The sequence below is a fragment of the Mytilus edulis genome, chromosome 7, assembly GCF_963676685.1.
Source record: "Mytilus edulis chromosome 7, xbMytEdul2.2, whole genome shotgun sequence".
NCBI lineage: Eukaryota > Metazoa > Mollusca > Bivalvia > Mytilida > Mytilidae > Mytilus > Mytilus edulis.
This window is the reverse complement of record NC_092350.1, coordinates 39,643,446-39,787,624: the sequence shown is the minus strand read 5'-3', so window position 1 is coordinate 39,787,624 and position 144,179 is coordinate 39,643,446. Positions and strand designations below refer to the sequence as shown.

The 144,179-nt window shown below is 31.4% G+C and overlaps 5 protein-coding genes and 1 long non-coding RNA gene across 8 annotated transcripts; 3 read left to right on the top strand and 3 right to left on the bottom strand.

Moving 5' to 3' along the window:
• The first annotated feature begins 2,248 nt into the window (after positions 1-2,248).
• On the top strand, positions 2,249-7,302 carry LOC139481435 (complement C1q-like protein 2). The gene is made up of 4 exons (XM_071264762.1): positions 2,249-2,484; positions 3,004-3,056; positions 3,587-3,670; positions 6,608-7,302. Exons 1-4 carry the CDS (start codon positions 2,255-2,257, stop codon positions 7,018-7,020), a joined length of 780 nt encoding a protein of 259 aa, XP_071120863.1. The 5' UTR covers positions 2,249-2,254; the 3' UTR covers positions 7,021-7,302.
• A 4,880-nt stretch (positions 7,303-12,182) lies between these two features.
• Positions 12,183-13,400, bottom strand: LOC139483118 (interferon-inducible GTPase 5-like). The gene has a single exon (XM_071267151.1). It carries the CDS (start codon positions 13,398-13,400, stop codon positions 12,183-12,185), a length of 1,218 nt encoding a protein of 405 aa, XP_071123252.1.
• A 6,237-nt stretch (positions 13,401-19,637) lies between these two features.
• LOC139481434 (uncharacterized) lies at positions 19,638-21,731 on the top strand. The gene is made up of 3 exons (XR_011654619.1): positions 19,638-19,873; positions 20,244-20,296; positions 21,647-21,731. It is a non-coding gene; the product is annotated as an uncharacterized lncRNA (long non-coding RNA).
• Positions 21,732-28,698: 6,967 nt separating this feature from the next.
• LOC139481433 (sigma intracellular receptor 2-like) lies at positions 28,699-34,168 on the bottom strand. Its single transcript, XM_071264761.1, has 3 exons — positions 33,999-34,168; positions 29,760-29,904; positions 28,699-29,093 (listed from the first exon to the last, which is right to left on the bottom strand). The coding sequence occupies exons 1-3, from the start codon at positions 34,113-34,115 to the stop codon at positions 28,843-28,845; spliced, it is 513 nt and encodes a 170-aa protein (XP_071120862.1). The 5' UTR covers positions 34,116-34,168; the 3' UTR covers positions 28,699-28,842.
• A 13,077-nt stretch (positions 34,169-47,245) lies between these two features.
• Positions 47,246-108,650, bottom strand: LOC139481431 (vesicular glutamate transporter 1-like). 3 transcript variants are annotated; one of them, XM_071264758.1, is made up of 12 exons: positions 108,045-108,650; positions 72,453-72,765; positions 71,799-71,920; positions 67,458-67,572; positions 64,501-64,588; positions 62,091-62,177; positions 61,203-61,339; positions 58,816-58,965; positions 56,832-56,961; positions 55,085-55,195; positions 53,518-53,645; positions 47,246-49,674 (listed from the first exon to the last, which is right to left on the bottom strand). In XM_071264758.1, the coding sequence occupies exons 1-12, from the start codon at positions 108,131-108,133 to the stop codon at positions 49,240-49,242; spliced, it is 1,905 nt and encodes a 634-aa protein (XP_071120859.1). In that variant the 5' UTR covers positions 108,134-108,650; the 3' UTR covers positions 47,246-49,239. The 3 variants fall into 3 exon arrangements, with proteins under 3 accessions (XP_071120859.1, XP_071120861.1, XP_071120860.1); XM_071264760.1 differs by lacking the exon at positions 108,045-108,650 and adding an exon at positions 85,029-85,046; XM_071264759.1 differs by lacking the exon at positions 108,045-108,650 and adding an exon at positions 79,483-80,304.
• Positions 108,651-137,894: 29,244 nt separating this feature from the next.
• LOC139482875 (snaclec bitiscetin subunit beta-like) lies at positions 137,895-143,549 on the top strand. Its single transcript, XM_071266907.1, has 5 exons — positions 137,895-138,167; positions 141,009-141,112; positions 142,579-142,660; positions 142,866-143,086; positions 143,451-143,549. Exons 1-4 carry the CDS (start codon positions 138,014-138,016, stop codon positions 143,075-143,077), a joined length of 552 nt encoding a protein of 183 aa, XP_071123008.1. The 5' UTR covers positions 137,895-138,013; the 3' UTR covers positions 143,078-143,086; positions 143,451-143,549.
• The last annotated feature ends 630 nt before the right edge of the window (positions 143,550-144,179 follow it).

The window sequence follows — 144,179 nt, the reverse complement described above, 5'->3', positions numbered from 1 at the left end:
CGAAAAATGGTTAAAAATTGACTATAAAGGGCAATAACTCCTAAACGGGTCAACTGACCATTTTGGTCATGTTGACTTATTTGTAGATCTTACTTTGCTGAACATTATTGCTGTTTACAGTTTATCTCTATCTATAATAATATTCAAGATAATAACCAAAAACAGCAAAATTTCCTCAAAATTACCAATTCAGGGGCAGCAACCCAACAACGGGTTGACTGATTCAACTGAAAATTTCAGGGCAGATAGATCTTGACCTGATAAACATTTTTACCCCCCATGTCATATTTCCTCAAAATGCTTTGGTTTTTGAGTTATAAGCCAAAAACTGCATTTTACCCCTATGTTCTATTTTTAGCCGTGGCGGCCATCTTAGTTGATTGACCAGGTCACGCCACACATTTTTTAAACTAGATACCCCAAAGATGATTGTGGCCAAGTTTGGATGAATTTGGCCCAGTAGTTTCAGAGGAGAAGATTTTTGTAAAAGATAACTTTAATTTGCAAAAAATGGTTAAAAATTGACTATAAAGGGCAATAACTCCTACACGGATCAACTGACCATTTTGGTCATGTTGCCTTATTTGTAGATCTTACTGTGCTGAACATTATTGCTGTTTACAGTTTATCTCTATCTATAATAATATTCAAGATAATAACCAAAAACAGCAAAATTTCCTCAAAATTACCAATTCAGGGGCAGCAACCCAACAACCGATTGACCGATTCATCTGAAAATCTCAGGGCAGATAGATCTTGACCTAATAAACATTTTTATCCCATGTCAGATTTCCTCAAAATGCTTTGGTTTTTGAGTTATAAGCCAAAAACTGCATTTTACCCCTATGTTCTATTTTTAGCCGTGGCGGCCATCTTGGTTGGTTGACCGGGTCACGCCACACATTTTTTAAACTAGATACCCCAAAGATGATTGTGGCCAAGTTTGGATTAATTTGGCCCAGTAGTTTCAGAGGAGAAGATTTTTGTAAAAGATTACTTTAATTTACGAAAAATGGTTAAAAATTGACTATAAAGGGCAATAACTCCTAAACGGGTCAAATGATCATTTTGGTCATGTTGACTTATTTGTAGATCTTACTTTGCTGAACATTATTGCTGTTTACAGTTTATCTCTATCTATAATAATATTCAAGATAATAACCAAAAACAGCAAAATTTCCTCAAAATTACCAATTCAGGGGCAGTAACCCAACAACCGATTGACTGATTCATCTGACAATTTCAGGGCAGATAGATCTTGACCTGATAAACATTTTTACCCCAGTCAGATTTGCTCTAAATGCTTTGGTTTTTGAGTTATAAGCCAAAAACTGCATTTTACCCCTATGTTCTATTTTCAGCCGTGGCGGCCATCTTGGTTGGTTGACCGGGTCACGCCACACATTTTTTAAACTAGATACCCCAATGATGATTGTGGCCAAGTTTGGTTTGATTTGGCCCAGTAGTTTCAGAGGAGAAGATTTTTGTAAAAGCTAACGCCGGACGACGACGGAGGACGGACGCCGGACGCAAAGTGATGAGAAAAGCTCACTTGGCCCTTTGGGCCAGGTGAGCTAAAAATGATACACTCTTTGTTGTTATATACACTTCTAAAAAATTGAAGTTTGTGTTACAAAACATAGATGAATGCACAAAGAAACGTACACAAAAATAACAACCCAAACAACTTAAAAGTGTCTTTCCTGGACACCAATACAAATGCCCTTTTAATGTCTAGCTCGATCACTGTTGCGTTATTTATAGATGAAACGAAAAACAATCACAATAAATAATGTATTGTAAATACGAAAAAGCTTTCTGAGTATGGAATATTCAAATATTGTGTTTCAATATATAGTTCCAGTTGGTAATCATCGACTGAGCTAAAATTATGTAGCTTAATTATACCGTTTTGTCAATATTTGTGTTTTTTCAACAATTACAATCTGACGTTTGATTCAAGTTGAATAAATAGATGGTATTAAAACTTTTTAGTTAATATCTACTATGTGTGCAGCAATTCACGAATTCTCATAATATTTTTCTTAAACATTTATAAATTAAGAAACCGTGGTTGATAGTAGATCTCCAGTCTTTAAAAATCAGATTAAAATTATCTGTTTATAACTACTTTTGTTTTATTGACACCGACACACAATATAGTCGTAACGTACTAGAAATCTTATCGGTATGCCATACAAAAGGTTATCTTAGTCGTATGACAGAACATCACTACCGGTTCCTAGGTTTTAAAATGTTGGAACACAAACATATTTTCCTTTTTCTGATACAACTTTTATATGTTTATGGTTTAAAGGAAACGTTTATCAATGAAGACATACTTCATAGAATTTCTCTTCTTGAAAACAAGGTAGCCGATTTAGAAAATGAGAACGCGCACCTTGCAGAAAGAATGACAATATGTGAAAATGAATGTGTAAAACCTAAGGCATTATTCAGCAATTCACAAACTACTGATAAAAGGTTAGTATGGTCATTTTTATAAATTTCCTGTTACAAAACTTTGAATTTTTCGAAAAACTAAGGATTTTCTTATCCCAGGAATAGATTACCTTAGCCGTATTTGGCACAACATTTTGGAATTTTGGATCCCCAATGCTCTTCAACTTTGTACTAGTTTGGCTTTATAACTATTTTGACATGAGCGCCACTGAGTGTTTTGTAGACGAAACGCGCGTCTGGCGTAATAAATTATAATCCTGGTACCTTTGATGACTATAAGTACACTTTTTATGCACCATTTATTATCGCTACCATAATCAATCTTGAAGAAAATATGGGTCTGAACTCTAAAGAATTATATATTTCGGCTGCGAATTTTCACCTAATATGCATTTGGTGATTATTAATCGTACTGTTTCACTTTCGTTTGCATTTTTATTATGTGCGTCGCTTATTTCTTATTTGATTGGTGCTTTCACTATGGCTCCTTTTACTTTAAGACAAACTGTTTAAAGCAAATTTTTTTTATACATTAAACAGCGATACAGACAAAATGAATCTGACTACAAAGGACACAACCCAGAATGCAAAAGGTAAAGTATTTGTTTATTAGTTCTATCCAACTTTCCTCTATCTATTTTTTTTTATAGCATCTGGTTACATATTGCGTCAGTCTTTATTTGTTCATCATAAGTTATTACTAGTTATGATTTAAAAAGATTTAAGATTGAATATTCGTTAGTAAATTGAAACTACCTTGTCTTCTATTTCCAGAGATAAAATGGTAGATGGTCGAAATTATCAATTATTAGACAGGGGAATATCTCTAGAACACCACATTGCTGTTTTGAATCCGTTCTTACAAGCAAATATATAAATTTGCATCTTTTTTTTTTTATAAAATTCATAAGTTTTGTTTATTCACTTCAAACTGAATTGTTTTGATAGGTTTAATTTGATTTTTTTTTTATTGTAGACGAAACGCGCTTCTGGCGTAAATAAAATATTTCAATCCTGGCATCTACGATGAGTTTATTTACAACCATTGATCTATATATATTTGCATAATAGTATGTTTTATATATTTGATTTGTATATATATGTTGTATATTTATTTTGCAAGATTTCAAACAAAGACCTAGTTACAGCGACAGAAATATCAGATTGGCGAAAAGAAGAGAAAACAGAATTGTTTCCAAAGCATTAGGTAAATTAAACATTAAGCATCTATTGTGTTTGTCTAAAATTAATGTAATTAAGTAAGCATTGAAATCTAACTAGTAAATAATCGCGTCATATTATGCAGACTGAGTGTTGAACTCAGCCAAAAAATAGATATCATTATGTCACAGTAAGAATCGAATGTTTGATGACGTTGTTTATGCCGATTGATTTTATTCATAAAAAAAACTCAAGATTGGTAATGAAATCATGCTTTCATACAAGACATGTTACTAAAAGAGAGAAGCTCCTAGCAGGAAAGACCCATCGGTCATCGGTGTCACTTTTTTCATATTTTCATTTTCTTATGAAACGGTTGGCGAATTTCCACAAATGTTTCAGGAATTTATGAAATACAAAATATCTGCATAAGATGGTTTTAAGATGTAAATGCAAACTAGACCCCGTTAGATGAAAATTTAGTTGGCAAACAACTGGATCAAAATACATACACTGTTTGTTTTTTTAAACTTTATAAAAATGATCGTTACATTTATATTCACGAGTAGGTATACAACAGATTAAAATACTTAAGATTATTTGCAAGATATATTAAGGTCTCGCCAAAGAATTCACACACGTATGTACCCCGTGTCTCCGTAGCCCCGCACATCTACTGCATTAACATGAACGTTCCCCCATTTTCTATAGTTTTATTATAGTTTCTTAAAAATATAATGGAAATTTTTAATATCTATTCTTATATTTCTTATCGTATGAATGTTATTGAATATTCGTTCCATACGGAATTGCCTGCGAAAGGATCAATGCAGTTTTTAAATAAAATCCAATGTATACACAGGTAATCTCTTTGGTGTTGTGACACAGTCCCTACATTTAAAGTGTAATTTGTCAACCTCAGCGTCGAGTATATACCTTTTCGTAACATGTCTACTAGCATGGGTTCACAATCAGGACATGGACGCTATTGTATGTTATTGGGTGAATGTGAAGACATTTATTTGCAGTCAACTTGGAACAGCTCTGTGTATTTGCAGTCTGAATTGTAGCTAACAGGTACAATTACAATGTTGTATTGTACGATAAACTACAAGGCAGGAAAGTGAACAAAAAAACAAGGTTTTAAGTGATCTGTTTTACATACTTTTGTGATTGCTAAATGGAAATTAAACAAAATATCCTTTTCTCTTTTAGACCCACTTAACATGCCTAATTTAAATTGCTCCAATCACAGCCAGTTTCAGTTTCTGAAAAATCCTTAGCAATTCGAGTTATAAATTTACGTTTGTAAAATCTAGCTAAAAAAACTTTATTCACGTATAAATCATATAGATAAAAAAGATATGCTCAGATGTATTTGTCAGAAGATATTGAACATAGCAAATTAAGATTGTTCGCAGATGTCCGCATTATTCATAGGGAAATTAAAAAATCAGATGAGACATATAAATCACAGGCTGACTTAGAAGCGGCCGGCAGATGGGAGCAGGACTGGCTCATGCATTTTCATCCTAATAAAATGCAACATTCTCAGTGTAACTTAAAAAAACCGCAGACCTTTATAATTCACTTATAAATTACGTAATCAATCTCTAGAAAAAGTTGACTCTACAAAATATGTAGCTCTAACTCTTCAATCAAATTAAAAATGGGACAAACATATCGATAACATGACAACAAAAGTAGATCAGTCTTGGATTTATTCGTAGAAATCTAATAAAAATTAGACAACGAAAGTTAAAGCTCATGCATTTAAAGCTCTTGTCTGACCAAAGTTAGAGGACTGCTCAACTATTTGGGATCCACATCAAAAACAGCAAATTTCACTAATTGAAAAAGTTTACAGAAGTGCAGACAGATTGTCATGCAACCGCTTCCATAACACCAACAAGTTACTGAAATGATGACAGACTTACAATGCAGACTTGTCTTCTTTTACAAAATTATACACGAAATTGTTGCAGTCCCTAACTATAATCTTTTGATCCCACTAAACAATAGAACCAGACATAGTAATCCACACTCATTAAGACAAATATAAACATAGAAAGACAGTTATAACTATTCATTTAATCACGGACAGTTATAAATTGGAATCATCTGCCACAACAAATAGTATCATGCAGTACCTTACAGGGATTCAAGACTATTATCTCAGAATCTGATCTCAATCCCATTTTCTATCCCGAACGATTTTTTTGTCAGATGTATGTAGTTTTATTTAAATATATTTTTTTCAAATGTACATACAATGTATATACATTATTTTTATTTATTTTTTTTTTTTTTTAATTTGTCTTGCTACAATGTAAAGTATAAAATTTTATAGTTGACGCACGTCAAAAATCTTCAATAAATGAAAGATCTATGGAATCTTAAAGAGGAGGAGATTTTTTTTTTTGTAAAACAGAATACTGCAAAAGCAATTGAAATAAGTGTTAAGATTCGTTCATTCTGATCAGAGGATGAAATAAGCTTAACAAACAAATTACCTCAAAAATGCAAAAACTAGAAAAATTGCTGATGTTATGATTAATTCAATGGTACTTTTTTTTTTATTCGAAATAAAAATTGTACATTTTTTCTTTTTTTCAACATTTTTGATTCATGTCTTAAAAAAATACACTCATGTGAGCCTTATTGTAAAATTTGTAATGAAATTAAGCTTTAGTGTATTCTTAATTTTTCGAGTGTATGCAAAAATAAGTGCATTTTCACTCAAGCACGAGCAATGATGTAAAGACTTAAAATAGAACGCACGATATATTTCTTTTTATATCTAAATTCCTACTTTAACTGATATTATAAGAGGTAATAAAAATTAGACGTTCCATACAAGTAAGATGGGTTTTTTTTTAACGATAAGTATTCAATACTAAGAAACTAATTACGTTTGTGTGTATTCGTAGAGTAAAGGAATGTAACTTCTCGATGTAGTATAACTTACTTTTTTGTTTTACAGAAGACGGAAAAATCGCATTTACAGCTACAAACAGTAATGACATTGGGCACTTAGGAAATCATCAAACTATTGTGTTTGATCATGTTGTGACAAACATGGGTAATCAATATAATTCACAAAGCGGAATTTTTACCACTTCGGTCTCTGGTTTTTATGTGTTTTTCGTTGAATTACGGGCGATGGACCATGCAACTTTGTACGCAGAAATTGTGAAAGACGGTTCAACACTTGTCGTGACGTTTGTTGCAGCACCAAATGTGAAATATCACCATCGTTCTGATAGTAATATGGCAGTGGTCCATCTTAATCAGGGTGAATCTGTTTGGGTAAAAACTGTAGAAGTTTATCAACAAACGGGTCTATTAGTGGATGACGGGTCTTCATTTTCTGGTTTCTTGCTTTATCGAGATTAATGTAATTATCAACAAGAGTATAAAATGTAGTTATTATAGAAATATCTTACAATAAAAAAAAACCATGTCAATATGAATATTTGGAATCTTTTGAAGCCTATTATACCCCCAAATATGAAAAAAATAGTTCATAATCTCTGTGCAATAGAAGGAAATATTATTGCATTTTTATCTCCGAATATTATTGCCGACTATACTAGAGAACATTATTTTTTAAATAGAGCAAGCATTGATATGTATCTTTGCTTTTATGAAATAAATGATTTTATATCTACGGAAAAATTGACTTGTGTCTAGTTATAGGTTTCAAGACTTAAAATAATGTTACCTATTTCTTACATGATATTTTAAAATGCTAAGTTTTGAGTTTCTATGCCTCAAAGGAGCATATTATTCTTCAAAAATAGCATAACAATCTCTGAACATTAGTCGAAATTATTGATATCTTAAAATTCTAAATCACATACTGAACCTAGATACTCATGACGGCGATGGATTCGAGGATTGCTATATCTCTTCCTGCGACGTCCAGTTAAATTCATGCAAATGAGATATAAAATATTCAGTATTAATATTGAACAAACACTGGGTGAAAGCTTCAGACAATAAGGCATCTGTATATTAAACATTGATAATCCAGCTGTTCTACTTTCGGAATCATAAGGGATATACACAAAGAAAAGAAAACAAGTCAGTTTATATTTGTTTATATTACTTATTTTATGAAAGTTTCTCATTGCGTTCAAAAGATTGAAAACCCATTTTAATCACTCTTGCAGTTATAGCATAGAGATACAAGACAATTATCAGAATATTGTATCTGATCATGTTCTGACTAGCATATACATGTACATGTATATACATGAAGGCAATCAGTACATTTCACATGGCGTTCTATTAAATACAACTTCTACCGAAGAAACTTAAAAATATACCTTATTATTATATATGCATCTAGTAAAAAAGTAATAACGACAATACCAAACTCTAAGGTATATTCATAAAGGAGGGAGTCTATGAAAGCCGATAAAATCACTTAACGAAATGAGTGGAAATCAACTGTCTTGACTTGGTACAGCCATTTTCTGAACACAAATAATAAAGGCTATAATAAAGAGGCATTTCATGCACCTGTCCTTATTCAAGAGTCTGTTTTTCAGGTGTTTTCGTTTGTTAGTGTGGTTCATAGGTGTTTCTCTGGGTTTTTTTATGGATAAGACCGGTGTTTTTTCTGTTAAAAGAATTGTTTTACACCTGTCATTTTTTGGGCACATTTTAGCTTGCTGTTCGGTGTGAACCAAGGCTCCGTGTTGAAGGCCGAACTTTGACATATAATTGTCTATTGTGACATGGATGCAGAGTTGTCTCATTGGCACTCATACCACATCTGCTTGCTTATATAGGTCTTTAAAAGTTTCTGTTAACTTCTTTTCTTAACCGGAAGCGATTTATAGCTTGACGAATTTTATATACACCTGTTATTATTTAAAAAACATTTTTTTATTTGTGATGAGGTGTTCATGTCACTTTGGCTCGTGTTTATCCAATCTGCCCACATACAAGAATGGAGGTACCACGAAGAACGTTTTAGTCAAGACGTAATCAATAATGGTTAAATGAATGGGAAAAATACCATGTTTGCATACTGGTTTTTTAAAAGTATGCACCACATTTTTGATGTTATTTCGAATAAACAGAAAAATATTGCAGTCATTCCTCATAATTAACTTCTAAATTTCATTTTAAGACGGAGTAAATCATGATGACGTCACGATCACAGGATAAAATAATGTCTATGGGCTGGTAAAAAACACTGTAAGCGAATCAGAAGATGCGTTACATCCAAAATTAAATTATTTATCATAAAATAACTGTTGCTAGAAGTGAATTATGCACATGGTCTGTGATAGTGATACTGTGTTGTCCCTTATTTGCCTTAAAAACTTCTCTAAAAATTCTGATTGTGTCAAATCACCTGATCTGTAGTTATCATTATGTGAATGCTGACACTGATATTCCTTAAAAAAACTGCTGTTAAACTTCTGATTGTGCCAAGTCACATGGTCTGTTTTTTTTAAACAAATATTTACCATTCCGTCGACACATCGGAGTCCAGAGCGTTGATACTATGAAACAAAGTGAATGAATTTTAAAAGGAAATTTAGATACAAGCGATGTTTGCTCTCCCTTTTTATTATTTGCTAAGAGAAAGAAATCAAAATAGCTAATTCTCTTTTAAATAGATATAAGAAGATGTGGTATGAGTGCCAATGAAACAACTACCAAGTCACAATTTGTAAAAGTACACCATTATAGGTCTAACCCTCTTTACATGTTATATTCAGATTGATCGATTTAATCAAGTGTAGTTCCACTTTCATTAACTGAGATCTTTACAAACATGAGTTCAAAAGCTAATTATTATACAAAAATCTTTGTAAAAATAGATACATATGTTTCATATTTCACTTTTTCTGAAAAGCTTATACATGCATAATTCATAAGTAAGATGAATCTGCTAGAATGAATTTTATTTGTAGGAAGTATACTACCAAAACAATCGAAAGCTATATAAAGTCTGATCGAAACATCGATTAAAAAACAAAAACTAAAACTAAAACGTTGATGTGAAAACTGTTATTAATTTATTCAATGTTTTTGTTTAACAGCAAATTTGATTGTATAAAAAGATTTTGATATACATGTATAGACACACACAAACTGTACAAAGCTTGTCAATAACTTTTATTTTTTTCTAGTTTCATTCTGCAAGATGATAAACACAGATTGGTTCTTTATTTTATAAGTAAGAAAGAGACTATGTCTGAATAATATCAATACACATTTAAGTTTTATTGACATTACATTGTATTTAACATTCATACATACAGTCACTTTCTACTTTCTACTTCATAGTTATCACGGTAATATTGTGACGTTGTTTATACCATCCCGAATTTCACTTTAGCACGATTTTCTCTATGTTTGTATCCTAATGGTGGTGATCTATGCACCGATGTTGATATCATAAAATTACTGCAGCAATTCACAAATTGTTATTGTTTCAACTCCTTTCACATTTTTTTATCGTAACAACTCTGCATACCGTAGATCGTATTGAAGATTTATCAGAAGTTGGTTCATTGTCGTTTGTAATGTGAATAATTGTTTTGAATCATATATAGTAGAACTGTTTAGACTTAAACATAAAAGTATAAAGTATAATTTAATGTACTAACTTTTTTTTGTTTTAAAATTCAAATTCAAATGATAAGCCATACTAGTATGCTGAATGCTAAACCTAGGCTTTATCTTCCTCCTGTAGCAGAAGCTTAGCTATTAGAGGGTAATCATGTGCATCATTAACCCTTATATACAGAGCACACTCAGCGAAAGTCGGTATAAAGTATATGTATAACACGTAAAATTTAAAACTCAGCACTCATGCAATAATTATTTACGTCGTGTTGAATATTCCATTCTATCTAATCTATGAATTAGATAGGATTACTCACGTAATTCGTTTAAACAAATTAAATAAAAATTGATCTTAAAACATTACAATTATTAAGCATGAATTCATGCTAGAACTCTTCAACACACCAACATATTCCCATATACTCTCATAATTTCCCAATTTAAAAAAAAAGTAATACTTGACTAAAACTCTTTAATGTACATGTACATTTACTTCCGACAAACAAATAACCTTTTCATTGCTTTCAATTTAAGATTTGAAAAAATTAAAGACGAGGGTGTCAATATGCCAATGGGGGAACACAGTCTGCATGAGTCAGTCTTTAAGAGTGTGTTTGACAAATAGAAGTGAAGCTAAATTTTTTTTTCACAAACAGAGTGAACTATTTATGATATATTTTAACTTTTTAAAAAGTGTTGCTATTCACTTCAAGTATACTACATACTTGTACAAAATACGAAATAAACTGTTAGAATAAATTGTGTTAACATCACCTAGCATATAACAAAATGGATTGAAAATGGTATGAAAAGTTCCGACACGTGATTCGTTTATTTGCACATAATAGCGTCATGTGACTATTCAATAACATCATATTCTACATAATTCTAGAACATCGGCCAACTTCTAAAGGTCCTTACATAATTTCTTATACATGGATCAGCAATTCATCTTCCATGTACTTAGACCAAAACCATGACGTGCAAAGAGTATGTTTACAGTTACATATTAAATGCAAAGATATTGCATATTTAATAAAACCAGAAACAATTGATCAGATAAATCATTATAAGAATGAAATGAAAATGTCATTGACCGGCTTGGTTCACGTTACTATAAAATGGGATAACAATTTACTGCCAAGAAGGTCGACGGAATTCAAATACAATAAAAATTTATTTCAGACAATGCTTTCCTTAATTACAAGGAAAAAACTTGATATTTTCAACAAAAGTCTAAGAAAATTATTAAAACTTTATTTCAGCGTAAATATATATAAACATGCATAAACATGTTTACGTTTTATGTTTATCACTGTAAAAAATACGATTTAATTAAACAATATACTAAAATAATCAAGGAATTTTTGAGCTGAGGAAATTTCTTTTGTGGGACATCTCAATCTTTCGGATCGTCATGTAGTGCAATGAATCAGCGGAATTTTAATCATATGGAGATTCGCTCCTACTTGAATTTATATTAACAGAGAAAATATTTTTTTTTATAGCAAAGGACAAAAAATAAATTGGATTGGGGATTCGTGTATTGAATATATATATAAATTTGTTTATTACAGTGTTACATATTGATTGCCATAAAACATATACAACAATTATAATATTTACATAGAATTAGTTGTATTACTGTCTTTACTCTTCAAAAATGAAAGTGTATTTTCAGACACAAATGGTTCACTACAATATATTTTCAATATATAGTTTAGTAAATATAGTATTTAAAAGCTAAAACATACAACTAGCTCCATTATTGATATGCTAAAATTTACATTCAAATGTATGTACGATTTATTTTAAATTGAACTTTGGTATTTTTTTGCATATGCATATGCAAATAAATACTCAACTTTTCTCTTTTTCTTTGAATATTCTTTCAGGTGAGGACCCAAAGGAGCGATATGATCAAGACCCAAAGGAGCAATATGATCAAGACAATATTGCTTAGTTTATTTGAGTCGAATAACCTGTGCGTCAGTATGAAGACTTTGCTGAGAATGCAACGCATTGTCGTATATAACAATAGCATCTTCTTTCAGTTGATCAAGATTTTTGCTCAGAAAATCATTCACTACTAAAAAGGTTGTTGGAGCAGATATTAACGATCCAATAATAGGAATAAAAAGATCTGCAACACTTTCAACAATGGCAACTGCAGCTGCTTTGCCGATCTGCTGTGTAATGAAGATTGCAAGAGCTTTACCTGATTTCGTTAGAATATTCCAAGCACTTAACCTTTCTTTGACATCAGTTGACAAGCTTTCAATTTTGTTCAAATCAATACCAAAAGTATCAAGGTAGTGATGTAGCTCGTTTATCATTAATTGTAAGTTTATTACAAGATCTATGAAAGGGATAGGTTCTGCTGATATTAGGGCTGCTCCGACTGAAACAACTTTTACTCTTGTCTTCAGTTTCTGGTATTTCCTTTCAATAACTTCCTTTGATATTGCAGATATTGAAAACAAGATTGAATCAAATTTCAACGATGGGAGATTTTGCTCCATATGATTCAGCAACTGCGAAAATTCGCCTTGATCTGTATATCGACCTGATATAAAGAAAATGTTTGTTCCGTTGGTGATATGATTCGCAGAGACAGATGTCTTAACTTTCTCTCTGACTTCTCCTAGTACAGTATCTGCATTCTTCCCATCAAATTTTGCATTTTGAATGTCTTGGTCGATCATAGATCGTACAAAGCAATAGGGTGTGTTGATATCTTTCAATCGTTTAGCCAGCCAAATATCATCATCGCTGATAACCGAATCGAAAAAAATGAAAAAATAATCACACTTTATAGCATTTACTTCTGTCATGTATTTTGTTTTAGGATGTGCATCAGTTCCAACACCAGGAAATTCGAACAAAACTATTTGTTCATTCCGCGGATGTTGGTATGGCGTAACGTGCTGCGTTGTATTCCCAGATCCTGATTTTGCAGCACCTGGTTGCTTAGGTTCCAAACCAAGTACAGCATTAATGAATGTCGATTTTCCTGTTTTAACTCGGCCAGAAATGCCTATTTTTAATTCCTCTTTCTTCCAGCTGTCGAGATTTTCTCTTACATGTTGTGCAATAGCCTCTGGTCCTTCATTTTCCACTCTGTGCATCAGTTGATCCTCTTGCGATAATTCATTTTCATTAATTGAATTGCTCTGTCCCATTGTATTTATTTCTGAACTTTACTAACTTTTAGTGTCTAATTCCTGAAAAAGAACTTGCATTAGTTCATATTCAATTCTTGTGATATTTTCAAAAAAAGGAAAATAAATATAAATTGTAATTCTAAAATGATGACGGCACCAGTTTAGATATTTCTGCACAGCAGTTTGTTCTTTTTGACAATCAAGTTTTCTCGATTCCAAACTTTTAGTAACAAAACACTATGAGAACGAAGTACATATTTTATCATTTTGCAATAAAATTTAGAGAAGATATAAAATATGAAGTAGCAAAACGAAAAGTCTTATTGATGAACATTTTGAACCATATCTGACTCTGTTCACCATATCGCATAGATATCATCTGCAGCGAGTTAAAGGGAAATTTAAAAGGACTCAAAGGGGATGTACTGCCGTAGCGACAGGAGTAGATAACATATTCCTGCTTGAAAATATGGGAAAAGTATCATCACTTGACGTCCGTCGTCGGTCGACGTTGTCCATTAACGTTTATAGTAATCTTCTCCTTTGAATCTACAGGACCAACATCATCATTGGGGTATATAGTTTTAAAAAATGTATTCAATGATCCCGCCTACAAAACAACATGGAAAGCCGCCAGAGATAAATAGTTATCAAAGTTACCAGGATTATAATTTAGTACGCCAGACGCGCGTCTCGTCTACATAAGACTCATCAGTGACGCTCATATCAAATTTTTTTATAAAGCCAAACAAGTAAAAAGTTGAAGAGCATTGAGGATCCAAAATTCCAATAAGTTGTGCCAAATACGGCTAAGGTAATCTATGCCTTGGAAAAATCCTTAGTTCTTCGAAAAATTCAAAGTTTTGTAAATAGGAAATTTATAAAAATGACCACATTATTGATATTCATGTCATTCACCGTAGTGTTCACTACTGGGCTGGTGATACCCTCGGGGACGAAACGTCCACCAGCAGTGGCATCGACCCAGTGGTGTAAACAGTTATCAAAGGTACCAGGATAAAAATAGAACATTGGGTAAAAATGATTTTTGATAATTGATTTATAGGTACAGAAAATCTGATTAGAGTAAAAACTTAGTAGAATATTGAGGTCTACCAATTGTCTACATACGTCAAAATTGTTAGAAGACTTTTTATATCAACCAATTGATACGATATTCCCAGGCTTTATTTTATATCATGATTTCCTTGCCAGAGGGTTGCTGCTCACAAAGAAGCTAATAAAACCTAGAGTTTCAAATGGTGAGGTTGAAATCATCCCTTCGTAAATTGTATGCACGCCATAACGAGTTGGCTGACCGTTATGCAATACCCGTTTCACAGATGATATCGGATTTGTTCCTTATGTCAACTATAACCCCGTTCCCTTTTACGAATGTGTCCTACCGAATAAGACTATTCACCGGGTTTGTAATAACATGAACAACACGACGAGTGCCACATGTGGAGTAAGATCTGCTTACCCTTTCAGAGCACCTGAGATCAACCCCCCCCCCCCCCGATTTTTGTGGGGTTCGTACTGCTTAGTCTTTAGTTTTCTATATTTTGTCGTGTGTACTTTTATTTGTCTGTTTATCTTTTTCTTTTTTAGCCATGGCGTTGTCTGTTTATTTTCGATCTATTAGTTTGACTATCCTTCTTGTATCTTTCGCCTTCTTTTATATGAGGTTTTGCCTTGAAATGACACCTACCCCCCTATTGTTTTCTCCATTTTTGCCCCATTTCTTGAAAAATCTAATAGAGAAACATTAAATTGCACAATTGGCCAGCAAGACAAGTTCGACGAATAAGTTCTCATTACAAAATCTCCATCCAACTCCTTATTAGAGTTATTGCTCTTTGAAGCTTATTTTGACCATTTTTTGCGGTTTTTCTTTAGCTCTTAAACGTTAAAATAGATAGATACAAACTTAAGAAAGCAAAATAATCAGCAAGACAATATCTTCAATTACTAGTAAGACAATATAGAGAAAATTGTCCGACGTTTCTTCGGAAATGTTGCCCTTGATTGAAGATTTTCATAACTTTTTTTTTTGCCTTGCATGATAAAATAATAATAGAGAAAAAAACACTTTAAATCACAAATATCATCACGATCAGCAAGGCGCGCAAGATCCACATACAAGTAACATTTCACTGATATATGTAGTAGCCTGTAACTCTCTCTAGGCTTAATTGCTCAGTCCCTTAGAAAAGGATTTAAGTACCCTCTTTTGTGTTTAGAGCAAAACACAAAGAAGAAAGAGAGAAACTGAGCAGACTAAATGATCAGCAATACAAGATCAACATAACAGAGATGTGTGTCATGAATTCTTTTCTCGTCGGAGATGAAAAGGCACATAGACCAAGACGAGCGAAACATGCTCTTTAGAGCATCTAGTTTCAACACGCTACATAAAACCCAAACAATTTTCAATAGTACTTTAACTTTTAAATTCAAACAGCACTGGTTAGTCATTTGTAATTGAAACGCACGTTTATAATTAGTCTACAGAATCATAAAACTTGTATCTTTATTGAGTTTTTTACTGTCGAGGAGATTTGGCTGGCACTGATTTCTTTTCCGAAAACAAAAGGCGGATTTTAAGTTTTTGTTTCGTAAGTACATCGACTCTACCTGTCTTGCGTGTGTAATTGAACAATGCTAATTTACTGTATGCATCTTTAAAGTTTTTGATAAAAATGTCGTTACTATACTGACTTAATGTTTGTCCCAAATTATTGTGTATATATGCAAGTCCTCGTGATTTTAAATTCAGAAATCTTTTTTCATTTATTTGCTTCGTTGTGTTATGAGCTTCCTAAACGAATTATATAACTTACAACAGTAAGATCTAACTACCCCTCTTCCCTTCTTATATGCAATATCAAACAAGTTGTAGAATAATCGTTATGTAATCATCAATGCGCAAAATATTTCTAGTTTGTAAAATATTTTTTTGCGTAACATTAGGATAGATAACATCACCTTTGACCTCCAAAGTCAAAAATGTATTTATGTATATCACCTCCAATACCATGACTATTATTGCAAGGCCTTTTTAATAATGATTTGACCAGACAAATAGTCTCGAGGACTGTGATATTTTACCGCTAGGTTAGAAGATCTTATTTTCTCGTGCCCTTTACTTCACTGTTTACCCTTGGATTCTACTGAGATACTGAAAGTATGCCCAATAACATATCTTTCATAGTTAAGTACACAAAAAACCATTAAAATTCCCAGTAGACAACTTTATTACATTCCTATTTCCTTTGCCATGACAAAAAGTATAATCACAAAAATACCGAACTCCAAAATTCAAAACGGAATGTCCCTTATTAAATGGCAAAATCAAAGCTCACATCAAACGAATGGATTACAATTGTCATATGCAATACTTCTGGTGACGATGCCTTTTCAGTAAAAGAAATTTGTAATGTTCAAACGTAAGAATATAATCTAACTAAGAATGCTCAGAAAAGTTCTTTCTTGAGAACACTGAAAGTGATGATTGACTTACAGTTCTTCAACAGACATTTAGCATCCATAATACATGTAGTATCTCGAATAAGGGTAGAGTAAATATCTCCCGAAATTTATTTCAGATCATTGCAATTACAAAATGAGTTTTCAATTTTTACATTGTTGCATCATAGTAAAATATATCCAGGTTTTTTAGTGTTGTTTTTATTCTAATTTATTTTGTTTTTGTTTTAGTTTAGATTTAAAATGTTGAACGATGTCAAGGATGAATTAAATAAATAAATAGAATCATTTTACGTCGCAAGATTAGTTTACCCGATCAAAGTCTAACCGATCAAAGTCTAACCGATAAAAGTGCTTAGATTATTCACAAACAATAACTACGACGTAAATAAATAAAAAAATAAATGTTATAACTTTTTTACCAGGATAACTATTTCATCAAACTGAATTAAGCTGATATAAGATCCAAAAGTACCTATTATTTCTTTCAGATACAGTAGTGATCAAAAGATGTCATGAACTCCAACCTACTACCCAAACTTCGTCGTGTTGCTAGTATTTTCAGCCTTAAAGAAGTCACTGAAATTGTTATTTATTTAATTATGCATAGTAAACATTATCCTAGTTCATTCAAGTTTTTAGACAAAAAATGTGAAAGAGAAAATAACTTCGCTTACACCATTTGTACACGAAGGACTAACCTGAATGCAATATATTCCTTCATTACTCATCAAAACATAACAACCGAATAACTTTCAACATGTTAAGTTATTGATATCAATTCTTATCTGATATTTTTATATCTAGCTTATCAACATGAAAAAATCAATGCATTTTGTTCAAGCATTCCGATTTTGATAACATGGGATCTTCCTTTTTAATTATTGTTTTAATTTGTTTGTTTACAATAGTGTTTTTTGCGGTTGATATAGTCGAGGGTTTTATTTTTTCATGTTTCATGTTCTTTTTGAATTTATCTAGGAGTTCGATTGTTGATACAATATTTTTTTTTTTATATTTTCTTTATTATTTTTATTATATAATATTCTTGTTAGTTTTGTTGCCAGACATCTTTTAACAAAAACCCAATAGAAGGGATATAATGTTAAGTTAGGGTAGGGTAGAAATTGTTTGATTTATAGATAGTAGATTCTTACAACCTGTATATATTTTTTTTTATCTTACCTCCAATAGATCTATATAGACATGATTGGTTAAGGAACTACACGTGGTGACTGTGTATATTTGATATAGGGTTCCTAAAAAATATAGGATTAGTTACCATATGGGGTTAGTGAGGAGTTACTTCCCTTTCAAAACAAAAAGAGATGCCACAACCCTTTATAAAACAACACGGTATTGAGGAAAAATCTGAAAGGATTCAACAAACGAAAAATATGATAATGAAAGGTTGAAATAAGTTCATCAAACATAAAGTTTTTATTGCTGGCATAACGGAGTTACTTCCCTATCAAAACAAAAAAGAAATCTAAAAAGAGTCAACAGACGAAAAAATTGATACATGAAATGAACAATTGAAATAAATTCATAAAATAAATTTCAAACTAAAAAGTTGTTATTGTTGGCATTTGTTTTAATATAGACAAATTGAAGTAGGATCTGAATACTAAGTATTGAATACTTGATCACTTTGATAGGCCGCTAGTCAAAATACCACATGAGAAGATGGTCGGTAACTTAAATTCGTTACACGGTGTGCTAGTGACCTAATACGATGAATATGGCTTCAGTAAATTCCATATGGGTATTCAAGCTTCGCTGTCACCCCATATATAAAATTACTGACCCCATATATATCGTATTAGGTCACTAACACATCATGTAACTAATATTATCTTACCTTCTATAGATTTACGGGGAAATGGTTAATGGACTACACGTAGTGACTATATATACTTGATATAGGGTGTTCTAAAAAAATATATAATTATGGTTAGTTACCATATAGGGTTAGCAACCGTATGAGGTTAGTAATGTGTTACTTCCCTTTCAGAACAAAATGAGATCTGAAAGGTTCTAACATACCAAAAACTGATAATAAACGATTGAAATACATTCATAAAACAAAGCTAACACGTTGATATTGTTGGCATTTGTTTTTTTTTATAGACAAATGGAAGAAGGTTCCTAAAAATGTTAAAACAATGTATTAAAGACTTAATCACTTTGATAGGCGACTAGTTTAAATTCCACATGTGAAGATAGTCGGTAAGATAAGTTCGTTACATGGTGTACTACTGACCTAATACGATATTTATGGGGCAATTAATTCCATATTGTAATTCGAGCTGCGTTCTCAACCCAAATGGAATTTACTTACCCCATATATATCGTGTTTGGCCACTAACATACCATGTAACTGATAGTATTACATATTACATGTATCAACTCATCTGTCTTTATATCTCAGCAGACCACAAAATACTGCATTGCTACATAACCTATTACATTAAAAAAAATATCTTCTACTTTTACTGAATTCATTGAACAAATTGACGAAATGTGAAACTTACCTTACTGTATAGACATTATCAATAAAAGCAAGAGCAAATCTTAAATATGTCACTGCTATATGATTGGCTGCTATATATTTTTTTCAGCTTTGCTTGCCTGATATCCAGTTTCTTCTGTGTTGTTGATGGTAGTTGACTGTTATGCACAGTGTACTGATACAGCCTACACGAAGGCTTATCTATATGGGTTACATAAGGTTATCTTGGTTGTATTACATCAGATAAAAACGATTTGGAAATGTTGGAAAACAAACATATATTTCTGTTTCTGATACATCTTTTATGTGTATATGGAAAAAGATAAATATATAACAATGGAGAAATGCTTTACCGACTTGCTCTTCTTGAACAGAAGGTAGCTGATTTAGTAGATGAGAACGGGCGCCTTGCAGAAAGAATGACGACATGTGAGAGTGAATATACAACGCTTAAGGAACTATTCAATTCTGTGCATAATACAGATCAAAGGTTGGTAAAATAAACTATGCTTTATTTAGTCATAGACTTTAAGAAGTTATACAGGTTTGAAGAGTGGAATATTTTGATGCTTCAAATTGTACACCTACAAGTATTTCCTTTTCAATATTTTGGAAAATTATGTTCTTTTGTAGTGTCGTTTTGGTAATTATTTGTTAAGCTTGGCACTCCGTCGCTTTTTATTGATAGAAACAATAGTTCCAGTAATACATTTAAGTCGTTCAAAAGATGGACGAAAGATACCAGAGGGACAGTTAAACGTACAAGGTATTTTACGAATCCCTCTTAAGACATTTATTCTGTATCCTATACTGTTCACATAATATCGAACTGATTTGTGTTGTCTTTTTACATGAAATAGCCAAACAGACAACCAGTTCATAACAACAAAAGACACGTATACCAAAGAAAAGGGTAAATATTAGCGTATAAAATGGTACAATTCTCCTGCTAGAGTTTGGTCAATGTGAAGATTGATGGATGACCATATGATTTTTTTTGGTGGCGAAAGGTATTTTGGAAATTAATATGCTTGCACGAAATGCATCAGTCTTTATAGCATCTGGAAAAAATTAATATTCTATCCGCAAAACAATTCTTCTGACCCCCTATTTCGTCTAAAGCTTTAATAAACTTGTATTCGGTGTACTAAAACTAAAACTAGAAACTCTTTGCTTTAATATTTGTCCTTTTATTTTGGATCAACTAAAACAAGCAATCAATAGAAAATCCGTTCCAACCCAAATCAACTGCTCGTAAGAAATATGGAATTGCGTTTTTCTTTACATGTCAACAGGTGTCTTTTTATCTTGCAATATATTTTTTTTACACTTTACACAAGTATTTCATTCCTAACTATAAGATACATTGGAAGAGTGGGTCCTGCTTTGTTTAAAAAAAATGATATTGGTAAATACTATTAGATGATGTTCTCTTACTAAATAATGAAAAGTTTGGTGACTGGATAAATCTGCCAATTGATACAAGTCGTTCAAGCTGGGGTCACAAATTCACGATTTTTACTGCCGTCCTTGACAGGACCATTCCCGATTAAAATTTATTAAAAGTCTGATCAAGATCCTATGAATCGTGGATGGAAATTCATACTTTAATTAAAATTTGTAAAAACAGTTTTTTTTAATCACGACAACAATTAGATGTTGTTCAGGAAGCGTTTCCAAGCGAATTTATCCCGATAAACCCGTTCTAAATCCGCTTCTAATCCGATTTGTATCTTTCGCCAGGTAAAATTCATTGTGTTTAAAAAAACGACAAACGAGAAACACTTATTAATCACAGCAACAAAAGACAACCACTGAACAACTAAGGACACGTGTATACAAATGCAGTGGGTTTAAAAGTTTTAACTGAGGCCATCCTTCACTCTAACCGAGACAGCAGTGTATCATTACAACATTAAAAGAACAACTATGACATAACGATTGGAATAGATTAACTCAATCGAAAATACATTTAAACAAAAACAAGTAAACATACAACGAAATCAATAGTTTGATCTTCGACAAAATATAAATAAAATGTTAAAACATAGACGTTACAGGTAGTAATAAAAATAAATAGGAACAGTTCCAAAAAGACTACTTTTAAACATGTTTGTGAGCGCTCAAACCTCTTTTGTGACACCAAAATATAAAAAAAAACTATAAAAATCAGTTGAAGAAAGCTTATGTATATCTGGTTCTATATTTAATTTCGTACCTTTGCAATGGTTTATTATTAACTCATGTATATTTAATATATTAGATATCCTAAGACCTAGGAACAGTCCACTGAATATAACATCTGCAAATAAACGGGGTAACATAATTGCTTCCAGAGGATTGGGTTTGTAATATTATCTATTTTTATTTTTAATAAATAGATAAGTATAACCTATAAGTCCACTCTTAAGAAAGCATCTCTTAATTTCTTTATTTTTATTAAATTTCGTCGTACACAAAAAAGCAAAATGGCAGTAGTAATGTTAATTATGCGAAATATTCAAACTCCATAAACTATAATTTAAAGTGCAGAGCCAAATATTATTCATGGAAATTAGACATGACAATGCAAATATAACTAACTACAAAATTACAATTTACTATCATAAGTTGTTTCCATAAACACGAACAATAACATATAAACTATACAAGTTTAAACGTCGATAAACAATGATTAAGTCAATAGGATCGAACAATGAGACCTACAAATGCCAGTACATCTACAAACCAAATATCATTGAAGTTAGTGGCTTAATCTTAAACTTTAACTTGCTTTAACATGTAAACTATTAAGCAATAGTTTCAAAATAAATAGATCCTGACTGATGGGCAAGGACTGAAAAGAATAATATACATTTGCACTTTTAAGCAAATACACATATACTGAGATGTCATTTGTAAGAAGTCTTTTTTTCGAACCGAAGAATGGCATCAGGCACTAAACACAATGAAGTTTGGGTGGACAATTCAATTAAGTATTTTTTTCACTTTTATTTCTCGTTTGTCATTTTCATAGTCGAAAATTAAAAAAAATTAAAAAGCCATGATAAATACAGTACGATTTATTTTACATTATTCTATACGTAAGTTGATGTTTACATTTTTATTTTTATCATATAGCAGAATCATCACAATTACAAAATCCAATTACAATGCCGGATAGTCTTGAAGTGTTCTTGATATATTATCAATAAATAATATAAACACCCCACCTAAATACTCTTTTATTCTCCCAGTTTCTATGAACTTCAACATTTTGAATTTTTGACCTTTGAGTGTAGTATTTTGGTTTACTTTTATTTAAGAGTTTGAATAAATCTTTGAAATAGACAATACAAGTAAGAGCGACAATAAAACAGTCTAAAACAATCATTGAAAAAACTACAGCCTGATAGATATGTTCATTTACCAAAGACAATGTTTTTACTTACATCTATAAAGAGTCAATCAACATCTTTCCAACGCAATATATGCAACGCAGAATTTAAAACTGCTATAGAACATCACATGATACCTTATACAACAACAAATTTTGTTTAATATCTAAAACCAGTAAATTTTCAACGACAGTCGCTTATTTAGTTGTGTTCTTCCAATCGTTTAGATACTGGTTACTTATATTACATCAAGAATCATTTTAAGAGGAAATCAACTAAATCTTATCAAAATTCAAAACTATATAAACTGATTTACTCCTAAGAGCATAGCAATAACAGAAATTTATGATTTAATCAGATAAGGTATCAAATATTGCTTGGGTGTTAAAAAGTCTTTGGGGCACGATTAAATGTTACAAAAACTTTGGACTATTTTTTTAATTCAGTAATGAAGATAGTTGATATACGTATTCAACATTTAAAAGAACATTTTACTATTAACAATAACCACAATAAACCTATTTCTCGTATCAAACATAAACTAAAAGAACTAGCCACGGAATTTGTTTTTGTCACGGCCGATAAAGCTGCTAATAATATTATTATTGTTTGACGTAAATTTTACATTGAGGTTCTGAAAAAGGAAATCACCAATTCACCAACATTCCAACTGACTCCATTTTCAGAAAACGAAATCTGTAACAAACATAAACTTTTAGCCACCGCTTTACAAGCAGAACCAAATACAATGAAAGTCCCAACTATGTATTGGCTTCCGAAGCTACACAAAACCCCTTACAAATATAGATTTATTTCGTCTTCAAGCCATTGTTCAACTACTAAATTGTCTATTCTTCTTACCAGCACACTTGGTACAATTAAAAACCTGATAATAAATTGTTCAAATAAGGCCTTCGAAAATAGTGGAATAAATTACTGTTGGAGTGTCAAGAACTCGTTGGAAGTACTTGATAAATTGCATGCTTATATTGGTGATTTTGAATCTGTTCAAAGTTTTGATTTTTCTACCCTGTATACCACATTGCCTCACATTCTCATTAAGAAAAAAATCACACACCTAATTAAATGGGCATTCAAAAAATCAGAATGTGAATATATATGTTCAAACTCTTTTAGGTCATTTTTTAGTAGCAATAAACAAAAAAACTATGTTAATTGGACATGCTTTGATACTATATATGCCCTTGAATTTTTACTAGATAACATTTTTGTTCGCTTTGGGGATTCCGTATATCGTCAGATTATCGGAATTTCAATGGGGACTAACTGTTCACCACTTATTGCGGACCTGTTTTTGTATTGTTATGAGTTACAATTTATGACAAAAATAAGCAAAGACCCATCGAAGCAACATCTGATAAACAAATTTAATAACACTTTTAGATATTTGGATGATATTTTTGCTCTCAATAATGACGACTTCAGTATGTATATTAATGAAATGTATCCTGTTGAACTTACTTTAAATAAAGCTAATACTAACAATGACCACTGCCCTTTTCTCGATCTTGATATCTATATCACTAATGGAAAGCTGAATACTAAAATTTATGATAAAAGGGATGATTTTTCATTTCCTATCGTTAATTATCCGTTTTTAGATGGTGACGTTCCCTTGTCGCCATCTTACGGTGTTTATATATCTCAACTTGTACGATTCGCTCGTGTATGTAACAATGTTTTAGATTTTAACGAGAGAAATTTATGTATAATTACTGAAAAATTATTACATCAGGGTTTTCGATATCACAAACTAGTCAAAACATTTACTAAATTTTATCATCGGTATAAAGACATCATTCGTAAATATAGCTCAACATGCAGACTTCTAATACGTTCAGGTATTTCACATCCAATTTTTTTTATGGAAATATTCTTTATAAAGCACAAAGGTGTCAGTATTCACCTCAGAAACTTACAAAACCTTTGAATAGACTTATTAAGAAGGGATATAATTACGATACTGTTGTCAAGTCATTAAAGATTGCATATTTTGGCGTTAATATTGAGTCACTGATAAGGTCTTTGCATCGGAACTAAACACATTTATTCTAAAAACAGTTGTTGGCATGACACGGGTTATGTTCTTCTCATATATGTTATGATGGTATGATACTAAACCCCTAACGGGAAGGATTGTGCCTGATGTTCATATGATGAAATCATAATCTTTCAGTCGGAGCTGGCATGTCAGTTAACTGCTAGTAGTCTGTTGTTATTTATGTATTATTGTCATTTTGTTTATTTTCTTTGGTTACATCTTCTGACATCAGACTCGGACTTCTCTTGAACTGAATTTTAATGTGTGTATTGTTATGCGTTTACTTTTCTACATTGGTTAGAGGTATAGGGGGAGGGTTGAGATCTCACAAACATGTTTAACCCCGCCGCATTTTTGCGCCTGTCCCAAGTCAGGAGCCTCTGGCCTTTGTTAGTCTTGTATTATTTTAATTTTAGTTTCTTGTGTACAATTTGGAAATTAGTATGGCGTTCATTATCACTGGACTAGTATATATTTGTTTAGGGGCTAGCTGAAGGACGCATCCGGGTGCGGGAATTTCTCGCTGCATTGAAGACTTGTTGGTGACCCTCTGCTGTTGTTTTTTATTTGGTCGGGTTGTTGTCTCTTTGACACATTCCCCATTTCCATTCTCAATTTTATGATAAATTTTGTATTATTTTCTTTCATTTTTGCTTATGTTTTTTGTCTATATGGCTTTTTGTGTTTCTTTGATCCATATGACGTGGCTCTGTACTTATACATCCCGCCATTGTGATATTATGCTATAGTACTGTTTTATATTTTTGTCTTTGAGTTTTTTCTTAATTTTGCTTTGTCTATAAGGCTTTTTGGTGCTTATATTGTTTGTTTTCATAGTGATTAAGATAACAATAGTTATCAAAGGTACCAGGATTATAATTTAGTACGCCAGACGCGCGTTTCGTCTACATCAGACTCATCAGTGACGCTCATATCAAAATATTTATAAAGCCAAACAAGAACAAAGTTGAATAGCATTGAGGATCCAAAATTCAAAAAAAAGTGGTGCCAAATACGGCTAAGGTAATCTATGCCTGGGATAAGAAAATCCTTAGTTTTTCCGTAAAATTCAAAGTTTTGTACACAGGAAATTTATAAAAATGACAACATTATTGATATTCATGTCAACACCGAAATGTTGACTACTGGGCTGGTGATACCCTCGGGGACGAAACGTCCACCAGCAGTGGCATCAACCCAGTGGTGTAAATAGTTATCAAAGGTACCAGGATTATAATTTAGTACGCCAGACGCGCGTTTCGTCTACATCAGACTCATCAGTGACGCTCATATCAAAATATTTATAAAGCCAAACAAGAACAAAATTGAAGAGCATTGAGGATTCAAAATTCCAAAAAGTGGTGCCAAATACGGCTAAGGTAAACTATGCCTGGGATAAGAAAATCCTCAGTTTTTCCGTAAAATTCAAAGTTTTGTAAACAGGAAATTTATAAAAATGACCACATTATTGATATTCATGTCAACACCGAAATGTTGACTACTGGGCTGGTGATACCCTCGGGGACGAAACGTCCACCAGCAGTGGCATCGACCCAGTGGTGTTATCAAAGGTACCAGGATTATAATTTAGTACGCCAGACGCGCGTTTCGTCTACATCAGACTCATCAGTGACGCTCATATCAAAATATTTATAAAGCCAAACAAGAACAAAATTGAAGAGCATTGAGGATTCAAAATTCCAAAAAGTGGTGCCAAATACGGCTAAGGTAAACTATGCCTGGGATAAGAAAATCCTCAGTTTTTCCGTAAAATTCAAAGTTTTGTAAACAGGAAATTTATAAAAATGACCACATTATTGATATTCATGTCAACACCGAAATGTTGACTACTGGGCTGGTGATACCCTCGGGGACGAAACGTCCACCAGCAGTGGCATCAACCCAGTGGTGTAAATAGTTATCAAAGGTACCAGGATTATAATTTAGTACGCCAGACGCGCGTTTCGTCTACATCAGACTCATCAGTGACGCTCATATCAAAATATTTATAAAGCCAAACAAGAACAAAATTGAAGAGCATTGAGGATTCAAAATTCCAAAAAGTGGTGCCAAATACGGCTAAGGTAAACTATGCCTGGGATAAGAAAATCCTCAGTTTTTCCGTAAAATTCAAAGTTTTGTAAACAGGAAATTTATAAAAATGACCACATTATTGATATTCATGTCAACACCGAAATGTTGACTACTGGGCTGGTGATACCCTCGGGGACGAAACGTCCACCAGCAGTGGCATCGACCCATTGGTGTTATCAAAGGTACCAGGATTATAATTTAGTACGCCAGACGCGCGTTTCGTCTACATCAGACTCATCAGTGACGCTCATATCAAAATATTTATAAATCCAAACAAGAACAAAGTTGAAGAGCATTGAGGATCCAAAATTTCAAAAATGGTGCCAAATACGGCTCAGGTAATCTATGCCTGGGATAAGAAAATCCTTAGTTTTTTCGTAAAATTCAAAGTTTTGTAAACAGGAAATTTATAAAAATGACCACATTATTGATATTCATGTCAACACCGAAATGTTGACTACTGGGCTGGTGATACCCTCGGGGACGAAACGTCCACCAGCAGTGGCATCGACCCAGTGGTGTAAATAGTTATCAAAGGTACCAGGATTATAATTTAGTACGTCAGACGCGCGTTTCGTCTACATCAGACTCATCAGTGACGCTCATATCAAAATATTTATAAATCCAAACAAGAACAAAGTTGAAGAGCATTGAGGATCCAAAATTCCAAAAATGGTGCCAAATACGGCTAAGGTAATCTATGCCTGTGATAAGAAAATCCTTATTTTTTTCGTAAAATTCAAAATTTTGTAAACAGGAAATTTATAAAAATGACCAAATTATTGATATTCATGTCAACACCGAAATGTTGACTACTGGGCTGGTGATACCCTCGGGGACGAAACGTCCACCAGCAGTGGCATCGACCCAGTGGTGTAAATAGTTATCAAAGGTACCAGGATTATAATTTAGTACGCCAGACGCGCGTTTCGTCTACATCAGACTCATCAGTGACGCTCATATCAAAATATTTATAAAGCCAAACAAGTACAAAGTTGAAGAGCATTGAGTATCAAAAATTCCAAAAATGGTGCCAAATACGGCTAAGGTAATCTATGCCTGTGATAAGAAAATCCTTAGTTTTTCCGCATTACTGAAAGACAGAGATCACAGTTGACTGCTTTATCCCTGTTTCTAATAAAAAAAAAAAACTTTTTACCTATTATGTCTGTTTGTATTGTTCACACATCGTTGTCAATATAATAGAATTTGATGCAACTGTCATACAATTGAGAGGTTTAGCTAGCTATAAAACCAAGTTTAATCCATCGTTTTCTACATAAGAAAATGCCTGTACCAAGTCAGGAAAATGATATTCATTTGACATTCATTTGATGTTTTTGAGCTTTTGATATTGCATTTCATTAGGGACTTTCCTTCCTGAATTCTCCTGGGAGTTCAGTATTTTTGTGGTTCTTCTATTTTTTTTCTGCATTTAAATTGTGTACAGGTCATAAATATCAGAATTGCGTGTTTCATTTTGCAATTACCTTAACAACAATTACACAGTATTAATTTAGTGTATCAGCTATCGTGTAAACCAAAGCAATTTTGTTTTAGAATGTAATTAAGAAAATGCATAAAAAAAAATAAAAATACGGTCACTTTGTGAAACCAAAAACATATTTCCCTAGTTATACAGAGTCCACAAAGTCGTAAACATGGTTTATAAACCATGCCAGAAATAGCGGAAAGTGGATAACATCAAAAAGGCAGTAGTTGAAATAAAGTAATACATGTGACCTCATTTTTCCTGGAAAAACAAACAAACAAACAAACAAACAAAAATGATCCATGCTTAGCTAGATTTTGGCCTTTTATTGAAAAGCATTCATTATGAACAATTATGATTACATGTTCACGTTTTGATAGAAACATAAAAATAAACATAATGAAGTGATACTATAAACTGTTTACAATAAGAAATCACATCTGCTTCATTTTTTCTTTTGGAAATTTTCGAAAGACAAAGTTTACAAGCAAAACCAAAGGAATCAATAAAAACGGACTGTATATAGCAAACAATTTAAGTCTATCGTTTCTTGACGTTGGTCCTGGGTATTTTGATGTGCTGAAGTCATGTAAAAATAAATGGAAAGAAATGCATATTGTCGTTGTCGCTGTGTGGGCGGCATAGATCAACATAGGTCTCTGTATCCAGGGACATCGGTGTATACCTAAAATGAAATTAAACCTATTCAACGAAGAATTTTGCAATTTCTAAATAGTTAATTACTCATTTATCCTTCAACCATTCGTTTGACATTTTTTTTAGAACAATTGCAAAAGTATATCATGTATATCATATAAAAGCTTACACAATGCTGTATTACAAATAAATTATTATTTACTCAGAGAAAATAGTTTGTAAATAAAGCGGATAAGTTGTACAGTGATCAGCGGGAAATAGTTGTTTACTGTACGGGGATTAGGATAGGTACTGTTTGTAATCATTGTACCTTTACTTTGGGGGGAACCTTTATCCGGTTGTGATGCGTCGTAGTGATTACAGGAAAACATATGATTTTTTACGTGTTTTGTACTTGTACAAATAAAGTCTCCTGTTGTCCCGCTTCTGTGTTGGGCAAGCAGGTAACGTAAATATTTCTTTTTAAGTATCAGTTCATTTTTATGGGTTCTCTTCGTATTCCGCGTTTAAACTATGGATATTTCTTTTAACACTAACTTTTTTAACCTATCTTAAAAATTTATTTTTTATAAATTAGACCATTTCCCCTGCATAAGAATTAAGAATAATAAATTATCAAATAAAGTTAAAACAGTTATGATCGCTAATTTGTCCATTTAAGATAAATTTAAAAAAATGGACATGGCAGAAATACCTTTTAAAAATGCATATACTGCCACAAAAAAGAACGGCAGTTGGAACAAAATTTCACAACATATAAAGGACTTGAACCAGGCTGGTGATTCTACCATCATCGGATCTTTAAACTCTCGACAATACCAATCCATTAGGTCTACAACCTACAATAAAAATACAATCTTTAAACTCTCGACAATACCAATCCATTAGGTCTACCACCTACAATAAATATACAATCTTTAAACTCTCGGCAATACCAATCCATTAGGTCTACCACCTACAATAAATATACAATCTTTAAACTCTCGACAATACCAATCCATTAGGTCTACCACCTACAATAAATATACAATCTTTAAACTCTCGACAATACCAATCCATTAGGTCTACCACCTACAATAAATATACAATCTTTAAACTCTCGGCAATACCAATCCATTAGGTCTACCACCTACAATAAATATACAATCTTTAAACTCTCGGCAATACAAATCCATAAGGTCACCTCCTCAAGCAGTTTAGACAACAAATATTAGTCACATGCACTATTTACTTAAAGGTGATAGGACGTGTCCCTTGAACAGGTCATTTTTTAAAGCTTGAAAATATGTGAATAGGTGGGAAATATATGATATAAAAGTCAATAAAGTTCAAATTACTTGTATATATGATACAGAGCTACCAGAGGTTCTAAGGAAAGGATGACATTAACAGATACACGACCGCTTCTAAATTAGGGAGCTACCATTTGATTTTAATGGGGGGGGCTAGGATGAAAAATTTTGTCCTGCATTTTTTTTTAGTTGTAATCTCTGTCCTGCCTTTTTATTTTTCACTCTATTTGGTCCTGCTTTTTTTTTTTAGTTGATCCTGACTTTTTTTACATAAATTGTCATCCTGACTTTTTTTTTTTTTGCAAGTGTCTCATCCTGCCTTTTTTTTTTACTCAAAACTCCTGTCCTGCCTATTTTTTTCAAATTTCATCCTAGCCCCCCCCCCTAAAAATCAAATGGTAGCTCCCTTACGTATAACAACGACCCACAAATACGGCATAACACAGGACCTTATACAATATAACATAGAAAATTAAAAGTCTATTTAAAACAGTATTATATATGTTAATGAATGATAAACAACTACGACACATGGCAAACCGTTGAACAATCACTGGACTACAGGATCCCTTCTTGTCTAATTGGGACAGGAACATACGTTATTCAACGCAGTTTTACACAGGTTTGGTAACGCTCAACTCTCGCCCTTACTATAATAATAATAATAATAATAATAATAAATTCTTTATTTAAAGAGGGTAACTCAATTAGAAAAATTCTAATTTTCATTGAGGCCCTCAAACAAAATACATGCATACAGTTAACATTGATACATTAAATTACAATATATATTACTAGTATATACAACAATTCAATCACTAAAATATACAAAGGGTAATAAATGACAATATTTGATATAGTTTTGTTAGAGAAAAACAAATTATTTGACTTGCATATAATTTTCAAGAAAATGATTATAACTATGTTTCTTGAATAATTCCACATTAGGACATTTTTTTATTTCGAGTGGTAAATTATTCCATACTTTGGTTGCAGAGTAACGAAAAGATTTTTTATAAAAATTTGTATTTGGCCTTGGAACAAAAAGATCATTATTAGAGACAGATCGTAGGTTGTGGCGTTGCACATCATCAATATTTAGAATTGCTAAGTAATCAGGTGTTAGCCCATTTACAATTTTATACATTAAAATTGATTGCTGGTATTTTATTCTTTTGGTAAAAGATAGCCATTTTAAAGAAAAAAACATGAAATTAGATGGAATAGAAATATCGCATTCCAGTATAATTCTTGCTACTCTTTTTTGAAGTTTTATGATTCTATCTGAATCTTTTTGTAATAAATTTCCCCAAACTGAACTACAATAGTCTATATATGGTAGAATATATGCATTATAAAATAGTTGCCTTGTGTGTATTGGCAAATATACTTTAATTTTATATAAAAGTGATACTTTAGAAGAGATTATTTTACATACACGATCAACATGATCTTCCCAGCTTAAATTTTCATCAATGTCAATTCCAAGTAATTTGAAAGAATGGACATTCTCAATACATGTTTCGTTGACGGTAATGCATAATTCTGATAGTTGTTTAAGTTTTGGTTTTGAACCCAATTTCATACACTTAGTTTTTTGTGCATTGATTTTCATACTGTTATTGTTACACCAAGATTGTATAGCATTTAAATCATTTTGCAATATGCTGTTTATTTTTTCAATGTTTTTATCATGAAAATGCAATGTTGAATCATCAGCATATAAATCCATATTGGATTGTTTAACATGAAGTGGTAAATCATTTATATATATTAAAAATAACAGCGGACCTAAAATAGAACCTTGAGGCACTCCATACTTTACAAACGATTTATCAGATTTAATGTTAGCGTATTGGACTTCTTGTTGTCTGTCAGACAAATATGATTTTATCCAATCTATTATATGTTTTCCGATATGATAAAATTTTAACTTTTCTAAAAGTATGGCATGGTTAATAAGGTCAAAAGCCTTACTGAAATCTAAAAACACTGTACCAACTATTTCTCCATTATCTAAATATTTTAACCATTCGTCAATTAGTTTAGTTAGCGCTGTTTGGCAGGAATGACCTTGTCTGAAACCTGACTGGGCGATATGTAACAATTTATTATTGTTTAGGAATTCATATAACTGTGTACATACATGTCTTTCGAAAATTTTAGATATGGTATTCAAAATAGAAATTGGACGATAGTTTGAGGGAATATCTCTTGGTCCTCCTTTATGTATAGCAGTTACTCTTGCAAGTTTTAATTTTTGCGGAAAACGATTTGAAGTTATACTTTTGTTTATTAAAAAAGTTAATGATGGGGATATTATTTCTGCACTTAGCTTTAAAAATTTGGGACCAATTCCATCTAAACCTGCGGATTTATTAATATTAAGATGTTTTAGTTGAGAACACACCTCTCCAACGGAAATGAGTTTTAAATGAAAATTTTCAGTTTTCTTTAATTTTTCACTAGTAAAATTTTGTAGCATAGAAAAATCCATATCTGAAGTATTATTTCCAATAAGTTTTTCAGCTACGGATGAAAAATGAACATTAAGAGTATTTACAATATCTTGGTTGTTATAAACCGTTTGATTTTCATACTGCATTTTAGGTGGGAAAATATTATCTTCTTTTGGATTTAACTCTTTAATATGATTCCAAAGTTCTTTACTATTTTTGGAACTAGTTATGGCGTTTTGGTAATATTCCTTTTTTGCATTAAATATTAACGACGTTGTTTTATTACGCCACTTTTTAAAGTTTACCCAATCTTTTTTTGAATGATACATATTCCTATATTGAATGGAATTTTTAATTTCTTCATTAAACCATTTGGCTTGTTTAAATGTTTTTACTCTTTTAGTTTTCATTGGTGCATGTTTGTTAATAACTTGATTAAAAAGTTCATACCATTTGTCGACAGCAATGTCAATATCATCTTCCATTTCAACAATATCAAAAGGGGTTTGATGTAAGTCTGTACAAAAGGCATCTTCATTAAATTTTTTGAAACACCTATACTTTATTTCGATATGACTTTCTTTTTTTATCTTTATATTGATTTTTCTATTTAAGCATACAGGATAGTGGTCACTTAAAGCATATGACGGAACATGACAATGGACAATATTTTCAGGATTAGTAGTGTAAATATGATCAATTAGAGTTTCAGATTTGTCACAAATACGTGTTGCAGTGCAAATTTGTTGTTGAAGATTAAAATTGTTTATGAAATTGATCCATTTTTTATTCTCAATTTTTATCAAGTCAATATTAAAGTCCCCCATTAAAATTATCTCTTTGTTTTCTGAAAGAGCTGCATTAAATTCTTCCTCAAAAAGATCTATCCAGGACTGAGGGGAATTTGGTGGTCTATAAATAGTACAAATAAAGAAAGGTTTAGATTTTGGAAATTCTACCTCTAACCATAAAGTTTCTAATGTATTAATTGATAAATCAGATCTATTTTTAACTGCAATAGAATCTTTGACGTAAACCAATAGGCCACCACCATCCTTACACTGGCGATCTTTTCTGAAAATTTTGTATACTATGAGAAAGATGTGTACCAACACAAAATTTAAAACAAATTACAAACTGTAAAAATCCGTCATGATGCGCTTTGTATAAAAATGTACTTACCACTCCAGGGTAAATCCATTTAGGGAAAATTGCTTGTGAATCGAAAAATATTGCTACTGGAATGTGTACAACAAAATATATCAGGAATATAAAGTCCAAGATAGATGTAAACTTCATAATTGTGTAACATATAAATGTACAAATAACACAAACAACAAAGTGAAAGTAAAGATAAATATTAAATCGTTGACGGTTTGTGTAAGTTAAAAAGATCCGGAAAATACAAATGGTACGATTTTTTTTCTAAAATTACGAATTTATTCTGTTTATTCATTGAGATGTATGTTTTGCTTTTGTATATTTTCGATACATGATTAATTTCGATTTATTATTGATAGATGAATTAATTTACGTGGTATATAATAGTAACGTATAAACGGATATACAGGTGTACAACTGAGTATGTTTAATATTATATACATATGTAGTTTCAAAATATATATGCTAGTAATCAATCGCCAAAAAAGATTTTATAATCATGATGATTACGTGCCTTCTGCAAAAAAAATATATTCCATACACAAATGGTGAACTGCTAAAGTTTAATAAATCTGCAACTTATTTATTTTTGAATTGTCTCTCTTCTTCAGCAACTTTTCTTTATTTGATTACATAGTAGTAGAAAATTATCAGTATCAACGATCTATCTCTTTCCCTAATAAAGGTTGTTACCAGACGACGTACCCTGGCAAGCACAGCAGGCATTTCAATTATTCCCAAATTATCATAATTCTTTCTTTTAGCTTTTCAATTGTATTGCCAATATTTTGTGCTTTAAAATTACTGATTCATCTGTTTATGTTTTACCCGAGTCATATGGTCTTATGTTTTTGTATGCAAACCTGATAATTAAATGATTTTTGATATAGTTCTAGCTAAACCATCAAGCGCTCTTGGAGATATCATTCTAGGATAAAGAAACAATATAGACAACTCCATAATGCTAACAAACAATCTGTGCATGCAGGCTGTAATGGTGTCTATTATTCGCATCCTTTATAAATAATATCAGTAGTCCATCCATTGCCCTAGTAATTGAATGAACGTCTGCTGCATTTCTATATATAATAAAAGTATTTTTGTTAATCTACATTTTTATGCATGGTTAAACGCTCTGTATGCATAAATAAAAATAAAACGTAACAATTTTCCTGTCTTCAATGATTTTTTTTTTAAGATTTACCAATAGCAGGAACTTTGAAAAGACAAATATCCTGTAAGCCGAGGATATAAAGAGCTATACAAATATAAAGGACTAAACTGAACAGCCAAAACGAGAAATAACTTAAGCTTTGCCATTGACACTGTGACTTGCGGAATTTACAAAACATACCATTTTAGAATTTATTCATACAACGGCAGTACCTATGGCATTTAATTAGCAGCATATAAAATTTATTAAAAACATATGCATGAAAGTATGATAAAAGACTATACTTTATTTAACTGACCATTTAGTTGTTGAAAGAACAAACACCGGGAAACATTCATTTTTTTTCACGTGGTATTTTGGTCCCTTTGCTAACATACGTCGTTGAACGATTGTAATGTAATGTGGCTAACAGAGTATAATAAATGGCAGACATGTACTAAGCAGAAGAAGGAACTGGATAGAATCATCAATTTTGTCATAGCAACAATAGGGTGTCAGTCCTCCTTTATATATAGATGATTCAATCAAACGTCAACTATTTCTTATATTCTTTGTAGGCTCATGCAAATTGCTGGGCTAAATTTTACCTTTGAAAGAAACTGCCTCACTTTAAGGATGTACTTAGGTGAAAAATAATAAATCAAGAATTTAAAATTGATACTATAAGCTGGAAGAGTAGTCTTTAAGGACATTTACCTTATATTTGCATTGGTATTATTTGGGTCTTCTAAACTTTTGGTAAATGACCTTTATGAGCTATTTAGTCTTATATGAAAAAATAAATGGGTGTTATGGGGGCAAAATATTTTACTTTGTATTGTATGGAAAAACACCAAGGACTCCGAACATTTGACATAAACTCCAAAACCTCACCTAAGTACATCCTTAAGTATTTATCCGAGATTTTAAAAATTTCATTTGTCAATTAGTAGCTGAAAATGTACATTCATTTACCATTTTCAATGAAATGTTGTCGTATCTTTTTGCACTATAAATTTAAATTCTAGGGCAACACCAGCAAAATAGCCAATACTTCGGTACAGGTATGAACATACTAATATGTTTTTATTCAAATTTGTTGTAGAGAACTTTGAAATATTTTTTAATCAAAGATTGTCTCTCTTAGGCATAGCTCTGATCCTCGGTCCGAATTTGGCTTTACTGTTGGTCCATTTGGTTTAAAAGCTCTTCAACGAATTTATATTAGGTTTTTGATTTTCAATTATGTTTTCCTCAGATACTACTGAAGAGATATTAATTGTCAAAATATGCATGTAGTGCTATTACGTAGTTCTGTTTATTTGATCGAACTCGATTTAACGAGGACTGATATGTATGGTGAAAATATATATAGATATATGTTATTACACAAGAAGCTGTAAATATGCTGTATAATGTATATGTTTAAGATAAAAATGAAAACATTGAGAGAGAAAACCAATAAGCAATGAATATCACAAGGACGACGCCTACTTTCGTGTTTTATAAGTCATAACTCCATTCAACAACACATTAATTGCCCTCTCAAGAACATACTGTGTTTAAAATAGCTCTGTTATATTCCATTTATTACAACTCACATGTTTATTAATTCAATAAAAGTAAGACTCCCAGAGAAAAGTAAAACTTTCAGAGAAGGATTGTCTATATTAATGTATTTTTCGTGATACCGGTATGTTAGTTATTAATTCCAATTTCATTACTTTGAAATCATCTCCAACGTAAAATGACATGCCTACTGAGGGAAAGACAATCACCGATAACATAAACGATTTGTGTTCCTTACCAGTACATCATTCTATATTCTATATTTTGGATATTTGCGTAGTTGGGTTACTGCCTCATTGGTTATAATCATACATCTACTTTTATCTACATTCATAAGGCGAGCATTGGTAATTGCCAAAGTTATAGAGTTTATAATGTGCCATATGGGCTTCTTATGGTGGTACCCAACACATTGACTTAAATTAAATCGACTCGTATAATTTCCATAAAATGTTGACAAAATATTTATTTTGACCCTTTGACAAAAATATCAAAATTTCAAAAAATTTGAACCAGACAAATTATCAGATAATTTCATAAAATTTGTTGGAAATATATAGCAGTTGTTCAACACTAATTTTGATCATTGAGAAGCTTCATATTTTCTTAACAGTATAACGTAATTAAAACGTTTAGCTGATTTTACATACATGTAGTTATCTCAAGTAGTGTTATGTACCACCTTGAGGGTTGAGATGACCGTCTTCGACTGTAAAGCTGCATCTGACCCACTAAACCAATCGGCAATCATCGGGAATCTGCCGAGTTGTGACGAATGCCGCTAAACAAGTCCTTGTGCAATGTTCTTTGCCAAAACCGTAAATATGAAAATAAGATGATATGACAACTACTTCCAATAGACCGAATGACATAGATATTAATAATTTTATCTCATGATTGGAAATATGTTGTATATTGTTTTAGATGTCATTACTAAAAAATGAGATAAAAATGTGGTTTTCTCTTTGGCTAACCAAGCACAAAAGACTGTGTGGCATCTAGTTTGTCCTTCTATTTGAAATAGTTTTGTTACTTGTTCATTGCAATACACCAAGTAAAGTGGATGAACATATTAAACATTCTCATTAGTTTTCTGAATGACTTCTATTCGTTTGTCATCTTGACCATACGGTTAGTTAATGTTTGAAATTGAAAGAGTTGCTAATTTACCATCTCCTTAAAGCAAATGATCTTAACTGATGTTGTTGAGCCAAAGACTTATGCAATGTATACATGTATGACGTTAAACCAACTCCCTCTGGTAAAGTAGCCCTATATATATAATATATATATATGGATGATATATGGATGAACCATATATATATACTGTGAATTCATTTATTTTCGTGGGTACAAATTTTCGTGAATTTGGAAAAACTAGTATATTCGTTGATACTGGACTTTGTGGTTTAACCAAACTCTGCATACAAAGCCTATTGAAAATTTGCAATTCGTCGATTTTAATTCGTGGTTCTCCTAGACCTCATGAATCCCTCGAAAATTGGTATCGAACTAATAAAAATGAATCCACAGTATGTCTATTTTGGTCTTATAGTCCCCTAATGCTTGTGGAGAAAAGCGCTTTGGATACACGAAATGTATGGCTCTTCAAACTTTGAAAAATCGCAGATTGTTAAATTTAATTCATTGATTTTTGCTTTATGTCTAGTGGCATGTATTTCAAGTTGATTAATGACCGGAGTATCTTACAAATAAGTGCAAAATATAGGATCTGCAGAGTATTTCAACTGTGATGAAGAGTTTGATTTTCTGTACAAGATAGGTATCGAATTTATTGACCGAAAATGTCTGTGTATTTATACATACAGCACAGCCAGACACCCACTCAAGCATGGATTTACTGCCTAACAGGATATGTCCCTTTAAGAGATCACCTATATTTCTAAACTGTAATCTACCCTTGGATCTCTCGAAATTTTGTTTACCCAACATTATGTTCAAAGATGCTTGCATAAGATATAAAAATGTCAATGCATGGTGGAATTAATATGCTTAATATCTATTATATATAAATCCAATTCCTTTAGCAAGCAACATATTATCCTATACCTGTCCAATTCATCTATTTTTTTTCGAATTATTCTAGCCTTGAAAGGTCTAACAACATCGCATGTCTAGATGAAACAGAAATACCGGCGATCGATAACTTCTTAAAGATATAGTATGAATAGAGCATAACATAACACCTTTAGATCACTAATAGCTATAATAGGAAGAAATTCATTAATAATGTACAGATACATTGTCTTCTTTCAGAAAAACTAATAAAAAACCGAATGACGTGTTAATCAGGCGTCTGTTTCTGCCAAGTACAAGTCCACTACGAGAAAATAAAAGGCTGTTGCATATAGATATAGGAAGATGTGGTATGGGTGTCAATGAGACAACTCTCCATCCAAGTCGCAATTTAAAAAAGTAAACCATTATAGGTCTAGGTACGGTCCTCAACACGGAGCATTAGCTCACACCGAACAGCAAGCTATAAAGGGCTCCAAAAAATTACGAGTGTAAAACCATTCAAACGTGAACACCAACGGTCATGTATTTGAAACACATTTCTTAAAACATGGTTGAGGGTAAACTGTCAACAAATTTGTTTGTATACTTCTTGTGCATATTAGGCTTTATGAACTTCAAAAGCGGATGTTGCATGACGTTCAAGTTGAAGGTATAATTTATATAGCAAATGGAAAATAATAAAAAGATAACAATGAACAACCTTAAGATAGAAAACCGAACACTGTCTATCTCTTAATTGAAATCAAAATAACAACTGAAAGTCTTTAAACAATTTAAAAAGTGATCTCCCACAGCAAATTCAAAATGACATCATCAAAAAAGAGCGTGTATAATTATACAATGATTTGTAATTTAGACTAAATGTGTGCGACAGTAACAATGGTGGTCATGTTTGATGCGGTCAGGGTCTTCAAATGGGAAAACTTTTATAACAGAATCTAAGTTTTGTAGCTTATTGTCCGTCTTACAATATTCAAATTCCTTCTGACTTTTGATGTTGTTTTTTTCTATTTTCTATCATGGAAATTACCGCCATGTTTTTTGTTGTTGCTGATATTAACTATATTCTATCTTGGTAATTTTCGCCAAGATGGTTGTTGTCGTTGGTTGTACCTATATTCTATCTTGGTAATTTCCGCCAAGTTGGTTGTTTTTGTTGATTTTACCTATATTCTATCTTGACAATTTCCGCCAAATTGTTTTTTTGTTGTTGATTTTACCTATATTCTACCTTGGTAATAACCACAAAGTTGGTTGTTGTCGTTGATTTTCCCTATATTCTACCTTGCTACATGATATAGTTAATATCAACAACAACAAAAAACATGGCGGTAATTTCCATGATAAAAAATAGAAAAAAAACAACATCAAAAGTCAGAAGGATTTAAATATTATGATTTTACCTATATTCTACCTTGGTAATAACCACCAAGTTGGTTGTTGTCGTTGATTTTACCTATAATCTATCTTGGTAATAACCACAAAGTTGGTTGTTGTCGTTGATTTTCCCTATATTCTACCTTGGTAATTACCACCAAGTTGGTTGTTGTCGTTGATTTTACCTATATTCTACCTTGGTAATAACCACAAAGTTGGTTGTTGTCGTTGATTTTACCTATATTCTACCTTGGTCATAACCACCAAGTTGGTTGTTGTCGTTGATTTTACCTATTATATTCTACCTTGGTAATAACCACAAAGTTGGTTGTTTTTGGTTGATTTTACCTATATTCTACCTTGGTAATAACCACCAAGTTGGTTGTTGTCGTTGATTTCCCCTATGTTGTCGTTGATTTTACCTATAATTCTACCTTGGTAATAACCACCAAGTTGGTTGTTGTCGTTGATTTTACCTATATTCTACCTTGGTAATAACCACAAAGTTGGTTGTTGTCATTGATTTTACCTATATTCTACCTTGGACATAACCACCAAGTTGGTTGTTGTCGTTTGATTTTCCCTGTATTCTACCTTGGTAATAACCACAGAGTTGGTTGTTGTCGTTGATTTTACCTATATTCTACCGTGGTCATAACCACCAAGTTGGTTGTTGTCGTTGATTTTACCTATATTCTACCTTGGTAATAACCACCAAGTTGGTTGTCGTCGTTGATTTTACCTATATTCTATCTTGATAATTAACACCAAGTTGGTTGTTGTCGTTGATTTTACCTATATTCTACCTTGGTAATAACCACCAAGTTGGTTGTTGTTGTTGATTTTACCTATATTCTATATTGATATTTACAACAAAGTTGGTTGTTATTGTTGATTCCTATACAACGGGGAAACAGTAAAAGTACAGAAACAATTCACAAAGGTCTGACAGTCGCCGGCTTTCAGAAAGTATATATCGGTTTAAAAGACGGATGGAACTCCACAAAATAAGAGAAGTCAAAGACAAACAGCCTGTTTTTATTTCGATAGACGGAATACAAACGATAAAAATCGTATCATTATTGTTTTGATATTTTGTTACTGACATAAAATACATTTATAAATTTAACGACATCATCTGAATTCAAAAGAACAATTAAGTGTAATGTTTACTATCATCAGTACAATTTTTCTTTTAAGGGAGGCTATTTATAACATTTTTATAATATCAAAGATAATTTTCATGTTTAAAAACAAAGTTCGTGCGAAAGTGTTATCAAACCGGAATGGTTTGATTATTCTGTTTCAGACAAAATCGGAAATTGAAAATGAATTAACGTATAACATTAAAGTAACACAGTACTTTTAATCCTTCTTTTTAAATTCAGGGCACGCAAAACAAAATTTAGATCACATATTTATGTTTAAATGCCACCGTTTAGATAATGGGTCAGACTAAGCTGTTTTTTTCTTTTGATTGCTTATATGCTAATCATAGAATATTTTGATGGCGTAAATTCACGCGATGTCTGGTGGTAGGACAGTTACTAGTAAATAGTTTTAAAATCAAAATCAGAGGAGAGGAATGAGAATATAACAATGAATGAAAAAAAAGAGTTATATTCCTTATTTTTATCCATCGCTGTAAACTCGTTGAGCAATTTTATATATCTCTTCAAGTCTCTATTTTCCTATCGTAGATTTGTTTTTGTTCTGATTTGTACTAGCAATTTACTTTAAAGGGCACGCCCTAGTTAATACCCCCGTCACACAAGGCCACGATCGCACTAGTCTCTCTCATCAATAACGTTCGGCAAACCACGGGTTATAGTACCACAAGCGACTCTTAAGTCATACTGCAAGGTTTAATACTTGTCACTAAAAGATAAATGTTTTAAAGTGATGGCAAGTTTAAGACAAGGTGAAAGGGCTCTTCTAAATAGAAAATCTGTCTTTTTGATTATTTGACCAACTCTGTTGAGAAGTTCATTGAAAATGTCTGATGGCATTCTAAAATAAATTAAAGAAGGAAAGTTCATCCTCGATTCGTAACTCGTTCATCAACTGATCATAATAACTAAACATGAGTCTCCTTTCGGTTGATAACCAAGGACGAACAAAACAAGACCTACGCCGTCTAAAATTTCATCTAATTCTTCTTTTTCGAACTCTCAATAACAATGTTAAGGCCCGGTCGTTAATATTTTGTATCTGTGTTAATGATTAAAGAAGCAGTCCTACATGTGCATAGATATAGAAAGATGTGGTATGAGTGCCAATGAGACAACTCTCCATCAAAGAAATTTATAAAAGTAAATCATTATAGGTCAAAGTTCGACCTTCAACATGCATGGTCTTGTGTTTCCATGGTAACGTTCAATTGCATAATATATTTTAAACTAATAATGGAGTGCTTTTAGACGTTACGCGCGATGTTCGTACATGTAAGCGTAACACAACGTCGCGATTTTAAGTTTTATTCTATCTGCTGCAGACATCTTTACTTCTGTAAATAAAAGTTTATAGGGTGTCGGTCAAAGTTACATGTATTAATACAATTATCAACTCAAAGTATTTAAATAGACTCTATGACAAATATTCATATTATATAACCCTTTTCATAATTTCTGGAATTATTAAAAAAATATTTCGTAACGTTCAAACCAAAACTTCGACTGAAACCTTGTTTTAAGCAAGTGCGACATTCTTGTAAGACTGCAAAATCGACGATGCTTTTTAACTACTTATTGGAAATTGATGTATTTTAGATTTCTGAAAAATTAAGAAAAATAACATGTTTTAAAAAATCATAAAATTCTACAATTATAAGAGCACTTTCAGCAAACAATTGACTTAAATTTGGAGTTGAGTTCGTTTTAACGTAAAAAATGGCGGTGCGACAATCTTGTGAGCCTTTGAAAAATCGCTCATAAATTACCATATATAATTTTTCCGGATATTAGTCTTTAAAATCATAAAAATAGGCAAATTCACATTGATGTAGTAAATACAAAAACTAACCTTTTTCCATGTAAGATAAATGTTTTTTGATTCTCAAATCTGTAATCCCAATTTTTTTCCCGTGGGACAGATTTGCCCTTGTAATATGGAACACTTTTTCTATGACGTCGTTATAACGTCATAAAAAAATGCATAAAAGACTGAAGGAATCTTTTTGTTAAATAATGGGAAAAAGCGTTTTTCAAAATATAAAATAGTTTAGACGAAAATCATAGTTTAGTTGTAACAATAAATGAAATATGTTACGCGGGACAGCCTAAACTTATTTTTTTTAAATGAAGCTTGTCGTATGCAGCATAAAACATATTTTCAACAATTATTTTTTTCGTTTTTATTTCAAAAACATTATTTTTTTTAAAATACGTACAATAGCAATGAATATGATATCACTATATATTTTGGACTTGCATCTTGCTAACAACACCGATGTTCCAATGAGGTACGAACATCGCCCGTAACGTCTATATATTTTATGTGACAATCACAATGAGCATAACTAGAACTCGAAATGGTCGTAGTATGAACGAAGTCAGGTCGTAAGAAGAGCGTGATAGTGACGGCAATATCGAACTATGGTCTTAAGGCATACGATACAGTTTGGATCCCGTATTTACATTATGATAAAAATTTCCACATAGACTATTTTTTACCTGATTGAATCAAATATGTAATAAAAAATATACCTTCATGTGCTACTTTTTGAGTAACTTTGAATGAGGTCAAAATTTTGTATATTTATTCAAAATTCAGATTTGTGGCCGTATTTTCCATTTCGAAAGAAAGACATAACTTATTTGTTTTAAAAGATAGACACAAATTGTTTTTTGTTAAACATTTGTAATTTATGTGTTTTATAAGTATCCTAAAAAGTTGTACATTTTTTATTCAGAAATAACTCATATTTATCAAACATGAATGAATGTAGAAAAAAGCATATTTGTTTGCTGTATATTTATCAAATTAAAAAAAAAATTCCACTATTTACGTTTTCATGAAAATTGGCACACATAATCTTCTCGAGTAATCAAACCAAATTGCATTTTAAAAAAAGAGGGGTCCATGAACTCGTTTTTAAGTTAAATACATTTGAATGATAAAAATCAGTCTTTTTTTTTTCTGTACAAACTTTTTTTTTCGCCTGCGGCGAAAAACAATCTATTTTTTTCACGACAAGTCGAAAACAAGTTTTTTCTTTCAATTTTAGCATTACATATAGTGGCAGCTGAGGGTGAAACAAACATTTTTTTTTCTCAGAATCAAAAACAAATTTTTTTTTTCTCCAAAAACTGGAAACAAACTTTTTTTCCAAAAAAAACCATAGCCCCCCCCCCCTCCGAAAATCAAATGGTTGCTGCCTTAATAGTCATAGTTTGATGTCGCGAAAATAACAATTTACGTTAGAAACGTCTTGACCTCCCCTGTAACTGTATCGTATGCCATAAACGTGGTATAGTCGAAGTAGAAGCGTATTTGGGTCGCGGTGGGGACGCGAAGGTCGAAGTCATGTCGTAGTAACGACGCTGTGAGATGGTAGCGCTGTCTCTCCGACTATAGAACGTGGTATTAATCTTAGCGAGATCGTTGAAAAAAAAGTAAAATCACAAAAATACTGAACTTAGAGGAAGATCAATTGGGAAAGTCCATAATCACATGGCAAAATCAAATAACAAAAAAAGCGTGTAAATTTACATTTTAGATGACGGCCGTGAGCGTTGTGCGGTCGTGGTCTAGTAGGACGGGGGCTTAACGCAATTAATAAGTCGACCCGTTGATTTTCTTTAGGAGACTTTTTGTATACTAAATAAATATACTGGACTGGTAACAACTGTAAACAAAAAATCCTGTCCAAGACATGATAGAAACTAATATGGTGACTCATAAAATGCAGGAAATAATTGTGTACAAAACTGAAACTTAATTTTCGCGTAACGCTAACCGAAAACATAAGCAAAATGTGAAAAAAATCTATTCTCGAAAACCGAAAGTTTAGTACCTTGCCATCACAGAAATTAGTTCAGCTGTATAGTTTTAGAAACATATACAGAGGTAATATGAGGCAGGCATTACCTGTAAATGGGGACGAAGTCTGTATGAATTATTTTTTTGTAACTTAAATATTTGTTTAAAAAAAAAGAAACGGAAATACCGTAACGTTTCCGATTTTGGTTCTGTTGTTAGGGATTTAGTTGTGACGTTATTTAAATTATGACGTCATATGCAATGTAAACAAAGAAACGCTATCATCAGGTAACGTTTTTTTCATATCAAGGAATTATTAAAAATGAAATTGGTATTGCGCGTTCCTTCCTATTTTATACTAGACTGATAAATATATATTTTACTCAAAGTTTCATACAAACGAGACCGGAAAAAGGAAGTACATTGTACATTTCTGCGCAGGTCCGGGATTTCAAAACACGACAAAAAAAATTTGAACGATTTTGAGTTCATTAGTACAATGAAAAATTCGGGAAATTTTCCCGTATTTTTTTTTATTGAATTTTCTACTGTTATTGGGGACTCCGTCCCCATAATAAGATGAAAATATACTACTATCTGTAATAAAATGTGGCAAACTATTCTCTTTTGTAATATTTTTATTTCTCTTTCAGTCTTTTGTTGTTTAATTCATTCTGATGTTTTAAGTGGTTGTCATGGTAATTATAAACAGAAGATGTGGTATGATCGCAAATGAGACAACTCTCCACAAGAGACCACAAGAGACCAAATGACACAGAAATAAAAATGTCTGTTTCATGTTTATTTACCAACCAAAAATCCATTTATTGAAGATCATTCTGTAAGTTTATTAAACAATTTTTTTATGAACTTGTTCCATTAGTTTAAACAATGTTGTCTCATACAACCTCCTTGGTGTAAACTTCTACATTATCAATACTCTTATAGAAAATAGGTTTCAGCTTGCATGCTAATTTCCCACTTTTTTTCAAAATAATACTCATATAATAAAATACAGATTACTTGTGAAAATTGACGCATAACACTACCTATAATTCCTTTTCGATATGACCGAACAATGATCTTTACAATGCTCTTGTGAATTCTATATATCACAGCTCACATTTTGATGTGAATTTAATGAGCTCCCAGCGGACCTTATTAGACGAATACTTACATGTCTTTTATCATATTTTGTATACAAGTAGTGTCATCTTGTCACTAGATTCCATGGTTGTTTCACTGGGAGTTTGCAATTAATTTCAAAACAGTAGTAATAAATATGTTTTTGTACTGAAAATAGGTTCAACTTTGTTCAGAAATATAGTTTAAACCATTTCTGAATTGGTTTTGGAAAAGCGCATAGTAAATCTCTCTCTCTCTCTCTCTCTCTCTCTCTCTCTCTCTCTCTCTCTCTCTCTCACTCACTCTCTCTCTCTCTCTCTCTCTCTCTCTCTCTCTCTCTCTCTCTCTCTCTCTCTCTCTCTCTCTCTCTCTCTCTCTCTCTCTCTCTCTCTCTCTCTCTCTCTCTCTCTCTCTGTGCATATGTTTGTAATTGGTATCCATGGCAACAAATCTGCATTCATCTGTTGTAATATATTGCAAAAAGGGGAGAAAAGATGTTACATATTTCCCATAATTTTTGCTAGAAGTAGAATTTCAATCGCTTGAAGCAATACATTTTCTGAAACTGTTTACATATATCTATCAAGAAATTCAAGAAAATTCATACGTCTTTCATCTCATTTGTAAACATGACATTAATTGCTGGACCTGGTCGGTCTAGCTATGAAAATACGGAGAGTCAAACAGAAAATAGGCCATAAAACATGTAAAAAATAATCTTGATTTTCTTATAATCCACCTTTGAAAGCCAAATTAGTACTCAGCTGTCTAAACATGAATTTGATTGCACAATAACTTTCATATTTAAAAAATCCACCGTGGCCAAAATGCAAAACTGTGTATTGCTACCTTGAGGAATAATAAAAACTATAAACTGAATATCACAGAACTTTGTTCTTTTGTATTTCATGTCTATGAAATACATATCAAATCTTTGTGATTTTACAAACGTATATTAAGAACTTTCTATTGTTGCACGAAAGACAAGAAATAATGATTACTTGTTAAAAAGTTTAAGACTTCAGATTTGTAAAAGATTTATTTGCATAATTCTACATTTCTCAATACGATACCGGTAAATATATTAAATACCTTTTAATTGGCGTATTATAAGTTATGCATGTATTGACGAAAAATTTCTAATATTTAGTTAGTATGTTCACATCGCAAAATTACCCAATATAAAAAATGCCAACTAACGAAATTTTTCAAGAATGTTTTCTTCTATGAAAAAAATTCCATATGTATTTTAGTATGAAAATTTGATGTACTCCAGTCCATTAAGACGTAAACCATACGACTTGTGAAGATAAACTGTATATGATATATTTCATTATGTATATTTATTTACATTTAACAAAACAGTAACAATGATAAAAATCTACAAAGTACCTAAAACAATAATAAATAAACATGACTAGAATATCATATCAAACGTCACCAAGAATAAGAAGAACATTACAGAAAAGCATTTCCAAGAATTAACAAAACTATAACAATTGTATAATTCGAGCATGACTATAGCAAGTTATTACATTTCGCGAAGAACAATACTTTATAATACTTAAACAATTGTAAACATAACAGTATACATTGTAAATAACTATCGAAGATACATTTCAAGAAAAATATCTTGTCTCCAAAAGAATTAAGTTAGACCACCTAAAGAGTTCTAGATTGGAACACCTAAATAGTTCTAGATTAGAACACCTAAATAGTTCTAGATGTGAACACTCGTTTCTGGCATAACCATTCTTAATCTCCACTTACTACTGTTAAAAAACAAACACCGGTCATATAATCTCGATCATGCAACCGTAGGTAAGCTCATCTTGGTCAATCTATAAAATGACATCGTTAAACAAACTACTAGGCCTACTTACATCTAGACCAACAAAATTAAGGAGATTTGATCCACATAAATGTCACCTAACTGTAAACCAACCTATGTTTGCGAGCGATTTACTTTCGTGACTTTCACGAGTAGAAAAATAACGCGAATATACATTGTTGCGAATACGTAAAACTTAGATCTTTCTTTATGTAACTACTTGAATTAAATTAGAAATTCACGAAATCTAATAGCCGCGAAGAGGATTAGAAAGGGTTAAACGCGAAAATAAGTTGGTTTACAGTAATTGTTTTGATGCTATTTTACCAAACAGTAAGCTATTACTAGAAGTGACAAAATGTAAGCAACGACCGGATTATTTTATGTCTGAAAAAGTTGTGTCTATGGTCCAGTTTCTCAGAAAGTGAAAAGTTTTTTTTTATCAAACCCAGGTGTGTAGGTTAAGTATGTTTTTTTTCCTCTTTTTGCAAAATTAAGATATGCACTTTAACTGACTTCAATTTTTTGGTGTTAATAGTATTTATGATTAATTTACATTTCTTTTCTTGATACTCATTATAACAAGAATATGTCCATAGTACACGGATGCCCCACTCGATCTATTATTTTCTATGTTCAGTGGAACGTGAAATTCAGGTCAAAACCCAAATGTTGCATTAACATTAGAAAGATCATATCATAAGTAAAATGAATACTAAGTTTCAAGTTGATTGAACTTCAACTTCATTAAAAACTACCTTGACCAAAAACTTTCACCTGAAGCGGGAGGGACAGACGGACGGACGGACGAACGAACGAATTAACGAACGAACGAACGAACGGACGCACAGATCATAAAACTCAATGCCCCTCTACTATCAAAAACAATGCAGCCTAAATCTATTTCCTATTATCTCTGATGGTCGTAACAAGTTCTATGAACTTTCCTCATATCTAACTACTGTGCGATCTTTACTGTATTCTAGAGTGTTATTGTTATATACTCGGAAACAATTATAACTAAGAGTGTTTTAAACTTTGAAACATTTAGATTGAACATAAACGTTACATTATGATAGCAAGCATCGTTGTTAATAATAATGATAATAATAATGAAATATTAGAGAAAACGTGAAATGTTTTGTTTTTAAATTCCGTACATGTAATATTCCTAAGAGAAGTTTTTTTCATAAATCACGATCCTCACTTAAATATCTGTCCCTAGATTGAACTTGTACTAATTCTTCTTTCGTTTCATACATTGGTCCATCGAATGAATATTGTCCAAACGAGGACTGTGATGTATCGTCATTTCGATCACGTGGTCCTTTTGAATAATTTGATGAATTGAAGCCTGTGTGCCCATTTCCGACATTTCCATTCATTGCTATAACTCCATTGTTTGGTCCTTTGTAATCAGATGTTTGTTCTTGGAACGCACCGTAAGACAAGAACTTTCCAGTTGTATCTGGTTTAAGTGTATCTTCCGGTCTCCATGTATCTTCTCCATGTGGTTCTGCCCAGTGTTGTTGTTCCCCGGATGCAAATATTCCATAGAATGTTATTCCAAGAAAATGAACCACGCTGGCTATAATGAAGACATTCTGCCACTCATCTGCAGTCTGAAATTACAATCATATCATTTTGTAAGATATTAGCTTGCTGATGGAACAAATATGTTAAACAATGTTTGAATATTTCATTCTTTGGAACTTACTCGAACGTCGTAACATCACTTATACTGCACTCGTTCTATTAGAGCAGTCAACATGCGTTGACTGTATATTTCTATGTCATATACAGTCACTGACCCGATATCACTTTTCCTCATGAATATTTAAATAGAAATTGCCGAATTAATATAGAATTATTCATACGACCTCTTCAACCTGTTCTTGTTTCAAATGCATACAACGATGCGTGGAACGACTCAACATTGTTTCTTTTGCAATTATTGGAAAAACATATTTAATTTGTTAATATTTTTTGTTTGCAACCTATAAATCATTATGTTTTATGCTTATGGTTGATATTTAAGTCCATACTCAAACGATTTCGTTCACCATCGAGTGTTGGTTTCAACAGGTAAATGTAAATTTCATTGTGTTGTATATTTCTCCCCGAGCATGATGTGAGGCCTTTTTAAAGGGTATTTCCCTAATATTTAAATCAAATAAATAACCTTAACGCATTAAACAACAATTGAAAATGTTTTTTTTAGATTGCAGTATAAAGACAATAATAGTGCATTGATGTGACATACCAACGATATAAGGATTCGGCCCGAAACGGGGAAACAGCCTCGCATTTCCCCGTTTCTAAGCCTCATCCTTATATCGTTGATATGTCAAGTCAATGCACTATAATGGTCTTTATACTGCACTCGTTCTATTTGAGCAGTCAAAATGCGTTGACCATATATTTCTATGTCATATACAGTCACTGACCTGATATCACTTTTCCTCATGAATATTTAAATAGAAATTGTCGAAATTATGTTTAATTATTCATACGACCTCTACAACCTGTTCTTGTTTTCAATGTAAACAACGATGCGTTTAACGACTCAAACTTGTTTCTTTTGCAATTTTCGGGAAAACATATTTCAATTTTTAATATTTATTTGTTTGCAACCTATAAATCATTATGTTTTATGTTTATTGTTGATATTTTAGTCTGCAACGAATTCGTTCACCATTGATTGCGGTAATGATGTACATTTCATCGTGTTTAATATTTCTCCGTCTGTGTGATATGAGGCCTTTTTAAAGGGGGATTTTTCCCAATATTTGAATAAAAAAAAATAACATTAACACAATAAACAACAATTGAAAATGTTTTTTTTTTAGATTGCAGTATAAAGACAATAATAGTGCATTGACTTGACATATCAACGATATAAGGATTCGGCCCGAAACGGGGAAAATGCTCGGCACAGCCTCGCATTTCCCCGTTTCTAAGCCTCATCCTTATATCGTTGATATGTCAAGTCAATGCACTATTATTGTCTATATTTACGACAAAAATCAACGAAAACATTTGATTCACTAGACTGATAATTGATTGATAGTGTTTTATTGCTCATTCAAAATCGACTACACGTGCTACTACACGTGTAGCAATAAACAGAACTGTTTATAAGAAATCTGTAGCATACAGTCGTTGATTGAATGATTTGATTTTAATTTATTTTAAGTTAAACCAAAGCATAAATCATAAAACAGTACAACCAAATTACACCCCCCCCCCAAAAAAAAAAAACAAACCCAAAAACCACACCAAAAACAAAACAAACAACAACAAAAAAAAAACCAAGTAAAATCACAAAAAATACTGAACTCCGAGGAAACCTCAAAACGGAAAGTCCCTTATGAAATGGCAAAATCAAAACCTCAAACACATCAAACGAATGGATAACAAATTTCATATTCCTGACTTGGTACAGACATTTTTTATGTATAAAATAGTGGATTGAACCTGATTTTATATCTAGCCAAACCTCTCACTTGTATGGCAGTTGCATCAAATTCCGTTTTATTGACAACGATGCGTGAACAAAACAAACAGACATAATAGACAAGTATATCAAATATACAGCAGTCAACATGGTCTTTTAATCTTTATCACTTTAAAAAAACAACATCTTTGAATCTATGAAAGAATGATATAAAGTTTATAAGTTATTTGTGGTAGCGAATGTCCTGACTTCATATTGACGTTGTCCAAAAAGAAGAGGAAAATTAACAACAGGGAACAAAATTTTCACCTTCGCTCGTTGTTTGTATAAGAGTTTTCCGCGTAAAACTAAAATGCCCAAATCTAGGTAAATGAATGTTAGTGCTGCTTTTAATAGATTTTCAAGTAAATATCCGCAGTATGCTTGAAGAACGCTTGATTATTTGAAGTCAAACATTTAATCAATGTTACGGTAAGTTTTATTGCTTATGTTATTTTGCATTTGTATTTTTAATATCTACGTTATTTGAAGTAAATGCCCGTACAGTAATTAACTTGAGAACAAAACTAATAAGAAGCTTTTGTTCAAGTTAGTCTGGATCACATTTCTTCATGTATTGAAATATGTGGACAGGAAAAAAACCATTTCAGTTTACTGAATAACATTTTAATAGAACATCATCAAAGAATCATTGAACTTTAGGCTAAATCTGACCAACAATTAATTAAATTATAGACAAGAAAGAGACGTGACACAACGCTTATTGACGCATTTTGACTTGTCCTCGAATCTCTGATGGGTTAATCAATGAATAATGAGTTCTTTATTATAAAATGATCAACATCAGTCTGGACTAATTGTTTTGATGAACTTACCTAATTGACTTCATCAAGGTCCATTTATATTCATAAAAATTTATAGATGCGGTCATTATATTTAATAATGTCCATTCAAAAGCATCCGTAGTTGTCATATGTAAATGTCCGGTTTTACAAAGAATTCCTGGACAAATGTGACGTATGGTTTAGCTAACATTTTTTGGGTTAAGAAAAAATTAACTTTGAGATTAAAGCAGTTATTTTGTTTGATTACATTGCATTTCATACATTAAAACATTTAGTCGTTTTTTCCCCTGACAGTTATACAGACACAAACACTACATTGTGCGATGATAGCGCACTTTAGAGCTTACTTCACCAGGAACAGTAATGTGAAAAATCTTTGTCATCCAAATAAATACAAATACTATAACATTGACCATATTCTTATTCCAAAGATTATCCAAATATGCATGGGTGTATTTGTAGAGTATGAACATATCAAAACATCATAACTTAAGGTCAACAGTGCCTTACGAATTTTTAACCTCTTTGAATTCATTTTAATTAGTTGAATAACAATTTTCGTGGGTTTCATAGGTACAGGTGAAATACGAATTCAAATGCTCAACCAATTGCAAATTGTCTAAAGGCTTTGCATGCAGAGATTGGTAAAACCACGAAATCATATATCAAAGAAAATGCAAGTTTCCAAATTCCACGAAAATTGGTACCCACGAAAAATAAATATATTCACAGCATAAACTTTTAGTAACTAACAGTCATCAAAGAATGTATGTATCCTTATATCATTTAAGTGCAAAAGTGATGATACATGACAAATGTAAGAACAGTTTGCTATAAAAGGTATAATCCTACCGACGCCAAACTAAAAATGGAACAGACCACTCCACTCTATGTACCTTCGAAAAGAATTTTGCACACACCTTCATGAACCGAAAATGTTGAACAAAACAAAAAACATCTTTTGACTACTATACCCTATTTTTGACATTTTGACATTTTTGATAATTAATTCCCCGCCACGTTGAGAATGTTCCAATAACAAGCCAGGAGTCTGTTTTTGAGTTGTAGTTGATGCTTGCTACCTGATATATTTGTTAATGTTTATTGTTTTGTAACAAATCGGACCGTTGTTTTTCTTGTGTGAATGGTTTAATAATTCTTACCCCTTTTTTAGTTAACAACTCGGTAACAACTGGACACATCATTCCTGCAAGTGTACCAATCCCATTTGATAGACCCATCAAAATGGAAGCATAACGTGGTGCTAAGTCAAGGTGGTTAACGTTGAAACCTGAAAAATACAGTACAAGTAAGGTGAGGATATTACATTTCATAGTGAAGTTGCATCATATTCGTTTTTTGCAGACGAAATATTCATTTTTCCCTGTTGCTTGGCCGCCATACTGATTTCGGTTTAGAACATAGTTGCTTCCTATATTTTGTGAGGTTAAACATTTATTTAAACCTATCTTATGCAATATTTTGTTTCCAGTTATTACCAGTCCAGGATATTCAGTATGCAAGATCTTTTTAGGGTTCATGTGATTCCCTGAGTTTGTGTTTGTTGTTTTGATCTGTCTCTTGCTATTCGATTTCGAGATTTGAAAATCGATTGACTAATGTTGCTCTAATTCATACAATGAATAAACAATTGTCGAAATTACAGAATTCCATCATTACCGAACTGAACAAATAAATAACAAGACCGGTGCCGTATCCTTGCAGGAAAAGCTTACCCTTCCGGAGCACCTGATTTCATTCCCTGTTTTTAGTGGAGTTCGTGTTGTTTCTTATTTATTAATTATAACTGTTGATGTAAATGGCCTTTAGTTTTTTGAGTCCTTGTTTACTCCTTGGTTTTGATTGTTATTGTCTTACCAGTAATTCAATTTATTCAATGATGTTTTTTCTAGTACGGTTATACATACTATAGAAATCGATATTGAGAGGTGATGCTTTTTCTTATTTCAGGTAGTAACGTAATTCTTCGTTATATTGCGACAAAAATAAACTCTGTTCGTGTTCTCGTTTCAATTGTTTACATTGTCATTTCAAGGCCTTTTATAGCAGACTATGCGGTATGGGCTTTGTTCCGTACGTGACCTATATGTTACATTTTGGTGTTATGTTTCTGTTGTGTCGTAGTTCTCTTATATTTGATACGTTTCCCTCAGTTTCAGCTTGTAACCAGGATTTGTTTTGTTCTCTATCGATTTATGAATTTCGAACAAAGGTTTACTACTGTTGCTTTTATCTAAAGTTTTAATTTCTATGTCATTTGGTCTCTTGAGGAGAGTTATCTCATTATCAATCATACCACATCTTTTTTCTATCTTTGTATAAAGCCTGTCGAACGTACAAAAAAGACATAACGATTACCATTATCTATTTTAATTATTAATGTTTTTTTTTTTTTTTTGGAAATAAAATGCAGTGTCATCATTATCATCTGATAAAAATCTCACGGAGCACACTCGGTTATTAAATCCAATACTGTTTTAAAACTTTATAATATACTTTTATAGCCATCATATTTCACAATGATATGAACTTTTATTGCTTTGTTTCCAATCAAAAAGACATTAAATACTCGATTCTGTGAAAATCAATTATACAATTCTATGAAGTCATTATTTGCTGGAATCATTACGTTTGTGGCAAATGCTTTTAAATAAGACTAAAGTCCGTTGCAAAAAATGATAAATCATTCTGACTATGTGACATGCATACCTGAAATGGCAAAACCACTTGATCCAACTGCTAATGTCAAACACACCATTGCTGCAGTTTTATCACGTGCAAAAGCAACACCCAATAGAAAACAAGCTTCTAGTCCAAAGCCTGAAAAGGTAAGTAATCTCCAACTTTATAGTAATGCTATAAAAAAAATACTTTGAAGTTTTTTTTTTACAAAATCTATCATAAAGGTTCTTACAGTTAGAGGAGAAAAGCAATTCAATTATTTGTCTGAGTCTCAGATACATTAATTTCTATCAAACATTTCACCTTTATATATAATTCTGCTCAAACGGAAACGATTTTTCCTTATTAGCCATAATCCTTAATATGCTATCAATTGGCATTATAATACATATTTCTTCTTCGAGGGAGGTCCTTTTCTGGTTTATAGATGCGCAATGAACGATGGAAATGTAAATTGTAAATATATACAGGAAGATGTGGTGTGAGTGCCAATGTGAAACAACTCTCCATCCAAATAACAATTTATAAAAGTAAACCATTGTAGGTCTATGTACGGCCTTCAACACGGAGCCTTGGCTTAAACAGAACAACAAGCTATAAAGGGCCCCAAAATTACTAGTGTCAAACCATTCAAACGGGAAAACCAAAGGGAATGTATATTGTAAATATATATAGGAAGATGTGGTGTGAGTGCCAATGAGACAACTCTCCATCCAAATAACAATTTATAAAAGTAAACCATTATAGGTCAATGTACGGCTTTCAATACGGAGCTTTGGCTAACACCGAACAACAAGCTATAAAGGGGCCCCAAATTACTAGTGTAAAACAATTCAAACGGGAAAACCAACGGTCTAATCTATATAAAAAAACGAGAAACGAGAAACACGTATAAATTACATAAACAACTGACAACTACTGTACATAAGCCCGTTGTCATGTATATGGAAAGGTAAATGCTGTGTACAAGAGTCATTACAACACATCCTTTTTCTGTGACCGTCCAAATATTTTGCCGAATATACAGGTCGCCTTTCATGAAGTATTGGACATACTATTCCATAACTGTGAACATTATCAAAACCATAATATATTTTTCTTCAAATAACTGGCCTACTTTCATATTCGCATTTACGTATTTAAAATGACTTCATCATCAAAAAGGGAAGAAGAGAAAATAACACACCAGTATGAACTGTATTCACGTCGAAAACCATTATATATACTCTTTTAGTTTCAACTTAATTTTAAATAATGAACTGGCAATATGCAGTTTTGGATGAAAGTTTTTATAATTCTCTATCTGAAAATGTTTCCATCAAATACAATGACTGAACAAATATGAAGCTTTCTATACATAGATAGCATATCATGTCTATCATTATATATAAATACAGATGCTACCACTGCATAGAGTGTGATACGATAATTATCCACTCGAAACAGTTATCTTTTCAAAATTAAAATTTAACTGTCGAGATTGTATTGCACGAGACGTGGTTGTGGAATCTGTTTTTTTCAAGATTGTATACGATATACAGACAATCTTAATCATTGTGTCGAACAAACTGTTCTTTCTACTTGGCGTCATCAGGCATGGTCGCCTTTGTGATGTCTTCACAATGGGAATTGAATATTTAACGTCATAATGAAATTTTGACCAATGAACAACTGAGTTCAAATGATTCACGCGTTGATTAAATCAAAATGAACAATAGGTCATGATAATCGGGTAAGAATTAGAGAAAATTTCTTTTCGATAAAATAGTCTTACCTCCACAATTGAATATTTTTCTAACAGTAGTAGTGGTAAGATGTCTTTGTCGTAGATTATCCGCTATTTGTCCACCAATAGGCACAATAATAGCCATAACTAGATGAGGTAGTGCCGACAGAATGCCACTCTAAAAGACGAGGAAAAAAATATATACAGGTGTATTGTTGAAGTTTTAGTTCGTACAATACTAAGTTATTATAGTTTAAGTTTGTCGAATCTAAAATGTGCTACAATACAAAACCTATGTTTTGTTTTTGTATTGGATCTTCCGTTAGTTATAGTATTTTTGTATTCTTTTTATTATTCAAATGATCATACTAAAATAAATTTGAAAGGCGAAAGATCATACATCATCTGAAAGTTTCTAAAGTTTCTTTTATCATAAATGAAAGAAAAAAAACAGTTGAGTTATGGTTTTGTAAAAATATCTGTGAATAAAATAAAAAAAAAAATTCGATGATTGGTAAAGAAGTAATATAAGGCAAAAAAGGATGAGATGTTTAATTGCATCAGAACAAAATAAAGACCTAAAAAAGAATCCCAAATAATTGTTGTTTTGAGAATTGAATTCTTTATTCAATGCAACAACAATATTACTTAAAATACTATAAAACTAGGTTAAATCTACCATTTTCCAAATGAAGAAATGCATGTACCTTTTCAGGAATGTGACAGTTGTTTTGCATTCGTTTGATATGGTTGAGTTTGTGATTTTGCCATTTTTTAAATGACTCTCCATATTAAATTTTCTTTGAAATCTGCTTTTTCGTTATTTTATCTTTTTCGTAAACTTCACGAACACATATTGAAATTTACCGATTACAGTACGATTTCATATTATAATGTTTGTTTTGTGCTATACATTATAGTTACTGTGGAATCATTTATATTCGTAGGATACCAATTTTCGTGGGTTTCGTGGGTACTGGTGAACCATGAAGTGATTGTCAAAACCACGAAATCAAATTTCCACGAATATGCAAGTTTTCAGCAATCCATGAAAATTGATATCCATGAAAATAAACGAATCCACATATTTCTAATCAGTTCTGCTTATTTTCTTTTGATTAGATATGTCGAAGCTACAATACACTTTTTCTTACAATAGATGAATCGGTTATGCATTGAGGCTAAGCTAAACTTAACGCACGAACAGAGTCAACAGGTACTTTCGGCTAATTACTTATTAATTAGTAAAAAGGATGTAGGATTTGAATTCATCTACTTTCATAAGTACAGTAGTGCGAGAAAGCTTAACAATAAGCTCTAGAATCGGATTAGGTGTAAAACAATAAGCTCCGGAATCGGATTAGGAGAAAAAATGTAATGATGGCATTAATTTTCGTTATGCTATTGCACGAATTACGTTCTTGATATAGTGATTAATAGGTGAGTTTAATTTCATATGACAAGCAAATGAAAACAGACAAGGTTATAAACTGATTAGGTGCTGGCGAAATGGAATTTTAATCAAATAAATGGTAGACTGATTAGGTTCCGGTAACTTTGCTCTAAAAACTGGTAACAAAAGTTGTAAAATATTAAGATTGATTTTAGAACAATACATAGCATGATAAATGAGGTGCCAATAAAGAAATTCTCATAATTGACATACTCATCCTTCAAATGAGCATGTGCAGGAGTAATTCAGTATTCAAAGTCTTTTAATATCACATGTGACATTTACAGAAAAGTAACCTATATAGTATTGCTGACATATAGTTTAATGACAATACAATCGATGTGCTTCGATGATGAAACAAGATGATAGATATTGACCAAATATAATGACTATAAGTGTATGTAAAGTATATACCGTTTAGACAATGTGCATGCGATCGGTATTCTTTTGTGTGTATAACATTCATCATCTTCAAAGCATAAAAATGTTGAAGTCATATCTATCGGATTGTGATCGGTTTTTTCTTTGTGAAGCGTTAACAATCTTATAGTGTTACCTGTGCAATTTTATTACATTTACCTTGGCAACATCGTCATGAAAAACTTCTTTGAAATACATAGGCTGACTAATAATAAGCAGATAAAATGTCCAGCTTCTACAGAAATTAGCTACGTTTATAGCATATACTGGCATGGATGTAAAAAAGCTTAACCATGGCGTTCTCATATTCTGTAAAAAAAAAATTACAATAAAACGTTTTGTACCACACACATTTGCTTTTTTTTTTTTTTTAACTTGTTTCACAGTAATTCTTACCTTCAAGTTAATAAAACTTAACGGTTAACTGTTTTCGAAAAGGAAAGGTTAATTTTTCACTGACTTTTGCCTGTCATTTCTTATATATAATTATATATATATCAGTTTACCTTACGTTTAAACAATATCATCTTCAAGAGAGGCGAAAGATATCAAATGGCCTTTTAAAACAACTAGCTAGAGTAAATTTTCGAAAAGTGTTCAGACGTTATTTTTTTCATGCATCTCATTGATGTCAACTTAATAAAAAAAGTGGTCCTTTTGCATATTTTTACACATGTGGAGCAGAATCTGCTAGCCCTTCCGGAGCACCTGAGATCACCCCCAGTTTTTGGTGGGGTTCGTGTTGCTCAGTCTTTAGTTTTTATGTTGTTTTATGTGTACTATTATTTGTCTGTTTGTCTTTTTCATTTTCAGTCATGGCGTTGTCAGTTTATTTGTTGATTTTGAGTTTGACTGGTCTGGTATCTTTCGCCGTTCTTTTAAAACTATGTTTCTTATAGATAATGTATTTACGATATTTCTTAAATCTCGAATATATCCCTCGTCATGCGTGGTATAATTTTCAAATTTAATTTTATTACGAATGAAACCTCTTGCTTTCATTTGAAATAATTGCTAAGCAGTAGTATAATTGCGAAATTCATTTATAATGTAATTGAATTTTGCACTTTTTAGACTTCAAATTTGTCAAAAGCAATTATCTGGTATAATGTCGTTAGAATTATTGTCATTTTAAAAACCTTAATACAAAACAAGCAAATTTGAAAAAAGCCATACTAATGTTTGCTAAAAAGCTTAGATTTTTAATAATGTCACACGAAGCTTCTTTATTGAGATCCAAATTATTTTTCTTAGAACCGAATCTAAAGACTATATAAGGTTACCAATGCCATTGTTAAAACCATTTTTGAAAATATGAATATACAAATTATTCTACTGACATCAAATCAATTCTAGCAAAAAATGGGGTTAATGCATTTGTTGTATTTGGCACAATTTTTATGAACTTTTTGTTTTAATGCTTTTCAACTTTTTCTTATTTACCTTAACCTTTTAATCTTTTAACTGTTTTTGACTATACTAAATTGCGTCACTGATAACTCTTATTCTTAATCAGGAATATGACAGTTGTATTCCAATCGTTTTATGTGTTCGAGCTTTTGAATTTGACATTTGCTTAGGGACTTTTCGTTTAGAATTTTCCTCGCCCTTTTACTTGTGTAAACGAAACGCGCGACTAGTAACCAAATCTTTAATCTGATATCTTTGTTAAGAAGAGATTTTATAGAATTGGATGTTGTTTGTACCTAGATATGTAGATATATCGTAGCAGTCTTTATAATATTAGGAAAATATTAAAAAAAAATATTATAGCATGCGCTTAATATATTTTTTGCATTCATTTGTGAAAACATGAAATTCAAAACGTCTTGTTTGTATTTGATATCAATAGCTTGTATCCTGTTTCATTTTTGTTTTATAGTAATCTAAAATTTTGTTCTAAATCATGCGGTTATAGATGGGAATTTCATGTCCAATATAACATGTATTGTAAACTCTTATCAAAAGAAAACAGACAATCCGAGTATGAAAAAAATCCCAAAAGTCTCCAATTGAATATTATTCATATACTTTACAGAAGATAAGACTTAATTAATTAAATCAACTTGACGAACAATTCCATATGTGTCCTTCTTTGTTGTGGAGTGTTCTCGATTGTGTTTAAAGCAAAATGTATTGGACGACTTTCCTAATGGTGGAACCTAATCAAATCAAAATACTATTGATGGCAACATAAAACTCTTTAATGTCATGAATAGACATTATACTAACTCATTGTATTCCTAGATATTTGCCAGACACCGAGTGATAAAATCGGAAAAGAACGGGATTATTTAATTATCAATCGATTCGAAAGATAGAAATTCTATAACAAAACATCTGAGAACTGGAATATGTAATGTTCAATTTTTACAGTAGGTTGTTGTCGTGTCAGCTTTGTTTTAAAGAACAGGAAAGATAAATGTCTTGTTATTCAGATTATATTAGAGTTCCCTAAAGATTAAACGATAGACAAATCTTGTCAAAGCTCGTAAAGTATAAAACAAAAGTAAGATGTGAGAATTGATCTAAGTTCTTAGACTTACTTTGTTTGTTAGTGATGTGTTTTCACCTATTGATGTTTCTATATAAATAAGTTCTTCTTGAGATATATAAGGATTGCACGCTGGTCTTTCAAAAGAAAAGAACCAAAAAATTATAGCCCATATGATACCCATAGCACCTGTAAAAGAAAGAAAGAAAAAAATCATACAATCCAATTTGATACCAATAACACATGTTAAAAAAGATCAAAATTAAAAGCCTTTATAAAATTCTTAGCAACTGTAAAATTACACCAAGCAACATTTCTAGTTTAAAGCTAATAATATCCAAGAGACACGATCGATAGTTTGCAATCTTAAAAATTTCAAGAAAATACTTACATACCAATACGATTAAAAATATAATTTTATTGGTCATTTACAAGAAATCAATGAACCGGTCATGAAAATATTATATGCAGTATTTCGCATTGAAGATACATGAAGCGTTTGGACATCTGCCTTGTGATTTAGTACCTTGCAGTTGGGTGCTTTAAATAGTGTATTTTGATTACAAATTTCATTTGCCTAAAAAAATATTTAATGATTTCGTAATCGGCAACTACCTCCTTATTGCTCTCCAAAAAGAAGGGTTTTATATGAATAGCAGTGTTTTAAGCTTATTTGGAATTTGATAAAACTTGTTATTCTCATAGAGTTTGACAGGTTTTTGATGCGCACTAAACATACAGTGTACTTTGGATATTGAACGTTCTTTTGATAATCATTGTCTCGACGTATTTCAGAAAGGAGATTAAAACTCAAACGTTTTATAAGATCAAACAAAAAAGTTATTTAAACAATGATAATAATTATTATTACAAGTGAGTATCATTATTATTAAAATAATTATAATAAAAATCAAACAATATTATCAAAACAAATAGTTACCAAAAACATAGAATCCAGACTGCCAACCAAAATTCTTTGTCAATATACCAGATAGGGGCATTCCCAAAACTGCACCAGCATATGAACCTGTAGATAAAAGTTTTGACATATTTTTTATTAAAAACATTTAGTAACAAGTTTATAGATTAACTAATTATAGTATCTTTGAATATCGATCACTTGTTGTTTAACTGCATAAAAATAGAAATAATCTTTTTGTTTAAACTTTTCTTTTGAGGCTAACATCCAAAACTTATTGCGCACTTTGTTCTACAAAAATAAAACAGATATAATGCAAAGAATAATATTTGTTAAATTGAATGTCATTTTTAGTTAGTATTTTAGTTATTTAAATTTAGTGGTAAATTTTGTGTACGAATCTTAAAATTAGAAATACAGAACTCGGCAACTACTTTTATTCCTGTACAAGACAATTTTTTAAAAGTTTGTCTCTATTGGATGGAAATGTAAGATATTAATTATATATGGTGTAGTAGTCTATAAACATGGTAAATTGTTATGTTGAGCAGTGGAGTATAATTGAGTCTTATACTCAAGCGAGTGTCTTTCTGCAAGAATTCCGTGTTATCGTTTCAATTTTAAGCGGGAACACGTCGCATCTCATACAGGCAAATGGTCGGTCTTAATTGTTGAGAAATGAACATTTAAAAAAAAAGATTGGACAGGGAAGGAGGTTCAAGCCTTTATAAAATTCCAAGTTTAGTCATATGCTCTAGAATTGTTTAAGCTCTATTCACCGACAGCATAATCGTTGGTTTGAGTTGATGTACATCATTATGACATATACACTACAGTTGAAGAGTTTAGTGTAGGTTTCATAATCCATAATATTCAGTTTGAAATTCTTTGGAACCAATAATACCTTCTGTGAATTGTTTGTTAACACTAACGGAATAATCAAATGTGTCTACTTGTGATAATCTCTGATATAGGTAGCATATAGCGTACCCTTTTAGCTTAAAACCAAAGTCACTACGCACTAGTGACGATTTTCTGACGTGAAAGAGCTTGGTCTTATCAATGATTACCTTAAAAGTCCAGTTCACTGACTGTTATCCGGTTGATAGAATCTGAGGTGATAGAATCTGAGGGAAAAGGTTCTTGATAAGTATATCAAACAATGTGGTCGCATGATTATCTGACCCCTTTGCAGATTGAAAACCAGTCTGTGAATTTTTCGTTGATTCGAATTCAACACTTTAATCCTGATTAAATACTTTGAATCACTTGAAGCATTCTTCTAATTCCAAGAGTTCTCAACTTATACCATACAACTGAATGATCCATAGAGTTGAAAGCCTTCGATAAATCTGCAACCTTCTGGAAATGTGTCAACTTGAAGCTTATTTTTAAGTTTCGTAGAATCGTATGCTATGAATTTTCAAAAACACCATTTTGATCCTTACAAGAATTCATTCTTTCTCGAAATCCTTCGCGAATCTCTTACTCATCCTCGAGTTGAATAATTTAGCTACAGAAGACTTGATGCTCCTACACCATACAGATCGCGGTAGTCAATTCAAATAGGTTGGTAAAATGACTAAATTCTGGTCTAGAAGAGTATCGTACGGAAAATAATCAACCACAACTGGTTTTCCTAAACTAGGGATGATCGTGGCAATTTTTGTCTACGCTTATCACCTCATTTAGTTAAATCCAGGTTCAGGAATTCTGTCTACATTTCGGCATTTAATTGTTCCAAATTTTCTAATAGATTTGCACTTAACTCCATCATATTTGATGATTAAAACTATGAATTTTTTTTCGTCATTGTTCTTATATGCCATGGTTATCAAAAGACACGTTCAAATTCTATATTTTAACACTATCAAATCTTTGTTTTCTATGGTAACGTATTTTTGTTTCTCAGTTCAGCGTTTACGAGGTCTTTTATAAAAGTTGCTCATATTCGACTGGAATATTCATCAAAGTCCAATACGTGTACTCTTGTACCCGAAGTATGATTTTCCCACTCAAATGTCTTTTTTTGCGATTCATTGTTCCAAGAAGACTGTCTAATCTGCTTTTTTATTTGAGTCTAGTTTAGCCTGTCTGTACTTATGAGGCAAATATTCTCTTCCATTTCCTCGTTCTAAATGTCTACGAATTGACGATATGAAACATCATTACGCAGAAGTTTTAAATGCACCACTAAATTCAGCAATGTGTGTTTGCAGCAATCGTTTATAAACATGTCATTTGGAATCAGGTTCGTGTTGTATTTTCGTCTATTTTCATTTGATGAGTCATATTTAAGACCCACTTCATCTTCTAGTGTTTGTTTCGCGTGTTCGATTATGTATGCATATCAATTATCCAAACAGACTCTAAGTTCATGCATATTTACTTACTTGTGATACATATAATATTATTATAATGATAAACTTACCACAGAATGATATGGTTGCTAGTTTAGAACGTTCAAGTGGAGGAGCCCAATGTCGCCAAATACCATGACATGCAGGATAAGTTACTCCCTATTAAAATACAATTATTCAAATGCAGAAATGAACAGATTGAGTTTTATAAAGAGTTTATTTATTGTGAATTTCAACTGGGAATGTAAATTCAATGAACAACAGTTCACTTCTATAGTTTACACAACACTTCTAAATTGTTGCAATGTTATTTGTGAATTAAAGCTGGCTGTGAGCAAATAAAATTTATTTTTCTGCATCGCATATGAAAATAAATGTTAATCGTAGAGTCAACCTTGTATAATAGAAATGAAATTTGCATCGTAATTAATGATATGTTGTTGCATTTCTATGAAACTTTTTAGAAAAAGCATGATGAAAAAGGATAATTTGTTTTCCAAATCACATGAATCCCTTTAGATTTCTTTCCTTTTAAACTTAAAATTCCAAGATTAATCTATTGTGCAACTCTATCTTTTTTGTTGAACGTGGTAACAAATAAATGAATTTGAGTTAAATTATAATGGGAAAATAGATTAAGATATTACATAATGAAAATTGAATTGTCTCTAATACGATTTGGCCCTTTTATAATTCAGGGCATGATATCCAATAGCGATAAAAGATGCATCATTTTATTCGCAGTGTTAATTTAACGCGTCGCTTTAATGAAGACTAAATTACAACTGACACGTCTGTAGTTAATTAAAATTGAATTAAAATGCAATCAAGCTGGAACACTGTTTTCAAATAATGTCAAACTGACACACAGTTAAATAATTTGAAACGATAAAAACAGTAGTAGCAACATTTTCAATAGAACTAAAGGAAATCACGTGACACAACAACAATAAATGTAGTATCCCGCTCGTTTTACATTGAAATTAATTTTACCAAACTGTTACAAAGCTGCTGACGGAAGAATCAAACTAATAATTGATTATAATAATGCTCGAATGTATATAGCATTCCTGGATTTTAATATAATCTTTGTAATCCTAATCCGAAATGAGTTGTCTCTCAAAGGTAAGATTGATGGCTGCAAATTAATCTTGCTCTTATTCATACAATAAACTGAACACACTTTTCTAATGGGAAAGCATCAAGCATTCAGATGGAATACATAACAGAAGTGAAAAATGTATTTTTAATATCCCTTTTAAGCCTTTATACTAGAATGAAAAACAATGTATCAGAAATGGAAAGAAACCGTCAGCATTTCTCCTTTTTACACGTTGTTGGTCTTTTAAATCATGGAATAACAAAGATATTAAAGCGCAGCACGAATGAGGTAAAGAGACAACCATATTTTATTGATTGAAATATATATAATAGATGAATTAGAGTAAACTGTATATAAATATTAAAAACCAGTCTCAAAACCATTTTTTAGGGTTAAGTGTTTTTTGCAACTTTCTTATGTGTACTTTTATGTATTTATATCATAGATTGTCTTAAGTTTTTCAGTTATTGAAGATCATGAGTTAAATTCTACATGTCTTTATTTTTAAATTTAATTGTAAGACAGTGCAGTGAAACTGAAGCGGAAATTCCCATCGAAATATTAAATTCATAAGTAGAATGGCAAAACTCAAAACTAGAAGAAAAGGTAAACAACTATTAAGAAACATAACATACTAGACAATTTAAGGCTTAGCAACACGAACCCAACAAAACCTTGGATGATCTTGTGTGACTTTTCAAATTATATCTCACATTATTTTCATATTTTCACATTTCATTAACACATGAATGGCATCAATCATTATTTGAATGGGATAAGAACGGGAAAGAAAAAATTAATGAAGATGTATATGAAGTGTGCGAGTATTTGTTCGTGTTACATACTGTCAATATACTAGTATGCCTGGTGTGATTTGGTTGTACATGTTCTTAGGCTACTGTTTCGTTAACACAAACCTTACATCTTTTTGTTCAGTTACGATTAAGCACGTCTGTTTTGTGTTAAATTCAAGATGTACCAATATTTGTTTAAAGTAGGAAATTAAATGAAGTGCTGAAATATAGCTACACTAGAATTATAACCATTCCAATCAAACATGTATTGTCTGTTCAACTAATATCCCGTGTATAAGCAAATCTTGTTCTTTGTTCACTGTAGATGTCCCACAAGAGTGCTATAAAGATGTAGAAAGATGTAGATACACATGTTATGCTAACACTATAAAGGATATTTAAGCACGAAATGTGTATCTTCATCTTTATAACACTTTTGTGATGCATATACAGTGAAACCTGGCTAAACCGAACCCTGAATAAACCGGAAACCTGTCTAATCCAAACTTGTTCTGAAGACCAATCATATCTCATTTTATGCATTGTGAACCTGATCAAACCGAATACCTGCCAAAACCGAACAAAACCTCAAGTCCCGAAAGGGTTCGGTTTAGTCAGGTTTCACTGTACTGTTAACAAGAACAAATAATTGATATATGCAAGTGGTTAGTGAGATAAGAGTATTTATCTTGCGTCTGACATGGCTACTAGTAATATTCTTCAATAATGTAAATATTGCGTTATTTTCATTTGGATAATACAAGATGTTAATAGAAATGAAAATATCACTTATGAATGTTATGCTTCCGCAGCGCTTTTTAGGTTTAACCTTCATCTGGAACGCTCAAAGACATTTGTGTAGAAATCGAACACGTGAAAAACTACAAGGATATCATGAGCAAATTGGATTTTGAAATAAAAGCTAAACTATTTCAACGTTGCTGGAGGAATTTCATAATAACTTCTATACATGGAGAACTTAAGAAAGGTATGTTACTGATAATGTCAGTTCCTAAATAAAACATAACCAGACTACAGTAACTTCTATGTCATTTGGTCTTTGGTGGAGGAGGGTTGTTCCATTGCTAATTATACGACATCTTTTAGTTTTTATATTAAATATCATACGTACCTCGACTATTCCTTGTAAAATTCTAACCGCCATTACAAGACCAAAATGCACCTGTGCAGCACCCGGTAATAGTAAATTTAAGAAAGCAGATGTTCCTATTGCAAGACCAAATATCCTGAAAGAAACGTCATCATTTAGAAATGTTCAGAACTTTGTTAATTCAATAAAAAGATGTAAACAATCTTGTTTGATTTAAACTAAAAACTTATAATAATTGTTTACTTAATAAAACTTACATGACATATGGCATATCTTGATAACTTTGTTTGTAAGTGATTGATAAATGTGAAAATTTAATTCAAGTTTAATATCGTCTATTCATCGTGAGCTAGAACCTAATTCGCTGTGTCAGAATCTAATGCATTCTGTGTAATATTTAAAAGTGTACACCAAAACGTTGCGATTGGTTTAAAACGTTCTAAGCAATGGAAATTCAACCAATGACGTGACGTTATTTCCATTTTGGTGTACGAACAATGAGATTACGCATACTTCTTTTGATTCCGAAACGACGAATTGTAACAAGTTTTTGTCGACCTGATGTTGTAACTATTGTGTACTACCTATTTTCAGAATTGAAAAGACACAAATGGTTTTTGTTTGTAAGTGATTGTCAGATTTACTTAGGGTTTCATAAAATGTTAGACTAACATGTCTAGCGGAGCCATCAATCTTTCGTGTGTTCATTGGGGTCCATTTGGGTTTTTTTTAAGGGGTCTAAAGAAGGAAGGGATTTACTGTAGAACCCAATGATGTTGTTTTTTTTTAATTTTCAAATGAGTATTATTTCAAAAACAGTAAGTGATAGACATATATGGTCTTCAGTAATGGGACAATATAACAAATCAAAGACAAATAGGTGGAGTCCCTGGAGTCAACCCACACCGACCTTCCAAATGTTAAAGAACTTTGAACAGTCGAGATCCCCACCCCTAAACCATATGCGTTCATGTATGGGACAATATAACTAATCAAATGAAATATAGGGGAATTCCTGAGGTCACCCACCACCTCCTGTTTAGGAACTTTGAAACGGTTGGGATTCCCATCCCTAAACCATATATATTTAAGTATGGGACAATGTAAGAAATCAAATGGAATATAGGGGAGTCCCTGTGGTCACTGTACACCCTACTGTTTGAGAACTTGGAAATGATCGAGGTCCCAACCCCTAAACAATATATACTCATTTATCTTACCTCCTATACATTTCTAGGAATATGATTGGTTAAAATTGTCCGCGTGGAGACCGTGTATATTCAATAATAGGTTAGTAGGGAGGCGGGGCTTAATTCAATACACGGTTAGTAGTGGATTTACGACTTTAGTACTGTTTGATTATTTAAAAGTATTGAAAGTTTGGTTTAATATTGTTATATCAAGGTTGTTGATAATAAATAGTTATTGTTTGTATTATTTTTTTTTACTGCAAACCAATTGAAGAAGGTTCTTAAAAGTGAACACTTGAACACTTTAATATAGAAATAAGAAGATATGTTATGATAGCAAATGAGACAACTCTAGTATAAACCAGAACACACCCGTGATATCGCGGGTCCGTGACTGAATTAAAGTATATACGTAAGCCTTATTTTAGTATTCGTATTGTCATCTGATTAAGTCATTAAAATGCACACTTTTCTCTGCTTTCAAAATCTTTCTGTTTGAACCTGCAACTTATCAATTATTGGTAATATTAACTATTTGGAAAACAAAAGGGCCTGGAATGAAGTATTTTTTAATCAACAGCATTGTCCTATATTAGTTTATAAATAAAGTTGAATCCTTTAATTCGCTTTTTTACGTCATGCCGGCTAACAAATTGAAAACTGTACCTATACGACTTATTTTAAGTCCACGTCTTTAGTATTCATATTGTCATAATGTCATAATGATTAAAATACTACAATAGGGAACAATGTGACAATGATTGAATTTAGTAGTGTCAACCCTATGATTATGACCCGTGTATAGCAAAATCCAAAATACACCGTTTAGTGGTGCGCCTGTCAGATGCGAAACGTACAGATAAGGAAATAGGTAACAGTTGAATATACTATTGGTATCGGATTCGACCCGGAACTTGTTAATTATTGGCAATATTTATTCTGTGGAAAACAAAAGGGTCTGGAGTGGTGTAAATTTTAATCAACAACATTGTCCTATATTAGCTATATATAAAGTTGAATTCTTTGATTTGTCGTTTTTACCCCATGACGGCTGACAAATTGGACCTCGTTATTTTAGTATTATAGATGGTTGATCGAAATCTTTCTCCTCAGTTTAAAAAAGCCTAAACATTTGCAAAACAAGATAAATTTAAATGTCGTTCATAAATAAAATGTCGTTTATTTTATGTTATTTTGTTTTCTGCTTAAAATAACCCATTTGCATGTACATCTTTCAGTCTGAAATCTAGCACTAAAATAACACAAATATGATAACCAATACATTTTTTTTCTACTTAAATATACAGGGAAGACTATGACATCGATTCCAGTTTATTCATATATCTGTTTGTAGTAATATGTGAATATATCTGACAATTGTCAATGTATGATGATAATAAGCATCCTTATCCTTTTATTTGTTTTTGTTCCCCTCTGAAATGCAAATTGAAAACATACTAGATGCATTTACATTTCATTTAAAGCTTACTTATATTCTATATAAGGAAATGCATAAAAAAATGAACATCTCTAATACTAAAATTACGAGGTCCAATTTGTCAGCCGTCATCACGTAAAAACGACGAATCACAGAATTCAACTTTATATATAACTAATATAGTACAAAGGTGTAGATTAAAAATTACACCACTCCAGGCCCTTTTGTTTTCCACGTAATTAATATTGCCAATAATAAAGAAGTTCCAGGTCGAGTCCGCTACCGATACCAATAGTATATTCACCTGTTACCTATTACCGTATCTGTACGTTCCGCATCTGACAGGCGCACCACCAAACGTTGTATTCAGGATTAATATGCTATATACACGGGTCATAACCACAGGGTTGACACTACTAAATTGTCAAATTGTTACCTATTGTAGTATTTTAATCAGTTAGACTTTCTAAGATAACAATACGAATACTAAAAATCTGGACTAAAAATAAGGCGTATAGGTACAGTTTTCAATTTGTTAGTGGGCATGACGTAAAACAGCGAGGCAAAAAATTCAACTTTACTTATAACTTATATAGGACAATGCTGTTGATTAAAAAAATACTCCATTCCAGGACCTTTTGTTTTCCAAATAATTTATATTACCAATAATTGATAAGTTCCAGTTCGACGGGTTCAAACAGAAAGACTTGAAAGCAGATAAAAACTGTGTATCTTATAATCGGCATGACTTTAACAGATGACAATACTAATACCTAAATAAGGCTTGCGCATAGTTATATACTTTAATTCAATCACGGACCCGTGATATCACGGGTGTGTTCTAGTAGTAAGAATAAATAGAATAAAACAGGATAAACACCATTGCCTCAAAAAACAAAAAGAAAAAAAACTTCTGTAATACATATTGTGGAACAGATTTTAATGCTAGTTTAAAGACCGGATCCTTCAGGAGGAAAAATGCATAAAACCTTTAGTCAAAAAGCTAAACAGAATTAACAAAAACTTCCATGACCATTTTTACCAGAGGGAATAACAAATTTGCAGAAGAGAAACGGTTTCTGAAAAGACTGGTTCTCCCCACACTATATAACATGAAAATTATATATAAGGGTAATAAATGGGAATAGCATAATTACCTGTTAACAGTCAGTCTGAATAGCAAATTTGGATTAAGTTTTCATTTCTAAGGTAACAATTCGGATTTTGAGTCCCACCAGTAATGAAGCCGATATTGATACAAGCTGTTATTTTTTTTTAACATTTTAATGAATTTTGTGAGCAGATGTAAATTAAATTGTTGTGGGCAGAAGTTTTTATGCCACATTAATATTTCATCAAGAAATAGATTTTAACTGAAATATATGTAATTTCTAAATGCCCTTTCTAATCTAAAAAAAAGAAAATATAATTATTAAACACAAATTGCTAGATCAAAGCTCCGCAACTTTTGATAAAAAAAATCTTAGAGTGCAGGAAGTACACAAGCTTCGCGGGTGAAAACAATTCAGGAAGGTGTGACGTTAAATTTAGATATTAATAAAGCAAGAAGAGATCACACAAATACAAACTATGTTATAAGTTTGTGAATTAACGCGATTTAAGAAAACTTTGCACTTTGCAGGAGAGGAACGGTTTTTGAAAAGACTGGTTCTCCACACATTATGTAACATTAAACTTATATATTAGGGTAATAAATGAGAATAGCATAATTACCTGTTAGCAGGCAGTCTGGATGCTAGATACCCTCCCGGTATCTGCGTTATAATATAACCCCAGAAGAAAGAGCTGTCCACTGCACCTATTGTTTCTGGTGTCCATGTAAATTCAGGTAAACGCTAAAATTAAAGCATAAATTTTCTGTTTTTGTTTTACTTTTAAGTATTTTTTGTTATATCAAGGTTTTTTTTTATAGAGAAAGCACTTTTTAACTTTTTAATTGAATACATATGGCGAATTAAAGCAGTTTGTTATATGTTTTTTGGGGTTTTTCGTTTTAACAAGAATAAGGAAATGTTACATGATAGACAATGACACTACTGTCCATAGACTTAGATACAAAAATTAGCACAAAAATAGTTGTTTCAATTCACCATTTTCTTTATACGAAAATGCATGTACCAAGTCAAGAATGGGACAGTTGTTATCCATTCGTTTGGTGTGTTTGAGCTTTTAATTTTGTCATTTGATTAGGGACGTTTCATTTTAAATTTTCCTCGGAGTCTAGCATTTTTGTGATTTTACTTTTTAGCAATATAAAATGCTTAGTATTGTAGTAAACCTACTGTACGAAATATGAATTATTCCTTTCAATTCATTTTAATTATATATATTGATACAAGTATAATAACTAATTATTTTGACACTTACTAAAAAAGGATGAGTTTTATTATGTTGAGAGCTGTTAGAAAATATAGATGAGTTACTATCACTTTCACTACTAGATTCCAACTCTTTAGTCATTGTAACAATAGCCACTCCCATATTACATCGTATTCCGAATGATATGATAAATCCTATACTGCTTAGACATGCGATAAGGTAGCGTTGGGAAACACAACGACAGCAGTCACATTTAAAATGGAATGGTTTTGACTTTGGGGCCTCCTCTTCATCCATATACGCTTCGTCAAGTTCATCATATTTAACAAAGGATTTTTCATCCGCATCCTTCCGCATAACCCTGCAAATAAAAATAAATATGCTGATAAATATTTTTGGATTTGTGAAAAATCATATTTTATTGAATCAGTAGGAAAATATATTTATTGATAACAAACATGCAATACAATTGATAATGGAAATGATGAAAATGTCAAAAAGACAATAACTAGACAAAAGTGCAGAAAACAGCCGAAATCTATTAATGGGTCTTCAAAACCCTTAATATAAAACTAAATACAGTTTAGCTTATAGGATACGCGATTCACGAGAAATTAAGAATACTTAAAACATTAACAGATTTGGTTTTCGAATCCCCATTCTACAGCATTTGTCAATATGAACATTTCTCTTGTGCACAATCCCTTGGTTCTTGAATGCATTTGATATTCCCTGCTCACAAATATATATTAAAAGTAATGAATGTTTGGCATTTTTTAGGCGCCACACTAAACTCCGAAACATATAAATGAACCAAAAAAAAACCAAAAAAAAACAAACATTCAAGACTTACAAAAGGCCAGCGGTATGGACGACTATTAAGTTTTTTATTGTCTCCCATTACTTGTTTCACTGTAACAGCAACATTTGACATCTATATCTGTGAATCATTACATATTTTCTAAAAACCAACAGCAGCATGCATAACAAAGTGAATGTAAAATTGAGAATGGAAATGGGGAATGTGCCAAAGAGGGTTAGGGTTAGGGTTAGGGTTAGGAAATTCTCGCGTCCTTGAGCTGGCCCCTAAACAAATATATACTAGTTCAGTGATAATGAACGCCATACTAATTTCCATATTGTACACAAGAAACTAAAATTAAAATAATACAAGACTAACAAAGGCCAGATGCTTCTGACTTGGGACAGGCGCAAAAATGCGGCGGGGTTAAACATGTTTGTGAGATCTCAACCCTCCCCTATACCTCTAGCCAATGTAGAAAAGTAAACGTTCATTCATTTAGCACACCATTAATGTGATATGATCAGAAGAAATGTTTTTGAATTTGAATATGCGCAAATTTATGCAAGCACTGATTTTTTTCATTTTTTTAATCATCTAGATTAGTTTCTGTTCTATTCGTGTCACATCTGGTTTTCTCGAAATTTAATCAGCAACAAACTGTACTTTTACAATTCTAATCATAAAAAAATAAAAATCGTAGTTATTAGTGCATGCAAAATGGTAAAATATCGTATCGCATAAAGTAATTCGAATCGCCCTCAGCGAAAACTTAAATGATGATTGTTTTGATTGAAATACAGGAACTTGTTTTGTTTGCTTTCATTAGTTTTTTTGTATCCTTATAATGTATCCATTTATCACCAATCTCCGTTATATGTTCGTTTGATTAAATCCAAATGAGATTTTATTGCCATCTATATTGACATAAGTGACAACCAGATTGAAAATCCACTTTGGCGGGAATTATTGCAGACGACAAACAATTGCACGGATCTCTGCTATCACGAGCAAATATAATCTTCTCACTATTAATTAAACATTGGGTTCGCAACATTTTGATATCTGAAGGCTCAAGCAGGAAAAGTTTGCCGTTTTGAAAATCTGAATTTCTGAGAAAAGTAGAAACAGGAACAACACACCTATATACAGTTAAAAGGTGAACTCAACTTCATATGCTAGCTTCGCTTTATACAAATTTCTTTTACTGATTGATAAATATGTGCAATGTTTCTCATAAGCAGCAAAAATCAATGCTGTGGTTAGCTGCACTTTCATGACAGCGTATAAACTTGGCAACGTACCGACAAATAGTAAGACATTCAGGCCATCTTCAATATGCAGTGAAGTGTGAGTTTCATCCCGTGTTAAGACCTTACTTAAGTGAATTTGGCATAAAGAGATAAAAAAAAATGTTCATCTGCTTTTAGTTTTGTCTCAGGCATGAAGGGATTTGGTAATTTGAATGTATACTCCATATCCCTTCTTATTACTTTTTTGAGTAGGTATTATCAATGTTGATTGATTCTGTTTGAACAACGTTATTTTGTAACTTTGATTCTGAGCCACTTTTCAATATATTCAAAAGGTCATATCGGTATATTGTAGCCATATACATAAACGATATTGTACGTGACATCACGAATTTCAGAACAATAATGCTCAAATATTTCCAGAGGTGTTAAAAGGTTAAAATATTTATATGTGATTCAAAAAAAGTTAAATTATGTGGAAGAGATACTACCCCCGTAAATTTATTTAAATGGAATTCAATATTATTTCAATAGCCAATGTTTCCTATCGCATCCCTCAACAATCCATTCCCACTTGTAATAATATGTTTTGATTGTCTTTATAAATCTTATTGATTTCAACGACAGATATATCTTGTCACTTTCTCTTAATATAAATGTGACGGGATCAAGCTATATTGGGACCTTAAGCCAAGTAATAATAACAAAGCAACCCCATAACACATACAAAGAAAAGACAATTAGAATAGGTTACTAACCATCTAACGATCAGTCGGACGGGATACTAACATAAATTTTGTATAGCAATTCTCACGATAATCTAAGGAACTAAAAGTAATATGATAGAACTTAGAAAATACCTCTCTAACCAATGATATTCATTAACGACATTTCGCCTTTTAAGAAAAAAAGATCTTTGATAGTGTGATGACTTTTAAAGGTCAGAAGTGGAGAAAGGTCGTTTAGGTCTGCTGTCATTGGAAATTAGATATTTACTGAACTGATTTGCACGAGAAGCCATATTAGAAAATTATTCTTTAGTGGATCTAGGCATGCTAGTTCTTTATATATGTCGTGACTAGACGTGAGCGTTTGTTTTTATGCTGACCAGCTGATATAAATACAATATTTTTACTTTTCAATACAAATAAAACACAAAAAAACACACAGCAATTATCAAAAATAACTCAGATTTTACCTTTTTTTTTTACAGTATGCTGTTCAGGTATAACTAAGGTTAAAATGATTTTTGTACTTAACTCATATATCTTGTCAACAGCACATGTATATAATAGACGAGTTTTCTAATTTTCAAAAGGAAAAAATTTATAACGACGAAAAATTATTAATAAGGAAGTAATCATCAAAATATGTTTTAACTCTGCTGAAGGGAATGTAAATGTTACACAAGGAAGATATAACATATGGTAAATAAATTAGAAACTTTAAAGTCTATCCACTGTTTAAGTTACAGCTATCATTAATTAGAAAATGACAGTTGCAGTACAGCAAAAGGTTCTTTTTTAAACAGTTTAGTAAGTGCACAATGTTCAAGTACAAAAGGATGGGTAAGAATGCCGTATTTTACACTTTTTTCCACAAATTCCAAAAGAAATTGCATGATTTTAGTGGTTATAGATTTCCTGTATGTGCTATTTTTGTAATTTTAAAAAATGGAATTTTTCAATATATGCATCTAAAAATAGATCAACATGTGATTATAGTTTCTATTAGTTTACTTTTACGTTTACAAATATATCTAAAAAAGAAAAGATTAATGCTATTTCTTAAAAGAGAGGCGAATGATATCAGAGGAATATTCAAACTCATACATCGGAAATAAACTAACAACGCCATGGCTAAAAAAGAAAAAGACAAACTAGTTATTTTATTGAATACAATTTAATAAAATATCCGTGCTTTACATCAACCAATCCGATAGAAATCATATAAGTGATGCATTTGACCCACTTTGCCACTTTAATTCAACAGTCAGTGTGTCTTGTTGTCAGTGTGTCATTACTGGTAAACATTATATAAAAAAATCATAGTTGATAATCACTTACACATCAAACGAATCGAATATCTATATACACAATGACAACATATAGATAGGTTGAGCTATTTTATTTATAGCCTATCGTCTATTGAAACATAGTTGACATTGCCGTGTTTAGTCAAAAACCTTTTAGATAGCAACTATCCAAAAGTCGAAAGTAGCAGGATGTTTAAAAAAAACTGCAGGTCACCATACAATGAACATGAACAATGAGAAATTATCATACCATATGATAAGTAAGGTATTAAATATATTGGAATAACATAAAGTGAATCAAGCAAAATGAGAAAACCAATGGCTTAAAGAATAACGCAAACATTAAACGAAAAAAAATGTATTACAGAAAGCACCTATCTACTACCACTTGATCACAGGCTCTCAACTTGTGGTAGGCATTTTTAAAGATGCCGGTGGAGTTTAACGTGTTAGAGCGCGCTCTACCCTCTTCTAACATGATGGATAACAGTACAACATAGGAAAAAACTGCAAAAATGTTATTTTGCAATGTTAAGATATGTTTTATTTGACTTTAGTGTTTATTGATGTAGATATGTTCTACTTTTAGAAAAACATTATTCATTTGAAAAGCATTGTGAAGTCTTGTACATGTCAATAACAATAACCTCATAAATCTATACGCTTAACTTTTTAATACTCGACTAAACTAAGACAGAAAACTGTGATATAACAAAAGCATTAATTATTAAACTTAGTAAAATGTCACCTCAAATGCCTGGTTTGATTCAGAACTTGTCACTTTAAATTTCCCAAGTTACAAACGTATCAAAATTCGATGTGACAGAAACAAACCTTATCCATAAATCTATTTCTGGTCTTAAATTGTCAATTTCCGTTAAGCGCTTAAGAACAACCCTACTAAGTCTTTGCTAATTTAATGTTGTTAAATTGTCGCTTTTCTCAATGCAGTTCCAGCGAAGCGTTTCTAGACAACATTTAAACAGTTTTACGTAGAGTAATAATTCTTAAAGAGTTGAATAAGATTGCGTTTCATAGCTGTAATCAACGTATGACAAGCGGATTGCAAGGATTTACAATGCACTATTTATTGCAAATGTCTCTTTTATTTCGATAGTGGCATTGTGTCCTTCTATATCGCAGTTAAAATCCACTAAGAAGAGTTTTATTTTGAGTAATCATTTTCACTTTATATAAATATCTAGATAAGTTATAAAATGTGTTTTTTTTGTTTTTTTTTTATTTCAACATAGAATTGTGGTTTTTTTTACGGACAGAAATATAAGAGTACAAGAAACAAAAACAAAGATTAAATAATAAAATAGAAAAACAACCGATCAGATTTACATTTTCCTCTCATAATTTTTTATAACTATGATGTCAAATTTTAGATTTGAAATAAAACATATTTTCAAGGACATAAGTTTTGCACACCAAAAACCCCAACCCAATAAAATGGATTTGTCCCCTTGCCTTTTCATTTTATTACTTATTGAAATGATCCTTTTAGTTCAATGCTTTATGACAGGATATTTTTTATATAATGAAGAAACAATTATGCATGTTAAAGAACGCAGAGAGACAACAACATCCTGTTAATAATGTGGCTTGAACAGGAATCTTCTTATCAACCGTCATACTGACGCTTCAAATCAATTGATATTCACTTAATACTTTATAATCATGCAATTTCTATTATTAATTTATTAAATTATTAATTATGTATAGTCTTTCAGATTGCAAAAGTATAATTTCAGACAATTAACACGAAAAGAGTACCCATAAATACTTGTCTGTGGTGACCAAACGATTTTTAATTAGAAAATATGGAGAATAAAAACTGAAAATAAAATAAGAATAATGGGGTGTTGAGCTTGCAAGGTTAATGTTATTGGTATGGAGGCCAATGCAATAACCTTCAAAACAAGTTGCATTGAAATGAACCCTTGAAGTATGTAGACACAATTTATATGAAATAGAATTGAGAATGGAAACGGGGAAATGTCAAAGTTACTTATTTTGGATGTTATATATGATATGTACCTTATAAATTCTTTGGATAAAAGCAGTTGTAGGATATCATTTTACGAGGAAATATTAACACACACCTCAACAACAAAATGTCACAAGAAAAAGACACAACGCACAACATAATATTGTCCTTAAATGTTTTCATAACACGTTTTCTCATTCATTTAAGTTTAAAAGTATTTAAAAAAATGTGAACAATTTGAAAAAAACTATGCATACAATATACTGATGTTTGATTTTCTGTACTTCAGTTCCCAGTAACTTTTAAAAGTCATGCCCAATTAGAGTATTCTATATAATCGGTTTTTTGGTAAACAAAGAAATACCAAAGTTTAATTTGCATTCTTCATACTGAAGACATAAAAACAAGTGTGTCTTAAAACTTTTATTTGTATAATTATTAACATTTCATGAAAAAAACAATGCAACGAGAAAAAAATTAAAACACAAACAATAGTTCACAAACCATTAAACAGAAAACTAACTTAAAATTTGAACAGCACGAATATCACGAAACAAAAGGGTTAGTTCAAAGAATTGCACTTCCTGTGATTACGAGGCACCGCACTTCATTAACTGTGTAAATAATTTTTGCCAAACAATAAAATAGTTCTGAACTTTAAACTAGCTTGTAATAAAAAACTTTAATTATCATATGAATTATCTACAGTTTGAAATGAAAACAAGAAAAAATGTAAGACGAAGAAAGCTGGATTTATCTTTGAAAATGTGTTTAAAGTTTCATTTACAATATATGCTTGATAAAATTTGAATGAATTGCAACCTAATTTTCTTTCTTAATCCTGCTTGTTTTCTTTCATTGTGGCCATCAATGAAAAAGATATAATAAAAATCAAATAAAAGACGGGAATAACATGACATGGCGTCCGGAAATTGACAACAGAAGAACATCATTGTAAATGGAACTTCAAAGAATATGATTCTTTCAGAACTTACTTGAAATCCGTCAACCGTAGAACTTCTTTAAGTAGACTTCCCATACCAGTCTTTATTCAGGTAAACGATTGATGTTAGCTTTTGTTGTAATTGAATGTACTGTCATTGAACATTGGACTTCGTCAATCTAATTTGTTACCGGTAAATGACTTTGCTATCAATAAAGCTTGACATTTTCAAAGCCTACTCAATGAAAAGTTACAAGGTTTCTTAATACATCTTTTGGCTTTCTATGCATGATGAATTGATTTCTGTCTATATTATAGAATTCAATGTATTCACACAACTTTAAACTTCTCTAACTTTCAATTCTTCAGAAAATGGTCTTTATTTCCAATGTCAAACGTAAATATTATTTGTTTACACAGTCATATCGTTTTGTTTTATTTCATATGAAAACAATTAGATTAATGCAGTTTTACACTGTAATGAATGTCCAGAACAAAAACAATTTTCGACAAAAGAATTGCCTTGTCACATAACACTGGTTTTCATTGAATACGAGAGGATGGCCGTTTTCGATTCTATCTCATTATATTCAATGCACGATCACAAGATCCATCTAATTCCATTGAATTTGAAATTAATATCACAGTGTTATTTAGCACCTTTTCCAGGTAAAAGTTGTTGTTTATGAAGACAATAAGATTTGTCGAAGAAGTAGTCTTAAAGACGCCATACGGATTCAGGGCTAATTTATCAAAAATCTTTATTCCTATTTATGAGAAAGATCATTTGTACTTAACTTGTCCATAAACAGTTACGTTACGATACGTAGCCATAACAAGATGCCTTCAATATTGCGAACCTCAACCATGAAATGAAACTTATTCAGCTGCAAACAAAGCATCAAACTGCTTTATAACATTGATTTTTAATTACAAACTAAAATAATAGAATATTTATGAAATATAATTGACAAATACATCAATTTCGTTTTAAAGCAGGAATTCAGTTTAAGTAGTGTTTAATATCTATTCAGATTACGCTGGAATTGGCAGAGAGCGAAAATTTCAAATGTGACTCATTGCATTTCAATTAACTTCTAATCACTGTTTCAGACAAAACAAAAATGTAATCGTTAACGTTTGATATGAACAAAAGAATATCTGTAGAGTGGATAAAGGTGAAAATTTATATATTTCAATGTCTAAAACACGCAGTTATTGCTGTTTAACATTAAAGTTAAGAGATAAGGTTCTAACAAAGTTGATCTTACATGGACATGGTTGTGCTTTTATGTCTGTGTTTTGGTTATATAGTTCCTCTTGTTTAAGGTATTTATGCATGACTAATAAATGCTTTGAGTTTAAGAGTTCCCGGTGAAGATAAATATAGAAAATTGTGTTAGACGCACGTTCATGAAGTATTATTTTCTTCTGAAATTCAACAACAACATTTTAAGAACTAAAATTCAGAAAAGTAGAGGTCTCGGTTGGGACGACAAAATTATTTTTTCAAAATCTAGTCTTTTATGCTTATTCTTTAGATGGGTTTATAGTTTGCAGTACCTTGTTTCATACTTTATTTTCCGCAATATTTGATATTTTCTTCACAGTATGGGCCTTTCCACATGTTTGATGGCGAAACGGTTAATCGTTACAACTTCTTAAAAGAATAGAACGTTCTCAATTAAGGTTTGTAAATGCTACAGCCGTTGAAATTCATTCATTTAATGCGTTGCAAAATGCAAGTAAAAAGAAGTTTTGAACAAATTCATTGCTTGTCGAAAAACAATTGCAATTTTAGTTCTCATAAGTTTTACAGTTTTTCTGTTGATTATTGTGATCAATATAAAATAAGAAGATGTTTCATAATCGTCAATAATACAACTATCCATCAGAGATTTGTAAGTTTACTTGAAGGATGCTTAGATTCACAACCGATGCAGCAACAATAGTCCAACGAACTTTTTGTTAAGTTTGCGAATGAAAAGCAGAGTTACCTCTTTGTTCGTCTAAAATCAATGTAAAAATAATATTCATAACCTACAATTCCCATTAATGCGATGTAAATTATTCCCAGATTAAACATTTTAAGAACACTTGCTTGTACTTGCAGAAGCAGTTTGCTTGTGTAGGAATTATAACTCGTGACGTCATGGCACGGGTTTATCCACATTTAAACTTTTATGTTGCCATGACGTTACCAATGAAATAAAACTTAACATATAACATTGAAATAAATGTCATATGTGTTACGTCTTCTTATCATTAGAAATCTTAATTATATGTTATCACATTTTTCATTTTGTTTTACAAGAGGTGCATGCTCATAATTCTTTTCTAATCGTAGCTAGATAACGAAGGTGCAATTTATTTACAAACAAATTAATAAAACGCAATACAAATTTTCTTTTTCAAAGCACATTAATCAAATAGCGTGAAGGGTGTTATATTTCATACTACAATTAGCAAGAACACACATAGAAGTAATACAAAATTGAAAACACAGCAAAGTTAATTTGTTTTTTGAAATTAAAGGCATTAATGGGAGCTCACACGCGATAAAATTCTGTCAAACAAGAACACAATCATGACTATAAATAAACCCAACGTGCGAATGGAAATGTAAATATTTTTCTACTCGAGCTAAAACTTGAGGTATATGGACTGCGGGACCACATAAGTAGAGCTTTATCTTTTTAGAAATGTTGAATATCGTATTATAGTATTTTTCGTACTCCGACATCAGACAAATAGAATGAATCACCAAATAATGACTCCAGAACTTCAAATAAACAGTCAAAATTTAATTTCATTTCAAATTTACACTATATGTATTCCCTTGCAGTTGATTTATCATGATGCTGATTGCAATCTTGGAAAAATAATCCAAAGTGACAAATGAAAAAGGAAACTCGGAGGAATAACACAATTTTTGAATCATTCTTCAAAGATGGTTGGCAGCAGTGTTGCTAAGGAGAAAAGCAGACCACTTGATATTTATACAGTCATAATCAATTGAGAGATGTTCTTTTCGTTTGCTGCAGAAGGGAAGATAAAAGAGTTCAACTAACTGAAAAAAGAAGAAAAACAAAAACAAAATAGTAGCATTCTCTTTAAATAAACTCATCATAGATACCAGGACTAAATTTAGTATATACGCCAGACGCGTGTTTCGTCTACAAAAGACTCATCAGTGACGCTCGAATCCAAAAAAGTAAAAAAGGCCAAATAAAGTACGAAGTTGAAGAGCATTGAGAACCAAAAGTCCTAAAAGTTTTGCCAAATACAGCTAGGGTAATCTATGCCTGAGGTAGAAAAGCCTTATTATTTCAAAAAATTCAAAAATTTGTAAACAATAAATTTATAAATATAACCATATCAATGACAATTCATGTCAGCACAAAAAGTACCGGGGAAATAAATCTCCACCAGCAGTGGCATCGACCCAGTGGTTTTAAATAAACGATCAAAAGACAGAACTGTTGGTTTAAAGAATGGTTTTGATTTCAGGAATCGATATTAAGCAGAAATATTGAAATACAGTAACATTACAAACAAATTGAAATACAGTAACATTACAAATAAATTGTTGAAGTAATATATTGTTTCATGATATGCTAGACTATTTTGAAAGCAACAGTTTTTATCAATTGGTCGTTTTAAGAGAATGTACCAGCTGGCAAATTTTCTACGTCAACTTGAAGATTAATACAAAGCGCTTAATCATCTATCGAGAGAAAACAATAACCATTATGACAATCATTTTATCGAAAGTTTTGCCGTAATGACACGTCTGCTGACAGTCAATTGCAAATTGATTGAGACAAAAATTCCTCCTGTCATCGTATTGTCAAAATATATAGCTTTATTACATTAATATGTCAAGAAATGTAGAAAATCAATAACTTTTAAAGACCGACATAACTCTACAGGATGCCATTTCTTAAGTTCCAGAAAATCTTTGTTGACATTTATATTACATAATGTTGAATCCATGGAAAACATAAATGTAGTAGGATTTATGTTATGGGAAAAAAATGAATTGACAAGAGTGAGATATATAAAAGGATACTAGCAAAGTATGTTTTCTAGGAAAATGATTTAAAATTTAGCCAATAAGGAAATAAAGTTGGTTATACAAACAAATCATAGGCGCTCGAATCCTGCAATTTTCATTTTCATTAACGAATTCTTTAATACGCGGCTATTAAAAAAAAAGAAATAAGCAAAGGGAAATCAACAAAAACCATAATTCAAACCAAAATGTACAATAGCTGATCAAATGGAAACGATGAAATGAAGGACAAAACTCATCAAAAACATTACACAGGAAACTTTACTTAAGCATAAAAAAAAACCAAAACATCTGTGTTGCATGAAAACTAAACGCTCATACTATAAAGATTCGGATACAATTATTATTGTCGATTCATTAAAATTCAAAAAAATATACCAAGGAATATATTGGAGGCGATAGTAGTTTACCGACGTTTAAATCCGAAAAATCCATTCAGAATATACAATTAATAAAAAGTAAAATCACAGAAATACCGAACTCTGAGAAAAATTCAAAACGTAAAGTCCCTAATCAAATGGCAAAATAAAAAGCTCAAACACAGCAAAACAAATGGATACCAACTGTCATATTCTTGACTTGGTACAGGTATTTTCTTATGACGAAAATGGTGGATTAAAACTGATTTTATAGCTAGCTAAGCCTCTCACTTGAATGATAGTCGCATCAATTCGATTATATTGATAAAATGCGTGCATAAGACAAACGGACATAATAGGTATTATTGTACAAAAAAGGGGTACAGCAGTCAACATTGTGTTATATTATTAATCATAATAAAAACACACAAATATGTAACAGAGAAAAAACAAAAAGTTTCGAAATAGTGAGAATTGTATGGACTCAAAGTGGAGCGGAACCAGCTGCGTCGAGATTGTTGCATGATGCAACCTTAAATGATATTTATCCATTTGATCTATATGCATGGTTGTCTAATTTGAAATCCTTCCAATCTAATATTTGTAAACAATTAATATGCTGTTTCATACGCATGATTTTATGCAATACCTCCTCATATATATACAATAAATTCAAATACCATTTTAACCATGTATTTAATGCCAGATTTTATCCATGTCATTGTTTGCTATTACCCTATAAACTAAGGAAAGAGTAATAAATCAATCAATGACCTGTAGAATCTACAACAAAAAAATGTAGTGCTATCATAAATTTATATTTGCACTTTAGCGCTAAAAGCTTCTTTGTCTGCTCTTAATGGATACATTTGAAATATGAAGTCAACATTCAATATTACATAAGAGAATAATTTATGTTGATCAAACAAAAGTAGAAAGAGTATATTGATGCTAACCGTAATTAGAAAGTGCAACAATATTTGATCAATCATTGATCAAAGGCAATATCCTGTTCCAATTTTCAGACAATTAATCAATTTTGGCTACTGAATTGTGAGGTAATAAAGTTAATAAAACATGCATTTGTGTCCATGGCAATCGTTTGATAAAACATATATTTCTAAATTTTTAAAAAGTAGATTAAATCGAATGTGCACTACCTACCTTGTAATTGCCATTTTCCTATCTGATATATTTTAAATAAAAGAAAAGTTTTTGTAAGTTTTATTTTAATTTAATGACCTACCATTAACGGTGGTCAAGAAATATAATGTGTCTCAAGAACAACACTGGGTATGGTAATTTTGTTTTACAATTACGGTTGTTTCATAGTTTATAAAAATGCAAATGTTCATAAAATTTGGAAGGTCAAATCAAGTACAAAGCTTAAGAGATGAGAATAAAATAAAAACGAATTAGTAACAATTAAAAAAATCAGTGTATATTTCGCTTGTGCAAAAGACTATGCAGATGCATAGAAAAATAACATATGATATAATTTTTATTTCCGCGTTGAAGAAGTGACGAATCACAAACCTTCAGTATTATACGTGCATTTTTCTGTTAGATGACCGATATCCAGCCTGGTTTATATTTTATTTAAATAATGGCGGTTAATGTACTTCGGAGGCAAAAGTGGATATATAAATTCTATATTGTAACATTCACGCTATTTTCCTTAATATAACCATGTCAATCACGTTGCGCTCTGTCTCGTTAACGACGTCTGCTCAGCAAGACGCTTATCAACACAAATCATTAGTTCATTTTGCTTTAAACAACAGGAAAGAAAAATCCTTTAATTATCTAGCACCTATAGAATACCACAGATTGACACGAATATAACCATTACATAGTTTACATTAAAAAGATTTCAACGTCGAGATACAACTGCATTGTAAACATTCCAAAAGGAACTGTGCTACTGATATTTCCGATTCATCTTTGCATCACGTTACTATAATCTCTTAATTTGTTAATGTAAAATATCTGTCAAAATATGTTAAAGGTAAATTAAATGTTTTATTAAAAGTTACGTGGATAAAGATAGAAATAGAAAAAAAACTAATTAAAAACGAACAGATATTGAATAATGATTTGAAAAGAATTATTTGTACATATACGCACACTATGAAACAAAAGTAATTTAGGACACCAGGCTTATATTCTTGTATGTTAGACGCACGTTTCATATACACAGACTCATATACGATGCCCAAATAAAGAAGAAGGAGAATTAAGTCTCATCTGAGACGTTCGCATAAAAAATGTTAAGGGACAATCAAGCAAGTTTGAGGTACTTAAATTCCGAACGATTTTGCAAAATACAGCTAAGGTTATCTATTCTTAGTACACAACACCTTGAATATTTCATACAATTCAAAATAATGCATACAGTTTCAAAAAATTATGTATACAGTTTCAAAAATTATGTATACAGTTTCAATAGAAATAACAATATCAAAGACAAAGCTTCTTATCACATAATTGATGACTACCGGGATATATATATCGAATATTCATACAACACGTCTATTTTGTTTATGTTATAAAATGAAATCCCGTCTTTAATATCATCTAAAAACGTAGGAAGATATGTTAATTTTGTTGAGAAACTATCAATTAAAATGGAAAAATTTATACCTATTTCGGAAAAAAGGAAATTAAACAATTGAGGGGTTTCCCTAATGGATTTTTCAATTGAACGTACTTTTATGATTCGATTGATCGTGAATAAAATAGATGGATTGAGTGGTCTAATACACGTGTTACCCAAGTACAAAATTGAAAAATGAGTACCTGATCAGTGCTTTTTTTCTTGTATCATAATGTGTTAGTACTCAGGGAATTTGGCATTAACAGTTGATCTTGGAGAGTCTTTGTCTTATTTAAACTAAAGATGATTTAAAGCTTCTCATACGTTTAGACATGTTTCTATTGTTGAAGATTATGATAATTTCTAGATATATATTTGTCCGTTTGTTATTTTTGAGTGATTTTGCACTATTGAACACACTCTTTATATTCTTTTAGTTCCATATTGCTATTTTACTCAGAACAGGTGGAGAAGCTCATATAAATCATTGTATAATGTAAGAGAGTAGAATAAACTCCTTATATATACCAGGAACTTTGTCGGAGTTTGTCTAAAGTTTAGTTCATTAGCTTACATAACTTGCCTACATGTCTGCTTAAACTACATTAAAGTTTTTTTTTACACAATATGAAGGTTGGTTTTATTGTTTGTTCTAGCTATAACAAGACTAAAACTAGATACAAATATGCTAGTACGATATAAGATAAATCACTTGGGGATAGTTTAAAGATAATGGATGGATAGTTAACGTACTTAAATGCATTGGGAAATATTCTTAATCAGAACAACATTCTAAATGGAGAACGGTTTAGTTTGATTTTAAATGCTAGATCAGGAAATTATGTCACCTTACATGGAAACATTATTTTTACATCGAGCAAACCAGACTTTTCCGTTACTTTCAAAATGTCGTGTTCTATGTCATAAAGGAACAACCATTTTTCAGTCAGAAAGTCCACCTACGCACTCGAGTCTAGCACGGATCCCCAGACCACATACATGGTTCTGAATAACTTAAGGAAAATTATATGCAAAGGAATTGATTTTCATATGTGCAATAATCGTTGAAAAATAGCAAATTTAAAACTGCCATTACAGAATTTTCTATTACTTTGTTTGCACTCAGCAATACATTGAAAATAGAAAAAAACAAGCATTAAGCATTATATTTGCTTCTGAGATCAATGTAAACATCTATGAAAATATTTTTCATCAGACATCAAATACATTTTGATTAGTTCCTAATGCATCTTAAAATGTTTCTATATACGGCGTGTTCTACGTCCTATTAAGTCATTAATAAGAAAGGTACATGCGTATAATGTCGGACTAAATAAAATAATGTTTTCCTTGTCAACACCATCCAGAGCAATTAAGTGTTTGTCTGTATATCGACTAAAAATATTTTTACCAATATATCTAGTACTCATCACATTCCAAGCTGCAAATCGGTATTGTTCTGATCCTATCAGGATCTTCATGTAGTCATGATTATTATTGATGGGGTTTAAAAGCCTTACAATGACCCGTTTATGAAACGGTTTATGTTTTGTTATACATCTCATTGGATTTTTACTGACTTAGAGTAAAAGCCTATTTTACAAAAGAATGCTTTATAACCATATCAATACTTCATCCTTCAGTTCTGATATGAAGCGATATTCACTAGAGAATAGAAAATATGCATCAAGACTACAAATTGTATCATTAATAATATTACATTGAATGAATAATAAAAAAAAAAAAAAAACACATCCAAGATACATGTGTACCAGGCTAACAATTTCGTATGCCAGATCAGAATAATTTTCTACAAAAGTCATCGAATGAATAAAACAAACTCTCTGTTCACTTTTTGAAACATTTAAACATTTTGTTTAGATATGGCTTAGACATGGACGTAAATGAGAATTAACAATACCTAATGTATTAAAATTATTTAGTGTTTTTATATGTTGAAGAAAAATATCATTTGCAGCAAAGATGACTTCTAAGGAAAAGTATGCTGCCAAAAGATTAAAGTACCTCTTCGTTTAATTACCATTAACATAAAAACTTATTAACGCGTCGACAATAATGTGTTGTATTGTTATCAAACAACTGTTAATTTGAATAAGAAAGATATATTGATGATGACGTAAGCAGTCTGTTGCTATTGCCTACAAGACAAACTTTTGCATACTCCATATATTTTGTGTGAATGCATTATTACAAGATATTTATCGCTTTTAGTTTCGCACATATTTCTTCTTAAACTGTAATTCTTTATGTCATTACTAAGCTCTCTGGGACCCAAGAGACCTAATTCAAAGGAAATCAGTCTTCTCTGCATAGCATAGGAAAACTTAATCAATCTACCCGAACCTACAGGGACTTTCTATCTAGTAATATTTCCGTTAATCTAGAACATCGTCAGTTTTAATCTAAATCATCCGTAGGCTTTATTGTCTTATAACATGCGCAAGTAAATGTATATTCCGATAGCAATGCCCACGGTATGTACACAGATTTATAAAGACGCTGTGTAAATTCTGTCTCTTTTAATTATTTGTACTGACAAACTGAAGTGATGGACAACAAATTAGATTTTAGCAACAAATTCGTTTCTTCAAAATCTGGCATACATATTTGTATCAAATAACATACCAACACATACACTAATAAAAAATACAAGAAATCGGCCGTTCTTTATTTATGAATATAGAAATGTATACAATCAGAATGTAAATGATGTCAGTACTTAATGAAAGTAAAAAAAATCCAACTGCCTTTATAAAGTATAAACTTGGTATCATTGATGAGTTTATAGGACCTCTGCATCGATGACTCTGCTGGTTGACGTTTTTTATCACCAAAGGTATCGCCACCCATTTTTTTTTGTTTTGAAATAAAATATCGCTGATGTGTTCATTTTATTTTAAAATGCGGTTTACAAACTGTTGAATTAATCGAAGCACTGTGGTTTTCTACCTCTAGGTAAAGTTTGCATTAGTCTTGTATGATGATTTTGACGTATTCTCTATGTGCACAAGAGTCAGTACTAGGAACAAATTTTAAAATCGAGGCGAGACAACAATGTCCAAATAAAAAACCATGAATTAAAGAAAGACCGTCCTTAACACATAATACTAAGATCGGGCAATACAATTTACACAAACACAATGCGGTGAGTTACAGCTTTCCGTTGTAATGGCTGCCCTTCTATAACAAATTAACCAAGGCTCATACCAGCTTTATGTATTGAATCTTAGATAACAATTTTATAAAATATCTTAATAAATGAAATATGTTATCTAAAATTATTATATAAAATATTTGATAAACATTACTGTATCTAAGTATACTAATGCAGATAAGCAACAACGAATACCATTTATCAAGTACGTATGGTCGTATTTGCTGAAAATGAAGGGAATATTTCATGAAATATACTGCCAATATGTTATTCAGGTAGGCCTTCAAAAAATGTGCGTTTCATATTGTTTAGATTGCTTTAAGTTTTGTTGTAAAATGGCATGAAATTAAATATTTGCACATTTGATTTCAGCTGAGGATATAAGCAAATGAAAGGTAATAATAATGAATTCTAATTATTTGTTTTTGCCATTTTACGTTTTCTTATGTTTGTGTATTGTCTTTTTTGTGAATCGTCTCAAAAATTGCAATTACCGTATAAAAAAATATACAACTCTTTCATAAAATTCAAAAAATTCGTTGTTCGAACTCCAAATTTAGTCAAAAAATATCATATTATATATTATTATCATATGATCATGAGACGCCCGTGGTTCAGTTGTTGTCGTTGGGTCAGGTCTGTCGTATTTATTTTTTCTAAATTGTATTATTATAAAATATACCGATAGTTTTTAGGTTTGATTGTTTTCGTTTTTCATGAAAGGCCCTTATAAGACGAATATACAGTATAGTTGTTGTAGCATTTTTGATGACCGTACGGTGACCCTCAACTGCTTATATTCACAACATGTGACCCTGGTAAATAGTTGTCTCATTCGCAACAATACAACATCTACTCTTTTTTAAATTGATATGAATCTCACTTGTTTTGCTTTTCATCGTATTTCAATTTTTGCCCTTGCGTTGGTTTTTTTAATTTATCAGTTTGAATGTCCCTTTGTTATCTTTTTGTCTCTCTATCACTATGATGATTGTTCAGAATCTCTTAATATTATAAGAAAACCAAAGAAAACCTATTTGTCGTCATAAACGGTATCGTGTTGTCGAAATAAAAGATAGGTCTTATCTCTATTTTGTTTCATCCGGTAGAACAATTTAATTAAAACAGCATAGGCTAAATTAATAAGCAATCCTTGTGCTATTTGCCGTCAAATTGATGATATTTGATGTATATTTGTACCATTCTAATTGCAGCAGACTCCTTTGATTCTCAGGAGGAAATAATATTACAATAATTATTGTAGACACTTAATATAATTACGATTGATTTGTTACCTTTTGTGGAGAACCAAGGGATGAATAGTTATAACATTCATAGCACTTTAGCAGTTCTGGAAATCATCATGTATACATACATCGAACTCAATATTAAACACAGGTCATTAAATTCAATAATTTATCAACACAGCATACACAAAAATTATCATTTATACATACATATATTTACCAATCGACCGCAATATCAAACAAGAGTTGTGCATTTTCTGTCATACAAGGAAGAGTTAGTTAAATCCACCATTCTTAAGAGGAAATACCTATACCAAGTCAGGTTCATGACAGTTGTTATATCATTTATTAGATATGTTTGAGCTTTTGATTTTTTCATTTAAGAAAGGACCTTTTCTTTTTGAAATTTCCTTGAAATTTTGTATTTTTGTTAATTTACTTTATACATATTTATCATACATTTAGAGGTAAATACAGTAGTTTTGAATATTTGACAAATAGCCTGCTGTTAAATCCATATCGCGCATTTTTGATGCGCACCCTTTGTCATTAACCTTTATCACACCCCTACCCTTTATTGCACCCTTTATCACACCCCAACTATTTTTTTTTTTCATTTTTACATAAACTCCTTTTTGATTTAAGCTTCAGAAATATTTTTCCATAAAATGTGTCCTAAATGAATGGTCAATCGGGCGTGACTCAATTTATTGAATGACGTCACTGTTTGGCATGTGACGTCACAAACGTCGAGTTTTCATATTTCTGACAAACGAAATACAACTATAAAAAAGAACTCAATGAAATACCATACAAAACACACAAAAAAATACGATAAACAAAATATTTTAAAAACAACAGCACGCAAATTGTAAGGTAACCCAGGTGCTTCGGGTGAGTAATTGAGCAGATCTTTAAAAGCTTTTAAAACAAGACAAAAGTAGAACTGAAGGTAACCCAGGTGCTAGGGATCAGAAAGCAGAATATATATACTCTCCTGTTGAAATATATGATAAAGCGTATATAAAATTGTAAATATGCATACATGAAAATACGCAGGTTTTGTTTGGTATTTAGTTCGATTGGTGTATATAGAGAATAATACATGGCAAAATCCGTATCATATGCCGTATCATCCCGAGATACCAATATCAGCCAGAAGGCCTTTAGGTCTGAGGGATGATATTGGTCGAGGATGATACGGCATGTGATATGGATTTATTACAAAGGTGAGATAGAAGGAGTATAGAAAATTATGATTATTGTAAATTCAAAGTGTTTCAAAACATCAAAATGTGAAGTAATCTCCCATTTGAGTTTCCCTTAGCAAATTGGAATTGGTGAACCAGCAAGGAGTCCTAAATATCGGTCCTTGAGCTATTTATGGTTATTATAAATCAGACTTATATAATAAAATATGTAAGAATTGATAAATTTCCCAACAAAAATCAAACAACTTATTACATGCAATAAATTATCAGTACAACATACACCATTTCCATTGTTCTTCAAATAAGAAATGATCCCCATTTCCAAAACTTTTAAAATAATACCAACTCTAAAAAAAATAAGTCACTTTTCTAAAAATGAACGATGTAATATGTTTTATACACACATTTACATATGAAAAAAGCAAAATAGCAAAAATCCGAACTAAAAGGAAAATTCAAAACTGAAAATCCATTATCAAAAGACAAAATGAAGAACTTAAACACATCAAATGAATGGAAAATAAATGTCATATTTCTGACTTCCTATAATCATTTCCTTATGTAGAAAATGGTGGTTTAAACCTGGTTTTGTATATAACGAAGCCTTTCACTTGTAAGACATTCGCATAGAATAAAAAATATGTTTTGAATTGTATATACCCTGCACCATTGGACAAAATATCCTTTCCTGTTGAAACCCTCTTTCTCTATTATTTTCACAATCAGAAAATATTTAGTCTTAAATGGACATTTTCATTTTATCATCAGCTGAACAATATGTCATCCTTTAGGTAAATTTTCAGACCTATTCACTGCGGTAAATTCAGACAGTCTCTACCAGTCACTTAATAAGCTTTTCAAACATTGCAGTAGAATGTTGATGTGAATAGGTAAATAACAACTACTGAGCAGTCTCAACTCAGATTGACCAGATCTAAATTGACTCGAAGGCCTGACCAAAATTGTAAAACAGACACTGAATTATCCAAAAACTCATTTTGTTTTCTTTTAATACATATATATATATATATATATATATGAAAAAAGCTACACAGGTAAAATAACTAATGATAACTGTTCAAATTCCTCAAATTAGTGGAGATAAATTTGATCAAAAGAATAACCTTATCAAATATATAATATAGGTTCACTTAATCTGATTAAAATCTCCTGGAATACTAAGATTCAAAGTCATCTTTCTATACAGTGTGGGAGAGATAAAATGACAGCATATAAGACTTATCATCATATCAAGGGATCAAAACAAAATGAAAGCAATAATCCTCTTAGGTAGGCAGAATTCAATGTGATATTATCAAAGTATTATAATGTGGGGACATCTTCGACTATTTTCTAACATGACGACGAAGATATTTAGTCTGTGCCCTGCGTTTTTTGTAACTTGTATGTCAGGATGGATGATTTTGCTATGGTAGTGCAAAGAAATGAGAAAACAAAAGCCAAAACATTTTATGCTAATTTTAAAATGCCATGACAACCATTGGTGGAAACACCTTAGTCAGAATTTATAAAAATGTTAAATTAACAGACATTCCTTTTAAATAAACACATAATTGTGATTTAAACGCGTAAGCCACGTGATTCGAGAATAACCGTTTGAAGGTACGGTAGAAAGTAAGAAGTTCGAAAAGCCACAAAAATCATTCGGTGCACAAATAACCAAATGGAGTTAAACGGAATAGCCGAAGTCGTCTTACGTCTTTTCTATAAGAGTAAGTTCTGGATTGTTTCCCCTTTTGTTTTTGTGTCATGTGATGGACCAATCCTAGTCTTGAACTCTTCTGACCTGTGTTGGTTTAACAATTTCCTGGTGGGTGGATTGTTTACCTGCATTCATAGATTGGTTCTTAAAACATTTGTATCTTTATTCTTTAATCATATATAATGTAATCCATCCATTAGCAGGTAAAGTTTTTAGAAACAGAAAACGGAAGTACATGATTAACGTTGGTAGTTTCAATGAATGTTTCTAATGTTCATTTCTGTTGATTTAATCGATAAATTTCATAATGTTTGCTAATGGATAGGAATCGGTTGGTTTAAAATATCAAATCAATGAATTACATTAGAACTGAACCATCATTTAATTTATTTATAAAATTAAAATAACTTCTAATGAGTTTCTATTTGCAATTCATTTTAGAGTGTATCAATTTCTAGGTATCTCTATAGATAGAGGATTGTAATGTTCATCAAGAAGGCCATACTTAATTATTGAAAATCAAATGTATTGGATAGGGAATTAATTCAACGTTATATATGATGCCAAATGTAATGAAAAGTATAGATACCCTTGTCTGCTTGGTATAGATTTATGATTCAGATGATATCAGTGTTTGATCAGTTCATTGATGTATCATGCAGTCAAATACAATTAAGATTTAGAAATAAAGGGGTAGCGTTCGATTGATGTTCTGAAAAGGTAAATTAGTGAAGACTTTTTTTCGCCCTGAAATTGTTTAATTTCTCTTTACATCAGTATTCTATTATGTTTTTAAAGTATTAAATTAAAAAAAAAATGGAGAAGAAATCACAGTTCATTCATTTAGGGTGATATTTTGCATATGACCTCAAATTTGAGTGGTCCAATGCAAAGAATTATCCATTATCAACATGGAGCAAAACACAATCTTAACGGCTGTCTTGACTTGCAGTGACCTGGAACCTTTTATGTCCATGAAAAAGGCCTCACTGTGCTATTCAGATGACAATCAGCAAAAAAAAAGGCGGTCCCCTTGCCTTAGGTTTTGTCAATTGTATTTAGTAATAATGTGTCATATTCTAGTACACCGATTATCTCCTTTTTCTACATTTTCTTTTTAAGACATTGATCAAAAACAATGATGGTACAGAGCTGTTATTTTTGTACAAACAGTATTTGATAGTATAAAACACCTTATCGAAAATAATGATGATTGAAGGATACGACCAGTATATCAAACCGAAATAATAATCCCAAAAAATGTCACCAACAAGCTAAAAATGCATGTGTATCCATTATAAATTCTGTTTTCTTATAATATCAACGATGGGGTGTATGATGTTATAATGAGAGAGGAAATGTGTCAGCAAGCTACAAGAATATTACCGTACATTTTATTGAATCATTACCCACATAATAAAGCGTTTTGATGAAATAGTTCCATGGAAATCGCAAATACATTTTAAATTATTATAATTTATTGTAGCATTAAGATAAGATTCATTTGACTTCTTTTCTGGGCAAGATTTCAGTATAAATAAGGCTGTTTCTTATTTGAACTGACATTTTCAATTCTTATAATCTAACATTAAGATAAAATTCATTTGACTTATTTTCTGGGCAAGTTTTCAGTATAAATAAGGCTGTTTCTCATTTGAACTGACTGACTCTTTTGTCATAGATATTACTTTAAATAAATGTCACATCGTGATTACAATGTGAAAAAAACATTGATGTTAATATGACCGGTGGCCAGTGGCTGAAACTGACAACAAATCAATTACATTCGACTTATTCTGTTGAAATTGATATGGACTCATCAATGACGGGGAAATAATCTACGTGCCAGAAATCCAAAACAAAGCTTATCTATGACTCTGAATAGAGAAGATGTTCTACCGGAAATATTGTTCATTTAAAGCGTAGATATGATTCTGATTGTTGTGTCATTCACCATTTTAATAAAGACCAAATTATGTTTTGCTTTTAAATGTGCGAATGTCATTTACTGATTGGCAATATTCTTTGCTTTCTGTCGTTCAATCTATTCTCTTGTCATCTTTGAACAAACATAATAAGTCATCTACACAAATTAATACTTCTCTGAGCATTAAAAGTTAATGAATTATAAATGAATTTTGAAAAGCATCGAAGCTTTAATGATCGGCACGAAGTCTAATAGTTCTTTGCGTGAATTGTACGTTGTTTAATAAATTTTCCCACTGATGACAAAACATCGACAATAAAGAAATGTATTGATAATGACGCCACATTAAGTTTTCTCATGTGTAATTGTTAGAAAACAGAAATTTATATTGATGTTTTTGTTAAAAAAGATAGTGGGGTGTTCAGTTGGGATACCGTTCATCATTCTTTTGTTGTCTTTTTGTCGATTTTTTGCATAAATAAACGTTTATGTGGGTTCACATGCAATATGGGAATAATAAAAAATACATGGACTATTCTAGCTTAATTGGATTCGGAGAGTGGAGTGTCCATTTATTCTTATTCTGCAATATTTATTTAAATAAAACGTTATTTTAGACAATTTTTATAGCAAAACACCAAACTTTTATGAGAAAATGGACAAATACCAAGTAAAATCATCAACAGTTACAAGTGATTCCAAATGTGTTTAATAATTATGACTTTTACTAATTTCATTTATATATATCAGCCATGATTTGTATTTCAATTTTTGTAAGAATCGATGAGAAATAACGGCCTAATTTAATGTTAGTAGCACTTGAAGATGATGGTGTCTGGTTAGCCCTTCTAGATTAATTTATTATCCGAATTATTCTATCTCTCTAATGTTCATTTAAGTACTATCTAATTAATATATGTTTACACTCTGATCGTTACAAGAAATTATGCTTCCTTTTAATGGAACTTTCTATAATGAATTGCTCTATCTAAAATTATCCCATATATCTTATCAAGACGCAGTCTTAAGGGATTGCCTTTGCATATAGTGTTAATTTAATTACAATTTCCGCAACATTTGCATGTTCGATCACTCTTATCTAAAAGTCATCAGGTTTAATTATTTTTATCTTTTTTCTCACGCAGACTCCCTCTTCTTATTTCGTTAACTAATAGTTAAAAAAAGTACAGTTTTCATTTGAGACTTCTAAATGACATTCACTATGAATATGAATAGAAGAAAGAATGAGAATAAACCCAAAAAGAGACAATCACTAACAAAAAGTATCCTTTAACAATACACACACTATCACATACAGCAAGGTTGAAAATAATGAACATTTTTGTTTTGATTTTTTAAAGCAAAATGTAAAAGTACACACATTTTCAGCTATTACAAAAATGTATTTAGCTTTTAGTTTTGGTAAATGTATATGTTTTTTTCTCAAAATAGATGCATTAAACCTACTATACCAGCCCTGGTATTAATTCTCTTTATTTTAGATGTCACTAAAGCCATTCTTTCCATTAATATTACAGTACTTCCTGGAAAAAAGATGTGTTTTCTTGTCCATTAATGGACTATCCAAATTATCAGGTAATTTTATGTGATAAGACGTTTTTACGAGGACATTTCTATGCAAATAAGAACTTATTCAATTACAATATCCGTCGTCGTCCTGGACATCAAACACTCTCAAGCTAATATGATGGTCGCCATAAAAAATTAATAAACAAAATTTGCAAGAAGTGATAGGATTTTATTAGTAAGACATGATCTTGCAAAAATATCTTTCAAAAGAAGAATAATATCGATTACATGATAAAAGGGGGGGCTTATAGAGTAGTAATGAATTATTCATACAGTTCGATTCTAAAGATGTATCAGCAACATGAAAGTGTTAGTTATTAGTAGGCTGAAAGAGAGGCGCACAATACAAGAAGGACATTCAAACTAACAAGTCGAAAATATACTGACAATACCATGGCTAAAGAAGAAAAACAGACAAACAATAGTACACAAATCATAACATAGAAAACTAAAGAACGACCATCACTAACTTATTATAAGAAATATTTAAGACAACACTTTTAACATGAAGTATTTGTTTTATTACCTAATTCACAAAACAAATATCTAAAATTCAGAAGCATCTGAATATTTATCAAGAGTCTTATAAGCAATGTCATTAAATGTCAAAATTAGAAAAATCTATAAAATTGCATTTTTGTTTAAATACAGAAAATAATTTGATTAAAAGTGTTGAATTATTCATCATCCTTATGTCGGAATTTGAAGTTCTGATACAGCTACATGTATAAAGCAAAATAAGTATCACACGTATTTGTATATAAAGGTCATAGAAAACATTTCGTTCAGAAACATGATACAGTATGTCAACGAAAACATTACACAAAATAATCTGCTTTAAATGATGACAGAAAATGAATGGTGTTACCGAATACACAATTACAATCGTATATGCATGCATGTGGGTGTAATCAAATTATAAGTAGACATTAAAACTGGAATCCGCTTGTATTTAACGATTACATAAGTGTGATTTTTAGCCGAGAACCAGCTTATAGACGATATAGCTTTTATTGCAATCCGGTTAAGTTCTGAAATTACACAACTTTTGCATGACGTCATGAACACGATGACAATAACTAGGGCACTGTCAAAACAATTAATTATGGATACAAATTTTTAATAAAGGGACATATTTAAACCATCATTTAAAATTCAAACAAAGCATTTTCACGACTTTAATTTGTCTTAATAAAACACATTGTGTTAAAACTTTCCCTTTCTCCTCATGATAAGTCCTATGTTGATACCATTGCAACACTTATCCCGAACAGGCAGTTGTTTTAATGACATTTTTTCAAATTGGACTAAATAAGAATTAGACCGTTGGTTTTCCCGTTTGAATGGTTTTACACTAGTAATTTTAAATTTACAGCTTGTTGTTCGGTGTGAGCCAAGGCTCTGTGTTGAAGGCCGTACATTGACCTATAATGGTTTACTTTTATAAATTGTTATTTGGATGGAGAGTTGTCTCATTGGCACTCATACCACATCTTTCTATATCTATATAAAAAAATACGGCAAAATATCCACTTTAAATGCAACATTAAGAACCACAAACAGACTGGACAACGCATGGCCTGGTAGCTTTAAACTTTCAGCTCGAAGGTAGACATCTCTTTTTTTTTTTGGTCAGTTCATCTTCAATTACAAATATCTGCTTCATATAATCCCAAATAATTCAGTCGTTCAATTTCATTGCCCTCTATTATAGCAATATTAACAAATCCTTGTTGTGGCGAGATCTTTTACGGGAAGAGACAAACTTTGTCGGATTACTTAAATACGTGATATTCTATATGCCTGGTATATATATTGGACTTTATGTATTTAAAGCGTTTATCGAATAGACTTTATTTTGTTAAATTTGAAGTTTAAAGCTTCCCCATATTACAATCGAAAATAAGCCACATGGTATCTCTTATATTTCTCTATCCATATTTCTTCAGTTTCCGATTGAATTATAAATTTGACTGTCATTTTCCCAGTCAATCTCCTTTTACAGAAATCACACATTGAATAAACTGTAAATTTGACCTCGTTCTGAACATGCATGCAACTGGACTTGTATAAATTAAACACCAATCAATTTAAATGAAAAATTTTAAAAAATCTACAAAATAAAATGATGTGAATCATTTCGAACGACTTCATTGGTTTTGTTATTTTTCAAATTTCTTAACATAATAACCCCAAGGGTGACTGGGGTATAGAAATATGGTCACTTGGTCTTCTCCCGAACGGCAGTAAAACGCTTGCCGAAGTGGGGCGTCCGTTTGGCTGTGCGGGATGTATCAAGTTCGCAGTCACGTCCGGTCAGAAGGGGAACGTTAAATCCGATGCCTCGTGTAAAGAGAGAGCCACGCTCTTTGCACGTTAAGAACCCTTGCAACAACTCTTTGAGGGGTCCGTATGTGGCCTGTTGCAAGGCAAAATTTCTGTCCCTATCCAATATACCCTCATTTTCCAGTGGCAGTTCAAATTATCCCGACCATCATCCCATATGGCCTCTATTGTATCAACCTACCTATTGTATTTATTGTGAACTTGTTCTCGTCCTCAATATGCATGAAATATTTACCACTGGACGTTAAGCAACCAACAATCAATCTTAACATAATATAATATATTCCTCAAAAGAGACGAACGTTTATTAATCAATAGATGTCTCACTAGTACAATATTAACAATAACATGTCTGTACATTATTCGAAACCCATAAAAAGAATAAGAAAAGAAGTCTTATGGTTTCAGTGTCGTTATTTATAAAAATCAAAGTTATTCTAGAAATTGACAGTAAACAGGTTATTTTTGTCCTTTTCAAATTACTACCAAAGTAATCATGAGAAATGAGTATAACTCGTTCATTTTGTACTATTTTTTTCTATGACAAATTTGTAAAATATATGTCGTTCGGATAGAATTACGCAAGACTGTAAATGTAAACGCTTCATGTATTCTTTCCGATCAATTTAAATTCTGTAATTTATCAATCTGACATAATGGGTCTTGTACCGGTTTGAAATTACATTTTCTGTAATTCTGTGTTCTCCATTTTATAACACTATTAGTTACTTTTTCCTGATCCCTATCTTTCAAACTTTCAAAAAACCTAATTTATTGCATGTGGTTTATATAATTACTACAACCTAATAAACGTTGAAATCGATATTGAACAATTAATTCAGCAATAAAGTGATTTTATCAATATTATTGAATGCTCTGAACACCCCCTGTTGAGCAATCACTATTACAATTATTACAATTCAGTTCACAACAAAAAATGCCATTTTTGAACATAAAATAATCGTGCAAATTGGAAATGTTCATGAAACAGAACTGTTTTAAACATGAAATTAATATTTGTCAACATTTTATGAAACAGAAAATGTTGTGTTAAATTTCATGTTAAATGAAATGTAAACTAATGTTAACGGTTCCGTTTAAGAGTTAAATTCCATGCTTTTAAATGCATATTGCTGCTTCATAAATTCATTGATTTTTTTCTGCTATGATAATATATATCTCGAAGCAATACTTTATCATTACTTTCCAGAATATTAATACAAGTCTGAGATAATAAAATATGATACGTATTAAAATGAAAAAAAAAGCAAAACTGGAATCTTTTGGGAGCTAGTCTCGCTACAATGTCATCGCTCATCGAAACAGCTCAACAAGTATTTAAGGGTAATGGTAAAAAGTTAATTACCTAGAGTATAATGCTAAGTATGTGCATGTGTTATGAACCATTTCCTCAATTCGATATGTTGAAGTTTACCATTTCTCTGTTGTTGGTAAGCTTTGGTCAAAAGTATTCAACATCATTATATAATTCTTACATTATAGATTTGTTTTGTCATATTTAAGAATGGCACCGATGGGAAATGGTATTCAACCTTCAATCCAAAAAAGTCTTACAAATTTTGATTAACAATAAACCATGTGGAACAATCCTTCCTGGTTCACAACCACATCTTATATTTTATTCATGTTAAAAACAAATGTAGAAATTACACAGTACTCATGGCTTGAAACTGTTTTCCGTAAATTTCCAGAATTTACCTCAAAATGATTGTTTTTCTAGAATATTTTTTGTTATTATGTTTTAATTGTAATCTTCAAGAATTAAAAAAATTTAAATGAATTTTATTTTTGACATCCAAAAATACAAAATGAACCAAATAAAAAGGCTGCGTCAAATTAAAAAGCACTTCTGCTGTTTATAAATCCGGAGTTCTCGAATATCAAAAATCATGCGATAACTATCCTAATAAACTCATGAAAATAGGCAGACAATAATTTGGTATAGATTTAAATGATTTAATGAAATACAACTTCGGAAACAAAATATAAGAAGGAGGACACTTATGAAGTTTGACATTGTCTCGCTTTAAACTTAAAAATCATATACTTTCACATTCATTCAACCGTAATAAAGAATAAGTAGGGAGTAATGTTTATTTGAGATACTAATCGACATTAAATGGTGGTAAATATCTTAGAAACAATCAAACACGAGTCTCAAGGAACAGCGACAATATGTCTCAAAAAACCATGGTATGTGTCTTGGGAAACAGTGACATGTGTTACAACAAACTCGACATATGTCTTAGGAGCAGTGACACATTCTTACAGAACTTGGTCATTGAATAAATCAACGAAATATCGATATCGTATAATTGTACATGTATCTAAGACTGGAATGCTCTGTATCGTGAATGAGACGGGAAACAAGATTTAACAATTAATGGTTTCATTTAATTTTGTTAACCCATTAAGTCCAATGCCTTATATTTAATTTTGTTTACATTCTATCTGAAAATACATCAAATAAATTCAATGCATTATTCGGTACTTAATGCCAATCTGTTTATCCTTTTATAGCTTTCTTACTCAACTAATCAGTTTTCAGGAAGCAATCTTCGAAGAAATAAACGTAAGCGAAAACGGAATTTTGAAAGTGCAAATGGATGCAATATAAAACATTCATCTTATGGGAATAACTTGGCAAAAATTTCTAAACTCTAGCATCGATGATATTGAAATTACTTCATATAACCCATTGTTTAGTCTTAATAAACATGTCATAGTTATTTCAACAAGGGATCCCTGAAATTGATTTCCAGTGACAGAATGGCTTTCTTTTAAATGTAGAAACCAATAGATGTATTAAGATACCCTCCTGAGACCTATTCAAGCCTCCAAGTTATTTTGCTTTTCAAGATCATAGTTGATATGGTGCCTTAGGGATGCTTTGAGAATTACAATCATTTAGCATTCATTTCTTTGTCGGTTTCAGACAGTCATCTCGCAGTTTGGTCTTTAGTTAACAATGTGTTGTCGCGAAGTTTGCCATTTTAATTGAAAGGTCTTGATCTTTTAGCAGTTATAATTGGTTGTCAGTTTTATAATTATCATTTAATGAGAGCTAATGTACAGACAATGTATTTAAAGGTGACACAGTATGAGACATTGAGGACCCTTGAGGACCAATGTCTTGGAGGTCTTTCAAAAACATACCAGGACACAACATGCACAATGTAAATGCATTCTTTTGGATAATGTAGTATAAAAAAGGACATAAAACACAATAGAACAAAGAAAAAGCAATGAACAAATAGGGAAGAAAAAGGGAAGAAATCAGTTGAAAAAGGGAAGAAATCAGTTGAAAAAGATACGAATTAACACGAAATTACAGACACAAGCAAATCTAGAGAAACTATATAAAATAAGGCTTAGAAAGTCAACCCATTCTACCCAATTTGAATTGTATAAATATGAAAACCCAAAAACTTTTCTGAGCTAAAACTTTAAAATCATTTAGATCAAAATAAGATAGACTAGGGAATCAACATTGTCATGTAGTAAGAAAAATTCTTTGAAATGATGTTGCAGATAAAAGATGTCAAACCCGGCCTTTATAGCTATGACAAAGCATGCACTGGAAACCAGAAAATAATTTAGATAAAACCTTAGATTGAAACAGAAAAAAAACCCTATTTAATGTAATTTACGTTTTTCATCCAATTTTGTAATTTTTCAGGGTTTTTTTTGCGTTCTATTTGGTGTTATTTATGTTTTTGCGTACTATTTGGTGTTATTTTGGTTTTTTCTTCCTATTGGTGTTATAAATATATTATAGATTTTGCGTTATATTTGGTGTGATTGCTCTGCATATCCTTTAAGCTTAATTCCTATTATTTGGTTGCGCACATCAGTGAATAAACATATAGTTGCTACATGAATGTGTCTTTTTGTTTTAGCATTCCTAACCTTCGACTAAGTAATAGACATTCATCAAGCATTGTAACTAACTGAACATGACCGATGTACGCATTTAAGAATATAAAACCTAGAATAGTATAAAAAAGGAATAACTAACATTAAATATACAATAATGGAAGACACGTCTCAAGAGTTTAATAAACAAAAGCTAAGAGGACAGTATACCGAGTGTAACTTGTATGTTCATACATGGGTTTAAGGGCATACACGCTAAGCTTATCAACGCAAAATGCATACCGACTTTGACTTTTCTAATGAATTATGCGTCTGAAGCAGTTGTGCATACAAAATAGATGTATAAAAAATACATTTAGATCAGATTTCACCCTGCCCATGGGGAAAAGAAGAACAAATTAGAAATACTATACAAAAACAAGTGTTCGTTCAGAATAAATTGTTTAACAATGGTAGTGACAGCTTTTAATACAGACTACAGGCTCTACATATCTAATTTGTTTTTGCATTGCATATGTTTTGACAACAACGTTATCTGATCATTACAATTCTCGAAACATTGAGAAGTTCTATTTTATATCTTCACTTGGTCATAATCTTAACCTTGATCTATCATTATTTATTACAACATTTTTATCTATTGAACGACGACTAGTAGTACAGATATATAAAACTATTCACCATATACTTCTATCATCATGCTATTTTTAAGGAAAGAACTGTTAAAATTCATACACTCAGCAATACAGTTAAAACAATTTGTAGGAATCTTAGCCAAAAAAAAAAATAATAAAAGTTTCAAATTTATTTCCATCTTTATGTTGGTTCTGGTGTACGTATTAGCTAGAGGATGTTGCAGAGCGCGTGGATGATTACTGGCTACAGGCAAAACACCCATAAACCGTCATTAACTTGTTGTACCTAACTTCTCTGGTCGATTAATGAGTTCCAGCCTGCCTGATTTAGCTCATCTATCATTTAAACAATCAATAGACCAGACGTAGAATGAAATCTACCTGATAAAAAATACATGTTTCTATCGATTTGAAATGTGTCATTTTATGCCAGAATTCACTGGACGGTTAACTTAAAATAGAGAACCATTAACGAGAAACGTGCGAACACAATCCGTATATCAATTCGTTAAAATTATCAATGTCGGAAACATTTGAACTTTTTGTATGAACAAAGCTGCGGATATAGAGAAAACGTAGAATGTCTTTTACATAATAGAAGCTTTTGAGTGTCTAATAAATATTTTTTCTCTCAGTCAATTAGATGTAAAAGTATCGATGCGCGCTTGATAAAAAGCTTTCCACCGCGGCTTATTTGTCGATGCATTGTGAAATAATACTCTTCTCTCACGCCTTCACGTTTTAAACAAATAGATCGATTTTATAAATCTCGGGTAGATACATTTACGTCGTGTTTGAAAAGAGGATTTTAAAAACATCAATAATCTTTTTATAATCCTACTCTATTTTCAATAATGCATTGATATTGTTAAAAGATAAACTTCACATCAAAATCATGGTTTTCCCAATACTTTTTAGTTTCAAATCGACGTGAAATATGAAGAACTGGGTGGTACAAAGTATAAAAGACTATAAAGTACTGAATGTCTAAGATCTTGAAAGGTTTTATTCACAGCAGAAAGTGTGATATAGTAAAGCACAGTTGGAATCTTCAATAAGACGCATCGCAGGGATAACATGCAACAATTTGTTGTGTAAGAAGAAAAAAACATAAACAAGGATTAAATAATTATGATATGCGTCTGCACTTCTCATTTTTTTTTCAAACAGCATGCAGATTCCATTGCAGTGTAATTTTCTTTTTCAAAACAAGCTTTTGGTATGACTTAAAGTTGATTCGTCCTATGAACAGACAGTATAATTAATCCTACTGCCGTCCTCAATCAAATACAAAACCTTAAATTTGCATAACTATGCTACACATCAATTCCTTATACATTTTTGTACAACAAAGATATGAAAAAAAAGAATAATGCTAGTATTGCTTTTCATTGGATATTAATTCGTATAATTTACAAAACACCTGCTTCCAGAAGAATTTGATTTATCTAGACGATTACATGTCTTTCCAATTACTCATAAAAGGCTGTTATATATGAGAAAAAATGTCTTTGAAATAGGGAAAAACATTTAAGAGATAACTGTATTGTATTTGAAGCTTTAAGGACGTCCATCGGTAGTTTTACTGTCGCAAATTTAGTTTACCTGGCGACGCGGAGCGGAGACAGGTAAACGGGTATTTGCGACAGTAAAACTACCGATGGACGTCCGCAAAGCTTCAAATACAATACAGTTATCTCTATTCTAATGCAAAACAAGTTCATAATTAAATTTCAATCAATATTTCAGTGTAAAATATTCATTAAAGAAAATTCCGCGAAAAGATGTTATCTTCTTTGGTCCCTACACTAGGTGACGTCATAGATATGCTTCCGGCGTCAAACATAAACACCGGGCGTTTTCAGGCATCTGTGCCGCTTCAAAATGTAATAAAATTTGATAAAAAGAAGATTTTTAGGCGCAACAAGTGAGTTTTTTGTTTATTATTGTCGAAATAACATGTCAACACATTCCGAAATTCAAAATGTCGGCTTCCTTAGTTACAGACAAGGAGATAGAGAATTTTACGCTTGCTGTCATCCAATCAGAACAATTGTTACAAATTAATTGCATTAGAATATAACATAGAGGCGGTTCAAAATGGGAACAAACTATAAATCTTTTGTATATATCTGACATGAGACTAAGCTGTATGTTCATGTGGTAAAGAAATGAGAAGGAGCGCGTTTGTATGCACGTAAAACTGGTTTAAGGGGGCTCGAAGGTGCAAAAAAGATCAGCAAAAATTTAAACATTTTTTTTTCATTACAAATCTTATTTATTACTCTATTAGTTGTTACTTTATGATATAGTACAAAAATTAACCAATCATGTGGTCTAGATAGGCAAAGGAGTGCGTTTGTGGGCACGTAAGACTGGTTTAACATAGCCAGCTATAAAAGACCCCGAAATAACAAATGTTAAACAATTCAAACGAGAAAACTAACGGCCTAATTTATGTACAAAATGTTTGTATAATATGAATGTTGGTTAACTTTGATGTCATGTTTGTCTTCGTAACAACTTGATCTTTGGATTTCAGTTACACAATTACAATCATTTGATTTGACTTGACTTGATTATAAAGTTGGACAATATCATGTTTGCACCAAATAGAAGTGTACTTGGCGATTATAATTTGCAATTTATTCATATTATTCCAAATCTGTTGTCGACGCACAGATGTAGCGTTGTAACATCTAACACAGCGCGCCAAAATCGTTCCTGGCGGCCGTTTTGAATTTAAAATTAGGCGTAAAGGTTTGCATAATTTTAAGGATCATTGTGACTATTGGATGATTCTTTTGTTTACTATGTATTTTATTTTGTGTGTGAAAGGGTGGCAGGAATTCTACAATTGATATGAAAACAAATTGATGATATACGTCATTTTAACAGCAACCCAACAGAACAAACAACGAAAAGATATATAGAGGTCATTATGCAGTCTTCAACAATGGATAGATGTCTATAACATATATCAAGAACTAATACCAAACTCTAAATCATCTCGCAACTAAAAAGCGAATTTTTAAAATGACAAAAAAAAAAAAAAAATATGATTCAACAACAAAAACAGGCTCCCTTCTTTTCCGTTGATCAACAGCACAATAATAGATAAAGCAATTACATTTTCGTTACATTTTTCTTTATACAACAATGTGAACATAAGGGAGTGATGACAATATTCCAAATAATCAAACATTTTTTCAGAATGGATGTATTTTTAAAAACTTACAAAAAGATCTAAACACAGAAAAAAATACGTAAGTGAATAATTTCATATATTTATTATTACAAATTCAATACTATCATCTAAAACTGATTAAGTTCAAACCATCTGTTTCTTATTTTGTAATCAAGACTAAAAAAAAAAACTTAATTGCTTTTCAAAATTGTTATATATATGCATTTGTTTTGGGAAAAAACCCACATATACCATTATTAAGGAGAAAAAACGATTTATTTATTGATATTTAATAATTACAACAGATAATTATGATAACTTAATAGGTATAGGGCATCATAAGCTGGGTGATATTATATAGATAACAGGTTGCACTTTAATAAAACAATATAAATATGTATATTAAATTTATTTTGATGCATTTGTATCTTCCTTCAAATCTAAATTCAATTCTAATTATCCATGATGTTGATGATGGATATTAAAAATTAAAATGTTAGTTTATTAATATTGTTTTCAATAGTATCAAGCGTATTACCACGAATATTTTCTATTTTCTTACTTCTTTTGGACAAAGTAACAGTATCTTTCACAAAAACAACAAATTAGCATGAATAAATAATTCAAGAAAAAAAAAATGACTTACCTCGAAATAGAAGATTTTGCGGAGGACGCGGCATCTCTTGCTGGGTAGATGATTCTTTCCTTGAGTGTTTGAAAGTTTCCAAACGGCATCACTTCATATATTCACAACTTTATAACAAATAATTATAAGCAGGAAAAGTTGCAAGCAAATGCTAAAATGTGAAAAAGAAGAAACAAATGTATGTCGTCACAGATAAAGTCCTCTTGTGATGTAGTGAAAATCAAATTATTCAACTTCCGCCGCTGTAGGTGTTACTGGTTCTATTTGAGAAGATGATTCCAGTCCGATGAAAATTATCCAATCAAAATGCGAGAAAACCTTTAAAATATTCATGCGCTACATTCGTTTTCGTAAAATAGTTATTTTCTTTTAGTTCACACAAATAGAGGAATTCAATCAAACGGTTCGTGGATATTGGTAGAAAACAATATAACTCCCGTGGGTCCATTAGTAAATTAAATTTCACAGAGGCAATTCCTGCAGTGGGAGGAACGGTTCTTTCTAAGCTGATTTAGTTTGCGATGAGTTTTTCAATGTATTCCACTATCATTATATTCACAAGAGAGCGTTGTAATAACAATAGGCCAGTATTGATCTGCTTAATCTGACTTTAAAGGTAAATGCAACAGATACTGAAATTTACATCGACACTCGTCAACGAAAGCAGACGAGCTCAATGCACGCGACATTCTGCAATCCTCGATTTGATATATTTGATTTTCGTGATTTTTTTCGTTGAACTTAATTAAGAACATAAGTATTTGTTTTAGCTTTGACATTTATTCTAAGTTTATTAAAAGTTGAGTATATTTGCTCAGATAGATTTATTGGAATAAAACTTCATCTAACTATCCTTAATATCGTTTTTTAAAGTACAACACTTTTTAATAATGAGTGAAAGATAACGCTTGCAGTATTCAAATAAAACGAGTACATACAAGTATCTCTTCAAAAGAAAGAATTAACCACCTCCCTCTGCATAAAAAAAATATTTTTTTAGTTTGTGAATTGAAGATAATTGCTATTTATATTGTATATCAATCATTTTTTCCGTGTTTCCTTTTAAAACATTTTTGAAACAATGCCTAAACGACGCTTCTGTGTATCTGAAAATAGATGCATTTGTTTCTATTATTTCTGTTTTTTTTAATATATTTTTTGCGTATTATTTCTGTGTGGTTTTTTTTTTAATAAATATATTTGTAATAACTGTTTCTTCTTTATCTAGTATAAATGTTTAATATTGCTTTATTGAGATTTCAAGGCAAATGTTTCAAGCAGCGTCTTTAATGTCTACCATACAATGATCTTGAACGTCTTGTGAGGTACAAGTGTTCGCGCGCAGTTGAATCCCTCATAGTGACTTTAAAATGCAGAACAGGATTTGCGTTTAAGCAGTTTGTATCTTAAATCAATGCACTATTTACTCTTTTCTATTACAAAACGCATCTCGGATATATATTGTGCACTTTGATAAATGTGCATAAAGTGTATCATGTGTATTTTCAATAGTTCGTGTTTGTGCTTGTTTTTCATGTCTTAAAGTACAAACTATTTGTACACAGTACTTGTAGTAAAGCTCATTTATAATGTAGTTCTGTTCATAACACAAATTAGCTTTGATTTTGTTACTATGGAGAAAAGAATCTCATTTTTAGAAAACGCAGTCTTTTTATCAGCCAAGCACGATTTCCTCACTAACGGTAAGTACAAACAAGCTTGTAATTTTATGATTTTTTGATTTTGGTTGTGCTTCATGAGTATCACTTATACATATATTTTATAAATAAACATATATACCGCTAAACCTGTTTTTCCCAATTTGTAAGTATTACTTTTGGGGTGCAAAAAACTAGTTGAAGGCAAATGTTATCTTCAAAGATTTGATTAAGAATTAAAGTTGCCAATTGGATCTTAACATCGAAAATGCATACATACATGTAAATGTACTGTTGCCTATATCAATTTTCGGAAATTAAATCATATAAAACTTCCTCAACCAAAACTCTGATTCCATACCCGGATCTGACTCTATTGTGAGATTTGATCAGCTTTTTGTGCTTTTAAGTATATAGGTGTAGTTCTTTTTACACATGTTGGCCTAGAGCATCACTGGAGGGAAACTGATGGACGAAATGCACATCTGTTGCAGGAAAATTTGTACAGTTTGTGGTATAGAAACTCAAAGACCTTGACACGTGTCTAATATTGGTTTTCTATTGGGTAAATGAGATATATTTAAACAATCAAGGAACGTTTTAAATATTTAATTTGTTGGGGCAATTAACTTGCAATTTATTTTAATTTTCTTCCGCCAGTTTCATCAACATTACACAACACAAACAACAAAGGGAACGTTCTAATTTTATTTTGATAACGCAATCACAAGTGATACAAATGATTGAGAATTTATTTGTGCATATTTTATTTCATAGGAATGTTTGGTGTATCATTTTAAAAAAAGTACAAAAGGCGTGTTTTATGTTCAGCAACAGGCGTTAGTATAAAGATCTGGAGAATTCATATGATTCTTCACGAGACAACAATAAATCTAAGACACAATAGACGATTTTATCGGCAGAATATTTTTGAGAAATAATTACTTATTTAACAGCTGTACTTATTAAGTCTGTTTGAAAAAAACATGAATGTTGCTAATTTTCAAGATGAATTCAAGAACAGATTGGCTAAGTTTAAAATCGAAAACTATGTAATAGATATTAAAAATAATATGATGTAAGATATCGTAATAATAGAATATTCGATGAATTATCCTACTCATGTTACATAGTACTCCTACATCTCTAAAGAATGATAACATATAAATGAGATTATGTATTTGTTTTTTAAACGCTTTCATTTCTATGCGTAGTATTGAAACAGTCGGTTTTATTGAAGTTTATTTGTCTTGCCTTGAATCTGCTTGCAGTGACTTCTTTATTATTACTGTTTAACTGTAGAAATCGTCATTCGATACATTCCATCATAATAGAGTACTGTATCACATTTCATAGTTTATTGAACTTAATAACTTTTAATTTATTTATAATCAATGACCAATTAATAACTCGCGTCACCAGTCAATTTTTCTACAATTACATCAATTACGTGAAATTATCTCAAATTGTTGACATTCAAATAGTAACACAAATCAACCACAGCATTCATACATAATTGATTGGACTATCGTGGAATGAACAATGCCTATAGTTAAGACATTCATTACGAACATATTACTTATAACGAGTAATGGGTATCAATATTTGATTATTTATTACAAAATCCCTTGTCAATACAATTGAACAGGTACATTTGTTAACAGTAGTTTAGCATTAATGAAAAAAATTAGCAATGATTAAATTTAGAATTTACCAAAACACACTGCACCAAGAGAACGATACATGTCTTTTCCTGCATAAACGCAAGAGAAAATAAAAGTTTAACCTGCCATTCTCAGTCTTATAGAAGCTGTATTTCATGTCATTTTAAAATGATTAATAGATCCAATGCAAATCATGATATTGAAATTGTAAGCGTCATTGAACATTTTAGCTTTCAAATGTTATCAGTTATCGAGACAAGTTTTATTCAATAATAAAAGTGTTACTTCTTTAAAGAGCAAAAACTGCAACAATATTATTTTGAGAAGAAACAGTATTTTATGTCATTTGGTTGTAAAGAGTAAAGAAAAATCTTTTACAAGTAAACTTGTAAATGTATAATATCATATCATGCTAATCTGGGGTCACACATTCATGATTTTTACTGCCGTCTTTGACATGACCATTCCCGATTAAAATATGTCAAAAGTCTAATCAAGATCCTGTGAATCGTGGATGGAATTTAAATTAAAATTTTTAATTAAAATTTGTAAAACAAATAATTTAATCACGACAACAATCAGATATTGTTCAGGAAGCGTCGATATTCAACCGTTTCCAAGGGAATTTATCCCGAGAATCCCGTTATCAATCAGCTTCTTTTCCAATTCGTATTTTTTGCCTGGTAAAATTCGACCGAATCTGTCACGAGTGCGTCCCGATTCTACATAATGTAATCCGACAGAGATCTAGGTTGGTCCCCTCCGTAAAACATTCAGTATGCCTTCGGAATATACAAATATTAATATTCCGAGGGCATACTGAATGTTTTACGGAGGGGCGCACTCGTGACAGATTCGGTCCAGACAGTGAACCGACGCTGACGGAAGTTATCCGTTCGAAAATTGTCGGCATACTCGGAATGATCAGGTACTGTCGGAACGTAATCCTATCACAGTCCGCTCTATCGCATATCAAACGGCTTTGTCTGGTCTCAGTCGTATTGTATTCTGTAATTGTCGGGACTCTGACATTGGTATCATTTACGAATTTCGTACTAATAACGGGACTGTTCCGGGTCGGTTGCGACAAAAACGGTTCGCAATCGACAAGATCTGGATGCAATGTGGATTCAATCGGAAGAAAAACAGCAATGAAAAGGACATTTCAGATAATTGAGGATAGTAATCCGACTGTTTCCCTTTTCGTGTCGTATCGCTGTCTGAACTCAAACGGGAGCAATAATCGGCAATGTGTGAACCCCGCATTATAGGGTTTAAAAAAACGGACTAAGTCCTTTACAAGTAAATCTGTAAATTTAAACATAACTATAATACGTACATTACTTTTTGTGTTAAATGTATTAAAAATATGATCTGAAAGTCTCTTATGAATAAATTTCATACTGTTGCATACATTTCAAAATGTTGTTTGTTATTCTTTTGTCAATCTGAATCTGATTCATGAAAAAGGCAAGGCTGTACCGTCAAGGCTGTACGGTTGTCATTGATAACTTTCACTGCTGGTGGACTGTTAGTCCCCGAGGGTATCACCAGCCCAGTAGCCAGTACTCCGATACTGGCATGAAAATACGGATTTTTTTGTGTTATTAAATTTGCTGTTACAAAATGATAAAAATTATTATAAATTAAGGAATGTATCTCCCTCCTGCAAAGCTTTGATTCCTTTCACGGATTTGGCTATACTTTTTGGAACTTTTGGATTATAGCTCATCTTTTGTATAAGCTTTGGATTTTACATATTTTGGCCACGAGCATCAATGAAGAGACATTATTTGTCGAAATGCGCATCTGGTGCAGAAAAATTGGTACCGTTAATCTTATTTCATCCACTTCAATTGGATTTTGGTGGATAGTTGTCTCATTGGAAATCATACCACATCTCTTAATTTATTTATAGAGGTAATAAATCTGTTATTTTTCATGACCAGTGTATAGTCACTGTGCTTTCCTAAAACATATTCCTCCTAATCACCGATTTCGGAGGAATATGTATTCATTGTGCAATCAAATACTTTGTTTAAAAGTTTCATTAAAAGTCTCTTTTGAACTATTTTTTTTATACTATTTATCTGTATTTATTTACCTGTATTTATCTATCTGTATTATTGGCTCAAATGAAATGTTTTATTTTGGCGCAAATGAAAGATTAATTTGGCCCAAATAAAGTGCCGATTGGTTCAAAAGCAAAGTACCTAAATAAAACAACAACACAAACAGCTTCGGATCAAATAAAATATTACGAAAAGGTAAATATATTTCACTGGACATTCACGTCACTTGTTTATATATAGCATAAAACATTCACATATATAACACATGATAGTATTTATAAAAATTGTAAACTTGTTATATTATAGCTGTCAAATAATATTCACAAGTTCCATTTTATTAAGAATTATGAGAGACTTTTAAAATAATTATTATACGCACTGACTCTGTTTTTAAAAAAATGGACGCCACATCTAGTTTGTTTTTCCACACATCACTTTGTAAATACAATGTGTTAACTTTTAAATTCATAATGTGCTTAACTTTTCACAATAAATAGGATAAGACCATGACTTACAGACCTTGCTGCCATCATAACCATGCAAGACATTGTGTCAACATTAGTCTTAGATGTTGGTATAAGGTGTCATACCACCAATTATGAAAGTAGGCCTACTCGGACAAAAAATTTGCAGAAATGAAACTTTTGTTGAAAGAGAAATATATTAAGACCATTTTGAGCCAAATTTTACCTGTCTAGGAGTTTGCATTTAAAATTGAGGATTAATGCGCTCCATGGTATACTTATTTAAGATTTCCAGAAAACCAGGAGTTATTTTTAGTGGTACCTCCTTTCGGGAGCTCTCTTCTTTCTTATATGATTTTGAATGTATGTTGAAAATTGGCATGCAGAAAGGTGACACCAGTCCTGTACAATTCAGGATATACCTAGTTTCTATGAAATTAAACTTAAGGTAAAATATTTAGAAAGCTGTGAAAATTGCAAAATTTGGTTGAACAGATAGGGACTTTTAATTGGTGGTATGACACCTATAAGGATACTACATGCATTTGTACTGTTTTATATTATAAATAATTTAAGTTAACATTTTAGGTATAGTACATTTATTAAAAGCCTTCGTCGTATTATTAAGATACTTTCTGGTTTTTCTATATTGACACTTTCAGTTCATGACAATTAGTTTTATTTTGCATAAATAAACATAGATTACAAACACCAAAACAATGTCTCAGAATTTTTGGATGATGACCTATAACGGAATAATTGCTGGATATATTTTAGTTCCACTGACCGCATAAATCTTAATTTTCATACTTTATTTTATTTGAAACTTTGCCTTATATAAAAAAAAATTATAACAATTTAAAACACGCTTTGATAGAATTGTTGGTGCTATTTATGATGAAATAAACATACAACTTGTGTTTCAACTGCGGATTATGGTATTTCTTTTTAATAAGAATGGTACATGTTTACTGTTTAGAAAAAAATCTTCCAAATATAGTCCTTTGAGAAGATACATATGTAACACTCAGAAACGTGTCCTTCCCCCCAAACGTGTCCGATTCCCCCAAACATGTCTAGTTGAAAACTGCGCCAAAGCGTGTCATTTGTATAAACGCCCAAACGTGTCCATTTCTCAACTAACCCCCAAACGTGTCCAATCCCCAAAACGTGTCCATATCAAGCGTTATTTGGTTATTGCTATTTCATTAACGTATACTAATTTTACCATTTCATTAAAAATATACATAAGCACATTAGTACACTACAGCTCGGGTGGATTTTGCTTTGTCCACCGGCCCGACATGGGAGTGGGCACCGGGTGGGCCAAATTTCTACCTTGTCCACTCTGCTAACCCATAGGAGTGGGCATGCAATTTCTTTTGTTTAATCTAAAGACTTGCAAGTACAATGACTACAATCACTTGAAATAAGCAGAAAAGCATTTGTAATCACTATTTCTACACAAAAAGAGATTATAGCTAGAGTGTGCACGGGTGGGCTGCCCACGGTGGGCAGGTTGAAAAAGCAAATGTACTTTTTCAAAACGGAAGAATTAAACTGGCTTAAAGTGGGGGCGTCATTTCGGCTATTTCGTTTGTAAATTGTAAGCAAACATGTTGAGTTAAACAGTACAGTTAACGGGTCAAAGTGTCCCTTTCTCTGCGCTTTAAACTTTAATGTTCTCTCTAATTATGCATGAAATACTGACAACTGTCTAGAGTTAATCTTAACAAAAGAACAGTAAAAACATTAAAACATGTACAATGTATGTTGAAATGTAAAAAAAAAACAAACAAAAAAACAGGTAGCCTATGTTCTCTCTAAATAGAACTGCAAAAACATTAAAACTTGTATGTTCTCTCTAAATATGCATGACATACTTGCAACTGGACAATACGCGATCATCAGTTTAAAGTTTAGTTTAAAGTTAATGTGTACAGTACAACTGTAAAAACATTAAAACTTACAAAACTATTGTGCGCTCTAAATATGCATAAAGTACTTGCAACTGGACAATACGTTATCAACATTCTAAAGTTTATTTATACACTACAAAATAAATTTGCATTTAAAACCGGCGTTGATCACATAACAGTAATATTCATAAAAAAAGAATCTATAAAACTTATGCATGAAATATTTGGCACTGGACGTTATGTTTCTTATCGTGTGCCTTTAGTGATGGTGGAAACCTAAAATTTATTAAAAACCCGGATAACAAGTTTATAATTTGATGGGCTTTTGAAAAACACACAAACTATTGATAAAAGTTAAAAAAAAAAAAAAATACTGTTAAAACCCCGCCATGCAATTTGGATAAATATAAAAGGCATCATCGGAGTTTATAAGTACAAAATAATTAACAAAGTTAACGATTAATTCAACTCCAGAACTATGTGTATGTTCGCTCTAAACGAATATGAAATACTTGCAACTGGACAATAAACAACTGCAGTCAAAGTTTCTTAATAATAACAGATTAATTTTGCAATTATTATAATCATTAAAAACCTACATCGAACTAACTTAATCTGATAAATGACATCTTCATCACGTGTGCCATCATAGAATTGTCGTAAACATTATCAGCGATTTTATTTCAAACTGTGTTGTGCAAGAATCTATAATATTTTTTAGGATGCTACGAAAAACAAAGAAGCTAAATTCATTCAAGTATGGACATCACAGAATGGCAAATAATTACATAACAATTAATTATGTAATAATTATGTCATAATTAAATTATCACAATTTGAAAGATTAATCCTTCTCCTTTCTTTTGGTACCTCATTTATAAAATTTGAAGAAAGATGAGTGGAATTACATCAGTTTAAAGATGTCTGATTGGGGATGAAAAATCTTTGTATTGTGCTACCTTAAGAGATACATGTAAAAGCGCTAAAAGACGTGTAACGTTTTGGCGTTAAATATTGGACACGTTTTGGCGAACAACAATTATCGGACACGTTCGGGGGTTATGAAATCGGACACGTTTGGGAAATAGTGTACATTTCGGACACGTTTAGGGAGAAAAGACACGTTTGGGAGAATCGGACACGTTTGGGGGGAAGGACACGTTTGGGAGTGTTACACATATAATGGTGGTTTTACCAATTCTTTATATTAATGATTCAGTGTTATCTCCCCTATAATAGGATTCTTCATTTGTTTTACAATGCAATATCTTATGAAATAGGTAAGTGATAAAGTATGCTATTTAAAAACGACGTCTTGTTTGATTGTTGTGACGCATTATATGTTAAAAAAGATAAAATCAGTAAAATACTATGAATGAATGGATGGAACGCGTAGAAGAATATACACATCTACGATAATTTGTGACAACAATATTGCAATTGATAATGATTTGAATTGATTGATATTATTTTATTTGATTCCAAAAATATTCGTTTAAGAGTAACTGTATCGCTGCGTTGAAATCCCGTATTGAAGACCTAATTTTTGAAGACTCATTTTTAATGAATGTAGATATGTCGCTGCGTTGAAGACCTATACATAGCTACATTAACCCAATTGACTCCAAGACCCAAAAATGAGCATCTATCTATATTTTTTATTTCTTCTAAAAATACGTATTGGTATCAACAATAGAATTTACGTTAATCCAATCCCATTGAATGTGCTAATTTAACTGAAAGCTATGGGACATAGATAGTTTTACTATAAAACATCTATTTTTGTCTCAATAAACCGAAAGAAATCTTTTTACTATATACATGAATAAAAACAATCTTCTAATTGACTCTATTTATGATACATCTTATGGCATTGAACGTTTGAATTTAGATATATCAAAAGGACATGTGATGTAAACACATTCTTTAAGACTGCAAACGAAACACAATAGTGCTACGACACGCGGAGATCTAATTAGCCAATCGCCTCCCCCTTTTGAGACAACAGTTGCTAGAAAAAATACCCACTAAGTATATTTTTGAAAGACAAGTAATGTGACTCAGCTACAAAACAAGGTTTGACAACTGAATGACCGAAATAAATATTTTCAATTGAAATTATATGCGTGTGTTTGCGGTGACGCATCATATTTGACTTTAAAAACTTCTAAAAGTTTGGCAGTACGTATATAATTCTCAGAATAAAAAACATAAAAATTTGATGTGGATGTAGTAAAAGACCTACAATCATTTATCATAATTTTTTTTTTTCATAACAAAATTATAATTTTGGGCGAATAGACACGTAGAAAAATATATGAGTATACTGCTATTGTTTATGTTGTTGTTCAATTACTGTGCTTTTTTTTTCTAAAAATATTAATTCGTTATTTGTCAGTTCTGTCATTTCAAAATTCATCGATTGAAAAAAAAAGTATTTCAGTGATTATTTACAATTTTATTTATTTCGACGCAGTATTTACTCGATATACTTCTATATATATGTCTGCCAGTACACAGTACATAGGATTTGTTTTTATATTCATAGTTTGACTTATTTATTTCATTTCATTTGTGAAAATGTGCTACTGTGTCATGTCTGTAAACGTTACATGCCCTTTAATTTTCTATCTTTTTAACATACAATTTTAACAAATGCTATTCACTAAATGGTAATTATCAAGGGTTTCAGCGTCAATTTCTTCATAGACTTCCTTGTTCAGTATGTGCACTGATAAACACGATAAAATCCGCTGTAGTTTTTTTTAACGTAACCAATTTCTCATTATTTTATGGCGGTTCTTACATATTTGGCAGAGACATATATTTTCAGCTTCTTTTCATTCTTATCATGATGGAGCTAATTTTTCCTATCAATACTGACGAAAACACAGGAAACAATGTCAAAGATCGCCAGATCAAGCAAGAAAGTTTTCTTTCTGTTATTTGTTTTATTATATACTCTATTGTTTGGTAACTGTTATGAGGTTTAAAATGAAAAGATTAAGAACATAATTATAAAATGTCCGGTTGGCAGAATTTGTATAATATTATCTGTTTTATTTTCTACACAACTTAAAAACACTGGGAACGGTAGGAGTTTGGAATATTATATGTATACCTGTTTTGTTTTATAACCCTACATCGTTCTCGTGAGAGGCGATTTTATTAGTTCACAAATTGGTCCTTTTATTCTTTGATATTAACAGAAAAAAGGACGATGAAGATTATCCGTTTTTTTATATGTTTTACTGGATAACTAAACTCACAAAAAGTTCTATAAAGAACTAATATCATCTTGATAAATCAGGTCGTCAAGATGTTCTGCTTAATATTTTCGTCCAAGCTTACTACCCTTCATGTTATAGTAATACATTACCTTCAGTTATATATATAATATTGTGATAATGTGTATTCAAACAGCTGTGTCTGCCAGATGTGATTTCTAAAAATAAGTAAGACCAACTGTAAAATCACATTCTTTACAATTTTGCAGAAATACCAAAACCTAGTTATGTTACGGTTAAAAGTACTACTCTCTATGTTCAATTGAAAGATCGAATTCATCGTCTCATTTCTCACCAAAAACTGGGAATGATCTTTGGTTCTCCGGAAAGGTAAGCAGATCCTGCTTCACATGTGGCACCCGTCATGTTGCTTATGTTATTACATACTCGGTAAATAATCTAACTCGGTAGGTCACATTCGTGAAAAGGGAATGAGATTGTAGTTACAACACAAAGAACAAACAAAATTAGGAATCGTAGATACAATCTACTCGTTGTTGTTGTTGTTTCCCTTTCATATAATAAACATATGAAATGGAAGGGAATTGTAGTTACAACGTAAGAAACATATCCGATATCATCTGTGAAAAGGTTATTCCATAACGGTCAACCAACTCGTGATGGCGTCCGTAAAATGTGAGAAGGGATGATATCAACTTCACCATTTGGAACTCTTGGTTTAATAGTTTCCCTGTGAGCAGCAACCCTCCATCAAGAAAATCATGATAGGAAATGCAAACACGGGAATATCGTATCAACTGGGAGATATATTAACCGTATGAAGGTGCTGCTGGAATGTTGTTACTTAGAAATGGAAAGTTCACAATTGGATAGCTGAAATCATCTCATTTGTCGTAAAGTTTTGTTTTCAACCGACCCTCATTGTCAATTTCTAGATGTAAGTTAAAATATGAGGCCGTCTTTACTGTATCTGTTGTATCCAGTATCTTTAGTTCGATGGGATAGATGCGTTCAACATAGTCACCAAATGATTTATTTAGTGAGAGAACATCATCTATATAGCGGAAAGTACATTAAAGGATATGACTGACTTCTTATCTTTCTTCCTAAGAAGTTCCTGTATGAAGTCAGCCTCATAATAATTAAGAAACAAGTCGACAAAAAGAGGGACACAATTGGTTCCCATTGGAATGCCGACAGTCTGTTGAAAAACACGTCATCAGAACGTAACAAATATGTTGTCAATCAAGAAATCAAGCATCTTGATAATGTCAGTTTCAGATAATTTTTTGTTTGAATCAGAGTGATCCTTTACAAAGTAGGATTTTCCCTCCCTAAGACAAGACACTTGTATCTACGTTGGCCATTCTTCTTTTATGAAACAGAACAATGCCAAATCTTTCAATTTGTCGTTTAGTTTGGAATGTGGAATACTTGTGTAAAGTGTAGAAAAGTAAAATGTTTCAATACTATTTGAGTATCCACATCTGATTCACGAAAACTGATTATACGTTGCCTGGCTGTTACGGCAGGTCTCTTGACAACACGACATGCTCTTAGGTAGTCTCTATGAAGTCGACAAACCAATGTTCGAGCACTAACACGACCACCTGGAGGCCATTGGTTTCTAAGCTGTGGAGCTGGAGTAAATGGGTTGGCTTTAACACCACCAATAAACAGTCTGTCATCACGATAGGTAGTAAAACAAGTTCTTCCGGACGTAGGTCTATTATTTACAGTTCCTTTTCATTATGCCGTTGTAAAAACCTGACAATAACGGTGCGATTAATATTGAAATGGTTACCAATGCTCTTAGTACCCCTACTGTTCCTACCGGCATTTGAGATGTCGATTGCTTGTCAACGTGCATTCACAGATAACTTACGCCTTGTCATATTTCATAGTGACTTGGTGAAGGTAACATTTCACCTGTACGCGGTACAGTAGGAAGATGATTCAAAGGCATCGAAACAGTGTATTTGTAAAAGTTTACATGACCGTTGATAAACAGTTGCTTTGCGGGTTTATCGGAGTTTAATTTGTTTGGTCCTGATGTATTTTCATAATGTATGTTATAGGCAATTCAGAAAACCAAACATAAATATTTTAACAGTTACAAAAATATTGACAGTTACATTTAGGTGGTACTTATCTTTTAGCGGACGGTATATACAGTCCGCCAAAAGTTAAGCACCACCTCAATATAAATAGCAATATCCTTTTAACTATTGCACAAAAGAAAATTATCTTTGGAATTAAGAATTGCCTATAACATACACAAAGAAAATTCATTACGACCAAAAAATAAATAAACTCCGATAAACACGCCAAGCATCTTAAGCTTTTTATTAAAGGTCATCTGCACCTTTTCGAATACACTGTTTCGATGCCTTTAAGTCGCGCGTAAAGGTGAAGTTTGACCTTCACCAAGTCACTGTGAAATATGGCAAGGCGTAAGTTATCTGTGATTCAACATTGACAAGCAATTGACATGTCAAATGCCGGTAGGAGTACCAGGAGCATAGGTAACCATTCCAATGTTAATCACACCATTATTGTCAGAATTGTACAATGTCATGTTGACACAGGAACTGTAAATGATACATCAAGGTCCGGAAGACCCCGTCTGACTATCGATCGTGATGACAGGCTGCGAATTGGACGGGCTTAAGCCAACCCATTTACTCCTGCCCCACAGCTTAGATACCATTGGAAAAGTGATTGTGTTAGTGTTCGAACATTGGTCTGTCGACTTCATAATTGCTACCTAAGAGCACGCAATAACAGCCAGACACCGTATACTCAGGTTTCAAAGGGTGTTCTGTGGTAGTTTGAAAATAAATGACCTGACCTGCAATGTATTGAAAATAAATAACTCAGCAGGGTTTATGACCATAAACGCTGGAACATGAGAAGCTAAAAAAATGTTCATTGGTCATATGAGAGTCGGTTTCTGTAACGACCAATAGACGGCAGAATACGACTTTGGCTGGGAAATAAAACTTCTTAGGACCAAAACAACATTTGCCCAATGACTGCATACGTTGCTGGTGGTGATACTGTAGGGGGTTTCTTCTCATACTGTTGTAAGGTGGGTATGCATATTCTGCAGGGACGCATGAACTGACGGACATACAGGGATTTGGTGCTTATAAACATTGCAGTCTCTCATTGAGATAATCCTCCACTTTTGTCAAGACCCTTGTACATGTACGACAATGCTAGACCACAAAGAGCAAGAAGCCATTGACACTACTTAAAGTATCTTTTGGCCATCCATGTCTCCAGATATAAACCCTATCAAACATGTCTGGGACTCCATTGTCAGAAATCTCAAATCCAGAGATCTACCGTTGCTAAATCTTAGCGATTTAAAAGGCGCAATTGTTGCTGAATGGATTTAATTTGCTCAACTAAAGTCCAAAAGGATTGTACAGAGTGTGTGACGCCGTGTTATGGAACTGTCCCGGAAGAGAGATGATTACACATCCTATTGACTCAAATGTTGACATTAAAATTGCCGAACATACCAAAGATTATGTTTAGAGACTTTTATTGATATTGGGTGATTAATTGTTGAAAAAAAATAAAAATCAAAGTGAAACTTAAATTCCGTTTCTGATCTGGTAATTTTCACTATTTCTATGAACACAAAATTCAAATGGATAGAACCTGCATAAGTGACCAAAACCGAAGTTTATGGTTTATTTATGATATATGTTAGCAATATTGATACATGAATATTTTCTATTATCCGGGGACAAACTGATTTTTTTAAATGAAAAAAAAAACTCGAGAAAAATAGGTGGTGCTTAACTTTTGGCGGACTGTATATTAATAAACAAGCATTACAGGACCTTAATTTGAGACAATACACAAAAAACCTCTGACATGAGACTGTTCCCACTCGCCTTATAATTACAGCAACTCCGGCAATGTTATTACTGAGTACCTAAACATAATTCAATATGAAAATCTTCGAAAGGTGATTTCACATGGTCCTAAATTTAGAAAACCCTAACACATCAATTGGAACCATAACTTAACAAGATAATTATGGATTCCATTGAGGAATTCACCAGAGCATGGGCTTAATGAGAAGAAGTGGAACTGGACACTTTGTCAGAATGGGTAAAAAATACTGAACTTCGAGGAAAATTTTAAAAGGAAAGGCCCTTATCAATGGCAGAAAATAAAGCTCGTACACATCAAACGATTGAATAGCAACTGTCATATTCCTGACTTGGTACAGGCATTGTCTTATGTAGAAAAACTGGATTAAACCTGGTTTTATAGCTAGCTAAACCTCTCACTTGTATGTCAGTCGCATCAAATTTCATTATATTGACAACAATGTGTGAACAAAACAAACAGACATAATACGTAAAAGAGTCAAAAATAGGGATACAACAGTCAACATTGTGTTACAATCTTAAAAAGTTTAAAAACAAACAAATATATAACAAAGAAGCACACAAAGGGATAGAGACAAAGCACATTAGCAAAAGTTAAAGACAAGAATACAAAAATGTATCATAGCACAATAACATAATGGCGGGATGTATAAATACAGAGACACGACAATGTATCAAAGAAACAAAAAAATGCATATAAATAAAGCACATTAGGAAAAATGAGAGACAAGAATAGAAATTGTTTTACAATAGCACAATAAAACAATGACAGGAATCATAAGGAGAGAGCCATGCCGTACGATTAATGAAACACAAAAAGGCATATAGACAAAGAACTTTAGCAAATACTAAAGGCAAGAATACAAAAGTTATCACAGAACAATGACACATTCACGGGATGTATAAGTACACAGCCACGTCATATGTATCAAATAGACTTACTAAACAGTAAAATTAATATCCATAAAGATAAATAAAAGAATACTATAACACGTTATTAAGTTAATAAACAACGTCAGTACCCAGAAACTATACTTCGAGACCACTGTGTATCATTTGTGAAGTTGATACGGAATATTTATCAACAAGGTCTCGGTACCTTTCGATGAATGTTGTTATGTTATTCATCAAGTTTCTGCCCAGATATTAGGGACGTTTTGAATACCGAATGCGTTGGGAAATGAATATCCCATATGTAGGTGAAGTTGGTATATTGATACTGATGAGGTGGGGTAAATTGATAATTTTTAAAATTAATATCGTCTCTTTTGTCCTAGATTCTGGTACTGAGATGAAAATGTATGTCGAACTCGAAGTATAAGTCTAAAAATGAGGCAGAGGAAGCCGTGTCTGTTGTTTCTTTAATTTCTAGTTATAGGGATAATTATATTTATGGATCCACATATAGTTAATTACACTATTCGAGGAAACAGTTTCACAGTATTTCTAAAGGCCCTCAATCTAATTATTTAGTCAAACATGAAGATGTGCCGGCTATGTACCATTGTTTGTACGGAAGTTTGTGAAGCTTAGGTATCCAATACAAAACAAGGTAAGTCATCCGACTTGGTGTTCATTGCAATTTTCATTGGAGTCACGAATAGTTATATACATTATATTGACATATTAAGATAAGTTATAGATAATGCATATTTTAAGGTTTTTCTTGTCGTAGAACACCCCGAGGTGTGTTCTACGACAAGAAAAACCTTAAAATATTCATTATCTGACTTATATACCGTCAAAAAAATATTATTTTTATAAAGATTTGCAAAACTTAGTATCCTATTTTACCGACAACACTAAAGTGGGATATTCCTTTCTAATGCGTTCAGGTTTTAATACGCCCTACGGCTCATTTAGAATGTGAAATAAAATTCACTAATGAATCTATATATAAACCTTTTAAAAAATATATTCCATACACAAAAAAAATATTACTGTAACTGCATGAAGTAAGACACAAATGTATTGTTACCATCCGATAACGGTGTATGACAAATACAAGACACATTGTAAGTAATTTATTGTACCACTTAGTTTATGGAAAAGGGGGAGGGGTATGTTTTTTGTTCCATTTGTAATGTCATTTCTATCGCGGAAAAGTGGTTATTTTTTTAACAATTTTAATTGAATCGAATGAAAAATTCAGAAAGATTGTCTTTTGATCGAAAAGCAATACATTTTATTAACATAATCAGGATATAATTATATACCCTCCGCACCCGACCCTTTTCTGAGTTACGTTAATGTTATTCAATAGAATATAAGATTATCTTATTAGTTGATTATTTGATAGAGTAAAAGGTATACATAAATTTAAAAAAGTTAATAACTGACACGAAGACGAATTTAAATACAATGTACATGTAGGTCACATAATGATTTCCTATTCAGCGTTTATGTCTTGAGCATGCATGAAATATTTGCCACTGGACGTTAAGCAAGCAACCGAAAATCAATCAACCTATTCAAGACTCAATAAGATTTTCAAAATCTAACACACGAATATGTTAAATCTGGCTTTTTGTTTATGAAGGTCTATATTAAAATTCATCTCACATATATGACAATGTCTTTTATGTAGCGATAAATTTACAAAACTTCACGTTATTTGTTTCTAAAATTAAAGCGGGCAATGAAGGTTTTTTTTACATCTAGTATCATCGATTGAACTTTAGAAAATAAGTTTCCAAATCGGCAACAAAAAACTATCGGACGAATAAATTTTGTAGTAAATTATAGATTGCATTTTTATCAAGGAAAATAATGACCTCACACAGGTCATTATTTTATGCCTTGAAGCATATTTCATTGAAACATGGTATCGTCCGGGTTGATTCTGAAAAAGAATAACCTGTCGTTCTGAAAGAAAATAACTACATATAGGTATATAATCGGAGAGAATTAGAAAATATTATTAAGCGACTTTGCACTAAAAATAATGGAATAACTTAGTAAGATGAATAAACTCTACAGATAAAAAAAACTACAGCAGTAAATACACTTGTTAAAAAGATGTCATGAAGGTAAATAACTATAATTGGTAATATAATTTAGAAAAAAACATGTATAAAATTACGACGGTAATCACATCCGTATTTTTAATGTTTCTAATGTTGCACTACAGTACTATTAGTTTACTTGCAGATTTGTGTTGTAATCCAATATTACCAGCACGTGTTTAAATCGGATGCATACAAGCGGGAAGGAAACATTAAAACACATCCGATTACTTGTGACATGTATTTTTAGAATGCACTTATACAGTACAAAAAAAAGATCATGCATATTTTAACAGTTGTCGAAAAAGGAAAATAATCAGCTGTGTTTTCACAATGGCAGCATTTTTACTGTCAACTCGTATCTTCGTTAACAATTCTTAACTGATTAGTAATGTTGCAATCGGATATATAGAAACATGACGATAAAACCTGAAGCTTGTGTACAGTTACACAATCCAAAATTCACGACATCAACACAAACATTAAACAACTGTGATGTCAATATCGTAATGTCATTCGTTAATACCGTAATTTTTCCAATATTAATAGCAATAAATACGATATTCAAAGATCTTATTACACTGTTGAATTTGTAACCTTTTAGAATAAGTTTGTAGAAAGAGGTTTTTAGTATATCCCTTCATTAATTTGCAAGTGATGTAATGATTAATGTAAGAAAGGTAATAATAGTTCTTTAAAGATATCAGTTAATATTTTCAAAAGGAAAAATGTATCCTTCATAAGTGAAATTATTGAAGTCATACTGTTAACAGTTAGAATCATGCATAGTATGCTGCTCTTAAATGTTTTACATGTAATTTTAATGTGTTTTTTATCTTTCAAACGTGAAATATCAAAATATTATGTTTGGTTAGCCATAAAACAAGGCTCAACCCACCATGTTGATTTTTTAAAATGTCCTGTACCAAGTTAGAAATATGGCAGTTGTTATCAAATAGATTGTTTTTATGTTTGTTGGCGTTTGGTTTGTTGCACTTTTTGTAGTTCAGTTGTTATCGTTTTATAGTTTGATGTGTTTTCCTCGATTTCAGTTTGTAACCTTGATTTGTTTTCTCTCAAACGTTTTATGACTTTCGAACAGCGGTATACTACGGTTGCCTTTATATACATATACAAAGGCAACATTATTGGCTCCCAATACGCTTAGCATGATTGATCAAGTGTACGTATCTGATATAAAGCATTTGTTATAAAAGCAAACATATTATACATGTGATATCTGGATAATCACTTGATGAGAAAAACTCACTTTCCCTTTAAGGGGACTCGCGGGTCTAAATGCTTTTTTTTTATTTAATATAGGATTTCTCTATATTTTCTATAAATGAACTTTCTCTTATACTTAATAGAAAAATGAAATAAAAAAATGGGGTCACCGTTCATTTACGCTCACAATCTGCTTTCGAAAGAAGCATACATTTTTGTTAATGTCCTTTTTTTCTGTTGAACTAATAGGAGAAATAGCGGTAATATCGAAATAAAAAAAGAACTAAATTACAAAAATCGCTAAAATTTTACAATTATTTAGTTTATGTACAGCTTATTCGAAAACAACAATAAAAAATATAGGTCACCGATGAGTTAAAAAAGATATTTTAATTTTATTGCCAAACAATGGCATTTTTGCACCAAAGGGAGATAATTTGGAGCTTTTTAAGTGATGTCTACATTTTAAAAGTCCGCTGGGGACAACACGAATTGATTTTTTGGAATGATTTTTGTACCACATGATAAAGTAACAACTACTTAAGGTAATAAATAAAATCTGTAATGAAAAATTAATGTTTAATTTTTTTCTAAAAATCTTATACCCGCGAACCTCCTTAAGTTGGATAAAATAAGAAAATATGGTATCACTGTCGTTGAGAAACTTTTACATCAAATGACATAGAAGTTTGCAACTATAAATTACTGTACTGGTTTAATCAATGAACGAAACACATATCGCATATGATGCTCAAAGAATTTGTCACACCATGGAAAATTCAAGAAAAAAAACCCCCAACAAACGCCTGAGTTATGTCAAAAAAATAAATACAGGTCAAATTGTAGGACAGGTGGAAGGTTGTCACTATGGCTATTAAATCACATCTTGTTATTTGTATTCATACAGAAAATGATTGAGGGAGCCAAAACCTCTCCAAATCCGGGTTTATAGAATGACAGCATAACAGTAAAATCTAACTTAAAGGACAAACAGTTGACAGTTCATCATATCGATAAAAAGCACAATCACAAAAATAACAAATATATAACAGAAAACATCCTTTTTTATATTTACTGCAGAGTTTGTTACTTGTGCAGTGTGGATGCAATAGAATGTGTCCCAGTTCCTGTAGTGTATGCCCTTATACTTTCACAGTTAGGGGATTTTTTATTGTGAGAGAGCTACATATTCCATTATCAAGATAAATGTTCTATTTCTTTTTTACTGTATTTAATTTCTGTCATTTGGTCTACGCTTCCTGAGCACCTGAGATCATCCCCAGTTTTTGGTTGGGTTCGTGTTGCTCTGATTTTAGTTATATATGTTGTGTCTTGTGTACTATTATTTGTCTGTTTGTCTTTGTCATTTTTAGCCATGGTGTTGTCAGTTTATTTTCGATTGATGAGTTTGAATCTCCTTCTGGTATTTTTCGCCCCTCTTTTGCACATTATCATCTATTTTCCTTTCGTATTTTTTTTTAATCGAAATTCCTATACAATCCTTGTTTTTTTCATTGTGTTTTAAACAAAGAGGAAGCATTTAACAGACTATTATTTGAAGTTGGAATTATTTTTTATTATGGGATTTGCTTAATTTCTTGTGCTTGAAATTTTTATAAATTTAATGTTTATTTGGAAATGTTTGGTATTATAATGTTTTGAGCGGTTCATAACACTTTCAATACAATGTTTTTATATAGATAGTGTTGTGCGCGACAAAGTACATTCTATTGAAAATGTACTATCTTCTTTGTAATAGAAAGTGTTGTGCGCAGCACAGAACATTAAAGTACAGAATAAACATTGAATATATTAAAAATTTCAAGTAGAGGAATTTATGCAAATTCCATAACCAAAAATAATTCCAAGCCTGTTAAATGTTAAATGTATGAAAATCTAGAGAGAACTATTGCCCGCAAAATTTTCAATTGATTATATCTTAAAAACAAGAACACAGGACCTTTCATTTTTCCGGCTTATTAGGATCCAGTATTTACATACCACCAATATATAACAGTCTTCTAAAAGAGCCTGCCATTTTGAAACGGAGAAGCGAACATACTTAAGTGTTTAATTGATAACTTTTGGCCTCCATTTTTTTGTTTTTTGTTTTCCTATGTTTTAAAGGAAATTCATGATGTTTGATAACGAGAGAGGAACCTGAAAGCACAATGGAATCAAATATTATTTGAAGAAAGTGTACTTGATGTACCAGAACATGTAGTCAGACTGATGAAAGACCAGAAGTGCATCGCGGTATTGCATAAGACGTCATTACAAAAACATGACTTTTGTGATCATGCAAGGTCCAATTCAAATATTTATATAGCTTTTCAATACATTTAAATATGGTTCATAAGTTTGGTTTAATCGAAATAAAAGTTCTGGCTTATTTTCTTCAGCACCATTTGAATATAGTTTGCGTCGCACATTCGATATTTAATCATTTACAAATAAATAATACAACAATTATCAGAGTTGAATTAAAAATATCTAAGTTCAGGGTGTGTAAAATCACATCATTATTGATTTCAGCTTATGCAAAATTAAGGAAGAACTTAATAAATATCTGATCATTTATAAATGTTTTAATTTGAGAAAGTATTTCCTGTTAAGTGCATTTTCTCTATTTTCTAGCAGTATATCATACTAATTACATCTTAGTGTTCTGTTTTTGAATGCATTTCCCTACTGTGGGACATCTATGGGCATTATATCAAAGTATAAAACACATTTCCTATCACAACTTTATAGATTATCATAGTTGTTCAAATCTATTTATCCACCAGTACTATTTTTTTCATTTTATTCAGTCGAGTGAATATTCAATACTTGATATAACAACAGGATCAACGAGGGAATTGTAATTTAATAACATTGTATTTTGATTTTGTAATTTTACGATGTATATAATGGAAATAGGATGAAAGTGAAATGTTGTTGAGAAATAATTCAACTTACTCAGAAAACGATTAAACTGCATTTCAAAGGTTAAAACAATAAAACAAGAAACATCAGAGAGAAAATTTGATATGTTACACATTAAAATACATTGAACGTTCTACACAGTCATTGGATAAAACCTAAATGATTAAGCACATTTTAAAGACTGGATGCGTTATGAACTATTGTCAATTTTTTAAACGACTATAATATGTATAATACTGCAAGTATATATAAATGGATACATTAGGAAGAATATGCATGATTTGTACAAAAGAGTTTAATGCTTAGTCAGGTCTTGTGTCTTGATCCTGTGCCTAACTTACCATGATGTTTTTTTTGTTTGGCTTCGATGTATGAGTATAGAAGTTCTTGTGTGATCTACCGCCTCTCTTTCATTACACACAAATCGCAAAAAATATATATGAAGACGTCCATGATTTAAAGCTATGCATAAAGGGGACTATTACTTTACCAATGTCTAATGAACTTATTAATAAAAGATAGCGAATTGAATTGCCTTGTGTTTGCTCATGTAATAAGTTCACAGCAGAATTACATACAAAAAATATGATTTAAGTATATATAAAATATAAATTAAGGTTAAATAATTTGTATACCTAACCAATTTCACTTATTTGTTTTGATAAAAAGTAAAATCACAAAAATATTGAACTCCAAGGAAAATTCAGAACGGAAAGTCCCTAGAGAAATGGCAAAATCAGATGATAAAACACATCAAACGAATGGACAAAAACTGTCATATTCCTGACTTAGAACAGGCATTTACAAATGTAGAAAATAGTGGATTGAACATTGTTATATAGCGGTAAACCTCTCACTTGTATGACAGTCGCATCAAATTCCATTATATTTACAACGTTGCGTGAACAAATAGGCATAATAGGTAAATAGTCAAAATATGGGTACAGCAGTCTTTAGTTAATGCTTTATATTCTAGTTATGGACCACATTATTGTATTCACTTGATCTGCAAAACTATAAATGACCAAAGTTCAGAAAAAAGACAAGTACTACTCACAAAGTCGAGTAAGCGAAAAACAGCATTATCAAACATGAGTTACCTACAGTGTAAATTGTATTGACACATTTTTTCAGTCTGTAAGACTCTCCTGACATCTTCTATTCTGTTATTCAATACTGTAGATGCATTCCAAATCCATGATTTATTAATGTCATGTCTTATTTAAGTATTAGACTAAATAAAGAGTTAATCATTACTGCAGCAAAATGGTAAAGAAATAAAACCGCCATTCATTTCATTATAGTTGGTATGTATCTCTGTTTTTGATATGTCTTCCTATTATGTCTGTTTGTTTTGTTCACACGTCGCTGTCAATATAATGGATTTTATGCAACTGTTATACAAGTTAGATATTTAGTTAGCTATAAAACCAGGTTTATTTCACCTTTTCTACTTTAAAAATGCCTGTACCAGGTCAGAAATACGACAGTTGTTGTTCATTTGTTTGAAGTGTTTTAACTTTTGATTTTGCCATTTGAGTACGGACAATCCGTTTTGTATTTTATGTGAGTTCAGTATTTTAGTAATTTTACATTTTTCTTCATTATGAAGAAGATTTTCTCGTTTTCGTTCATTTGAGAATTGAAATATTCTCTCAATCATATTATTTATCTATTTATTATAAATAGATGTTGGAGTTTTGAAACATAGGTAAACTATAGTTGGCTCTTATTTTCCATGTGTAAAACACCAATGGCGAAGAATGTTTTCTGTTATTGTTACATGTATCAGTGTTAACTTGATATTGCATGAACATATTTTAGTCGATATTTAAATTATGAATGAACCAAAATTAAATATTGTATGTTTGTATAACCTAATTAGAACAGTAAATATGACCCTAATCTCAGAATTATATATAGAATTGCAGTCACCAAACTCCCCCGCACATTGTATCTTCAACATTTAGAATCAAATTATTGAAACATATTAAGTTAAAAGTATTTACAGCGAATAGATAGCTTTAATTACACCCTTTATTATTTTGAGATGAAACATTATCTGGATCAATTTGATTCAAACGAAAAATCTGTTCTATACAGTTATATTAAGCGTGTTAACAAATGTGGTCATACATAATGTCTTTGCTAATTAAATTATATCAGACAGAGAAAACCGAAAGCATTTAGTGTTCATCTTTTAAAATTAAACTCTGACTAACAATTTATGTTTTTTTTAAAGGAGAACGGTTATGAGCAAGTTTATATTTACCTTCATGTAAACATTCTCTGACTAAAATAGAATATTTCAGGTAACACTTTGAATTGATGTCCAACTGACAGTAAATATGTGTTACATGGGGATAGTTTTATCTTCTACTAAGTAATTTGTGTGTTTGTTTACCACTCAATTTGCAAACGATAACATCTAACATAATGATAATAATTATCCTAAACTAATTAGTTTAATTACAGCATTCGGTGTGATTGTGAAAGAACGAAGGTGTAGAAATACAAGTTCTTGATTACTTCATCTGGATACCACTTTTTTTTCTTCAAAATAGCAGTAATGCACTCCTCATCTGCATACACCCTTACAATATGGTCTTATGGTGTACAACAACAGCGTATTCACTCTTTTGTATGCAATAATACTCAAATCAAGTTCAGGGTCCTCGGTGGCCGAGTAGTCTAAATACTTTTTATCTTGAAAGTGTGGCCGACACCATACTTATTTGACAAGGTTTTCTTTTTCTCTGACGCAAATGGACTGCTTTCTTAGCTATTAGTTAACTTAATAAACATAAACTCTTTTGATATCTTCATTATGCTTCTACTGAGCTGTTAACAAGAAATACAGTTTGTTTGTCATTCCTTCAAATAAAATATTTCCTAATTTTAGAAAACAAAAAGACAAAATCATAGTCAAAAGATAAGACAAAACAAATAACATGATCTTTCACAGAAAGTATAGATAGAGAAACCCCCCCCCCCCCAAAAAAAAAAAGAAAGAAAGGAGTGAACAAACAGTGTTTCAGAAAATGAGTAGTTCTAACTTCACTAGTAACATATGACGTGTGTGTTACTCGTTGAAAGTAAAACTAATACAGTGATCAGTCGCATTTGGTAATGTCACGTATGATGAAAAGTAGACGGAATCGTAGTAACGACATTTGAAATAATTTATTATGTTAAATTCTTCATGCAAGCATGTTTTATTAGTATTTTTTATTTAGTTTATCTAATCTGTTTTGTTTTTATACCTATTATTTTGTATCACTTAATGTTTTGAAATAACTCCAGTTGTATAAACGGGAAAAAGTTATCAAATTTTGTGTTTTCTTAAACATTGACCAAAATCGGATATTTAAAACATTTGTGAGACAAAAAAAGAATGATTATAAAGTTTGTTTTTGTAGCCTGCATAACAAGCATGAATGATAATTGCAGAAATAAACTGCAATGGACATTTTATTGAGTTCAATTATATCTAAAGGGCAATAACCAATATTAAACTTTTCTGGTATCTTCAAATTTACTCTTTTTCGAATGGAGCTTTATTTCGTTATATTTTCTCTGCTTTTGTGTTCTCTAAATTGTTAAATGACACGTTATTCTTTTATGTATAGTAATCAATGTTGGAAATTAACAAGATAGCGTGTTTTACAAATTTGAAGGGAGAAGTCTAATTTTTGTATTTTTAACATTTCCGATACTATATTAAGGCCGTCATAGGAACCCATGGACATTTGAATGCATTTCTCGGTATAACTTCGAACACGCAACTACTTGATGCTGTGACTTTAAAATTATCATGATTTGATTCAGACAAAAGAAAGCATTTGGATAAAATGGATAAAAAGACATAGCAAATTATTTGAATATTAAATTCTTTTAAACATGTAACAAATGGTTGCATTTAGTGCATTATCCTTTTGTCATATGTTGTTTGAACTATCGGCAAGCTGAGAATTTCCAGTCAGTGTTGTTCACAAGACGTGTCTTTGCATTTGATACTATTCACATTACAGGGGCATTATCTGTCAATTTCATGATCATCGATTTGAGTTTAATTCTCATACATGTATTGATTCATAATATACTAAAAACTAAAACCAAAAAATAAAAAGTACACAAGTAACAAGTAATAATGTATGTTAGACCAATTGGTGACTATTTTCTGCTCTTTGGTCAGGTTATTGTCTCATTGACAAATTACCTATTTCCATTCTTATTTTTATGGACTCATTAAAGTGTAACAACTTTTTTGTTATTTGTTTTGAATAGGCTCCATTTAACAAAAGGACTTTCAATAGTCATTCGACCCGTTAAAATCATAATTACATGTATAAATAGACTGAGAAGCACGTGGAGTTGTGAGATTACTATTTTCCAGGTTTTATTTCATTTCATCGATTTAAAAACAAAATAATCATGATTTCTTGTGTCCCGAATTTTGTTTATTGTAGCTCCCTTGGTTCACTTTTTGCAATGTTTTCAATAACTGAACACATTCAAGGCATACATTAACCATCTTAAATAAGAAACTTTTTCAGATCTAGAATTTGAGCAGGATTGGAAGCGATTATTTGAAACTCTTTCGAAAAATAATGTTAAAATAAGTAAAATAATGTTAAAAATAAGTAACATAATGCTAAAATAAGTAAAATAATGCTAAAATAAGTAAAATAATGTTAAAATAAGTAAAATAATGCTAAAATAAGTAAAATAAGACTTTCACGCTTCATGTTTTTAGAAGGGATCCCTTTACGCAAATAACGATTTGCTAATATATACTGGCAAATAAACTCAATACATATTATTTTTCTATGATGTGAAAATATTCATTACTGTTTGAAGATTTCTATTAAAAAAAGGGTAATATCACACATACAACAAAAGGTTAGCATTAGATACTTTGAAAAAATTAGTAAAGCTTCTTATGGTATTTTTGTGTTACTAAGCATCCAATCTCTTCAATTCGATAAAGTCATTGAACATTGTTTTTTCTAGTGTTTCATGACTTCTGTGTACTGATTTTCACTAATGTCACTCTCCAATGATTTTAGAATTATTTCCTTTCACCTTCAAAGCTTTTTATCAAGTGACTGAGCGAGAAATGATGTCATTGAAGCTATACAATAAGTATCAATTAACATCCTAAGGTTGAATACAACAGTTTCATCTATTGAGAAAGTTCTGGAATTTCCAAAGAATGAAATTCCATTCTGATAAACAATTTCATGGTGCAGTTGCGGAAAATATTTTTTTCCAAATCAGACGGTTAAAAGATGTATCCATTTGACTTAAGAAATAATCTCGTACAAAGAATGAAGCTTAATCGGGATTAAAAGAGGGACGAAAGATACCAAAGGGACAGTCAAACTCAGAAATCTAAAATAAACTGACAACGCCATGGCTAAAAATGAAAAAGACAAAATGACAAACAATAGTACACATGACACAACATAGAAAACTGAAGAATAAACAACACGAACCCCACCAAAAACTAGGGGTGATCTCAGTTTCTCCGGAAGGGTAAGCATATCCTGCTCCACATGTGGCACCCGTCGTGTTGTCTATGTGATAACAAACCGGTAAATAGTCTAATTCGGTAGGTCACACTCATGAAAGGGAAGGGGATTGTAGTTTCGACGTAAGGAACATATCCGATATCTTTTGTGAAACGGTTATTCCATAACGGTCAACCAACTCATGATGGCGTCCGTAAAATTTACGAAGGGATTAAAAATTGACATTTTTTTTTTTTTTTTTAATACACATCAAACTAAATCTAATGTGCACATGGTTGCGACATTTTTATAAATATCAGGTCATCGAGCTAATAAGAGTGACATTAGTTAATCGGAAGGATAATTTCAAATTCTTTTTTTTATATGAAGTCCTGATTTCAGTTATCAACACAATCAATTTCTAGAATATCATCAGAGTTTCACTTAATGTAAATATTTTTTATGGTAGGTAAGTAACAGTGAGATACCGAATTTGTTTGATCACCGGGTTAATATTTATATGAGCTACATGCAAGGTTATACATTATGGGCAGGATCTGCTTACCCTTTGGATCACATGACAGAAATGCAGTGTTCGGTTGCGTTTGTTGCTCGATCTCTAGTTTTCTTTTTCTTTTTTTTTGTATACTGTTGTCTATTGGCCTTTTTTTTTTCTCATGGCGTTGTTAGTTAATTTTCGACTTTTATATCTTTCACCACTGTCCATGTACTAAAAGAAACGACACTATAATATTTTGAAGCAAGCATGGACAAAAATACATGTGACGAGTGTTAACAATTCAAACAGAAAAACACGTTTGTCCAATCAATGTTAAGAACGAAAAACGTGAAACACGAAAAAACTAATCCGAAAAACAACCACTGAACATCAGGCTCCTACATTAAGAGAGGTGTACATTCCTGAATGGTGAATAATTTAACAGTTTAACAATACAAAATCCTAAATATTTACTATTCATTCAGATTGAGGCCAATGTCAAAAGTTTTACTTCAAATACATTCAAACAAACTTAAATCTGATGTACAGTAGTTGTCGTTTGTTTATGTAATTTATACGTGTTTCACGTTTCTCGTTTTTTATATAGATTAGACCGTTGGTTTTCCCGTGGGTTGTACACTAGTAATTTTGGGGCCCTTAATAGCTTGTTGCTTGGTGTGAGCCAAGGCTGCGTGCTGAAGGCAGTACATTGACCTATAATGATTTACTCTTATAAATTGGTATTTGGATGGAGAGTTGTCTCATTGACACTCATGCCACTTCTTCCTATATCTATTTTAAAGATAAATAAATCAAAGAGATAAGTCAAGAACGAAACTTTGTTTATTAGATTCAACTATATGCACAGCTTTCAAAAAATAATAATGGTGATTTTGTATCTCTTAAAATTTATACAAGTTTGTTTTAAAAACAAAAACAATATATCAGATGTCATGGCTACTGAAATTGTATACTTATTGCGAAATTGGCATTCGCACAAAAGGAAAATGCCATACAACAGATGTTTTTGAATTGACCTATAAAATACATTGTTTGCGCCAAACGCATCATGAAATTCATAGTTATTTGATAGAAAATCAAGGTAAGAAATAATCAACATAACCTGAAGTTTTAAATATTGTTTTTCCTCATTATATCTTTAAATATGTGCATGGCTATCATATACATATGTATCCAGTATAATAAAGATCTCATACTAAAGGAATGCATTTTAAAGAAAACCTTAATGTTAATAGTAATAGAAATACGATCAGAAACGCAAAATGGTCAGAACTTGGTTATTTGTTCTAGATAATTTATATATAGTTTAAGAATCAGACCAAACATAACACTTTTCGTTAAATGAAAATTGGGTATAAAAAAATAAAATGAAAATAATTATCCCTAATCGTTTGATTTTCCCAAATGAAATACATTCTTTGATGTTAATTTGTAAAAAGACATTTTCCGAAAATCATTCTAGTTTTTCCATGGACTTTCAGTACATATTTCATGTAATATGATTTGCAACTTCAGAGTACCGGCACTTATTGAAATAAGCACAAACGATTTAAATATTGAGATTATAGTGTTGTTGTAATTTTAGCCAACTGTGTTTATATCGGAAACATTAACGAAAACCAACAGGCTGTTGTCTGCTCTTTGGTCGGGTTGTTATCTCTTTGACACATTCCCAATTTCCATTTTCAATTTTAGAAAAAACATATCTGTCTCATATTTGTCTTTCACCTATTGTAATTATAAAAATTGCATTTACATGCATAGTTTTTCAGTTCAAGGATTTTTACTAGCTTACAAATTCTATGATTTACTTTTTATTCAATAAATCCAATTTAGAATGATAGCTCTGGTGATTATTTTGATGGCTACGTATAACGAGGTTGGAAAAGATATTTGTCTAGCCAAAAAAGAAGAGAATCGTTTTACTAGCTTAAGAAACCAGTTGAAAAGTTTCGAAAAGACCATCAGTGACTTGGAAAAGGGACTCAAGGGTTAGTTCGAGTAACTTTGTAGTTATCATGAAGTTCCAGCTATTTTTTTCAAAAGAATAAAAACGCAACGTAAACTGGCACATTTTAAAAGTGTGCATTTTTTCTTTAATTCATTGTATGATTTGACAGTCTTACCTATTACTTATACATCTATGTTAGTTAAAACTTATATTACTTACTTTGCAGATGCGTTCGACTCCAATTGTTATTGACACGGATTGAGACTAACAACCAAGAAATAGCCAATATGTCCGAAATGGCGTTAAACAAGAATCATAAATGAATTCATTTATTTTAGATGAAGATGTAGATTCAAAAAAATAAACAAGCTTTGTTTGAAATATAGACATTTGAATTAAGTTTAAAACATTGTTGTGACGTTATTCTATTGTTTTACCTGTTCTTTATTTCAATGATTGGACTATCATTTACCTGTAAGAAACCATTATGTCACCTTTAGCTGTCCAATATTTTTAAGAATAGCCCTTCTCTTTCTTCAAAATATTGGACAGCTAAAGGAAGCATAACTAATTCTTACAGGTAAATGATAGTTCAATGACTGAAATAAATAACTATTAATTACCCTAATTGTTTTCATCATGTAAAGAAAATACAACCAAAGAACAAATGACAATTTTTTTTTTATTAAAGTCAACTTCGAATATAATAATTTTGTCACTCATCAAAACGGTTTCTTGAGGCAAAAAATCACTTTCAAATTGATTTTTAACACTACCAATACTTGTATCACAGCCATTTTTCATTTGTTTTGGGGTTGTCTCTTTTCGCACTAATTCAATAAGTTGATTATGCTCGTTGTAAGTCTTGTTTTTGTTGCCAGTCTTATTTTTGTTGCTTTTATGCATTTCTTTTTTCAAAAGATTTTTCCTCGTCCGTCAGAATTGACCTCTGCTGTTGCTCTTATTCTTCCTACTATTATTTTCAACTACAATTAAAATGAAGAAAGTAATAAAGTAATGCTTCGAAAATTTGATAGATCATGCTGCAATGCAAGGGCCTCGAACAACATACACCTTATCCTGTGTACATAGTGCGAATCTAGAACTTCGCTTATGAACGACGAGGAATATGGGAAGCAGAGTCTGAATAAAGGAAGACCTTACCGCATTTTATCTGTTAAAAAACAATCGTGTGTCCGATTCGCACTTTATTCGCAGTGATCATTTGTTAATAGAGTTATTTTCATAAGTAAATTGAGACAAAATTACGTTTCGGTAACATTTAAAAAACTCAAGGGACTCAATACACAAATAAACGAAAAAAGATCGATACGAAATTGCAGAAACAAAAAACAACAGAAAACAAGGGGGGGGGGGGGAGGTATCCAGGTGGTACCGATTGGTTAAACAATAACAGTCTTTTAAAATTCCAATAAAAGAATATAACTTATTGCATATTGTTATCTCTTCGTTTGTTCATATTAATTATGTATTTGAAATAAAATCGACTGCGGTGCACTCGATATGGTTCAACCTGTCTTCATATGCTATTCTTTTTCTTCATTAACCCTGTAAAGAATAAAACACGAGAAGAAACAAGAAACTAATGGGAGTGGACTACATTTAGAAATATAATATATATAAAACTTGCCATTCTTAGCTGCTTTGACTATATCCTCTCTGTAATCCGCACCGAAATAATGTATCTGAATAGATTCTGAATATTATACACATTTGATTTTAATCCAAAGTTTGAAACAACACAATCCCTAATAACGACATCTCTTTCTTTGTTTTTACATAAGGCATATACTTTCATCACTTTATCTATTTTGAAACAAAAAACGCATGTTAAGGTATTTACGGAAACTATGACTATGAGCAGAAACTATGAGTAGTCCATGCGCACGCAAAAATCATGATATGCATACCCTGTGTCTTATTCTTCATATAGCAATACATGTTGTTTACCTTTAGCTGTACTTAAGTTGAGCTACTGTTCAAAGGGGCCAACATGTAGGATATATTTTACTGAACAGAAGTTTTTTCACAAAACAATGTTCATACTTAATGAAAATAAATCTTTGCTTGCTTTTTCTTTTGCTTTACCTTTTTGGACGTGTTAATCAATGTTTTAAGTAAGATATAATCCTCTAACAATCCATTCTGTAAAATATTGAACAGGTCTTCGGCCTGCGGCCTCAGACCTGTCCAATATATTACAGATTGGACTGTTATCGGCTTATATCCCTTATGCTCTTCAACTTCTTACTTTATTAGGCTTTATTTTAACTTTTTTGGATTCGAGCGTCGCTTATGAGTCTTTTGTAGACAAAACGCGCGTCTGGCGTGTATATAAAACTTAGTCCTGGCATCTATGATGAGTTTATTTACGTTATTATCCACGAAAATAAATATTGGACATGTATTTTGTTTCCAAGCAAATACACTCGCTTGGAAGCATATAAACTTATTTATGTATTTATTGATCATAATGGATACTTTGCATTATAAATTTGATTGTGACTAATGGTTGAGGTTTGTTCCTCAATGATATTATCAATCTGGTAGTCAGCACTTGTATAGTGTCAATATCATAAATCTTCATTGCAATGGTGATATAAATAAATTATCTATAAAATGTAAATTTATGGATTTCATTTTCCAGGAAAAGATCCATGGATGTATTTGGCAAAACATTTTAAATCTTTATACTATCAGTGCTCTTCAACTTCATTCATTGCTTTTTACCTCTAGGGTCAATGAGTGTAATAGAAACAAAGGGAATGTTAAAATAAAATAAATGCAATTAATTATAATAGGAAAGCAAGACAGAAATAAGGTAGTCCATAAATGATTTTTCTAGGTTGAATATTTCCAGAAAAACATGCTATCAGTGATGGTGGATGTAAAAAGGACTGGTACAGATTTAAAGATCACTGTTACTATTTGAGCAAAGAAAAGAAAAGTTGGTTTGATTCTGAGGTATGGCAATATACACATCGTCTGAATATGTGAAAACTTTACGAAAGAGTTCCCCATTGGACTGATTAGAATTATGCACGGCTTGCAACAACTACGCCCTCAGCACTTTTTGAATCCCATGCCTCTGTGAGTTGTTGGCAAGTACGTCAGAACAGTACCCTACAAACTATGTTAAGCCACAAATTAAAGTCTTTAAAAATAAATAGTCGTCAGACCGGTCATGCCTTTTCTCACCCCTTTTATCTATGTTTGTACCACGTTCAGTAAGTAATGTATTGTGGCATTTTGTCTGTTTATACTTTGACGATCAGCTAATGTTGTGTATCATGAAGGTTGACAATTTTAATCATACATATGTGTGCTGTTTCCAGGTATATTCTATATTTTCTGATGATTAGTTTAACCCTTTCTGGTCACTATAAAGCGTTACAATTCATATTTGGACGCAACAAATAAATAGTTATTGGAAAGATACTGCCAATGCAGGAATAATACAGAAACAGGAAACATAAAGATTATTTATCTTACTACACAAATCCTTAAAAAAAAAGTAGGATATGAATATGATTGAAAATGGATAAACTATCCATTAGCAAACTGACCGAGGAACGAAGACTCAAACAATTACAGGTCACCCTTCAATAATTCATATGTCTGGTTCGTGTTGAAAAATAAATTAAATTTATAATCTGCTTACCCTTCCGAAGCATCTGATATCATCCCCATATTTTGGTGGGATCCGTGTTGCTTAGTCTTTAGTTTCTATGTTGTGTCTTGTGTTCTATGATTTGTCTGTTTGTCTTTTCATTTTTAGCAATGGCTATATTTGAGTTTGATTGTGTCTCTGGTATCTTTCGCTCCTCTTTTATTAAACATGAAATAGATGACACTTAAAAAATACGAGAAACGAAAGTGAACAGAAAATCGATTTGTACCCGAGGTCGACAAGAAATGCACTTGCTCATTGTTGAAGGCCGTACGGTGACCTATAGTTGTTAATGTCTGTGTCATTTTGGTCTCTTGTGAACAGTTGTCTCATTGGCAATCATACCACATCTTCTTTTTGAAATTTGTTATAAATTTGTTCTCATATATGTTGCCCAAACCTGAAATGATTCAAATGTCTGCTTACAAATGAATGTGACCGTCTTTTTAGCCTGAAATATTGACACTGTATGTTTCGGTATGTTTATGATGAGTGAACAAAGATCATCTTCAAACGACATTTTACATTAAGTTTGTATTTATCCTGACTTTCGTTCGAAAAAAATAGAGACGTTCCTAAATCCTGTTTTTGCGGGATCAGAATACAGAAAAAAAAACAATATTGGCTGAGATGCAACTTCTGTATTGTATTGGCAGTTTTCATCTTATTATGCTGAATAACGGAGTAGGTATTTACTTAAAAACATTTGGGCATGTTATACTATGTTTTTAATTTGCAGTTTTCTTTTCTGATTTTACAGAGGTATTGCCGAGCAGAAAACTCATCACTCGTCACCATTAATGATGTTAATGAGAACAATTGGTTAATGTCAAAGTTGAAAGGTAAATTAAAATAAATACTCTCTCTTTCTCTCCTCACAAACTTATGCAAGCACAAAGGAATCACAATACATACTTTTGTTTCATATATCATAGTTTGTTTTCTGTATACATGTTGTTCTGTTATAAATAGTACAGCGGCTTTGTTGTATATAATGTGTTACTTAGTTTGTAATGGAATAATTGTATAATACAAGATTGTATTCAGCAAACCGTGTTGTGATTGCATGGATAGGAGCAACCGATTGTGATTCAGACAAATGGATATGGGCATCAACATTTGCACCTGTTAAGTATTCTAATTGGCACAGTTCTGAACCTAATGGTTACACAAAAGAAAATTGTGCCGCGATTTATCAAAAATATAATGGGAAATGGATTGATGGGATGTGTAAAAATAAATTGGATTATGTTTGCTAGAGACATATTGTAAGTGTATAATACATAAATGATATATAATTAGAGTTAACTGAAATTAATTTTTAAAATGAAATGTTTGAATTTGTCAAAAAGAATCACTACAAAATAAGATGAACTCATAATAAGTTGCTCTAAAAAATATCAGATCTCCAAGAAATAAATCAGAACTAATAAATGATAGATGAAAAAATTAAAATATCAATTATCTAAAAACAAATATTTCAATTATCCAAAAACAAATATCTTAATTATCTAAAAACAAATAATTTATGTTGATAAATAGAAAATAAATTAAAACAAATTTGATGTTAAAGGCGTGTCTAAGCTAGTAATTTAAACATTAATTTCTTATGTAGTTTTCTTTTAATTTCAGACACTTACCTGCCGGCCAAAAAAAGATGTATGAAGAACACAAAAAACTACGACAAACAAGATATGATCTGATTTCTTAAATAAATATCTTAAAATTGAACGATATTTATCGTTAGATTGTTTTCTGAAGACTTTCATGATTTGTTTTTATCGGACCAAATTTTGCTAGTTATGCTTTTGAAGTCGATATCCGTTCTTTTAATTAGGTGTGTTCACATTTATTTGCTATATACAGATAAGTTACTAACAGTAGACACTATTTGTTTTTTCAAATTCTACTTGGTAAAATCATTTGTTCAGGCTTGACAGATTTGTTTGTGATTTTATTTTTGCTTCACATGTTTTTTTTCTTCATCTCTCTGTGTGTGTAATATTTCAATAGTTTTCATAAACACTTAGCCCTTGTGCAGAAAAAAACCAATTGTCTTTGTGAATATACAAATGTGGCCTTCAACAATAATTTGTTACATAAAAAAAGATAGCACCATGCCAAAACATAAAACCGACGACAGATCGAAAACAATAACAAATATGGGCAACACAAGTCTCTGGAAAAGCATGTTTTAAACTCAGGTGTAAATGAAGGGTAAGCAGTTTCTGCTCACCAGAAATTTCCAATAAAATGATATACGTACGTAACTTGACGTACGGACCTAATGGAACTTGTCATTTTTAACCATTGAATTTGATTAAAAAAAAATCGTTATTACAAAGTATTCCAAAACTGTTA

Excerpts from the sequence above, each read along its gene's own strand:
- LOC139481435 (XM_071264762.1), top strand. The coding sequence starts at position 2,255 with ATGTTGGAACACAAACATATTTTCCTTTTTCTGATACAACTTTTATAT. Across the intron at positions 2,485-3,003 it reads TCACAAACTACTGATAAAAG|CGATACAGACAAAATGAATC; the intron begins GTTAGTATGGTC and ends TACATTAAACAG. Across the intron at positions 3,057-3,586 it reads CACAACCCAGAATGCAAAAG|ATTTCAAACAAAGACCTAGT; the intron begins GTAAAGTATTTG and ends TTATTTTGCAAG.
- LOC139483118 (XM_071267151.1), bottom strand. The coding sequence starts at position 13,400 with ATGGGACAGAGCAATTCAATTAATGAAAATGAATTATCGCAAGAGGAT.
- LOC139481433 (XM_071264761.1), bottom strand. The coding sequence starts at position 34,115 with ATGAAGTTTACATCTATCTTGGACTTTATATTCCTGATATATTTTGTT. Across the intron at positions 29,905-33,998 it reads AATGGATTTACCCTGGAGTG|GTTGTAGACCTAATGGATTG; the intron begins GTAAGTACATTT and ends TTTTTATTGTAG. Across the intron at positions 29,094-29,759 it reads AGTATATGCATTTTTAAAAG|GTATACACCGATGTCCCTGG; the intron begins GTATTTCTGCCA and ends ATTTCATTTTAG.
- LOC139481431 (XM_071264758.1), bottom strand. The coding sequence starts at position 108,133 with ATGCCGTTTGGAAACTTTCAAACACTCAAGGAAAGAATCATCTACCCA. Across the intron at positions 61,340-62,090 it reads GTCTGGATTCTATGTTTTTG|GTGCTATGGGTATCATATGG; the intron begins GTAACTATTTGT and ends TTTCTTTTACAG. Across the intron at positions 49,675-53,517 it reads AGTTGTTAACTAAAAAAGGG|ACTGCAGATGAGTGGCAGAA; the intron begins GTAAGAATTATT and ends TTGTAATTTCAG.
- LOC139482875 (XM_071266907.1), top strand. The coding sequence starts at position 138,014 with ATGATAGCTCTGGTGATTATTTTGATGGCTACGTATAACGAGGTTGGA. Across the intron at positions 138,168-141,008 it reads CTTGGAAAAGGGACTCAAGG|AAAAACATGCTATCAGTGAT; the intron begins GTTAGTTCGAGT and ends GAATATTTCCAG. Across the intron at positions 141,113-142,578 it reads AAAGTTGGTTTGATTCTGAG|AGGTATTGCCGAGCAGAAAA; the intron begins GTATGGCAATAT and ends CTGATTTTACAG.